The sequence below is a fragment of the Mirounga angustirostris genome, unplaced genomic scaffold, assembly GCF_029215605.1.
Source record: "Mirounga angustirostris isolate CCGP_5_RB_7025 unplaced genomic scaffold, mMirAng1.0.hap1 SCAF_16, whole genome shotgun sequence".
NCBI lineage: Eukaryota > Metazoa > Chordata > Mammalia > Carnivora > Phocidae > Mirounga > Mirounga angustirostris.
The window spans coordinates 36,675,960-36,820,138 of record NW_026991724.1 but is presented as its reverse complement, the minus strand read 5'-3'; positions in this window follow the sequence as shown (position 1 = coordinate 36,820,138).

Below are 144,179 nucleotides of genomic sequence, written 5' to 3'. Positions count from 1 at the left end.
AACAAAACTCCTGAGAGCAAACCCTAGCAGATTACTTAGCCCTACCCGGCAAGGGCAGGGCAATTCTGCCTCCAGCAAAGACATTTGGGAACCATAGCAACAGGCCCCTCCCCTAGAAGATCAGCAAGAACAGCCAGCCAAGACCAAGTTTGCCAATCATTAAGAATGGCAGAACTACAGCGCTAGAGGAATACTGCACATAGAATTCATGGCTTTTTTCCCATGATTCTTTAGCCTTTCAGAGTTAATATTTTTTAACTATCTTTTTTTTAATTTTTCTTTTTCCCTTTTTCAACCAACATCTTAACAATTGCTTTTAAAAAATCATCTTTTATTTTTCATTTTTAGAACCATATTCTATCCCTTCATAGTAGTTACCCTTATTTTTGGTATATATATATAAGTTGTTCTCTCTTTAAAATTTTGAGATACAGTTGCTTCTAAAGGATCAAAATATACCCTAAATCTCTAGTGTATGGCTTTGTTCTAGTCTCCTACCTGATCACATTCTTTCCTTATTTTTTTTAAATCCTCTTATTTCTTTTTTCAACCAACTTCTTATCAATTCCTTTTATAAAATCTTTTATACTTTTCATCTTTACAGTCATATTCCATCCCTTCATTGTATTAATCCTTATTTTTGTATATATATAAGCTTTTCTTTCTTTAAAATTTTGGGAGGCACTTTCTTCTAACAGACCAAAATATGCCCAAAATCTACTGTGTGGCACTGATCTATGCACCAGACTGATCATATTTGATCATATTCTGTTTTTGTTTTGTTTTGTTTTGTTTTTGTTTTTTTTATCTTTTTCTGTTTTTTTTTCTTCTTCTTTTTTCTTTCTTTCCCTTTCTTTCCCCCTGGTTCAGGTCTTTCTGATTTGTTTAGTGTATATTTTCTGGGGACATTGTTACCCTGTTAGCATTTTGTTCTCTCATTCATCTATTCTCCTCTAGACAAAATGACAAGATGGAAAAAATCACCTCAAAAAAAAGAACAAGAGACAGGACCAACTGCCAAGGACCTAATCAATACGGACATTAGTAAGATGTCAGAACTAGAGTTCAGAATGATGATCTTAAACATACTAGCTGGGCTTGAAAAAAGCCTGACAGTTATTAGAGAAATTCTTTCTGAAGAAATAAAAGAGCTAAAATCTAACCAAGTCGAAATCAAAAAGGCTATTAATGAGATGCAATAAAAAATAGAGGTTCTAACTGCTAGGATGAATGAGGCAGAAGAGAGAATTCGTGATATAGAAGACCAAATGATGGAAAATAAAGAAGCTGAGAAAAAGAGAGAGAAAAAACTATTGGATCACGAGGGCAGAATTTGAGAGATAAGGGATACCATAAGATGAAACAACATTAGAATAATTGGGATCCCAGAAGAAGAAGAAGGAGACTGAGGGGCAGAAGGTATACTGGAGCAAATTATAGCAGAGAACTTCCCTAATTTGGGGAAGGAAACAGGTATCAAAATCCACGAGGCACAGAGAACCCCTCTCAAGGTCAATAAAAATAGGTCAACACCCCGACATCTAATAGGAAAACTTACAAGTCTCAGAGACAAAGAGAAAATCGTGAAAGCAGCTCAGGACAAGCGATATGTAACCTACAATGGTAGAAACATTAGACTTATCCACAGAGACCTGGCAGGCCAAAAAGGACTGGCATGATATATGCAGAGCACTAAGCAAGAAAAATATGCAGCCAAGAATACTATATCCAGCTAGGCTGTCATTGAAAATTGAAGGAGAGATAAAAAGTTTCCAGGACAAACAAAAACTAAAGGACTTTGCAAACACAAAACCAGCCCTACAAGAAATCTTGAAAGGGTCCTCTAAGCAAAGAAAGAGCCTAAAAGCAACATAGACCAGAAAGGATCACAGACAATATACAGTAACAGTCACCTTCCAGGCAATACAATGGCACTAAATTCCTATCTTTCAATAGTTACCCTGAATGTAAATGGGCTAAATGCTCCAATCAAAAGACACAGGCTATCAGATTGGATAAAAAACCAAGACCCATCCATATGCTGCCTGCAAGAGACTCATTTCAGAACCAAAGACACTCCCAGATTGAAAGTGAGGGTGTGGAAAACCATTTACCATGCTAATGGACACCAAAAGAAAGCTGAGGTGGCAATCCTTATATCAGACAAATTAGATTTTAAACCAAAGACTGTAATAAGAGATGAGGAAGGATGCTATATCCTACTTAAAGGGTCTCTCCAACAAGATGATCTAACAGTTGTAAATATCCATGCCCCTAACAGGGGAGCAGCCAATTATATAAGCCAATTCATAAGAAAAGCAAAGAAACACATCAACAACAATACAATAATAGTGGGGGACTTTAAGACCCCCCTCGCCCAAATGGACAGATCATCTAAGCAAAAGATCAACAAGAAATAAAGACTTTAAGGGACACATGGACCAAATGGACTTCACAGTGATATTCACAACATTCCATCCCAAAGCAATAGAATACACATTCTTCTCTAGTGCCCATGGAACACTCTCCAGAATAGATCACATCCTAGGTCACAAATCAGGTCTCAACCGGTACCAAAAGATTGGGATCATTCCTTGCATATTTTTGGATCACAATGCTTTGAAACTAGAACTCAGTCACAAAAGGAAAGTCGGACAGAACTCAACTACATGGAGACTAAAGAGCATCCTACTGAAGAATGAATGGGTCAACCAGGAAATTAAAGAATTAAAATAATTTATGGAAACCAATGAAAATGAAAACACAACTGTTCAAAATCTTTGGGAGGCAGCAAAGGCAGTCCTAAGAGGAAAGTATATAGCAATACAAGCCTTTCTCAAGAAACAAGAAAGGTCTCAAACACACAACCTAACTCTACACCTAAAGGAGCTGGAGAAAGAACAGCAAATGAAGCCTAAACCCAGCAGGAGAAGAGAAATCATAAAGATCAGAGCAGAAATCAATGAAATAGAAACCAAAAGAACAGTAGAACAGATCAACGAAACTAGGAGCTGGTTCTTTGAAGGAATTAACAAGATTGATAAACCCTTGGCCAGACTTATCAAAAAGAAAAGAGAAATGACCCAAATCAACAAAATCATGAATGAAAGAGGAGAGATCAGAACCAACACCAAAGAAATACAAACAATTATAAGAACATATTAGGAGCAACTCTATGCCAGCAAATTCGATAACCTGGAAGAAATGGATGCATTTCTAGAGATGTATCAACCACCAAAACTGAACCAGGAAGAAAGAGAAAACCTGAACAGACCTATAACCACTAAGGAAATTGAAGCAGTCATCAAAAATCTCCCAAAAAACAAAAGCCCAGGGCCAGATGGCTTCCCAGGGGAATTCTACCAAACATTTCAAGAAGAATTAATACCTATTCTTCAGAAACTCTTCCAAAAAATAGAAATGGAAGGAAAACTTCCAAACTCCTTTTATGAGACCAGCATTCCCTTGATCCCCAATCCAGACAAAGACCCCATCTAAAAGAATTACAGACCAATATCCTTGATGAACATGGATGCAAAAATTCTCACCAACATAATAGCCAATAGGATCCAACAGTACATTAAAAGGATTATTTACCACGACCAAATGGGATTTATCAGGGAGGGTATGTGCTATGGTGAGCACTGTGAATTGTGTAAAACTGTTGAATCACAGATCTGTACCTCTGAAACAAATAATACAACATATGTTTTTTTAAAAAAAGAAGAAGATAGCAGAAGGGGAAGAATGAAGTGGGGGAAATCGGAGGGGGAGACGAACCATGAGAGATGATGGACTCTGAAAAACAAACTGAGGGTTCTAAAGGGGAGGCGTGTGGGAGGATCGGTTAGCCTGGTGATGGGTATTAAAAAGCGCACATTCTGCATGGAGCACTGGGTGTTATACGCAAACAATGAATCATGGAACACTACATCAAAAAATAATGATGTAATGTATGGTGATTAACATAATAAAAAAGACTGGAAAAAAAAGAAAAAAGCATGTTTATATGCAAGTGTTGGGGTGTTGTGGTTCATGTGAGAACATTTTGGAGGTCAAGATGTGTTTCTCTGAACCTGGATCATCTATGTATACCAGGTACATTCTTCCGTGGACAACAGGTTCTTAGACAGACAATGGTCATGCTAAGATTAGAAATTGACAGCCCGGGGGGGCGGAGCAAGATGGCGGAGAAGTAGGAGACCTGGATTTTTGTCTCCTCTCAGGAATTCAGCTGGATAGGGATCAAACCAATCTGAACACCTACAAACTCAACAGGAGATCGAAGAAAAGAAGAGCAACAACTCTCTCATCAGAAAAGCGACCACTTTCTGGAAGGTAGGACGTGCGGAGAAGTGAATCCGAGGCGATATTCGGAAGGATAGACGGTGGGGAAGGGGCCTCCGTCGGCTGCTTCTGGCAAGTGATAGAACCACGAAGCACAAAATCGGAACTTCTAAAGTCTGCTCCGCTGAGGGACGTCACTGGTGGCTAAGCGGGGGGTGGAACCCTCGTGGGACAGTGTGGTCTCCGGACCCTCGGGGTCACAGAAAGACCGGGGGTGCCTGACTGTGGGAGAGCTCCCAGGTATTGGAGCAGGGAAGCCGGCTGCAGAGGTGGAGCCCAGACGCAGGCTCTCAGCTCGGGGTTGCCATAAACCGTGATCCGCGGAATAGTCGGGCCCCTGCTCCTCCAGCAGGGACCCAACAAGCGGCAGATCCGGGGAGACTCACCTTCTTCCCCCGGGAGGAGCCGCGTGGGAGTGCACCGCAGGGATCTGCTGGGTTTGGAGACTCCACCCGGGGTCGGGTGCCAGAGATAAAAACGCGTGGTCACAGGCCAGGCGAGCACGGAGTGCGGCCGAAGACCGGGGACACAGGAGTGACTGACGGCTTTTCTCTGGGGGCGCACTGAGGAGCGGGGCCCCGAGTTCTTGGCTCCTCCAGGGCGGAGATTGGGAGGCCACCATTTTCACTCTCCGCCTCCAAAGCTGTACGGAAAGCTCGCAGGGAACAAAAGCCCCGGAGAGCAAACCAGAGCAGATTACTTAGCCGGGAGGGGGCAAGGGCGGGGCTTTTGGAAACCACGGCAACAGGCCCCTCCCCAGAAGATCAGCGAGAACAGCCAGCCAAGACCAAGTTTACCGATCAATGAGAACGGCAGAACTCCAGCGCTAGGGGACTACTGCACATAGAATTCACGGCTTTTTTACCATGATTCTTTAGTCATTTAAAGTTAATTTTTTTTAACTGTCTTTTTGTCTTTTTATTTCTTTTTGAATTTTTCTTTTTCCCTTTTTCAACCAACATCTTATTAATCCCTTTTTGAAAAAAAAAAAACATTTTTATTTTTCATTTTTAGAGTCATATTCTATCCCTTCATAGTAGTTACCCATATTTTTGGCTTATATATATAAGTTGTTCTCTCTTTAAAATTTTGAGATAGTTTCTTCTAACAGATTAAAATATACCCTAAATCTCTAGTATATGGTGTTTTCTATTCCCCTGCCTGATCACATCCTCTCCCTTTTTTTTTCTTTTTCTTTTTTCTTTTTTTAAATCCTCTTCTTTCTTTTTTCAAACAACTTCTTATCAAGTCCTTTTATAAAATTTTTTATAATTTCCATTTTTACAGTCATATTCCATCCCTTCATCATATCAACCCTTATTTTTGTACATATATAAGCTTTTCTTTTTTTAAAATTTTGGGAGGCACTTTCTTCTAAAAGACCAAAATATACCCCAAATCTAGTGTGTGGCACTGATCTATATACCAGCCTGATCACATTTGATCACATTCTGGTTTTTTTGTTGTTGTTGTTGTTGTTTTGTTTTGTTTGTTTTTGTTTTTATCTTTATCTTTTTCTTTTTTTTCTTTTTCTTTTTTCTCTCTTTCCCTTTCTTATCCCACTGCTTCAGGTCTTTTCTGATTTGTTTAGAGTATATTTTCTGGGGACGTGGTTACTCTGCTAGCATTTTGTTCTCTCATTAATCTATTCTCCTCTGCACAAAATGACAAGATGCAAAAAATCACCTCAACAAAAAGAACAAGAGGTAGTACCGACTGCCAGGGACCTACTCAATACGGACATTAGTACGATGTCAGATCTAGAGTTCAGAATCATCACTTTAAAGATACTAGCTGGGCTTGAAAAAAATATGGAAGTTATTAGAGAAACCCTTTCTGGAGAAGTAAAAGAGCTAAAATCCAACCAAGTAGAAATCAAAAAGGCTATTAATGAGGTGCAATCAAAAATGGGGGCACTAAGTGCTAGAATAAATGAGGCAGAAGAGAGAATCAGTAATATAGAAGATGAAATGATGGAAAATAAAGAAGCTGAGAAAAAGAGAGAAACAACTACTGGATCACGAGGGCAGAATTCGAGAGATAAGCGATACGATAAGATGAAACCACATTAGAATAATTGGGATCCCAGAAGAAGAAGAAAGAGAGAGAGGGGCAGAAGGTATAATGGAGCAAATTAGAGCAGAGAACTTCCCTAATTTGGGGAAGGAAACAGGCATCAAAATCCAGGAAGCACAGAGAACCCCTCTCAAAATCAATAAAAATAGGTCAACACCCCGACATCTATTAGTAAAACTTACGAGTCTCATAGACAAAGAGAAAATCCTGAAAGCAGCTCGGGAGAAGAGATATGTAACCTACAAGGGTAGAAACATGAGATTGGCAACAGACCTATCCACAGAGACCTGGCAGGCCAGAAAGGACTGGCTTGATATATTCAGAGCACTAAATGAGAAAAATATGGAGCCAAGAATACTCTATCCACCTAGGCTGTCATTGAAAATTGAAGGAGAGATAAAAAGCTTCCAGGACAAACGAAAACTAAAGGAATTTGCAAACACAAAACCAGCCCTACAGGAAATCTTGAAAGGGGTCCTCTAAGCAAAGAGAGAGCCTAAAAGCAACATAGACCAGAAAGGAACACAGACAATATACGGTAACAGTCACCTTACAGGCAATACAATGGCACTAAATTCCTATCTTTTAGTAGTTACCCTGAATGTAAATGGGCTAAATGCCCCAATCAAAAGACACAGGCTAACAGACTAGATTAAAAAACAAGACCCATCGATATGCTGTCTGCAAGAGACTCATTTTAGACCCAAAGACACCCCCAGATTGAAAGTTAGGGCACGGAAAACCATTTACCATGCTAATGGACACCAAAAGAAAGCTGAGGTGGCAATCCTTATATCAGACAAATTAGATTTTAAACCAAAGACTGTAATAAGAGATGAGGAAGGATACTATACCATACTTAAAGGATCCATCCAACAAGAAGATCTAACAATTGTAAATATCTATGCCCCTAACATGGGAGCAGCCAATTATATAAGGCAATTAATAACAAAAGCAAAGAAACACATCGACAACAATACAATAATAGTGGGGGACTTTAACATCCCCCTCACTGAAATGGAAAGATCGTCTAAGCAAAAGATCAACAAGGAAATAAAGACTTTAAATGACACACTGGCCCAAATGGACTTCACAGACATATTCAGAACATTCCATCCCAAAGCAACGGAATACACATTCTTCTCTAGTGCCCATGGAACATTCTCCAGAATAGATCACATCCTAGGTCATAAATCAGGTCTCAACCGGTACCAAAAGATTGGGATCATTCCCTGCCTATTTTCAGACCACAATGCTTTGAAACTAGAACTCAATCACAAGAGGAAAGTCGGAAAGAACTCAAATACATGGAGGCTAAAGAGCATCCTACTGAAGAATGAATGGGCCAACCAGGAAATTAAAGAAGAATTAAAAAAAATACACGGAAACCAATGAAAATGAAAACACAACTGTTCAAAATCTTTGGGATGCAGCCAAGGCAGTCCTAAGAGGAAAGTATATAGCAATACAAGCCTTTCTCAGGAAACAAGAAAGGTCTCAAGTACACAACCTAACTCTACACCTAAAGGAGCTGGAGAAAGAACAGCAAATAAAGCCTAAACCCAGCAGGAGAAGAGAAATCATAAAGATCAGAGCAGAAATCAATGAAATAGAAACTAAGAGAACAGTAGAACAGATGAATGAAACTAGGAGCTGGTTCTTTGAAAGAATTAACAAGATTGATAAACCCCTGGCCAGACTTATCAAAAAAGAGAAGAGAAATGACCCAAATCAACAAAATTATGAATTAAAGAGGAGAGATCACAACTAACACCAAAGAAATACAAACAATTATAAGAACATATTATGAGCAACTCTATGCCAGCAAATTAGATAACCTGGAAGATATGGATGCATTCCTAGAGATGTATCAACTACCAAAACTGAACCAGGATGAAATAGAAAACCTGAACAGACCTATAACCACTAAGGAAATTGAAGCAGTCATCAAAAATCTCCCAAAAAACAAAAGCCCAGGGCCAGATGGCTTCCCAGGGGAATTCTACCAAACATTTCAAGAAGAATTAATACCTATTCTTCTGAAACTGTTCCAAAAAATAGAAACGGAAGAAAAACTTCCAAACTCATTTTATGAGGCCAGCATTCCCTTGATCCCCAAACCAGACAAAGACCCCATCAAAAAGGAGAATTACAGACCAATATCCCTGATGAACATGGATGCAAAAATTCTCACCAAAATACTAGCCAATAGGATCCAACAGTACATTAAAAGAATTATTCACCATGACCAAGTGGGATTTATCCCTTGGCTGCAAGGTTGGTTCAACATCCACAAATCAATCAATATGATACAATACATTAACAAAAGAAAGAACAAGAATCATATGATCCTCTCAATGGATGCAGAAAAAGCTTTGACAAAGTACAGCATCCTTTCTTGATCACAACTCTTCAGAGTATAGGCATAGAGGGTACATACCTCAATATCATAAAAGCCATCTATGAAAAACCTACAGCGAATATTATTCTCAATGGCGAAAAACTGAGAGCTTTCCCCCTAAGGTCAGGAACACGGCAGGGATGTCCACTATCACCACTGCTATTCAATATAGTATTGGAAGTCCTAGCCACAGCAATCAGACAACAAAAAGAAATCAAAGGCATACAAATTGGCAAAGAAGAAGTCAAACTCTCACTGTTTGCAGATGATATGATACTTTATGTGGAAAACCCAAAAAACTCCACCCCAAAACTGCTAGAACTCATACAGGAATTCAGTAAAGTGGCAGGATAGAAAATCAATGCACAGAAATCAGTGGCATTCCTATACACCAACAACAATACAGAAGAAAGAGAAATTAAGGAGTCGATCCCATTTACAATTGCACCCAAAACCATAAGGTACATAGGAATAAATATAACCAAAGAGGCAAAGGATCTGTACTCAGAAAACTATAAAATACTCATGAAAGAAATTGAGGAAGACACAAAGAAATGGAAAAACGTTCCATGCTCATGGATTGGAAGAACAAATATTGTGAAGATGTCAATGCTACCTAGAGCAATCTACACATTCAATGCAATCCCGATCAAAATACCATCCACTTTTTTCAAAGAAATGGAACAAAGAATCCTAAAATTTGTATGGAACCAGAAAAGACCCCGAATAGCCAAAGGAATGTTGAAAAAGAGAAGCAAAGCTGGCGGCATCACAATTCCGGACTTCAAGGTCTATTACAAAGCTGTCATCATCAACACAGCATGGTACTGGCACAAAAACAGACACATAGATCAATGGAACAGAATAGAGAGCCCAGAAATGGACCCTCAACTCTATGGTCAACTCATCTTCGACAAAGCAGGAAAAATGTCCAATGGAACAAAGACACTCTCTTCAACAAATGGTGTTGGGAAAATTGGATAGCCACATGCAGAAGAATGAAACTGGATCATTTCCTTATACCACACACAAAAATAGAATCCAAATGGTTGAAAGACCTCAATGTGAGACAGGAGTCCATCAAAATCCTAAAGGAGAACACAGGGAGCAACCTCTTTGATCTCAGCCGAAGCAACCTCTTCCTAGAAACATTGCCAAAGGCAAGGGAAGCAAGGGCAAAAATGAACTATTGGGACTTCATCAAGATAAAAAGCTTTTGCAAAGCAAAGGAAACAGTCAACAAAACCAAAAGACAACTGACAGAATGGGAGAAGATATTTGCAAATGACATATCAGATAAAGGGCTAGTATCCAAAATCTATAAAGAACTCATCAAACTCAACACCCAAAGAACAAAGAATCCAATCAAGAAATGGGCAGAAGACATGAACAGACATTTTTCCAAAGAAGATATCCAAATGGCCAACAGACACATGAAAAAGTGCTCAATATCGCTCAGCACCAGGGAAATCCAAATCAAAACCTCAATGAGATACCACCTCACTCCAGTCAGAATGGCTAAAATTAATAAGTCAGGAAACGACAGATGTTGGCGGGGATGTGGAGAAAGGGGACCCTCCTACACTGTTGGTGGGAATGCAAGCTGGTGCAGCCATTCTGGAAAACTGTATGGAGATTCCTCAAAAAGTTGAAAATAGAGCTACCATATGATCCAGCAATTGCACTACTGGGTATTTACCCCAAAGATACAAAATTAGGGATCCGAAGGGGTACGTGCACCCCGATGTTTATAGCAGCAATGTCCACAATAGCCAAACTGTGGAAAGAGCCAAGATGTCCATCGACAGATGAATGAATAAAGAAGATGTGGTATATATACACAATGGAAAATTATGCAGCCATCAAAAGGAATGAAATATTGCCATTTGCAACGACGTGGATGGAACTGGAGGGTATTATGTTGAGTGAAATAAGTCAAACAGAGAAAGACATGTATCATATGATCTCACTGTTATGATGAATTCTTAATCGCAGGAAACAAACTGAGTGTTGTTGGAGTGGGGGGTGGGGTGGGAGGGATGGGGTGACTGGGTGATAGACACTGGGGAGGGTATGTGCTCTGGTAAGCGCTGTGAATTGTGCAAGACTGTTGAATCTCAGATCTGTACCTCTGAAACAAATAATGCAATATATGTAAGAAAAAAAAAGAAGAAGAAGAAGGTAGCGGGAGGGGAAGAATTAAGCGGGGGAGATTGGAGGGGTAGACGAACCATGAGAGATGATGGACTCTGAAAAACAAACTGAGGGTTCTAGAGGGGAGGGGGGTGGGAGGATGGGTTAGCCTGGTGGTGGGTATTGAGGAAGGCACATTCTGCATGGAGCACTGGGTGTTATGCACAAACAATGAATCATGGAACACTTCATCTAAAACTAATGATGTAATGTATGGGGATTAACATAAGAATAAATAAATAAAAAAAACAAAAAAGAAATTGACAGCCCTATTTCACATAAAGGGAACAAAATCTGTGGCACCTTTGTCTTCAACATGCTTTAGGTTGCAAGCATAAATAGGTATAATATTAGTTTCTGGGTGACTGGACCATACCAACGGAAAAATGTCAATGAGAGAGCACTTGAAACACATCCTGGGTTCAGGATACATAATGACCACTCTTAGACCCATTGTCATCTCATCCTTATGACCTGTTAGAATTCCTACTTTGCAAACAACAGTGTGTCACTAATTTGTGCAAAAAGGAATTTATGGGAGGTATGATGGAAGTTGAAAACTAGGTTTGGGAATAGCAGGACGGGGGTAGTTAGAGATGCCCAAAAAGGTGAATACTGTAGTCTGTGCCATGTGGCTAGCAACATCTGATCCACTGCTGCCACTGCAATGGGCAACTTGAGTCATTCTGGATTCTAAACATTCCAAATCCTAAAAGGAGCCATCTGATTAGGTGGGCTTGGAGTACATACCCATCCTCTAGTTGTGCCTTTTCACTCTACTGGGAGATGAGATCCTGGGTTTACTGCCTCATGGAGACTGTCTGAAGTAGTAGGTAGCCAAAGGAAATTGGGATGCTTTATTTTTTTAGGTTTTTTAAATTTAAATTCAGTTTAATTAACATACAGTGTATTATTAGTTTCAGAGGTAGAATCTAGTGATTCATTACTTGCATGTAATATCCAGTGCTCATTGCATCAAGTGCCCTCCTTAATGTCCATCACCCAGTTACTCCATCCCCCCACCCACTTCCCCTCCAGCAACCCTCAGTTTGTTCCCTATAGTTAAGAGTTTCTTATGGCTTATCTCCCTCTCTGTTTTCATCTTATTTTATTTTTCCTTCCCTTCCCATATGTTCATCTGTTTTGTTTCTTAAATTCCACATGAGTGAAATCATCTGGTGTTTGTCTTTCTCTGACTGACTTATTTCACTTAGCATAATACCCTCTAGTTCCATCCACAATGTTGCAAAAGATTCCATTCTTCTTGATGGCTGAATAATATTCCATTGTATACATATACCACATCTCCTTTATCCATTTCTCCACTGATGGATATCTGGGCTCTATCCATAGTTTGGCTATTGTGAACATTGCTGCTATAAACATCAGGGTGCATCTGCCCTTTTGAATCACTATGATTCTATCCTTTGGATAAATACCTAGTAGTGCAGTAGGGTAGCTCTATTTTCAACTTTTTGAGAAACCTCCATATTGTTTTCCAGAATGGCTGCACCAGTTTGCATTCCCACCAAATGTGTAAAAGGATTCCCCTTTCTCTGCATCTTCACCAACATCTTGTTTCCTGAGTTGTTAATTGTAGCCATTCTGACTGTTATGAAGTGGTATCTCATTGTGGTTTTGGTTTGTAGGAAATTAGGATGCTCTTAAGAGGGGAAATGGACCCTGGGGGGGGGGCAAAAAAATGACAAAGGACCAGCATGCTTAGTTAGGGACAGAATTCTGGGCCTCAGAGGTCTTGGCACTGAGTGGGAACCATGCTATAATTTATTACTGAAATTCAGCCAGGTCTCGACTTAGCCTAACCATTCCTGTGTTATACAAATACACTAGCCACAAGCCACATATAACTATTGAAATGTAAATTAATTAAAAGTGAATGAAATTAAACATTTAGTTTCCTGTTTGCATTATAACACTTCTCAATGCTCTAGAGCCACATATGGTTAGTGGCTACCAAATTGGTCAGGACAGGTATAGAACATTTCTGTAATTTCAGAATGTGCCAATAGACTGCATTAGAAGTTTGACAGGTCACCCAGGCCTTTCTCTGTATCTTCATTTTATATGACATTAACTCCAAGGCCATTTATTCTCTGTTCAGTTGTACAAAGAGGTTGGGCATAGGGTGTGAAAAAGGAGAAATGACTGGTGACATATTTTGCCTTTCTTTTGTTTTTGGTAGTGGGTGATGTAACAACATGAATAAATGTAGAAGTCACAATATAATATATACTGTGATTACAATTATATTAAGACAGATTAGCTTATGAACAGGGAACAAAGCAGAACACACACACAAAGGAAAGAATGGATTTGTTGGGTTGGTGGGACTATGGAGGTTTTCTTTTCATTTGATTTTCATTATTACTATTAAAATGATTGGGTCTTACATAAATTTGCTTAAAGAAGAATTGATTATTTTGTCATAAATGAGGTATTGATGAACATTTATGGATGACAATAATCCATAATCACACTTTTTGTAGAGTCATAGTTTAAAAGATTTCCATGAGCTCTTTTGCCACTCAAACACTCTTGCATAATTCAAGGCAGGGAATAGACTTGAATCCTTAGGCCTGTTCCGGAACTAAGAATACATTTCAAAAAAAAAAAAATCAATTTGAATGCAACTGTGGTTCAGGTGTTTAAGTAGCCTGCCCTCTAAAGTCACACAACTAATGCAGACTAAGGCTGGAATGAGAACCCAGGTTTCTGGCTTCTCATTCAGTACTGAACCCTAATATCCTCTTATTCACTACTGGCAGAATTCCTGCATGGTTAGGTTCTCTTTGCCCCCATCCTAAAAGCTTTGGGATGCCAAATATCACACTATGGATCTAGGAGAGGGTCAGAGCAGTCTTAAGTACAGCAACAACAGGTCAGAGACCAGGTGCTTGGTTTGGGAGGTAGAGGCCCTCAGGGTGGCAGTCAGGGTGTGCTGGGCAGAGCTTTTTTTGACCTCAGCCTGTTAAGTGGGCCTGATAACCCTTGCTCTAAACTCTTACAAGGTGGTTGTTGGAAAGTTAAAAATAGATAATGGTATGAGAGCCCTTTATCAAAGCTGAAACTACAGGTATAAACATAAGGCATTATTGTTACAAGGGGCACTGGGTGGGCTGTGTGTGCCCTAAATGTATTTCCCATTCCTGGAAATATAATGCAAAATACTATTCTGGGGATGGTGGCTGAGAAAGGACATTGTGTAGACAATATCTCCATTTACTGATTTGTTCAACATGTATCTGGCAACGTTGGCCCATGTCTTGAGTGTATGTTTCTAGGAGGCAGGGGCTTTGCTGCCTCCAGGGCTGCACATAGGAATGTGCCTGGACATGTGTATACACCCAGTAGGCTCACATTATTGGGCTAGGGCACTGGACAAAATCCTAAAAGGAATTCATTTAAAGTGGGACCAACATTAAATGCAACCAAAATATTTGATTGAAACTTTATCTTATGAAATAAAAATTGAAAGCAAATTTATCTTATATTTATACAATCTTTGCTTTAGTTATAATCCTGCACAAAAGAATAAATCAGTTTTTCTGTAAATCTAGCTAACTAATCAACTAACTACAGCAAACATCCTAAGAAGATCAAATTCTGCCAAAAAGTTTGAAGAGTTTTCAATTTTCCTGAGAGGTTCTGAAGACATCTTTCTCTTCTGAAACTTTTATCTAGTCAAATCATCACTTTGTGGTCTTTTCTTCTGCATTATCTGCTCTAATTCTGCCTTACCCTCATTTGTCAATGATTTAAGTGGGATTCAAGGCAGTCTCCCTTGTCACTTTCATTGACTTTGTAAATCTTGCTGAAGATGCAGGATTTCCCGATTTCATTTGGGAATTGATTTGCATTGTATTTGCATCATATTGGCAGGCACCTGTCACATCTGATTATCTGGGAGCTTCTGAAAGAAGTCCCTAGCTGATGTGACTGGTCTGGGGTGTGAGCTTCTAAGTGGGTCAAGAGGTTCTTGTCAGGGGCGCCTGGGTGGCTCAGTTGGTTAAGCGACTGCCTTCGGCTCAGGTCATGATCCTGGAGTCCCGGGATTGAGTCCCGCATCGGGCTCCCTGCTCGGCGGGGAGTCTGCTTCTCTCTCTGACCCTCCTCCCTCTCATGCTCTCTGTCTCTCATTCTCTCTCTCAAATAAATAAATAAAATCTTTTAAAAAAAAAAAAAGAGGTTCTTGTCAGACCAGTTTTAAAATTGGTCAGGTTATTAAAGAATTGATCGTTTGATTCCATTTGGAATCTTGTAACTACATAGACTCAGACAACAAACACTCAGGAGCATATGCTTTTACACTCTCTCAGGGTTGCACCAGATGGGGAGGATGGTGCCAGGCATGTCATCAAGAGTGATATTAGGATCAACACACTTCTGAGTGCTAATTAAAATAATCTACTTTCTCCTGTGACCTTGGGCAAACTTCTTCCTCTCTGGCTTTATGTGTAATACACTCTGATTTCAGTACTTCTCTAACATTCCACCACTCCACCATCTCTGTATAAACACTGGTTCTCAGCTCTCCAGCCTCCTCCCTGTGGTCTGCCAGCTCTGGCCCAGGCCACAGCACCACCACAGTGGACATGACTCATGAGATTGTGATACTTGATGCAGCAGAGGACATGGTAGAAAATATGGGAAGCTGTGGGATGAGCATCCTGGATGTTTGCTTCAGCAAAGCACCAAGGGGATCTTCATACATATTTTGTCTGGTGTAGTCTGAATGGATTACAATAAATTCAAAAAAAACTAGATCAAGAGGGTCAAAAGGATTCTACTGAGTAGACACTGGACTTTTTTTTTATTGTGGTAAAAAATTCATAACATAAAATTTATCATTTTAATTATTTTTCCACTTTTAAGTGTACAGATCTGTGGCATTAAGTATACTCAGATTATTGTGTAACCATCACCACCACCCATCTCTAGAACTTTCTCATCACCCCAAAGTGAAACTCTGTACCCTTTAAACAGCAAGTCCTCATTTCCCCTCCTCCAGCTCCTGGTAACAACTATTCTACTTTCTGTCTCTATGAATTTGACTACTCTACTTACCTTATATAGGTAAAATCATACAGTATCTGTGCTTTAGTGTAACAGTATTTCATTTAGCATAATGTCTTCAAAGGTCACCTATGTTGTGATATATGTCAAAATTTCATTCCTTTTTAAGGCTGAATAATATTCCATTATATGTATATATCACATTTTGCTTGTCCATTCATCCAATGGACATTTGGTTTATTTCTATATTTTGGCTATTGTGAATAATGCTGCTATGAACATGGGTGTGCAAATATGTGCTTGAGTCTCTGCTTTCAATTCTTTTGAGTTGAGCTTGGTTTTGTCAAGCTTAAATCCTAAAACATGTCTGCTTTCTTTCATTTGAAAATAAAGTTAAAAAATTGGGTGTGGTGTGATATTAATCTGCTTATTTACAAAAATCTTCTTTAGAGTTATAGCTCATGAAAGAAAAGGTTTGAGAGTTCATGTGAACTGCATCCATATGTCTTGTGGTAGAAGTAAATTTAGAAGTATTCTCCAAAAGGAAGGAGAACTAGAGCTTTCAGGAGACAGTTTTCAGAGGAGCTTTCTAGTATAAGCATTACCCAACGAGGGCCTGAACAGGTGAGGTAGTGAGTAAACTGTCACAACTTGCATGGGGTGGGAGGGATCTCCAAGGTGCTCCCATAACTAGATGTCTCCAGACATTATTCTCACCCTTCTCCCCCTTCCTCTCTCCTTTTTCTGAAATACTTCCTACTCATAATTGTTCATTTTGTACTTGATTTCATATTCTGCTGTGTAGTGCCCTAAATTACTTAATGTGTGTGAATCTTTGACTTCCAATGTTTGGCAAGACTTACATGCATACTTTTCTTCAAACTTTGTGAGCCCAGGCAATTTATTGAAACGTCATATTGGTGAGAAATTGGAAATGTTATCTGATATATACATATGTCATATGTATGTGAGAGAGAGAGATATATTCTAACCTAATACTCTCTGAATGGAATAGGAATAGTCCTGTTTCCTTTCTTTTTTCTTCCAGGTACTTCTGGTCCTTTACCATCTTCTATTCTTCCTTCTTCATGGAATAAGAACAGGTAATTATTCACCTGTGATATCAGGGAATCATTATTAGTCCAAGAAGCTGCTCTCTAATCCTCAGGGAGTGCTTGTGTTAGGGGAGATTGTGCATATAAAGCTCTCTAAATGATGTGGCTAGAACTCCCCCATGTACCCTGTTAGCAAGAAGAGGGCTTGTTTTTGGAGAGCTGCCAGTGAAGCATTTCAAAGGTAATTGGCAAATGATGTCTTAGAGACAATGCAAAAAATTCATTGAATTTTCCTAGCCTGCGATTGGAAGTGGTCCCCTCTCTGCAAGGCAACCCAATGGCTTATAATAATCACCTATGGAAAATTGTATTTTCAAGCCCCAATTAATTTCCTACCCACTGGAGATTATGAAAGGACTGTCAGCCAGGAAATAAAAATAGCTTAGTGAAGTGTCCTTTTTTTTCCTTTGCAACAGAAAAATCATGTTGCTTCTTTTGCTGTTTTCAAAACATAACAAAGCCCTGGATTTGGCCCCAGGATTATGGGCAGGACTGGAGCAATAGCGGTAATAATAAGGAAGGAGTGGGCTGCTCATTTATACATTTGATCTACTGACTGATCTGGAGCATAATTAAAAGGCTCCCTTCAGGTTGTCTGTTGGAGCATTGCTGAGGCAGGAGATGGATGGCTATGGTTAGTGGCTGCCAAAATGCTGATCTGCTTCAGGGCCAAGTCTGAGGGGTGGGCTTCTACTAAAGACAGGTGTTGGTCTCTGGTCTCCATTCTCTGACTTTTCTCATGAATTTTACTCTGGTCTCTCTACATGCAGAGTCCTTGAGACCCCCTCATATTCTCTGTCTTTAGTTTGAGCTCCCTCACAGGCAGACCCTGAGAAAATGGTTTGGGAGCAGGCAGTTTACAAGGAAGTACAATGAGGGAATGAGAGAGTGAGACAAGCAAGAAAAGAAAAACAAAAAGGTGTATTATGCTCTGGTTATCATTGTGGGCAATTGGGGCTCATCCCACTGGGAACTCTAATGACTTTTTAGAATATACCTAAGAATTGTTTCCCAAAGGTCTGAGGAAGCCAGAGTATTTATTTATCATTTCCCATTGATTAATTCTCTGGTACTTCTGGATTTCCTTGGGTCAGGCCAGCACACAGTTCAGTGGCCAAAGAACATTCTTAGGCAGAGACTCAGGGAGCCACCAGCATGAATTGGAACTGTCTGTAAACATTCTCCTGGACCTATTGAGAGGATACAAGTGTGGCACCAACAGGGTTTATTATGGCTCTTTCTCTGGCTTCTCATCTTCCAATTATCCCATCAACACAGGCCTGAACAGAACTCTTTGGTCCCTTCCTACTGTTGTTGTACTCCTCTCACGGGGACATTTCATTCACTTGTGTAGCTTTTACAGTTGCTCATCTGTAAAATGGGATGATGACAGCTTCCTGTAGGAGACACATCTTGACTTGTCTATCTAGCTCTTTATCTTTTCTGGGAACTACCCCATCTTCACTCCATATTCTGGGAAATGTTTCTTTATCATTCTTCCAACCACATGATTTCTCTGTATTTCCCTGCCCCCTAGCTATAGGTGATTGGTTTAGAGATGGACACCACAAGCTGGGCCAATTGAATCATTCCCCTGAGAATTCATACTTGGGACCAAGAAAGAGTGCTGACACATACCAAGTTTGGGAGTTGGTGGTGGTCATATTCTGTTAGATGAACTAGGCCCACAGTGAGCTGCTCTACTGCTGTGAAGCACAGTGAAGCTGACCTTTAGAGAGGAGGACAGACAAGAGGTGGGAGAACAGTCCTGAGAGAGTTCAAGTGTGGTTCTAGTTCTTTCCAGAGGTTATGCAGTTTCCTTGCCCATGATTTCTACAAGGTAGCTCTCTTTCCTCATCAATATTCTACTTTACGCTAACTTTAGTGAATGGGAGGAACAGAGGTCTAACTTGAAATAAATGTGCTCTATGTTTATGGAGCCCTTATAATAACCCTATGAGATGGAAGTGTTTAACACAATGCTTGGTATACAGCCAGTCCTCAACAAATGGCTGCTATTCTTATTTTTAATAATGACTCCTGCATCTCCAGTCCTACATGACCTCATCCTTGATTTTTGGTAGTTTCCTGATGAATGTCTCCAATACCTCAAACTCAATACAACTGCATTTCTCATCTAAGATACCACACTCATTTTGTATAAATGATCACCACATACCCAGCATTCAGTTCAGAAGCCTGAGAATGTCCTGTACTCTTTCTTATGCCTCACAGCCAATCAAATAACATATTTGGTGAATTGCTTCCATAGATATTTCTCAAGTCCATTCATTTCTTTCCACTCACATTACTACCACTCTGGTCCCTCCCTTATCATTTCTCATCTGAATTACAGCAACCATGTCTAATAAATCTCCCAACCACCAATTTTTCCCCTTTTAATCTGGTATTTTTTTAGGCTTTCTGTTGAGGCAGTGGAATTCTTTGCTCACATCAAATCTTACATGAATCTCCAATTATAAAGTACACAAAATTGAAGCTACCCTGGTTAAAAAGAGGACAGTGGAGGATACTTGAGCCTTTTCTGCCTACCTGTCCCCCACAACCTGGCCCTTGTCCATCCCAGAAGACATGGGCAAAGAGATGAAGGAGGAGGAACATTCAGTCCCAAAGACACCAAGGAGAAGAGCATTCCAGAGAGAAGTAACACCCAGTACACAGACCCTAAGGAGCTGGAGAGGTTTGAGAAGTAGCTGGGAGGCCAGTGCTGATGGAGCAGACTGAGAAGAGGGGAGTGTTGTGGGACAGAAGTCAGGAAGGGACATGGCCTGATCATGCAGGACCTTCTTAGACATTGGGAGACCATTGGCTTTTACTCTGAGTGAGATGGGAGCCATTGAAGGTTTCTGAGCACAGTTGTTACCTGATTGGACTTGTATCTTAAAAAGGATCAGTTGGACAGAATAAACAAACAAACAAACAAAAAGCAGAAACAGACCCATAAATACAGACAACAATCTTCTGGTTGCCGGGGGAGGGGGTGGGAGGATGGGTGAAGAGGAGTGGGAGACACAGGCTTCCAGTTACAGAATAAATAAGTCATGGGAATAAAAAGCACAGCATAAGAAATATTGTCAATGGTATTGTAATAATGTATGGGGACAGATGGTAAGTACACTTGTGGTGAGCATAGCATAACATATAATTTGTTGAGTCACTATGTTGTACACCTAAAACTAATGTAACATTGTGTGTGAACTGTACTTCAATTAAGAAAATGGGGAAGAAAATGAAAGGATCACTTGGGTCACTATGTGGAGAATAGACTGTAGGGAGGTGAGGATGGAGTAGAGAGATTTGTGAGGAGGCTTTTGCAATAATTTAGGCAAGAGATGACCAGCATAGTGGCAGGGGAGGTGGGGGTCTGGATTCCATGTGTATTTTGGAAGTGGAACCAAGAGTATTTGCTAAGGGATTACACGTGAGTGTAGAGGAAAGAAAGGTGTTAATTAAGATGGCACTTTTATTTATTTATTTTTTGCCTAAATACCTAGAAGGATAAATTCTCTTTAATGTGGATGGAGAAGGCTGCTGGTAGAATGAGCATTAGAGGCCACAATATTGACTTTATCACAGGAGAATTTTACATAATACTTTATTGACATTGTCTCGGACTTCTTTTGCATAAAATTTGATACCAAATTATCTGGTCTCAAAAATCAGATCTATTAAGGAAATATTATTCACTTTTCACAAAAGTTTAGACTAGAGATTGATTTAAATAGTGAAACGTAAACTCTCATAGCCTATCTAAAATGTGAACCAATTTAACATAAATTTTTAGAAACACATTTATTATTTAAAGTTCAGCCAAAGAAAGTAAAGATGAGGCCGAGCAGCATTTGGTGAGAGCTGTAGCACTCACTGCTTCAGTACACATTGACCTCGGTAGGGAGTCTCAGGATGTCCTTCTATTCTAGAATGTTCTGCTCTTATACTCAATAGAGTGATGAGCACACACCACAGGTAATTTCCATGCAGCAGAGAAGAACCTTCTCAGGGACTTAGGTAGAGAGGGCTCACCTGGCTATGGTGGGCAGAATAGGACATTGTATACTCTGTAGATGTTGAATCTACAAATATTCATATTTTTAAACAACTGTAGAATAGTTGTATTGCATTTATAGTATCACACAGACAATGTCTAACACATAAGCATAGCAGGTGACCCATACATGAGAATGAATAAATGAGTGAATATTGCTCTAAAAGGCACATGCAGAGAGGATTGTGATAGCCCACATTGATTTTATCTGCTTTCCACAGTCAGCCACTGCCTTAAGGTGTTTTTAGATAGGACTACTGGCCACAATATTTCATTTTCCCTGGTCAACTGGTAAAATTATGTATCCTTCTCTATTCATCTCCTCAAATGTACCTACTAGGAATGCTTTCAGCATTAAGTTACAGAAAAACCTAACTACAGCAACTTAATTTGGAGGTGAACAGCCTGGGGATTGTATAATAAGAATTCAGGCTCTTCAGCTCTGTTCTGCCATTCTTAGGTTGGATTTCATCCTTAAGCTTATCACCTCACTTTTTCAAGATAACAGATACACTTCCAGAAATTGCATGCTTATTCCAAGCAGGAGGAAGGGAGAAAAGACAAAAGAGAAACAATAACCATATCCATTTCCTTTTATTAGAAAAAAATTTTTTCCCAGAAATCCTGAAGCAGACTTCCTTTTAGGTCTCATTAGCCATAACTGTGTTATAAGACTGGCTTTGACACAAAGGAGTCTGGCCAGAAGATTATTTTTAGCAGATCTTGTTGCTGCTCCAACAAAACCAGGGTTCTGTTAAAATGAGGGAAATAGATATCAGGTAGGCAACTAATAGATTTGTTATACCAAATAAACTTTAAAATCTGTGGTCACTGGGTCTATGTTTTCTACTTTGGTCTTTATTGAGGACCCGCAAGTACCACAGAAGAGAACTAAACACTTATTGGCTGGGTGGATTCCAGTGACAGCAAACCAGGGAGTCTGTCCAAGGCTACAAATCCAGAGAAGTTTGTCCTTTTGATCTCTGGTACTTTCACTAACAACCAGACCTTAACCTTGAGATGAAACCACTGTGCTTCTGCCAAAGAGTGTGCATGGCTCGTTAAGGGCTCCCTTTAGCTGCCAAGACTCGTCATCAAACTATCCTTGATAAATTTTAATTTTAGTTAAAGTAATTGCCCTAATATGAATCAGACTGACAGCCAGCTTTCAGAACAGTCTCTAATAGTCCATAATATCCATGCTACCCAGTGGATTCAAGATGACATCGCCAAAGATAATTATTAGAGGATGTAGGAGCTAATACTGAGGGCTAATTAAAGGTCTTGTTTCATGTATATTTCCTGCTTAAAGGAAGGAGATAGGGAGCTCTTGAGAGAAGTAATAGGCTACTGGGAAAGGTAACTTCCCTTAGCAATTTAGAATGACGTGAAGATTTTAACTTCAGCAAGTTTCTACTCAGCACAGGGATAAGCCCCATGAAGAAGAGAGGTATAAATATCCAAACAACTTGGGAGAGACTTACAGATTAATTAAAGGGAAAGGCTAACATGAGAAGTAGTGTATCATATAATTAAAAACATAGGTGTGAAGTAGGATGGACCTGGATTCAGATTCCAGCCCTGACACTAGTTTTGACACCTTAGGCAATTTACTTATCCCCTTGTAGTTGTTTTTCTAATCTGCAAATTAATCTGTTCTGGGAGGCAATAGTGGTATCTTCACAGAATTGAAGCAAGAGTTAACATGAGATAACAAATGTAAAGCACATAGTCCAGAGCTTGGCAAGTATAACTGAACCTATTAAAAAGATGGTTGTTTGGCAGAACATGTTGGCAGGTGGGTCAGGGTTCAGATTGCTAGGGTTGCCCACACATTCTCACCTCCCTACCTCTGGTTTCCACTGCATGCATTGAATTTTAGTGAAGATAAAGAATTTTATGTCCTAGAAAGCTCAGGGAAATGTTTATTCACTTATCTTTTCAATAAGAACTTATTGAGTTGCTGTATATGTATATATGTATGTGTGACTATGCATACACATGTGCATTACACACACACACAGGGTTGACCAGTGTCATACCTGTGTGTGGGCTCTGTGGATCCCAGTGGAGGAGGCCTGTGTGTGCATCAGTAGGTAAAACACAAAGTAGAGGCTGTTGGCCACTGCACAAGAGGGATAAGGAAGCACAACGAGAGCACAAGGGGAGAGTCTGAAATGGTTTTGTGGGCAAGAGGCAATTGAACTGATTCTTGAAGAGCTCCATTGGCACAAGTGGAGATCTGAGACATCAACTATTCCAGTTAGAGGAGACAACAGAACATGCAGGGTAATTTCAAGGGACCAAAATAATTCATTTTGACTGCAGCCTCACTGGTCAGAAGAGAGAGCATCAGGGGCCATGGTGAACATGGCAGGCTGTGAGATTCACTTATAAAAGGCCTCCAATCCCATCCTTGGAGGGGCAGGAAAAGGAGGGGATCTGCAGGCAGATATATAGAGTGATAGGTGACACATTTTGGGGAGTTACACCCTGCAGGGATCCTGGACTTTACAAAAACAGAGGCTCCATGAAGAAGCATGTTAATTTACCTTTGGAAAGAGCTTGGGCAAAAGCCTCTCTCTGCCCTTGGAAGCAGTGGTTGTTATGTGGCCTGGCACATGGGACTAGTGGTGTTTCTACTCTTTCAAAGAGCAAAGTTTTTTTTGTTTTTGTTTTGTTTTTTGAATTTTTTATTGTTACGTTAATCACCATACATTACATCATTAGTTTTTGATGTAGTGTTCCATGATTCATTGTTTGTGCATAACACCTAGTGCTCCATGCAGAACGTGCCCTCTTTAATACCCATCACCAGGCTAACCCATCCTCCCACACCCCTCCCCTCTAGAACCCTCAGTTTGTTTTTCGGAGTCCATCATCTCTCATGGATCGTCTCCCCCTCCGATTTCCCCCCCTTCATTCTTCCTCTCCTGCTATCTTCTTCTTTTTTTTTTCTTAACATATATTGCATTATTTGTTTCAGAGGTATAGATCCGTGATTTAACAGTCTTGCACATTCACAGCGCTCACCATAGCACATACCCTCCTCAAAGAGCAAAGCTTATGCTTCTATTGTTGTTGTTCTTTTCCCTCAGTCATCTCCTAATTACCTCTGCATGTTGTGAAAATATCATTGGGTGGGAATGGGAGGGTTCAGAAGTTCCATCAAATGTCAGAATCTGCCCACCTTGTCTTCTACTTCCTGACTACCTGATTCCCATTTTATGAGGTGCAGCAGGCACAGACAGTAGGTGAAAATATGCAAGGAGTTTGAAACAGATTTGCTGCTCTCTAAGTAGTCAATAAATCATATACCTGTCTCCTCCTCTCTACCAAGAAGATTTCCTTTCAAATGAAGTGCATGACCAGTGTCCAAAAGGGAGCCTCTCAACACAGAACAACTTAATGGAAGATGGTGGCTAATCGATCAGCCAAGGACTGTCACCCCTAGAAGCCCTGTGTCAGAATCACCCACCTACCCATTCAGAGCAATAACAGCTGCCCCATTAGCATTCCTCTCCCTTCATCTCCTTCACTTGGACCAAAGCTGGCATCATAAGGCGAGTTATGAACCAATGATTTGGTTCATGAATTTTTTATTTCCTCCTTGCGCTTAGTTTGGAACTGTCAGGTACTCCTCCCCTTACTCCAGGGCTCCATTTTTCTGTGACAGCTCTCCCAGACTAAGACTTGGAGCCTCTGGAGGTGGAGAGCCCACCTTGAGAAATGGGATTGTCCCTGACTGCCCTGCAGTTGACTGGTGACAAGAGAGAGAGCCTCTTGGCACAATTCAAGGGAGGGTTGGAGGTCAGGGAGGGATGGGGGAACTCAGAAGTGGTGCCATGACCCTCTTTGTGGAAGCTACCCAGTTCTGGGTGCACATCCTCACAAATGACCACAGATGGTCTCTTTCATGGAGCATGCCCAGAGAGTCCCCTGGTGATAATTAGCTTCCTGCCATAGCTGCTAAAGCCCATTTACCCACTATTAGTGAGGAACTTCTCTGTTTCAATTACCTCTTCCCAGCACCAATAAAGTGTGTATTGGCAGCTCTGAGCTCAGGCACACACTCTCTTTCATGGAGTAGCTCCAATTTCCATCCACAGTGATTTTATTATGGCAAAATATTTTACTTCTGATCAACCTCAAGCAGTTTTTAAGTCTCTTTGTAATCTGGGGAAGTCTGTGAATGGGCGAGTAGGCCATTTTGGGCAACAAATACAATCTTGGGTGGTGACTTGACCTAAAGTTCTTTAAAGCCCCTGTTCCAAGATTTAAATTCCTTCTCACTCAGTCCTTCCTATCAGCTGAAATTTAACTGTTCGTTTGTTGACAAAATAGCCCCTTGGGTCTTAACATCATAGTGCAGCCTTCCAACTGACTGAGAGTTTTCTCTGGAGGCCAGAGTTTACTCTTCTTGCACTTTGGAAGGACAAGTGAGCAAGATAATGCCCTCCAGGAACAGGTGACAATGAAGTCTGGCTTAAGGAGGTGTAGAAATGCCCCAGTCCCTTTTTCCTTCCAGTAGATAACTCTAATGTGGGTGTTCTACACTGGTTCTTGGAGTTCCCCAGAAAGGTCAAGCTCTAGTTGCCTGTGTGGTAATTAGCTCACTAACTCACCTTTTATTGGTTACTTCCTGCTCTATCTTACTTTTCTACTCTCTTCCCTATGTTTCCTGGGATTTCCTTCTGAATAAATTTCTTACTCTTGAATCATTGTCTCAGCATTTGTTTCTGGAAGAACCAGAGAGAAAAATGTCATCAAGAGGAATGGAATATCTAGTCTGGGTCTTACTACAGTAAGAAAGCACAGGATTGGGGATGAAAATTCTAAATTCTAGGGTAATGCTTTACACGAGACATATAACAGGACTTGATAGAAAATAATTCAAATGTTGACCTTAAGGTTTAGCAAATTATATATAAAGTCTTCCTAAGACCCATTATGAAATTATATTAAGACATGGGGAGATCTTTGGCCTGACAGTGCCTAACTATTTGACTCTAGTCACTGTGCTGAAAGGGATGCATAATCCTTGCAATTCTTCTGGTCTCAACATTAAAATAATGGGGCAGACAGATCATAATGGAAAGTCATACGTCTTGACAGCCCAAACAGATTGGATGATGATAATCAATTGTGGTTTTTCTTTTTGTTTTTGTTTTGATGTAGTGTTCCATGATTCATTGTTTGCGTATAACACCCAGTGCTCCATTCAATATGTGCCCTCCTTAATACCCATCACCTGGCTAACACATCCTCCCACCCACTCCCTCCCCTGTAAAACCCTCAGTTTGTTTCTGAGAGTCCATAATCTCTCATGGTTCGTCTCCCCCTCCAATTTCCCTCCTTCATTTTTCTCTTCCTACTATCTTTTTTTTTATAAACATATAATGTATTATTTGTTTCAGATATACAGGTCTGTGATTCATCAGTCTTACACAATTCACAGAACTCAACATAACACACACCTTCCTCAGTGTCATTAACGCAGCCACCCCATCACTCCCACCCCCCACCACTCCAGCAGCCTTCATTTTGTTTCCTGAGATTAAGAATTCCTCATATCAGTGAGATCATATGATACTTGTCTTTCTCTGATTGACTTATGTCGCTTGGCATAACACATTCCAGTTCTATCCACGTCATTGCAAATGGCAAGATTTCATGTTTTTTGATGGCTGCTTATTATTCCATTGTATATATACACCACATCTTCTTTATCCATTCATCTGTCGATGGACATCTTGGCTCTTTCCACAGTTTGGCTATTGTGGACATTGCTGCTATAAATATTGGGGTGCACGTACACCTTAGGATCCCTATATTTGTATCTTTGGGGTAAATACTCAGTAGTGCAATTGCTGGGTCATAGGGTAGCTCTATTTGCAACTTTGAGGAACCTCCCTACTGCTTTCCAGAGTGACTGCACCTGCTTGCCTTCCCACCAACAGTGTAGGAGGGTTCCCCTTTCTCCACATCCCCGCCAACATCTGTTGTTTCCTGTCTTGTTAATTTTAGCCATTCTGACTGGTTTGAGGTGATATCTCATTGAGGTTTTGATTTGAATTTCCCTGATGCCGAGCAATGCTGTACACTTTTTCATCTGTCTGTTGGCCATTTGGATGTCTTCTTTGGAAAAATGTCTGTTCATGTCTTCTGCCCATTTCTTGGTTGGATTATTTGATCTTTGGGTGTTGAGTTTGACAAGTTCTTTATAGATTTTGGATACTAGCCCTTTATCTGATATATCATTTGCAAATATCTTCTCCCATTCTGTTGATTGTCTTTTGGTTTTGCTAACTGTTTCCTTTGCTTTGCAAAAGCTTTTTATCTTGATGAAGTCCCAATAGTTCATTTTTGCCCTTTCTTCCCTTGCCTTTGGCGATGTTTCTAGGAAGAAGTTGCTGAAGCTGTCATCAAAGAGGCTGCTGCCTGTGTTCTCCTCCGGATTTTGAGGGATTCCTGCCTCACATTTAGGTCTTTCATCCATTTTGAGTCTATTTTTGTGTGTGGTATAAGATATGGTCCAGTTTCATTCTTCTGCATGTGGCTGTCCAATTCTCCCAACATCATTTGTTGAAGAGACTCTCCTTTTTCCATGGAATATTCCTTCCTGCTTTGTCAAAGATTAGTTGACTATAAAGTTGAGTCCATTTCTGGGCTCTCTATTCTTTTGTTGTTGTTGTTGTTCCTTTGATTTAATTATTTTTTATTATTATTATGTTAAAACCATACACTACATCATTAGTTTTTGATGTAGTGTTCCATGATTCATTGTTTGCTTATAACACACAGTGCTCCATGCAGTACATGCCCTCTTTAATACCCATCACCAGACTAACCCATCCCCCCACTACCCTCCTCTCTAGAACCCTCAGTTTGTTTTTTCGGAGTCCATTGTCTCTCATGGTTCGTCTCCCCCTCCAATTTCCCCCCTTTCATTCTTCCCCTCCTGCTATCTCCTTCTTCTTTTTTATATTATGTTAAGTTAGTCACCATACAATACATCATCAGTTTTTGATGTAGTGATCCATGATCCATTGTTTTCATATAACACCCAGTGCTCCATGCAGTACGTGCCCTCCTTAATACCCATCACCGGGCTAACCAATACCCCCTCCCCCTCCCCTCTAAAACCCTGTTTGTGTCTCAGGTCCATAGTCTCTCATGCTTCATCTCTCCCTTCAATTCTCCCCACCCATAATTCCCTTCCTTCTCCTAATGTCCTTCATGTTATTCCTTATGTTCCACAAATAAGTGAAACCATATGATAATTGACTTTCTCTGCTTGACTTATTTCATTTAGCATAATCACCTCCACTCCCACCCATGTTGATGTGAAATTTGGGTATTCATCTTTTCTGATGGCTGAGTAATATTCCATTGTATATATGGACCACATCTTCTTTATCCATTCATCTGTTGAAGGGCATTTCGGCTCTTTCCACATTTTGGCTATTGCAGACATTGCTGCTATGAACATTGGGGTGCATATGGCCCTTCTTTTCACTACATCTGTGTCTTTGGGGTAAATACCCAAGAGGGCAATTGCTGGGTCCTAGGGTAGCTCTATTTTTAAATTTTTGAGGAACCTCCACACTGCTTTCCAAAGTGGCTGTACCAACTTGCATTCCCACCAAGAGTGTAAGAGGGTTCCCCTTTCTCCACAACCTCTCCAACATTTGTTGTTTCTCTCCCTGTACTTTTTGCCATAATAACTGGTGTAACGTGGTATCTCAGTGTGGTTTTGATTTGGATTTCCCTGATGGCTAATGATGATGAACATTTTCTCATGTGTCTGTTAGCCATTTGTATGTCTTCTTCAGAGAAGTGTCTGTTCATCTCTTCGGCCCACATTGGACTTGATTATTTGAATTTGGGTGTTGAGTTTGAGAAGTTCTTTATAGATCTTGGATACCAGCCCTTTATCTGTAGTGTCATTTGCAAATATCTTCTCCCATTCTGTGGGTTGCCTCTTTGTTTTGTTGACTGTTTCCTTGGCTGTGCAGAAGCTTTTTATCTTGATGAAGTCCCAAAAGTTCATTTTTGCTTTTGTTTCACTAGCTTTTGGAGATGTATCTTGAAAGAAGTTGCTGTGGCCAATGACAAAGAGGTTACTGCCTATGTTCTCCTCTAGGAGTTTGATAGATTCCTGTCTCACATTGAGGTCTTTCATCCATTTTCAGTTTATCTTTGTGAATGGTGTTAGAGAATGGTTGAGTTTCATTGTTCTGCATATGGCTGTCCAGGTTTCCCAGCACCATTTATTGAAGGGACTGTCTTTTTTCCATTGCATGTTTTTTCCTGCTTTGTCAAAGATTATTTGACCATAGAGTTGAGAGTCCATATCTGGGTTCTCTATTCTGTTCCATTAGTCTGTATGTCTGTTTTGTGCTGTCTTGGTGATCACAGCTTTGTAATATAGCTTGAAATTGGGCAACGTGATGCCCCCAGCTTTGTTTTTCTTTTTCAACATTTCCTTGGCGATTCGGGGTCTTTTCTGATTCCATACAAATTTTAGGATTGTTTGTTCCAGCACTTTGAAAACTGTCATTGGAATTTTGATTGGGATGGCATTGAAGGTATAGATTGCTCTGGGTAGCATAGACATTTTAACAATGTTTATTCTTCCGATCCATGAGCATGAAATATTTTTCCATCTTTTTGTGTCTTCTTCAATTTCTTTCATGAGTGTTTTGTAGTTCCTAGAATATAGATCCTTTACCTCCTTGGTTAGGTTTATTCCGAGGTGTCTTATGGTTTTTGGTGCTATTGTAAATGGAATCGTTTCTCTAATTTCTCTTTCTACAGTTGCGTTGTTAGTGTATAAGAAAGCAACTGATTTCTGTGCATTGATTTTGTATCCTGACACATTACTGAATTGCTGGATGAGTTCTAGTAATTTGGGGGTGGAGTCTTTTGGGTTTTCCACATAAAGTATCATGTCGTCTGCGAAAAGAGAGAGTTTGACTTCTTCTTTGCCAATTTGAATACGTTTTATTTCTTTTTGTTTTCTGATTGCTGTTGCTAGGACTTCTAGTACTATGTTGAACAACAGTGGTGAGAGTGGGCATCCTTGACGTGTTCCTGATCTTAAGGGAAAGGCTCTCAGCTTTTCCCCATTGAGGATCATATTCACTGTGGATTTTTCATAGATGGATTTTATGAGCTTGAGGAATGTTCCCTCTATCCCTATACTCTGGAGAGTTTTAATCAGGACAGGATGCTGTATTTTGTCAAATGCTTTTTCTGCATCAATTGAGAGGACCATATGGTTCTTCTCCCTCCTCTTATTAATGTGTTCTATCACATTGATTGATTTGCGAATGTTGAACCACCCTTGCATCCCGGGGATAAATCCCACTTGGTCGTGGTGGATGATCCTTTTAATGTATTATTGGATCCTATTAGCTAGGATTTTGTTGAGGATTTTGGAATCCATATTCATCAGGGATATCAGTCTGAAATTCTCCTTTTTGAAGGGGGTCTTTGCCTGGTTTGGGGATTAAGGTCATGCTGGCCTCATAGAATGAGTTTGGAAGTTTTCCTTCTGTTCCTATTTTTTGAAACAGCTTCAGTAGAATAGGTATTATTTCTTCTTTGAATGTTTGGTAGAATTCCCCAGGGAATCCATCAGGCCCTGGACTCTTGCTTTTTGGGAGGTTTTTGATCACTGCTTCAATCTCGTTACTGGTTATTGGCCTATTCATGTTGTCAATTTCTTCCTATTTCAGTCTTGGCAGCTTATAGGTTTCCAGGAAGGCCTCCATTTCATCCAGATAGCTAAGTTTATTGGCATATAGTTGTTGATAATCATTTCTAATAATTGTTTCTATTTCCTTGGTGTTGGTTGTGATCTCTCCCCTTTCATTCATAATTTTATTAATTTGGGTCCTTTCTCTTTTCTTTTGGATAAGTCTGGCCAGTGGTTTATCAATCTTATTAATTCCTTCAAAGAACCAACTTCTAGTTTCATTGATCTGATCTACTGTGTTTCTGGTTTCTAATTCATTGATTTCTGCTCTAATTTTAATTATTTCTCTTCTAATGTGTGGCTTAGGCATCGTTTGTTGCTTTTTCTCTAGTTCTTTAAGGTGTAGAGTTAGTTGGTGAATTCGGGATTTTTCCATTTTTTTGAGTGAGGCTTGGATGGCTATGTATTTCCCCCTTAGGACCGCCTTTTAAGTATCCCATAGGTTTTGGATCGATGTGTTTTCATTCTCATTGATTTCCATGAATTGTTTAAGTTCTTTGATTTCTTGGTTGACCCAAACATTCTTGAGTAGAGTGGTCTTTACCTTCCAAGGGTTTGATATTCTGCCAAGTAGTTTCTTGTGATTGAGTTCCAGTTTTAGAGCATTGTGGTCTGAGAATATGCAGGGAATAATCTCAATCTTTTGGTATTGGCTGAGACCTGATTTGTGACCCAGTATATGGTCTATTCTGGAGAAAGTTCCATGTGCGCTCGAGAAGAATGAGTATTCTGTTGTTTTAGGGTGGAATGTTCTGTAAATATCTATGAGGTCCATCTGGTCCAATGTATCATTCAAAGCTCTTGTTCCCTTGTTGATTTTCTGCTTAGATGATCTGTCCATTGATGAGAGTGGAGTATTGAGGTCTCCTACAATTAACGTATTGTTATCAAAATGACTCTTTATTTTGGTTAACAGTTGGTTTATGTAGATGGCTGCTCCCATGTTGGGGGCATAGATATTTACAATTGTTAGATCGTCTTGTTGGATAGACCCTTTAAGAATGATATAGTGTCCTCCTGTGTCTCTTATTACAGACTTTAGTTTAAAATCTAATTTGTCTGATATAAGAATTGCTACCCCAGCTTTCTTTTGAGGTCCGATGGCATGGAAGATAGATCTGCATCCCTTCACTTTCAGTCTGGATGTATCTTCAGGTTCAAAATGAGTCTCTTGTAGACAGCATATGGATGGGTCCTGTCTTTTTATCCTATCTGCAACGCTGTGCCGTTTTATGGGGGCATTTAGGCCATTCACATTGAGAGGGATTATTGAAAGATATGAATTAATTGTCATCATGTTGCCTGTGAAGACGTTCTTTTTATAGATTGTCCCTGTAAATTTCTGTTGTAGATCACTCTTGGGGTCTTTCTCCTTTTATAGAACCCCCCTTAATATTTCTTGCAGGGCCGGCTTAGTGGTCACATATTCTTTCAACTTCTGCCGGTCTTGGAAGCTCTGCATCTCTCCATCCATTCTAAATGAAAGCCTTGCCGGATAAAGTATTCTTGGCTGCACGTTCTTCTCATTTAGTACCCTGAATATGTCTTGCCAGGCCTTTCTGGCTTGCCAGGTCTCTGTGGATAGGTCTGACGTTATTCTGATGTTGCTCCCTCTGTACGTAAGGAATTTCTTCCCCCTAATTGCCCTTAAGATGGTTTCCTTGGTTCTAAGATTTGCAAGTTTTACTACTACATGCCGGGCTGTTGGCCTGTTTTCCTTGATCTTAGGAGGGGTCCTCTCTGCCTCTAGGACTCGAATGTTTGTTTCATTCCCCAGATTAGGGAAGTTCTCAGCTATGATATGCCCAAATACATCTTCTAGTCCTCTGTCTCCACTTCCTCTGAGATTCCAATGATTCTGACATTGGAACGCTTCAAGGTCTCACTTAGTTCTCTGATTCTATTTTCATGGATTCTGAGTTGTTTTTCCCTGGCCTCCTCTTTTCCCTTTTTATGTATTATATTGTCTTCCAGGTCGCTTATTCTCTCTTCTGTCTCAGTTACCTTAGCTGTTAGATTATCTAGATTGGATTGGATCTCACTGATAGCATTTTTAAGTTCTGCCAATTCAGCTTTCATTTCTGCCCTTAGAGACTCTATGTTGCCATTAATTGATTTCTCCATTCTAGCCATTGTCTTCACAATGTCTGCTAGCCTGAATTCCATCTCTGACATCTTGGTTATATCTGCATCCATTTGTAAATCTGCAGCATGAGTCATAATGTCTGAGTCTTTTCTGTTTTGGGGGCTCCTCCTCCTAGTCATTCTGTTGATGGGTGTTTGAGGGACTGTATAGAGTCCAAATTATTGACCATAACCCAAGCAAGATGCACCTTTTTACTTGGGAACCTAGGGTTGCTGGCCTCTTGTTTTCCCAGCCTGTCGTCTGCAGGAGTGGCCTGCCACGCTGTTACTCAGGCAACCCTGTTTGGGCGGAGTTGCCCTGCGCCCCTGTGGTGGGGGATGGGCTCAGCGGGAATCAGTCTTTGGGGCTTTTGTTCTCTGGCGCCTTTCCCTGGCCACTTTCCGTGTCTCTTCTGCGAGTCAGAGCAGAAGAGACCGTTTCCAACCCTCTGTCTTGGAGCAGAAAGACCGCAGGCTGTTCTTCAGTGAGCTCTCCAGGCCACAATATCTCTGATTCTGTCCATGCTGCTATAAACTGCAGTGGCCTAGGCTGTGTGCCCATCCACAGCACTCCCAGTCCTGCTTCCAGGTTGGGGCATGTCTCTGCCCTTTGTGCTTCTAAAACCGCCAGCCACTCCCAGTTCGCGTGAACGCAACTCCGCCACTCGGTGTTTCCACCCCGGGGGTTGCAGTTCACCGGCGCGACCCCGGTGCACCGGGTTTCTGACTCGGAGGCTGCAGTTTGCGTGCGCACGACTGTCGCTCTGGGTTTCTGTCTGGGGGGCTGCGGTTCGCGTGCGTGCGACCCTGCCAGGCTGGTTTTCCACCCCAGGGGCTGCCCTAAACTCCTTTCCCGACGCTACCAGTCTGCGAGTCTGTGCCTGGTCTGCAGCGCGCGAGGCTGTCACTCACCGGCGGTGTAGGATCCCCACATCCAGGCACCCTCCTGCTGCTGTTTATCCTCCGATATCTGCCCGCAGGATCATGGCTCTCCGCTTTGTATCTCAAAACCAACTGCCTGGGATATTCTGTTTGTAGAGATCCAGATCTTCTTACATCTCAGGCTGGTTTCATGGGTGCTCAGAGTGGTCTGGTAGATTTCCAGCTTAATTCAGGGGACCAGTTGAAATAGTGTCCCCTACTCCTCCGCCTATCTTCTTTTTTTTTTTTTTAACACATAATGTACTATTTGTTTCGGAGGTACAAGTCTGTGATTCAACAGTCTTAGACAATTCACAGTGCTCACCATACTACATACCCTCCCCGATGTTTATCACCCAGCCACCCCATCCCTCCCACCACACACTTCTCCAGCAACCCTCAGTTTGTTTCCTGAGATTAAGAATTCCTCCTATCAGTGAGGTCATATGATACATATCTTTCTTTGATTGATTTATTTCGCTCAGCATAATACCCTCCAGTTCCATCCACATCTTTGAAATGGCAAGATTACATTCCTTTTCACAGCTGCATAATATTCCATTGTATAAATACATATATCCCACATCTTCTTTATCCATTCATCTATCGATTGACATCTTGGCTCTTTCCACAGTTTGGCTATTGTGGACGTTGCTGCTATAAACATCGAGGTGCACATACCCCTTTGGATCCCTACATTTGTATCTTTGGGGTAAATACCCAGTAGTGCAATTGCTGGGTTGTAGGGTAGCTCTATTTTCAACTTTTGGAGGAACCTCCATGTTGTTTATCAGAGTGGCTGCAAAAGCTTGCATTCCTACCAACAGTGTACGAGGATTCCCCTTTCTCCACATCCCCGCCTCTGTTTGAGAAACATCTGTAGTTTCCTGACTTGTTAATTTCAGCCATTCTGACTGGTGTGAGGTGATATCTCATTGAGGTTTTGATTTGGATTTCCCTGATGCTGAGCGATATTGAGCACTTTTTCATGTGTCTGTTGGCCATTTGGATGTCTTCTTTGGAAAAATGGCTCTTCATGTCTTCAGCCTCTTTCTTGATTGGATCATTTGATCTTTGGGTGTTGAGTTTGATAACTTCTTTATAGATTTTGATACTAGCTCTTTATCTCATATGTCATTTTCAAATATCTTCTCCCATTCTGTCGGTTGTCTTTTGGTTTTGTTGACTATTTCTTTTGCTGTGCAAAAGGTTTTTATCTTTTCTTTTTAAATATTTTATTTATTTATTCATGAGAGTCAGAGAGAGAGAGAGAGAGAGAGGCAGAGGCAGAGGGAGAAGCAGACTCTGCGCATAGCAGGGAGCCCAACGTGGGACTCGATCCCAGGACCCTAGGATCATGACCTGAGCCGAAGGCAGACGCTCAACCATCTGAGCCACCCAAATGACCTAAAAGCTTTTTACCTTGAAGAATCCCAAGAGTTGATTTTTGCCCATGCTTCACTTGCCTTTGGTGATGTTTCTAGGAAGAAGTTGCTGGGGCTGAGGTCGAAGAGGTTGCTGCCTGTGTTGTCCTTCAGAATTTTGATGGACTCCTGTCTCACATTTAGTGCTTTCAACCATTTGGAGTCTATTTTTGTGTGTGGTGTAAGGAAATGGTCCAGTTTCATTCTTCTGCATGTGGCTGTCCAATTTTCCCAGCACCATTTGTTGAAGAGACTGTCTTTGTTCCATTGGACATTCTTTCCGGCTTTGTCGAAGATGAGTTGACCATAGAGTTGAGGGTCCATTTCTGGGCTCTCTATTCTGTTCCATTGATCTATATATCTGCTTTGTACCAGTACCATACTGTCGTGATGATGACAGCTCTGTAATAGAGCTGGAAGTCTGGAATTGTGATGCCGCCAGCCTTGCTTTTCTTTTTCAACATTCCTCTGGCTATGCGGGATCTTTTCTGGCTCCATACAAATTTTAGGATTTTTTGTTCCATTTCTTTGAAGAAAGTGGATGGTATTTTGATGGGGATTGCATTGAATGTGTAGATTGCTCTAGGTAGCATTGACATCTTCACAATATTTGTTCTCCCAATCCATGAGCATGGAACGTTTTTTCATTTCTTTGTGTCTTCCTCAATTTCTTTCATGAGTATTTTATAGTTTTCTGAGTACAGATCCTTTGTCTCTTTGGTTAGATTTATTCCTAGGTATCTTATGGTTTTGGGTGCAATTGTAAATGGGATCGACTCCTTAATTTCTCTTTCTTCTGTCTTTCTTTCTTCTGTTGTTAGTGTATAGGAATGCCACTGACTTCTGTGCATTGATTTTCTATCCTGCCACTTTACTGAATTCCTGTCTGAGTTCTAGCAGTTTTGGGGTGGAGTCTTTGGGGTTTTCCACAGAAAGTATCATATCATCTGCAAAGAGTGAGAGTTTGACTTTTTCTCTGCCTATTCGGATGCCTTTTGTTTCTTTTTGTGGTCTGATTGCTGTGGCTACGACTTCTAATACTATGTTGAATAGCAGTGGATATCCCTGCCGTATTCCTGAACTGAGGGGGAAAGCTCTCAGTATTTCCCCATGAGAATGATATTCGCTGTAGGCTTTTCATAGATGGCTTTTATGATATTGAGGTATGTACCCTCTATGCCTATACTCTGAAGAGTTTTGATCAAGAAAGGATGCTGTACTTTGTCAAATGCTTTTTCTGCATCTATTGAGAGGATCATAGGGTTCTTGTTCTTTCTTTTATTAATATATTGTATCACTTTGATTGATTTGAGGATGTTGAAACAACCTTACAGCCCAGGGATAAATCCCACTTGGTCATGGTGAATAATCCTTTTAATGTACTGTTGGATCCTATTGGCTAGTATTTGGTGAGAATTTTTGCATCCATGTTCACCAAGAATATTGGTCTGTAATTCTCCTTTTTGATGGGGTCTTTGTCTGGTTTGGGGATCAAGGGAATGGTAGCCTCATAAAATGAGTTTGGAAGTTTTCCTCCCATTTGTTTTTTTTTTTTTGGAACAGTTTCAGAAGAATACGTATTAATTCTTCTTGAAATGTTTAGTAGAATTCCCCTGGGAAGCCATCTGGCCCTGGGCTTTTGTTTGTTGGGAGATTTTTGATGACTGCTTCAATTTCCTTAGAGGTTATAGGTCTGTTCAGCTTTTCTATTTCTTCCTGGTTCAGTTTTGGTAGTTGATACATCTCCAGGAATGCATCCATTTCTTCCAGATTATCAAATTTGCTGGCATAGAGTTGTTCATATATTCTTATAATTGTTTGTATTTCTTTGGTGTTGGTTGTGATCTCTCCTCTTTCTTTCATGATTTTGTTGATTTGGGTGATTTCTCTTTTCTTTTTGATAAGTCTGGCCAGGGGTTTATCAATCTTGTTAATTCTTTCAAAGAACCAGTTCCTAGTTTCATTCATCTGTTCTACTGTTCTTTTAGTTTCTATTTCATTGATTTCTGCTCTGATCTTTATTATTTCTCTTCTCGTGCTGGGTTTAGGCTTTATTTGCTGTTCTTTCTCCAGCTCCTTTAGGTGGAGGGTTAGGTTGTGTACTTGAGACCTTTCTTGCTTCTTGAGAAAGGCTTGTATTGCTATATACTTTCCTCTTAGGACTGCCTTGGCTGCATCCCAAAGATTTTGAATAGTTGTGTTTTCATTTTCATTGGTTTCTATGAATTTTTAAAAAATCTTCTTTAATTTCCTGGTTGACCCATTCATTCTTTAGTAGGATGCTCTTTAGCCTCCATGTATTTGAGTTCTTACCGACTTTCCTCTTGTGATTGAGTTCTAGTTTCAAAGCACTGTGGTCTGAAAATATGCAAGGAATGATCCCAATCATTTGGTACTGGTTGAGACCTGATTTATGACCTAGGATGTGATCTATTCTAGAGAATGTTCCATGGGCACTAGAGAAGAATGTGTATTCTGTTGCTTTGGGATGGAATGTTCTGAATATCACTGTGAAGTCCATTTGGTCCAGTGTGTCATTTAAAGTCTTTATTTCCTTGTTGATCTTTTGCTTAGATGATCTGTCCTTTTCAGTGAGGGGGGTATTAAAGTCCCCCACTATTATTGTATTGTTGTCAATGTGTTTCTTTGCTTTTGTTATTAATTGCCTTATATAATTGGCTGCTCCCAAATAGTGGCATAGATATTTGTAATTGTTAGATCTTCTTGTTGGATAAACCCTTTAAGTAAGATATAGTGTCCTTCCTCATCTCTTATTATAGTCTTTGGTTTAAAATCTAATTTGTCTGATATAAGGATTGCAACCCCAGCTTTCTTTTGGTGTCCATTAGCATGGTAAATGATTTTCTACTCCCTCACTTTCAATCTGGACGTGTCTTTGGGGCTAAAATCAGTCTCTTGCAGACAACATATCGATGGGTCTTGTTTTTTTTTTTTAATCCAATCTGATAGCCTGTGTCCTTTGATTGGGGCATTTAGCCCATTTACATTCAGGGTAACTACTGAAAGATAGGAATGTAGTGCCATTGTAAATCCTGTAAGGTGACTGTCACTGTATATTTTCTCTATTCTTTCTGGTCTATGTTACTTTTATGCTCTCTCTTTGCTTAAAGGACCCCTTTCAGTATTTTTTATAGGGCTGGTTTCGTGTTTGCAAATTCCTTTAGTTTTTGTTTGTCCTGGAAGCTTTTTATCTCTCCTTCTATTTTCAATGACAGCCTAGCTGGATAGAGTATTCTTGGCTGCATATTTTTCTCCTTTAGTGCTCTGAATATATCCTGCCAGTCCTTTTTGGCCTGCCAGGTCTCTGTGGATAGGTCTGTTGCCAGTCTAATGTTTTTACCATTGTAGATTACATATCTCTTCTCCCTAGCTGCTTTCAGGATTTTTTCTTTGTCTCTGAGACTCATAACTTTTACTATTAGATGTCGGGGTCGTGACTATTTTTTTGATTTTGAGGGGGATTCTCTGTGTCTCCTGGATTTGGATGCCTGTTTCCTTCCCCAAATTAAGGAAGTTCTCTGCTTTAATTTGCTCCATTATACCTTCTGCCCCTCTCTCTCTTTCTTCTTCTTCTGAGATCCCAATTATTCTACTATTGTTTCGTCATATGGTATTACTTATCTCTCAAATTCTGCCCTCATGATCCAGTAGTTGTTTCTCTCTCTTTTTCTCAGCTTCTTTATTCTCCATTATTTACTCTTCTATATTATTAATTCTCTCTTCTGCCTCATTTATCATAGCAGTTAGATCCTTCATTTTTTATTGCACCTCATTAATAGTCCTTTTGATTTTGACTTGGTTAGATTTTAGTTCTTTTATTTCTCCAGAAAGTGATCCTCTAGTATCTTCCATGCTCTTTTCAAGCCCAGGTAGTATCTCTATAATCGTCATCCTGAACTCTATTTCCGACATCTTACCTAATGTCCATATTGATTAGGTCCCTGGCAGTCAGTACTCCCTCTTGTTCTGTTTTTTTGAGGTGAGTTTTTCCATCTTTTCAGCTTGTCCAGAGGAGAATAGATGAATGAGAGAGCAAAATGCTAACAGGGTAACAACAATCCCAGAAAAATATTCACTAAACAAATCAGAAGAGACCTTCCAGAAAGTTGTCGCTTTTCTTTTTTTTTTTTAAAGATTTTATTTATTTATTTGACAGAGAGAGACACAGCGAGAGAGGGAACACAAGCAGGAGAGCGGGAGAGGGAGAAGCAGGCTTCCCGCTCAGCAGGGAGCCCGATGCGGGGCTCGATCCCAGGACCCTGGGATCATGACCTGAGCCGAAGGCAGACGCCCAATGACTGAGCCACCCAGGCACCCCCGCTTTTCTGTTCAGAGTGTTGCTACTCTTCTTTTCTTTGATCTCCTGTTCCATTTGTAGGTGTTCAGAATGGTTTGATACCTATCTAGCTGAATTCCTGGGACCAGACAAAATTTTGGTCTCCTACTCCTCTGTTATCTTGCTCCTACTGCCACTTTGTTTAAGTTTTTATTTAAATTCCAGTTAGTTAACATATAGTATAATATTAGTTTCAGGTATATAATTTAGTGATTCAACAGTTACATACAACAAGCAGTGCTCATCGCAATAAGTGTGCTCCTTAAGCCCCATCACCCACTTCCCCTCCTGTAACCATCAGTTTGTTCTCTATAGTTAAGAGTCTCTTTCTTAAGATAGCAGGAAGGGGAAAATGAAGGGGGGGTAAGAATCAGACGGGGAGTTGAACATGAGAGACTATGGACTCTGAGAACCAAACTGAGGATTCTAGAGGGGAGGGGTTGGGGGGGTGGGTTAGCCTGGTGATGGGTATTAAAGAGGGCACGTACTGAATGGAGCACTGGGTGTTATATGCAAACAATGAATCATGGAACACTACATCAAATCTAATGATGTAATGTATGGTGATTACATAACATAATAAAAAAATAAAAATAAAAAGTCTCTTTGTTTACTTCTCTCTCTCCTTTGTTTCCCTGTGATCACTTGTTTTGTTTCTTAAATTCCACATATGAGTGAAATCATGTGGTATTTGTCTTTCTCTGACTGACTTATTTTATTTAGCATAATACTCTCTAGCTCCATCTACCTCATTGCAATAGATAGATAGATAGATAGATAGATAGATAGATAGATAGATGATAGATATAGATAGATATATAGACTGATATATATGTTCCCATTCTCCTTTACCCATTCATCAGTCGATACACACTGGGGCTGTTTCCCTAATTTGGCTATTGTAGATAAATGCTACTGTAAACATTGGGGTGCATTTATCACTTTGAATTAGTATTTTTGTATTCTTTAGATAAATACCTAGTAGTGCAATTGCTGGATCCTAGCTAGGGTAGTTCTTTTTTTTACTTTTTGAGGAACATCTATACTGTTTTTCCAGAGTGGGTGCACCAATTTGTAATCCCACCAACAGTGCAGGAGGGTTCACCTTTCTCTACATCCTCACCAACATCACAGCTGACTTTCTTAACACACAGAAACAGACCCAGAGAGGCAGACAAAATGAGGAAGCAGAGAAATATATCCCAAATGAAAGAATAGGTCAAGGCCATAGCCAGAGATCTAAGCAAAACTGATATAAGTAACATGCCTGATAGAGAATTTAAAGCAATGATCAAAAAGATACTCACTGGACGTGAGGAAAGAGGGGAAGACATGACTGAGACCCTTAACACAGAAATAAAGGATAATATAACAGAGGTAAAGGCACAATAAATGAAATGAGAACATACTTGATGCAATGAACAACAGGATGGAAGAAGCAGAGGAATGAATTAGTGGTCTTGAAGACAGTAATGGAAAGTAATTAGACTGAACAAAAGATAGAGAAAAGAAGTATGCAAAATGAGAAAAGACCTAGGGGACTCAGTGATTCCACCAAATGTAATAACATTCATACTATAGGAGTCCAAGAAGAAGAGAGAGAAAGGGGGATAGAAAATTTATTTGAAGCAATAATAGCTGAAAACTCCCCTAATCTGGAGAAGGAAACAGATATCCAGATGCAAGAGGCACAGAGAACACTCAACAGAATCAATAAAAGCAGACTGACACCAACACATATTGTCTTTAAATTTGCAAAATATGGTGATAAAGAAAAAAATTTTAAAGCAACAAGACAAAAGAAGTTATTAACTTATAAGGGAAAATCCATAAGACTAGCAGAAGATTTTTCAATGGAAACTTGGCAAGTCAGAAGAGACAAACATGATATATTCAATGTGTTGAATGGATAAAATCTGCAGCCAATAATACTCTATCCAGAAAGGGTATCATTCAGAATAGGAGAGATAAAGAGTTTCCCAGACAAAAAAAAAAAAACTAAAGGAGTTCATGACTAGCTGGTTTAAGCTCTGCAAAACATATTAAAAGGGACACTTTGAATGAAAAGTGAGACCAAAATTGACAGTGTAGAAGTAGGAAGCACAAAGGCAGTAAAAAATGAATTTTTCTGTAAGAAAAAAAAAGTCAATGAACTCACAAAAAATATATATGAAATATAATAACATATACCTAAAATGTGGGGAGGAAAGGAGAAAAAAGGGGCTCAAACTTAAATGACCATCAACTTAATATAGACTGCTATATGCAGAAGAGGGTATATACAAACCTAATGGTAACTATATATCAAAACCACTAATAAATATGCAAAGAATAAAGAAAAATAAATCAAAATATACCACTAAAGAAAATCAGCAAAACATGAAAGAGAGGACAGGAAAAGGCCAGAGAAATTCTTCAGAAACAACCACAAAACAACTAATAAAATGGCATTAAATATATATCTATTAATAATTATTTGAATGTAAATGGACTAAATGCTCCAATCAAAAGATATAGGATTAGAGGCACCTGGGTGGCTCAGTCATTAAGTGTCTGCCTTCAGCTCAGGTCATGATCTCAGGGTCCTGGGATCGAGCCCTGCATTGGGCTCCCTGCTCCGTGGGAAGCCTGCTTCTCCCTCTCCCACTCCCCCTGCTTGTGTTTCTTCTCTTGCTGTCTCTCTCCCTGTCAAATAAATAAATAAAAATCTTTAAAAAAAAAAAGATATAGGGTTACAGAATGGATAGAAAAATAAGACCATCCATATACTGCCTATAAGAGACCCATTTTAGATCTAAAGACACCTGTAGATTAAAAGTGAGAGGATGGAGAAACATCATGCAAATGGATGTCAAAAGAAAGCCAGAGTAGCAATACTTATATCAGACAAAATCGACTTTAAAACAAAGACTTTTGGGGGGTGCCTGGGTAGCCCAGTTGGTTAAGCGTCTGTCTCTTAATTTCAACTCAGGTCATGATCTCAGGGTTGTGAGATCAAGAAGCCCTACATCAGGCTGGGCATGGAGCCTGCTTAAGATTCTCTCTCTCAGGGTGCCTGGGTGGCTCAGTCAATTAAGTGTCCGGCTTCAGCTCAGGTCATGATCTCAGGATTCTGGGATTGAGCCCCACATCAGGCTCCCTGCTCAGCAGGGAGTCTGCTTCTCCCACTCCCTTCTTCCCCTGCTCATGTTCATGCTCTCTGTCTCTCTCTCTAAGTAAATAAATAAAATCTTAAAAATTCTCTCTCTCAGGGGCAGAAGGTACAATGGAGCAAATTATAGCAGAGAACTTCCCTAATTTGGGGAAGGAAACAGGCATCAAAATCCAGGAAGCACAGAGAACCGCCTCAAAATCAATAAAAATAGGACAACACCCAGACATCTAATTGTAAAACTTACGAGTCTCATAGACAAAGAGAAAATCCTGAGAGCAGCTCGGGAGAAGAGATATGTAACCTACAACAGTAGAAACATTAGATTGGCAACAGACCTATCCACAGAGACCTGGCAGGCCAGAAAGGACTGGCAGGATATATTCAGAGCACTAAATGAGAAAAATATGCAGCCAAGAATACTCTATCCAGCTAGGCTGTCATTGAAAATTGAAGGAGAGATAAAAAGCTTCCAGGACAAAAAAAACTAAAGGAATTTGCAAACATGAAACCAGCCCTACAAGAAATCTTGAAAGGGGTCCTCTAAGCAAAGAGAGACCCTAAAAACAACATAGACCAGAAAGGAACACAGACAATATACGGTAACAGTCACCTTACAGGCAATACAATGGCACTAAGTTTCTAACTTTCAATAGTTACCCTGAATGTAAATGGGCTAAATGCCCCAATCAAAAGACACAGCCTATCAGACTGGATTAAAAAACAAGACCCATCGATATGCTGCCTGCAAGAGACTCATTTTACACCCAAAGACACCCCCAGATTGAAAGTGAGGGGGTGGAAAACCATTTACCATGCTAATGGACACCAAAAGAAAGCTGGGGTGGCAATCCTTATATCAGACAAATTAGATTTTAAACCAAAGACTGTAATAAGAGATGAGGAAGGACACTATATCCTACTTAAAGGGTCTATCCAACAAGAAGATCTAACAATTGTAAATATCTATGCCCCTAAATTGGGAGCAGCCAATTATATAAGGCAATTCATAACAAAAGCAAAGAAACACATTGACAACAATACAATAATAGTGGGGGACTTTAACACCCCCCTCACTGAAATGGACAGATCGTCTAAGCAAAAGATCAACAAGGAAATAAAGTCTTAAATGACACACTGGACCAAATGGACTTCACAGTGATATTCAGAACATTCCATCCCAAAGCAATGGAATACACATTCTTCTCTAGTGCCCATGGAACATTCTCCAGAATAGATCACATCCTAGGTCATAAATCAGGTCTCAACCAGTACCAAAAGATTGGGATCATTCCCTGCCTATTTTCAGACCACAATGCTTTGAAACTAGAACTCAATCACAAGAGGAAAGTCAGAAAGAACTCAAATACATGGAAGCTAAAGAGCATCCTACTGAAGAATGAATGGGTCAACCAGGAAATTAAAGAATTAAAAAAATACATGGAAACCAATGAAAATGAAAACACAACTGTTCAAAATCTTTGGGATGCAGCCAAGGCAGTCCTAAGAGGAAAGTATAGAGCAATACAAGCCTTTCTCAAGAAACAAGAAAGGTCTCAAGTACACAACCTAACCCTCCACCTAAAGGAGCTGGAGAAAGAACAGCAAATAAAGCCTAAACCCAGCACGAGAAGAGAAATAATAAAGATCAGAGCAGAGATCAATGAAATAGAAACTAAAAGAACAGTAGAACAGATGAGTGAAACTAGGAGCTGGTTCTTTGAAAGAATTAACAAGATTGATAAACCCCTGGCCAGACTTATCAAAAAGAGAAGAGAAAGGACCCAAATCAACAAAATCATGAATGAAAGAGGAGAGATCAGAACCAACACCAAAGAAATGCAAACAATTATAAGAACATATTATGAGCAACTCTATGCCAGCAAATTCGATAACCTGGAAGAAATGGAGGCATTCCTAGAGATGTATCAACTACCAAAACTGAACCAGGAAGAAATAGAAAAGCTGAGCAGACCTATAACCTCTAAGGAAATTGAAGCAGTCATCAAAAATCTCCCAAAAAACAAAAGCCCAGGGCCAGATGGCTTCCCAGGGGAATTCTACCAAACATTTCAAAAAGACTTAATACCTATTCTTCTGAAACAGTTCCAAAAAATAGAAATGGAAGGAAAACTTCCAAACTCATTTTATGAGGCCAGCATTACCTTGATCCCAAAACCAGACAAAGACCCCATCAAAAAGGAGAATTACAGACCAATATCCCTGATGAACATGGATGCAAAAATTCTCACCAAAATATTACCCAGTAGGATCCAACAGTACATTAAAAGGATTATTCACCACGACCAAGTGGGATTTATCCCTGGGCTACAAGGTTGGTTCAACATCCCCAAATCAATCAACGTGATACAATACATTAACAAAGAAAGAACAAGAATCATATGATCCTCTCAATAGATGCAGAAAAAGCATTTGACAAAGTACAGCATCCTTTCTTGATCAAAACTCGTCAGAGTATAGGCATAGAGGGTACATACCTCAATATCATAAAAGCCATCTATGAAAAGCCTACAGCGAATATCATTCTCAATGGGGAAAAACTGAGAGCTTTCCCCCTAAGGTCAGGAATGCGGCAGGGATGTCCACTATCACCACTGCTATTCAACATAGTATTGGAAGTCCTAGCCACAGCAATCAGACAACAAAGGAAATAAAAGGCATCCAAATAGGCAAAGAAGAAGTCAAACTCTCCCTCTTTGCAGATGATATGATACTTTATGTGGAAAACCCCAAGGACTCCACCCCAAAACTGCTAGAACTCAGACAGGAATTCAGTAAAGTGGCAGGATAGAAAATCAATGCACAGAAGTCAGTGCCATTCCTATACACCAACAACAAGACAGAAGAAAGAGAAATTAAGGAGTCGATCCCATTTACAATTGCACCCAAAACCATAAGGTACTTAGGAATAAATATAACCAAAGAGGCAAAGGATCTGTACTCAGAAAACTATAAAATACTCATGAAAGAAATTGAGGAAGGCACAAAGAAATGGAAAAACGTTCCATGCTCATGGATTGGAAGAACAAATATTGTGAAGATGTCAATGCTACCTAGAGCAATCTACACATTCAATGCAATCCCCATCAAAATACCATCCACTTTCTTCAAAGAAATGGAACAAAAATCCTAAAATTTGTATGGAACCAGAAAAGACCCCGCATAGCCAGAGGAATGTTGAAAAAGAAAAGCAAAGCTGGCGGCATCACAATTCTGGACTTCCAGCTCTATTACAAAGCTGTCATCATCAAGACCTTATGGTATTGGCACAAAAACAGACACATAGATCAATGGAACAGAATAGAGAGCCCAGAAATGGACCCTCAACTCTATGGTCAACTAATCTTCAACAAAGCAGGAAGGAATGTCCAATGGAAAAAAGACAGTCTCTTCAACAAATGGTGTTGGGAAAATTGGATAGCCACAAGCAGAAGAATGAAACTGGACCATTTCCTTACACCACACACAAAAATAGAATTCAAATGGTTGAAAGACCTCAATGTGAGACAGGAGTCCATCAAAATTCTGAAGGACAACACAGGCAGCAACCTCTTTGACCTCAGCCGAAGCAACTTCTTCCTAGAAACATCGCCAAAGGCAAGGGAAGCAAGGGCAAAAATGAACTATTGGGACTTCATCAATTTAAAAAGCTTTTGCAAAGCAAAGGAAACAGTCAACAAAACCAAAAGACAACCGACAGAATGGGAGAAGATATTTGCAAATGACATATCAGATAAAGGGCTAGTATCCAAAATCTATAAAGAACTCATCAAACTCAACACCCAAAGAAAAAAGAATCCAATCCAGAAATGGGCAGAAGACATGAACAGACATTTTTCCAAACCAGACATCCAAATGGCCAATAGACACATGACGAAGTGCTCAATATCACTCGGCATCAGGGAAATCCAAATCAAAACCTCAATGAGATACCACCTCACACCGGTCAGAATGGGTAAAATTAACAAGTCAGGAAATGGCAGATGTTGGCGGGGATGCGGAGAAAGGGGAACCCTCCTACACTGTTGGTGGGAATGCAAGCTGGTGCAGCCACTCTGGAAAACAGTATGGAGATTCCTCAAAAAGTTGAAAATAGAGCTACCATATGATCCAGCAATTGCACTACTGGGTATTTACCCCAAAGATACAAAAGTAGGGATCTGAAAGGGTACGTGCTCCCCGATGTTTATAGCAGCAATGTCCATAATAGCCAAAGTGTGGAAAGAGCCAAGATGTTCATGGACAGATGAATGGCTAAAGAAGAGGTGGTATATATATACAATGGAATATTATGCAGCCATCAAAAGGAATGAGATCTTGCCATTTGCAACGATGTGGATGGATCTGGAGGGTATTATGTTGAGCGAAATAAGTCAAAAAGAGAAAGACATGTATCATATGACCTCACTGATAGGAGGAATTCTTAATCACAGGAAACAAACTGAGGGTTGGTGGAGTGGGGGTGGGGTGGGAGGGATGGGCTGACTGGGTGATAGACACTGGGGAGGGTATGTGCTCTGGTAAGTGCTGTGAATTGTGCAAGACTGTTGAAAATCAGATCTGTACCTCTGAAACAAATAATGCAATATATGTTAAGAAAAAAAAAGAAGAAGAAGAAGGTAGCAGGAGGGGAAGAATGAAGCAGGGGAAATCGGAGGGGTAGACGAACCATGAGAGACGATGGACTCTGAAAAACAAACTGAGGGTTCTAGGGGCGAGGGGGTTGGGAGGATGGGTTAGCCTGGTGATGGGTATTGAGGAGGGCACATTCTGCATGGAGCACTGGGTGTTATGCACAAACAATGAATCATGGAACACTACATCTAAAACTAATGATGTAATGTATGGGGATTAACATAAGAATAAAAAAAAATTCTCTCTCTCTGCCCTTCCCCCAACTAAAAAAAAAAAAGATTGTAAAAAGAGACAAAGAAGGATATTATATAATAATAAAAGGGACAATCCAAAGAGAAGATACAACAATTATAAATATTTATATACCCAACATAGAAGCACCCAAATACATTAAACAGTTAATAGCAAACATAAAGCAACTAATCAATAATAATACAACAATAGTAGGGGACTTTAACACCCCACTTATACCAATGGACAGATCATTTAAACAACAAATCAACAAGGAAACAATGGCTTTGAATGACATACTGGAACAGATTAATTTAACAGTATATTCAGAATATTCCATCATAAAACAGCAGAATACAAATTATTTTCAAGTGCACACAGAGCATTCTCCAGAATAGATCACATATTAGCTCACAAAGCAAACCTCAAGAAATTCAAGAAGATCGAAATCATATAATGCATATTTTCTGACCACAACACTATGAAACTAGAAGTCAACCACAAGAAAAAGTCTGGAAAGACCACAAATACATGAAGGTTAAATAACATGCTAATAAACAATAAGTGAGTCAACCAGGAAATAAAAGAAAAATATTCAATTTTCAATATTTTGTTCAGCCTTTTTAGTACATGGGAACAAAAGAAAATGAAAACACAACAGTCCAAAACGTCTGGGATACAGCAAAACCAGTCATCAGAGGGAAGTATATAACAACACAGGCCTACCTCAAGAAGCAAGAAAAAGCTCAAATGACCTAAACTTACACCCAAAGGAGCTAGAAAAAGAAAAATAAATGAAGCCTAAAGCCAGAAGAAGGAAGGAAATAATAGAGATTAGAGCAGAAATAAAGGATTTAGAAATTGAAAAAACAATAGAAACAATCAATGAAACCAGGAGCTGGTTCTTTGAAAAAATCAATAAAATGGATAAATCTCTAGCCAGACTTATCAAAGAGAAAAGAGAAAAGACTCAAGTAAATAAAATCACAAATGAAAGAAGAGAAATAACAATCAACATCACAAAAATACAAACAATCCTAAAAGAATATTATGAAAAACATATGCCAACAAATTGGACAACCCAGAATTAGATAAATTCCAAGAAACATATAAACTACCAAAACTGAAAAGGAAGAAATAGAAAACTTGAACAGACTGATAACTAGCAAAGAAATTGAGTTAGTAGTCAAAAAACTTGCAACAAACAAAACTCAAGGGGCAGATCGCTTCACGGGCAATTTCTACCAAATATTTAATGAAGAGTTAATACCTATTCTTCTCAAACCATTCCAAAAAATAGAAAAGGAAGGAAATTTTCAAAATTCATTCCATGAGGCAAGAATTCCCCTACTGCCAAATCCAGATAAAGACACCACTATATTTTTTAAATTTTATTTTATTTTATTACGTTATGTTATTCACCATACATCATTAGTTTTTGATGTAGTGTTCCATGATTCATTGTTTGCATATAACACCCAGTGCTCCATTCAGTATGTGCCCTCTTTAATACCCATCACCAGGCTAACCCATCCCCCCACACCCTCCCCTCTAAAACCCTCAGTTTGTTTCTCAGAGTCCATAGTCTCTCATGGTTCATCTCCCCCTTCCATTTCCCCCCCTTCATTTTTCCCTTCCTTCTCCTAATGTCCTCATGCTATTCCTTATGTTCCACAAATAAGTGAAACCATATGATAATTGTCATTCTCTGCTTGACTTATTTCACTTAGCATAATCTCCTCCAGCCCCATCCATGTTGATGTAAAAGTTGGGTATTCTATAAAAGAGAACTACAGGCCGTTATCTCTGATGAACAGAGATGCAAAAATTCTCAATAAAGCACTAGCAAACTGAAATCAACACTCATTAAAAAAAATCATTTACCATGATCAAGTGGGATTTATTCCTGGGTGCAAGTGTGGTTCAGTATTCATAAATCAAGCAATGTGATATATCACATTAATAATAGAAAGGATAGGAATCATATGATCATTTCAATAGACACAGAAAAAACATTTGACAAATACAATATCCATTCATGATAAAAACCTCAACAAAATAGGTTTAGAGGAAACACACCTTGACAGCATAAAGGTCATATACAAAACAACAACAACAACAAACACAGTTAACATCATCTTTGATGGGGAAAAACAGAGTTTTCGCCCTAAAATCAGGAACAAGACAAGGATGTCCATTCTCACCACTTTTATACAACATAGTACTGGAAGTCCTAGTCACAGCAATCAGACAACAAAAAGAAATAAAAGGAATCCAAATCAATAAAAGGAAGTCAAATTTACACTATTTGCAGGTAATATGATAATATATATATAAAACCTGAAAGACTCCACCAAAAACCTGTTAGAACTGATAAATAAATTCAGTAAAGTCACAAGATACAAAATCAATGTACAAAAATCTGTTGCATATCTATACACCAATAATGAAGCAGCAGAAAGAGAAGTTAAGAAAATCCCATTTAAATTGCACCCAAAATAATAAGATATCTAGGCATAAACCTAACCAAAGAGGTGAAAGATCTGTACTCTGAAAACTAAAACACTGATAAAAGAAGTTTCAGACATTTGTGCAAGACTGTTGAATCACAGATCTGTACCTCTGAAACAAATAATGCAATATATGTTAAGAAAAAAAAAAAGAAGAAGATAGCAGAAGGGGAAGAATGAACAGGGGTGGGGGAATCTGAGGGGGAGATGAACCATGAGAGATGATGGACTCTGAAAAACAAACTGAGGGTTCTAGAGGGGAGGGGGGTGGGAGGATGAGTTAGCCTGGTGATGGGTATTAAAGAGGGCACGTTCTGCATGGAGCACTGGGTGTTATGCACAAACAATGAATCATCATGGAACACTACATCAAAAACTAATGATGTAATGTATGGTGATTAACATAACAATAAAAATTTTTAAAAATTAAAAAAAAGAAATTTCAGACAACATAAAGAAATGGAAAGACATTCCATCCTTATGGATTAGAAGAACAAATATTGTTAAAATGTCTATACTACCCAAAGTAATCTATACATTTAATGCAATTCCTATCAAAATACGTGCAGCATTTTTCACAGAGCTAGAAGAAACAATCTTATAATGTGTATGGAACCGCAAAAGACTCCAAATGGCCAAAGCAATCTTGAAAAAGAAAAGCAAAGCTGGAGGCATCACAATTTGGGACTCAAAGTTATATTTCAAAGCTCTAGTAATCAAAACAGTATCATGCTGGCACAAAAATATAGACCTAGATCAATAGGACAGAAGAGAAAATAAACCTCCAATTATATGGTCAGTTAATCTTTGACAAAGCAGGAAGGAATAGCCAATAGAAAAAAAGATGATCTCCTCAACAAATAGTTTTGGGAAAACTGGACAGCAACATGCAAAAGAATGAAACTTTACCACTCTCTTACACCATATATATAAATAAATTCAAAATGGATGAAAGACCTAAATGTGAGACTTGAAACCATAAAACCCTAGAAGAGAACACAGGCAGTACCTTCTTTTTTTTAGAGATTTTATTTATTTATTTGAGAGAGAGAGAGAGAGCGCTCTCAAGCAAGAGAGTACAAGCAAGGGGATGGCAGAGGGAGAAGCAGGCTCCCAACTGAGCAGGAAGCCCAACTCGGGGCTTGATCCCAGGACCCTGAGATCACGATCTGAGCCAAAGGCAGATGCTTAACGAACTGAGCTACCCAAGTACCCTGGCAGTAAATTCTTTCACATCAGTCACAGCAACTTCTTTCAAGGTATCTCCTGAGGCAAGGGAAACAAAAGCAAAAATATTGGGACTACATCAAAATAAAAAGCTTCTTCACAGCAAAGGAAACAATCAACGAAACTAAAACGCAATCTATGGAATGGGAGAAGATATTTGCAAATGACATATCCGATAAAGGACTAGTATCTAAAATATATAAAGAACTTATGAAACTCAACCCCCAAAAAACAAATAATCCAATTAAAAAATGGACAGAAGACATGAACAGACATTTCTCCAAAGAAGATATCCAAGTGGCTAACAGACACATGAAAATATGCCATCATCACTCATCATCGGGGAAATGCAAATCACAACTACAATGAGGTACCACTTCACACCTATCAGAATGGCTAAAATCAACAACACAAGAAACAACAGGTGTTGGTGAGAATGTGGAGAAAGGGTAACTCTCTTGCACTGTTGGTGGGAAGGCAAACTGGTGCAGCCACTCTGGAAAACAGTATGGAGGATCCTCAAAAAATTAAAAATAGAACTACCTTACAATCCAGCCATTGCACTACTGACTATTTACCCAAAGAATACAAGAAGACTAATTCAAAGGGATACATGCACCCCTATGTTTATAGCAACATTATTTACGATAGCCAAATTATAGAAGCAGCCCAAGTGTCCATCAGTTGATAAATGGATAAAGAAGATGTGGTGTGTATATTACAATGAAATACTATTCAGCCATGAAAAAGAAAGAAATCTTGCCATTTGCAACAAGGATGGAGCTAGAGAGTATAATGCTAAGTGAAACAAGTCAGTCAGAGAAAGACAAATATCCTATGATTTCACTCATGTGGAATTTAAGAAATACAACAAACAAGCAAAGGGAAAAATTAAAAGAGAGACAAATCATGAAAGAGATTCTTAATTAATTATAGAGAACAAACAGATGGTTATCAGAGGGTTTAGGGGATGTGTTAAATAGGTGATGGCGATTAAGGCTACATTTGTCATGATGAGCACAGGGTGATGTATGGAACTGTTGAATCACTATAGTATACACCTGAAACCAATATTACACTGTATGTTACCTAACTGGAATTAAAATTAAAAATTAAAAAATGGGAATAGGGAAAATGTTTGCTTTATATTCCTTGTTGTTATTCTAATATTGTTTTTGAAAAAACACTTTTTAAAAAATGGCCTGAAGTTAGAGAAAAGAAGAAAAAATAACCACAAAAACAAGCTGTTTGTTCCCTGTCCCTGAGACCCAGCCCCTGGCACATGGTAGGTGCCCTCAGAAATGCAGGCTGATTGCCCAGTACAGTATCACACTCAGAGGGCCAGAAAGGCTCAGAAATTTCACCTGTTCAAAGACTTCTCTTAGAGTCTGGTAAGAGAGTTGTAGAAACTGCAACAAAGAATCAGAAAGGACAGGGAGTTGGGAAAATGGCAAATATTTTTTCCATGCTCTCAAATACCTGAAAGTCCACCGAAATGGATCACTCTCTCTATTTCATCATGAAAACAGCAGTGCACTAGCCCAAGAGACATGTGGCAGCTCACTATGTGTTTTGAGTGGCCTTTCTGGGAGTGGGCAGCCGCCTTCTGGAACACAAACATCAGCTCCATTGCCCTAGGTCAGCATTGTTGAGACTTGGGGGACAAACTCCATTAACTCTCCTGACTGTATTGCCAAACAGAGCTTCTGGTCAACCTCCTTTAAGTCCCCAGCAAGCTCATTGCCTCAGTGGCCTCTTAAGACAGCACTGCTTCTTCCAGCAACTTTCCCATTTGTAAATGGTCTTTAGAATCATCTGGAGGAAAGTGCTTTATTAGGCATGCACACAGCAAAAATATCTGAGACTTAGTCTAAAACTCGTTTAGAATACATATTTGAGAATATGTTTATTCTTTGAGAATAGGTATTACATAAGCATCTACTAAGTGCCAGGCACTTTTATAGACACATAGGATTCAGTTGTGAACAAGAAACTCCATGAAGCAGTGGCTTTGTGTAACTGATTTTGAGATCAATGCAGAGATTGTGCCAATAGACAGAGTTGAGGAAATAAATGGAGGTGGGCAATTTTACTCACCCTTTCTCCTTCCAGCTGCAGAGAAAGGAGAGGCTGGACAAAATTGTGAGGACAGCATGATTTTGCTCAGGTCCCCTGACTACTTGAGCCGCTTTCCTAAAGAACCTAAAACCTCTTTCTGCATTTGAGGACATTACATCCTCTATCCTTGTTCCACTGTAACCTGCATCAGCCCAGGCTATGGCAGCACCAACTCTAGATAAAACAGCTGCCAAGAGTTCCCCACTTGGGTTTCTGAGAACAGCTCAGAAGAGCAGAGGTGAGATTCTGCAGGGCCTCGTGGGTTTCCAGGCCAGTCATCTGTCCCCCCACCACATCCACAGCCCTCCAGGGCTAAGCAAAAATCCATGTTTCATTAACACAAAGATTATTCATAGCTCCCTAATACATTCTGTAAGCCAAGAGGGCCTCAGATTTAATCATGGAAAATGTGAGGACAGAGCCCATGACTACAGCCAGGCCAGTCTTGGGCAAGCAGGTCATGGAGAGATATTTAAGTTTCTTGGTGCCAGCCAAGGTTTCTTCCATCTGAACCATGATGACTGAAATTCTCAATTTGCATTTCCTTTCTGTCTGGTATCTCTAAGCCTTCCCTACTGAAGTACAGGTTTCAGCAGAGGGGCTGCAAAATGGAAACATTATGAGCATAATCTTACAACCTGGAAACAAAGGAAAGAGGTTCAGTAGGGGAGCCCAAGACCTGGGTTCCATTCTTGGCTCTCTCAGCAGCAGACTGTGTGACATGGTGCTCTTTGGACCTTCATTTCCTCATCCATAGTAAAGTAAGGGGTAGCCATAAAGGTCTGCAAAACTAAATGTCCTGAGGACCAGGCAAGTAATGTAATGGCAAAGCTGACCTTCATAGCTGGCTAAATGGAGTTTATGACCACCCCTAAATTCTGAATTTACACCTGATTTCTACTTTCAGTTTGCACTGTCAAAGACAGCATTTCTGCAGATGAAATTCAGCTGGCAACCATCATTTATAATTCCTGGACTAGGAATTTCTTCTTCTTCTTCTTCTTTTTAAAAGATTTTAAAGATTTTAAAAGATTTTATTTATTTATTTGACAGAGAGAGACAGAGCAAGAGAGGGAACACAAGCAGGGGGAGTGGGAGAGGAAGAAGCATACCTCCCATGGAGCAGAGAGCCCAATGTGGGGCTCAATCCCTGGACCCTGGGATCATGACCTGAGCCGAAAGCAGTTGCTTAACAACTGAGGCACCCAGGTGCCCCCCATGTGTTTCTTCTGAGATCAGCCTGACCCTTTCCATAAGTTCATCCATTACCAAGAGAGAAGAGTCTGTGTTTGGTCTGGGGTGGATTAGTCAGGCAAGAGGACTGAAGAAGACATTAAGGGCTCTCCAGTCATCTTGTGAGGGCTCCTGCAGAGACAGAAATGGGGGTCAACTCTCCCCATAACCTTCCACCATGGATTACTAAGTGGAATCACCCTTGACTATCAGGAAGGCCTGCTGAAGCACACATGTACACACACACACACACACGCACACACGCACACACACACAGGCACCATCCAGGAAGAAAGATAAGAGGGAGGGGAATTTCTTGGTTACCTCATGGATCAGCTGGAGACACTATGAAACAGAAAAGAAGGGTCTGTGCCCTATAATATAAGGAAGGCTCTCAGCTTCCTAGAAGAAAGACAATATGTTGAGGAGCTACAGAGGGGAAACTAATCAATAAAAGTATTGCAAAAGTGTAGAATACAGAGACCTCACAGTGTATCACAGAAGACCTTGGAACTTTTCAGGGCTTTGGCCTGAGTTTGATGGACCAGCTGGTCCAGTCACTGGCCTCTTCATTCTCTCTTCTTAAGTTTAACTGAGCAAAGACCAGAAGTCTGCTTACTCCTTTACATATTTTCCTCATTCCTGTGCTCTCAAGCCAGGGGTGATCATCACCTCTGGGGCCAGCCCCACAGGTACACCAAACCTGTGACTCAAACCTCAGGCAGGCCTGCTGCTTTTCATACAGATGATGTCACCTCACCTCCACTCAAATAGCATGATGTGGGAAACAAAGGCAAAAGAAAAATTAAATTTCCTTACTACCTATAGCCCACTGACAAGTCCTTGAAACAGGCAGAGTGATATTCCTCTAGAAACTCAGCTGCCTCGATGTTAATACTTTGTTAAGGGCAAAAGGCAATCCTAGCCCACCCCCAAGATCCTGAGTTTACTTGAAAATATAAATATTCCTGGGGCACCTGGGTGGCTCAGTTGTTAAGTATCTGCCTTCAGCTCAGGTCATGATCCCAGGGTCCTGGGATCGAGGCCCACATCAGGCTCCCTGCTCAGAGGGAAGCCTGCTTCTCCCTCTCCCACTCCCCTTGCTTGTGTTCCTGCTCTTGCTATCTCTCTCTCTGTCAAATAAATAAAATCTTTAAAAAATAAATAAATAAAATATAAAAATTCCTTTGGAAACTTCCTTTATCTCTCCCCCCCCAACATACATGTTGGCAATCACCCCCCAAGCATATGACCCACCAATATACATCTGAAAGGTCTCATGACCAAGGTTTTATTAGACAGTAATAAATGACCTTTTCCCAACAACTCAAGATCCTAGAAACCTTACTTCCAGAATTCCTTAGAGACTTATGCTATCCATAACCTCCTTCCAACTTGAAAGTATATAATGGGTCACTCCTCATGACCCCAGTGCATTTCTTTCTGCCCATGGGTCCTGTCCCCATGCTTTAGTAAAACCACCTTTTTGCACCAAAGATGTCTCAATAATTCTTTCTTGGCTGTTGAACCCTAACATTTTCCTATATCATACAGAGCACAAGGTTCCTGGACTAATCCAAAGGAAAACAAGCTGGAGGTGGTAGAATGGGTAGGATGGTAGAAGCTGCATCCTTGGTTCATGTGGGCTCAGTCTCTCAGGGCAAAGAGGAGCCTGTCATATCCCTCAAGGCATATTTGCTTTCCTCCTGGAGAAAAAAATTTCCTAGCAGTTGCTGCCTCTCCACCACACTCCACACATGCAGTTCAGAAGGGCTCTACCCCATGTTCCAAAGAGGAGTCTGACCTTCGGCATACTGAATCCCCCATAGCCCTTGGGACTGGCTTGGGGAAAAGCACATGACCTGACAATCCAGTCAGTGAACCCAAGGTATTGTGCAGTAAGAATCAGGGGCAAGAGATGTTCTTCCTTCTTTCTTCTGAAGCTAAGAGCAAAATGGTGGTGCTAAGACTAGAATCTATGTCTTCTAGCTGCCAAGAATCCCTCCACCTCACTCTGGGAAACTGGTGACTGACTGGAATTCCAAAACTTAACATCCTGAAGACAAAGACCAAGTCTGGCTGGCCCAGATTTTTGACTGACTTTGGTAAATTATCTCTCAGTCTTTCAGATCTGGAGAGGGGAATAGGAATGATGAGAGTAATAGTCATGCACACCACACACACACATACATATACATGCAACACACATGTATGTACATATATACACACATATGTATACTTACACACATTCATACATATATACATGCACATATACAGATACACACATCACGCACACATATACATGCACATGTATACACATACATACACACACACACATACCATGGCTCCAATACTGGGAAACTAAAATTTCATATTTTACTTACAAATACAAGCTTTCTCAAAAAAAGAGAAAGAAACAAATACTTTATCACTAAGAATTTAAAGTAACACACTGCAGCTTCTAGCGTCAGAAGGAACCATTAATCTGGTAGGCAAAGACAGGAAATGAAATGTAAAAGAATGGATTAACAGCACTTTTAAATTAGACAGTTGACTTCCTGAAAGGAAAGGGGGAATTTGAAATCTGAGATGGCCTTGGCATAAAGGAGCAGGAAAGCGGGGTGTTTTGTTTTGTTGTTTTTTTTTAAATCTCAGGTGATCTCCTTTTAGTTGTTTGTGCTGTGGCTGTTGCCACCTCCCCCCTTTGTGTGGGCTCTCACAGTGCTTCTTGGGGGAACAGTTAGGCGGGGCAGACATGGTGTGCTGCCACTGAGACACAGGATCTCAATCCTTCACTGTTCCCTAACACTTAATTTTCTTTCATGTGCAGAGGCTAGGGAAGTTGAGGTTCTGCTGTTGGTGACTGAGCATGGCAACAGAGCAGAGAGAAAGAAGTGGGAAAGAGGGACCAAGGAGGACTTCACTGCTCCAAAATATGTTTGTGAATTTATCTGAAAACATGGATCCTGGACAAATAATGTGATAATTAGTGAGATGATTACTGCCATGGGTTGAATTGCACCCCCCTCCCCAAAAAAAGGTATGTTGAAGTCTTAACTCCTAGTTCCTCAGAATGCCACCTTATTTGGAAATAAGGCCATTGCAGGTGGAATTAGTTAGGATGAGGTCATGCTGGAATATGGTGGGCTCCCAGATCAATGTGATTGGTCCTTGTAAGAAGACAACCATGTGAAGTCACAGGCACAGGGAGAGCACCATATGATGATGGAGGCAGGGATCAGTTATGCAGCTGTGAACCAAGGAACACAAAGATTGCAGCCAAGCACTAGAAGCTAGGAAGTGGGGAGGAAGGATTTCCCTGCAGATTTCAGAGGGAGTATGGCCCTGCTAACACTTTATTTCAGACTATCCCCTACAGACTCTGAGACAATAAATTTCTGACATTTGAACCCTGCCAGTTTGTGGTACTTTGTTACGAAGCCCTAGCAAACTATGACAGTAGGTTTTTTTCACCTGCGACCAACTCTGAAGTCCACCTCCAGGGCCCTGCTCCACCCTGACACACCACCCACCATCACCCCAGAATGATGGGCCACAAGGGAAGTGTGCAATGATACATGTGAGTGAGGTAAAGTCAAGCTGTCCCTCTCACCTCCCATAAAGAAGCCTCTCAGGGAGGACACTGTAGTGAGCCTGGCAACAAGCTCACCTCCACTCTAGCTAGATGGTCCTTGCAGCAGGCAAGGAGCTCAAAACTGATCATGCCTGCTGTTGTCAAAAGAGCCAGAGCACTCTTTTTTTTTTTAACTTATTTATTTATTCCAGAAAGAGAAAGCAGGCAGGGGGAGGAGCAGAGGGAGAGGGAGAATCTCAAGGAGACCCCCTGCTGAATGGGTGGCCCGACATGGGGCTCGATCTCACAGCCCTGACATCATGACCTGAGCTGAAATCAAGAGTCCAATGCTTAACTGACTGAGCCACACAGGTGCTCCGAGGCACAGCAGTCTTTTTTTATTTTTTTTTTTAAAGAGCACTCTTAGGGACGCCTGGGTGGCTCAGTCGTTAAGCGTCTGCCTTCGGCTCAGGTCATGATCTCAGGGTCCTGGGATCGAGTCCCACATCGGGCTCCTTGCTCAGTGAGGAGCCTGTTTCTCCCTCTCCCTCTGCTTCTCCCTCTCCCTCTGCTACTCCCCCTGCTTGTGCTCTCTCTCTCTCTGACAAATAAATATAATAAATAAATAAATAAATAAAAAAGAGCACTCTTAAAGGCTAGCAGAGCCTAGAGGGGACAGGAAATAAAGCTGCATTTGGCTTTGAACTAGAATTGGACACCCCAGTGCCAGAGGGCCCCTCACCATGTGCTTAATTTGCTAATGAACTGATTGAGGAGACTACCTAAACACCAAAAGGATTGGCAGTCCTGGGTGGCAAAGCCTCAGCTGGACATTCCTGAAGTGGATGTGAAGGGAAGACTGGACAAGAAATCCTTAAGGGCCCATCCTTCTGAGATTCCCCAATTCTCCTACCAATTTGCACTGAAATACTGGATCCTCTGAGGTGAAGGCAATTTTAAATTATATTCCCAAGGCCCTGGGAGGTCAGAAGTCAATTCCGTGTGGCTTATCACTCCATCACTTGTTGTTACCATCTGTCTCACAGTCCAGGCTGCTCCAGAGGTAACCTGGAAGTAGAAGCCAAGGTTCCTGGACCAGTTTATAAATTCACAGTCAGAGAACAAACACAAACTCTGACACTCATGCTCTCCACCAATGTGGACATGCATCCATAGGCTCACACTTAGACACATTCACAAAACACCACATTTATACACGTGTTGCTACTCACACTCTCCAACATACAGAGTCACATACCTTCAAACTGACACACACAGGCACAATCATACATAACCAGCACAAATTCACAGAGAAGCATGTACTCACACAGAGACACTCACACATGCACACATGCATAATTTCATTTTCCAAGACACAGAGATACACATCCTCTCTCTCTCCCTCACTCTAACACACACAAGCACAACCCACACACACACCACAGTACTCAGTAAATCAACAAAGGCCTTTATAACAGATCCAGGAAGCTTTTCTCAGTCAGGATCTTCAAACAAAACCAATTAGGGCTACAAATAAATGGTTACAAATAAATCTGTTTAGTGTAGAGTTTTACTTGGTGTTGATTTTTTGAGAGCAGGGAAAATATAGTTTGATGTGGGAAACAAAGGCAGAAAAAAAAATTATTAAATTTCCTTACTACCTACAGCCCATTGACAGCCCGTGTACTAACCTACAGCCCATTACTACCACTCAGCCCTCAGCAGAGTGACATTCCTCTAGGGACTCAATTGCCTCAATATTAATACTTTGCTAAGGGCAAAAGACAATCCTACCCCGACAACCCTCCACCTTCCAGTATCCTCTAAGTCTACTTTAATATATAAAAATTCCTTTAGAAATTTCCTCTATCTCTAAACCTCCCAAGATATGTGTTGACAATCACCCCCCAAGCATATGGCCCACTGATACATATCTGAAGGGTCCCATGACTAAGATTTTATTAGACAGTACTAAATGACCTTTTCCCAACAATAGCTAGCCTCCTCAAGGTCCTGGAAAACTTGCTTCCAAAATTCTTAGAAACTTAAGCTATCCCTAACCCCCTCCCAGCTTGAAAGTATACAATGGGCCACTCCTCATGACCCTGGAGCACTTCTTTCTGCCCTGTCCCAGTGCTTTAGTAAAACAACCTTTTTGCACCAAAGATGTCTCAAGAATTCTTTCTTGGTCATCAGCTTCAAACCCTAATGTTCTTTCCTACATCATAGTTCATTCTCCTCAGGTGATCACCCTCTGGAAAATCCTCTAGGCCATGCCCTCCTCCTTAGTGCCCGACAGGAATCTGCCTTCCATCCTCCTAATCTTGTGGCACTTCATGTCTGTATCGCTCAGGAGAAACTAAAAAACTGGGAGCACAAATCCAGGCCTTAATCAAAATAAATGCCAAAGACAGACAAAGAGGGAGGTAGGACCAAGATAGGGAATAAACTAGGGATAAAAAACTGGTCAGAAAGCAGACACAGGACCTGAGGAAGGGAGGACAAGGCACCCAGAAGATAACAATGAGACGGGGACAGGAAGCATGGAAGAGCCATAACACAGTCACCCACAGACGGGAAACAGGCCCATACACACACCTCCCAGGCCACACAACAAGTGCGAAATACAAAGAAACAGAGGCCTTAGAGAGATGGTCTCCACGGAAGCTGGAGACAAAGGAAAAGAGAAAGAGCTGCCCTTCCTCCACCTGATATTGTTTTCTTGAGGTCATACTGCCCTCTTGTGATTTTCAATAAAGTCCCTAAAATGTGCGACCTTTTCAGAGCCAGAGGCATTAATCACAGAGAACTTTTACCCTGAGATACAGATGAAAACTACCAATGACTTTTTTCTTTAATAAAAGCATGTTTAAAGGAACTAAAACACGTGACAGTATAAAAACATGCATGGAAGAATGAGGTGAGGAACACTGGGATGGGCCCTTGGTAGAATCAATATTTTATTTCTTGGAGGGAGGAGAGGAAAGAGAACAGAAATCAAATACTAACATCTGTGAAATCAGTATGCTGGGTACACAGGAATCTCTTATATTTATATTTATTTTTATTCTATATATATCTGCAATCTGTTATAATTAAAAAGAAATTTAAAGAGAAAAATTACAATGTCAAAGGGTCAGGCGAACTCTGTGGCTAATCCTACTACAAAGAAAAAAAGTACTTTGAAAAATGAGTAGCCCATAATATTTCACCCCTTCAGTGATAGACTGTGTTTTTCCCAATCCTTTATCTTTCCCATATCCAAGGAATATGATGACCTTGCCGTTCTTTCCACTAGAAGCAAAGTGTGCTTCCTTTCCCTTTGACTTTGAGCTTGGCCATTGATTTTTCAGTGGGATATTAGCAAATGTGACAAAAGCTGGGACTTGAAATGTGTTTCATGTTTGGGCTTGTGCTCTTATGTTTCTGCTATCACGATGAGAACATTCTCCAGCTACCTCACTGGTTCAAGGAAGATGAGTGACCCATAGAACATGCCTGGAATTGATCAGCCAATTCCTAGTGAACCTGAAGAGAAGTGAATATAAATGATTGTTATTTAAAGTCACTGAGTTTGTGGTGGTGGTCTCACAGCATTATTGTGGCAATAGCTAACTGGTATATCTTCCTTTCTTCCTTCCATATTATCACCACCTGTTCCATCCCAGTCTGCTTGACTTATGCCTCTCATTCTCACATCCAGCAAATCTGCTAAGTTGATCTTAATGACCAAACCCCATCATGACACTTTCCTACTCAAAATTCTTTAGAAAGCCCCTAGGGCTTCACATGGCCTGGATCCAACCAATCAATCCAACTGTCAATGATCTCTTGCAAACATGCCACTCCAAACGTTGTCCTTTCTGTGGAGCAAACATGACACTCACATTCCTATGTCACACTTTTGCTCATATCAGAACCCCTGCTGAAATGCCCTCTCCATTCTAGACATCCTCCAAGACACTACTCAAGTGCCACCCCTCCTTAGAAAGCTTCCATCTAAAGTGTCTAGCTCTTATTTTTCCTCACCCAGAACAATTTTTTTCTCCTTCTTGTTCAGCACCTTATTTTCCTGGGGACCCATCTCTCCAGCCTCCATCCTTGCAGTCTGGGTGGGACTCGTCCACCTTCTCAGCTCCCAGGCTATGACCACAGCTTGGCCAATCTAGGAGGGAATTCTACCTCCCTGGCCAGTCATTGGTTGAATTATGGGCAAATGACTGGATCAGAGCCAGTGTGAGCCTGAGACTTCCGCTGGAACAGTTGGAAAAGAAGAAGCCTTCTTTTGTCTGGAAAATATAGTCTGGCCTTGTTCGCTGCCCCATGGGGAAGTTTGCTTGAGAATGAAGCCAAAACAGGAAAGCAGAGCCAAGATGGGAAAAGGCAGATTGTTAATGACATCTTGATACCCCTGCCTGAAGCAGATGCTTTCTCTGGACTTTCCAGTTTATGAAGCAATGACTACCCTTTCATCACTGATCTCTGTATCTTACAGCTAGCACAGACCTGACACACCCTGACAAGGATGTACACATCTCTCCACCCTCTAAACTCTCAGCCTTGAACACCTGAGGATCAAAATTACTAAGAGTCTGGACAGTCTGGTAATCAAAATTACGAAGAGCCTGGACAGTCTGGAAAGGAAAATTGCTTCAGAGAGAACTGTTAAAACCATCTCCCAAGAATTGTATATATTGTTTCCTCCACCAGGGAGCTACAGAGAGTCTGTCTCCTTGTTTTATCTCTTTGTACCATTCCCATGTCACCAGTGCCTAGCAGAGAGTCTCACACAGAACATATGCTTAAAAAATGATTTGCTTTCATCCATTTTGAGTTTATCTCTGTGTATGGTGTTAGAGAATGGTCGAGTTTCATTCTTCTATATATAGCTGTTCAATTTTCCCAGCATCATTTATTGAACAGATGAAAGACTTCAACGTGAGACAGGAATCCATCAAACTCCTAGAGGAGAACATAGGCGGTAACATCTTTGACATCGGCCACAACAACTTCTTTCAAGACACGTCCCCAAAGGCAAGGGAAACAAAAGCAAAAATGAACTTTTGGGACTTCATTAAGATAAAAAATCTTCTGCACAGCAAAGGAAAGAGTCAACAAAACAAAGAGGCAACCCACAGAATGGGAGAAGATATTTGCAGATGACACAACAGACAAAGGGCTGATATCTAAGATCTATAAAGAACTTCTCAAACTCAACACCCAAAAACCAAATAATCAAGTCAAAAAATAGGCAGAAGACATGAACAGACACTTTTCAAAAGAACACATACAAATGGCTAACAGACACATGAAAAAATGTTCATCATCATTAGCCATCAGGGAAATCCAAATCAAAACCACACTGAGATACCACCTTACACCAGTTAGAATGGCAAAAATTGACAAGGCAAGAAACAACAAATGTTGGAGAGGTTGTGAAGAAAGAGGAACCCTCTTACACTGTTGGTGCGAAGGCAAGTTGGTACAGCCACTTTGGAAAACAGTGTGGAGGTTCCTAAAAAAGTTAAATATAGAGCTACCCTTTGACCCAACAATTGCACTACATGGTATTTACCCCAAAGACACAGATGTAGTGAAAAGAAGGGCCATATGCACCCCAGTGTTCATAGCAGCAATGTCCTCAAGAGCCAAACTGTGGAAAGAACTGAGATGCCCTTCAACAGACAAATGGATAAAGAAAATATGGTCCATATATACAATGGACTATTACTCAGCCATCAGAAAGGATGAATACCCAACTTTTACATCAACATGGATGGGACTGAGGAGATTATGCTAAGTGAAATAAGTCAAGCAGAGAACGTCAATTATCATATGGTTTCACTTATTTGTGGAACGTAAGGAATAGCATGGAGGACATTAAAAGAAGGAAGGGAGAGTGGGCTTTCAGCTGGGGGTTGCCATAAACCTTGATCCACTGATCAGTTGGGCCACTGATCTTGCAGCAGGGACTCAACAAGGGGCAGATCAAGGGAGATTCCCCTTCCTCCCCCAGGAAGAGCGGCACGGGAGCTCATAGCAGGACTCTGCTGGGTTTGGAGACTCCACACGGGGTCATGAGCCAGAGATAGAAGCGCTCAGTCACAGGCCAGGTGAGCACAGAGTGCAACCGGAGACCAGGGAGACAAGAATGATTGACTGTTTTCTCTGGGGGCTCACTGAGGAGTGGGGCCCTGAGTTCTTGGCTCCTCTGGGGTAGAGATTGGGAGGCCACCATTTTCACTCTCATCCTCCAAAGCTGTACAGAAAGCTTGCAGGGAACAAAAGCTCCCAAGAGCAAAACCGAGCAGATTACTTAGCCCAGCCCCCAACAAGGGCGGGGAAATTCCGAGTCTGGCAAAGACATCTGAGAACCACTGCGACAGGCCCCTCCCCCAGAAGATCAGCAAGAACAGCCAGCCAAGACCAAGTTTACTGATCAATGAGAACAGCAGAACTCCATCACTAGGGGAATACTGCACATAGAATTCATGGGTTTTTCCCCATGATTCTTTAGTCTTTCAAAGTTAATTTTTTTTAACTTTCCTTTTCTTTTTTTCTTTATTTTTCTTTTTCCCTTTATCAACCAACACCTTATCAATCCCTTTTTTAAAAAATCTTTTTTATTTTTCATTTTTAGAGCCATATTCTATCCCTTCATAGTAGTTAACCTTATTTTTGGGATATATATATCCCAATATATATATATTGAGAACAATATATATATATTGTTCTCTCTTTAAAATTTTGGGATACACTCTCTTCTAACAGACCAAAATATACCTTAAATCTCTAGTGTAAGGCTTTGTTCTAGTCTCCTCCTTAATCACATTCTCTATTTTTTTTAAATCCTCTTCTTTCTTTTTTCAACCATCTTCTTATCTTATCAATTCCTTTTATAAAATCTTTTATAATTTTTATCTTTACAGTCATATTCCATCCCTTCATTATATTAACCCTTAATTTTGTACATATATAAGTTTTTCTTTCTTTAAAATTTTGGGAGACACTTTCTTCTAACAGACCAAAATACGTCCAAAATCTACTGTGTGGCACTGATCTATGCACCAGCCTGATCATATTTGATCATATTCTGTTTTTTGTTTGTTTGTTTCTGTGTTTGTTCGTTTTTATCTTTTTCTTTTTCTTTCTTTTTTTTTTCTTTCCCTTACTTTTCCCCCGGTTTCAGGTCTCTCCTGATTTGTTAAGTGTATATTTTCTAGGGATATTGTTACCCTGTTAGCATTTTGTTCTCTCATTCATCTATTCTCCCCTGGACAAAATGACAAGATGGAAAAAAACACCACAAAAAAAAAAAGAACAAGAGGCAGTCCCAACTGCCAGGGACCTAATCAATACGGACATTAGTAAGATGTCAGAACTAGAGTTCAGAATGACGATCTTAAAGATACTAGCTGGGCTTGATAAAAGCATGGAAGTTATTAGAGAAACCCTTTGTAGAGAAATAAAAGACCTAAAATCAAACCAAGTCAAAATCAAAAAGGCTATTAATGAGATGCAATCAAAATGGATGCTCTAACTGTTAGGATAAATGAGGCAGAAGAGAGAATCAGTGATATAGAAGACCAAATGACGGAAAATCAAGTAGCTGAGAAAAAGAGAGAGAAACAACTACTAGATCATGAGGGCAGAATTCGAGAAACAAGCGATACCATAAGATGAAACAATATTAGAATAATTGGGATCCCAGAAGAAGAAGAAAGAGAGAGAAGGGCAGAAGGTATATTGGAGCAAATTATAGTAGAGAACTTCCATAATTTGGGGAAGGAAACAGGCATCAAAATCCAGGAAGCACAGAGAACCATCCTCAAAATCAATAAAAATAGGTCAACACCCCAACATCTAAGAGTAAAACTTACAAGTCTCAGACACAAAGAGAAAATCCTGAAAGCAGCTAGGGGGAAGAGATCTGTAAACTACAATGGTAGAAACATTAGATTGGCAACAGACCTATCCACAGAGACCTGGCAGGCCAAAAAGGACTGGCATGATATATTCACAGCACTAAATGAGAAAATTATACAGCCAAGAATACTATATCCAGCTAGGCTGTCATTGAAAATTGAAGGAGAGATAAAAAGCTTCCAGGACAAACAAAAACTAAAGGACTTTGCAAACACGAAACCAGCCCTCCAAGAAATCTTGAAAGGGGTCCTCTAAGCAAAGATAGAGCCTAAAAGTAACACAGACCAGAAAGAAACACGGACAGTATACAGTAACAGTCACCTTACAGGCAATACAATGGCACTAAATTCCTATCATTCAATAGTTATCCTGAATGTAAATGGGCAAAATGCCCCAATCAAAAGACACAGGCTATCAGATTGGATAAAAAAACAAGACCCCTTGATATGCTGTCCACAAGAGACTCATTTTAGACCCAAAGGCACCCCAGATTGAAAGTGAGGGGAAGGGAAATCATTTACCATGCTAATGGATGCAAAAAGAAAGCTGGGGTGGCAATCCTTATATCAGACAAATTAGATTTTAAACCAAAGACCAAAATAAGAGATGAGGAAGGACACTATATCCTACTTAAAGGGTCTATCCAACAAGAAGATCTAACAATTGTAAATATCTATGCCCCTAACATGGGAGCAGCCAATTATATAAGGCAATTCATAACAAAAGGAAAGAAACACATCGACAACAATACAATAATAGTGGGGGACTTTAACATCCCCCTCACTGAAATGGACAGACCGTCTAAGCAAAAGATCAACAAGGAAATAAAGACTTTAAGTGACACACTGGACCAAATGGACTTCACAGTGATATTCAGAACATTCCATCCCAAAGCAACAGAATACACATTCTTCTCTAGTGCCCATGGAACATTCTCCAGAATAGATCACATCCTGGGTCATAAATCAGGTCTCAACCAGTACCAAAAGATTGGGATCATTCCCTGCCTATTTTCAGACCACAATGCTTTGAAACTAGAACTCAATCACAAGAGGAAAGTCAGAAAGAACTCAAATACATGGAGGCTAAAGAGCATCCTACTGAAGAATGAATGGGTCAACCAGGAAATTAAAGAATTAAAAAAATTCATGGAAAGGAATGAAAATGAAAACACAACTATTCAAAATCTTTGGGATGCAGCAAAGGCAGTCCTAAGAGGAAAGTATATAGCAATACAAGCCTTTCTCAAGAAACAAGAAAGGTCTCAAGTACACAACCTAACCCTCCACCTAAAGGAGCTGGAGAAAGAACAGCAAATAAAGCCTAAACCCAGCAGGAGAAGAGAAATTATAAAGATCGGAGAAGAAATCAATGAAATAGAAACCAAAAGAACAGTGGAACAGATCAACGAAACTAGAAGCTGATTCTTTGAAAGAATTAAGAAGATTGATAAACCCCTGTCCAGGCTTATCAAAAAGAAAAGAGGAATGACCCAAATAAATAAAATCATGAATGAAAGAGGAGAGATCAGAACCAACACCAAAGAAATACAAACAATTATAGAACATATTATGAGAAACTGTATGCCAGCAAATTAGATAATCTGGGAGAAATGGTTGCATTCCTAGAGATGTTTATAGTACCAAAACTGAACCAGGAAGAAATAAAAAACATGAACAGACCTATAACCACTAAGGAAATTGAAGCAGTAACCAAAAATCTCCCAAAAAACAAAAGCCCAGGGCCAGATGGCTTTCCAGGGGAATTCTACCAAACATTTCAAGAAGAATTAATACCTATTCTTCTGAAACTGTTCCAAAAAATAGAAACGGAAGGAAAACTTCCAAACTCATTTTATGAGGCCATCTTTACCTTGATCCCCAAACCAAAGACCCTATCAAAAGGAGAATTACACACCAATATCCCTGATGAAGATGGATGCAAAAATTCTCACCAAAATACTAACCAATAAGATAGAACAGTACATTAAAAGGATTATTCACCACGACCAAGTGGGATTTATCCCTGGGCTACAAGGTTGGTTCAACATCCACAAATCAATCAACGTGATACAATACATTAATAAAAGAAAGAACAAGAACCATATGATCCTCTCAATAGATGCAGAAAAAGCATTTGACAAAGTACAGCATCCTTACTGGATCAAAACTCTTCAGAGTATAGGGACAGAGGGCACATACCTCAGTATCATAAAAGCCATCTATGAAAAACCCACAGCAAATATCATTCCCAATGGGGAAAAACTGACAGCTTTCCCCCTAAGGTCAGGAACATGGCAGGGATGTCCACTATCGCCACTGCTATTCAACATAGTATTAGAAGTCCTAGCCACAGCAATCAGACAACAAAAAGAAATCAAAGGCATCCGAATTGACAAAGAAGAAGTCAAACTCTCACTCTTTGTAGATGATACGATACTTCCTGTGGAAAACCCAAAAGACTCCACCCCAAAACTGCTAGAACTCATACAGGAATTCAGTCAAGTGGCAGGATATAAAATCAATGCACAGAAATCAGTGGCATTCCTATACACCAACAAGACAGAAGAAAGAGACATTAAGAAGTCGATCCCATTTACAATCGCACCCAAAACCATAAGGTACTTAGGAATAAATCAAACCAAAGTGGCAAAGGATCTGTACTCAGAAAACTATAAAATACTCATGAAAGAAATTGAGGAAGACACAAAGAAATGGAAAGACGTTCCATGCTCATGGATTGGAAGAACAAATATTGTGAAGAGGTCAATGCTACCTAGAGCAATCTACACATTCAATGCAATCCCCATCAAAATACCACCCACTGTTTTCAAAGAAATGGAACAAATAATCCTAAAATTTGTATGGAACCAGAAAAGACCCCGCATAGCCAGAGGAATGTTGAAAAACAAAAGCAAAGCTGGTGGCCTCACAATTCCGGACTTCCAGCTCAATTACAAAGCTGTCATCATCAATACAAAATAGTACTGGCACAAAAACAGACACATAGATCAATGGAACAGGAGAGAAAGCCCAGAAATGGACCCTCAACTCTATGGTCAACTAATCTTTGACAAAGCAGGAAAGAATGTCCAATGGAAAAAAGACAGTCTCTTCAACAAATGGTGTTGGGAAAATTGGACAGCCACATGCAGAAGAATGAAACTGGGCCATTTCCTTACACCACACACAAAAATAGACTCAAAATGGTTGAAAGACCTCAGTGTGAGACTGGAGTCTATCAAAATCCTAAAGGACAACACAGGCAGCAAACTCTTCTACCTCAGATGCAGCAACTTCTTCCTAGAAACATCGCCAAAGGCAAGGGAAGCAAGGGCAAAAATGAACTATTAGGACTTCATCAACTTAAAAAGCTTTTGTACAGCAAAAGAAACAGTCAACTAAACCAAAAGACAGCCGACAGAATGGGAGAAGATATTTGCAAATGACATATCAGATAAAGGGCTAGTATCCAAAATCTATAAAGACCTTATCAAACTCAGCACCCAAATGATCCAATCAAGTAATGGGCTGAAGACATGAACAGACATTTTTCCAAAGAAGACAACCAAATGGCCAACAGACACATGACAAAGTGCACAGCATCGCTCGGCATCAGGGAAATCCAAATCAAAACCTCAATGAGATATCACCTCACACCAGTCAGAATGGCTAAAATTAACAAGTCAGGAAACAACAGATGTTGGCGGGGATGCGGAGAAAGGGGAACCCTCCTACACTGTTGGTGGGAATGCAAGCTGGTGCAGCCACTCTGGAAAACAGTATGGAGGTTCCCCAAAAAGTTGAAAATAGAGCTACCCTATGATCCAGCAATTGCACTACTGGGTATTTACCCCAAAGACACAAATGTAGCAATCCAAAGGGGTATGTGCACCCCGATGTTTATAGAAGCAATGTCCACAATAGCCAAACTGTGGAAAGAGCCAAGATGTCCATCAACAGATGAAAGGATAAAAAAGAGGTGGTATATATATACAATGGAATATTATGCAGCCATCAAAAGGAATGAGATCTTGCCATTTGCAATGACGTGGATGGAACTGGAGGGTATTATGCTGAGTGAAATAAGTCAATCAGAGAAAGACATGTATCATATGATCTCACTGATATGAGGAATTCTTAATCGCAGGAAACAAACTGAGTGTTGTTGGAGTGGGGGGTGGGATGGGAGGGATGGGGTGACTGGGTGATAGACACTGGGGAGGATATGTGCTCTGGTAAGTGCTGTGAATTGTGCAAGACTGTTGAATCTCAGATCTGTACCTCTGAAACAAATAATGCAATATATGTTAAGAAAAAAAAAAAAAGAAGAAGAAGAAGGTAGCGGGAGGGGAAGAATGAAGCGGGGGAAATCGGAGGGGTAGACGAACCATGAGAGACGATGGACTCTGAAAAACAAACAGGGTTCTAGAGGGGAGGGGGGTGGGAGGATGGGTATTGAGGAGGGCACATTCTGCATGGAGCACTGGGTGTTATGCACAATGTATGGGGATTAACATAAGAATAAAAAAATAAATTAAAAAGCTAATGATGTAATGTATGGTGATTAACATAACATAATAAAACAAAATAAAATAAATGCAAAGGACAAAAAAAGAATGTTCTTAAAAACAAGAAAGAGGGAGAAAAACAAAAGAGAGAGGGGAATACAGAGAATCGACAGAAATTAAAAAAAAAAACGAGTTGATAGTAAATAGTCCTTGAATAATTCAAATTTCCAAATAAATCCTATATTACTGATATTGTGTCTGAAAAATACTTTTTAAATTAAAAAAAAGGGCCCTTGGGCGCCTGGGTGGCTCAGTTGGTTAAGCGACTGCCTTCAGCTCAGGTCATGATCCTGGAGTCCCGGGATCGAGTCCTGCATTGGGCTCCCTGCTCAGCAGGGAGTCTGCTTCTCCCTCTGACCTTCCTCCTTCTCATGCTCTCTGTCTCTCATTCTCTCTCTCTCAAATAAATAAATAAAATCTTAAAAAATAAATAAATAAATAATAAAATAAAATAAAAAAGGGCCCTTGACCATGTCTTTCCACCATAAGTTTAGCCACAGTGCAAGATATATTTAAGAGATAGGCAGTCATGGGAAGAATTGGAGTTCTCTCAATTTTGCAACAGGAACGTTGAATAGAATTGGAAGTCATCTATCTTGTTTTTCCTTATTTCCAACACTTTTATTCAACACAAACAAAAGCAATTTATTTTAAAATCATTTGATTTTTCTTTCCAAAATTACTAGGTCTCCCTGATGAGAAAGAGACCCAGCCCTAGAGATTCCTGCTCCCAAGGCCCCTACTAGTTCAAATATCTTATCTACAGGACTGAGGGTGAGGCCAGCTAAGTCATTTGACAGAAAACAAAACCCCACAGAGTTCTGAATGGAAATAAACAGTGCACCTGTGGGAATATTAACTGGGAAGATATGATGAATCCACCAGGGATGGAGTGGTTTGGGCACAGGTGGTAGGGACAAGGAGGTGGTGGGGACAAAGGCTTGTCCTTTGAGAGCTGCCTGGTCTGAGTCTCGGCTTCCTCACAAAGTGAGGGGAACAGATTATACTTCCAGGGACCATTCTCATTTACAACCACATTTTATACAAAAAACAATCTAAAATGGTTAACTAACCACAGCCACTTAGACTCAAAGGAATAGTGGATAATGGCTAAAGAAGACAAATGTGATGAAGTTATACTGTGACACAAGTAAAATTTATTTCTCTTGACTCTTTCTGCTGTGTTCTTTCTGCTACATGGATGGCTACCTTAGCAAAAAATATAAGTCACTGGATGATGGGGGCAGCTGTCCTCGGTATCAGTCTCCTGGAGCTGGGTCCCTAGATCTGCCCCTTCCTCCTGGCCTTTGGACACTGTTACAGGTCCTGGAAGGTTTCTAGGCATCCTGTATATACAGGCTATGCCCCATATTTAACGATTTTTGTTCTGCATACGGTGCTAACTTTGTCAAGATGCCCTAAATGTCTACAGTCACTTTCCTTTTTTCAATAAATTATAAAGAGTCATCAGCGAGAGCTATTTTTCAAATTTAACTAGGCATCCTGTATTTTTATTTTCTAAGACTGGCAGTTATTGCATGCTAGGCGCTGTGTCATCTCATTTAATCTGCACAACAACCCCATGAGAGAATTGCACCTATTCTCACCTATTCTCATTTTACCAAGAGAAAACTGGGCATAGAGTCAAGAATTTGCCCAAGACCATGCAACACAGTGTACTGAGGTCAAGTTTCACAACTATGCAGCCCTAACCAGGAGGTCACACTGGGTGGGTATTTAAGCCAGGGGCAACGAATAAATGTGTGATAATTTTAAAACTAGATAAGAAGCAAGAACCATGTCTCTTGGCTTGGATTTAAATCCCTCTGCAGGCCTGAAGCATCTGGAGCAGCTCTTAGGGTATGGATGAGGATGAGCTGGCTAAGCAATGTAGTGGGAATGGGGGTCAGATGTGAAGCTTGCTGGAGACAGGGAGTAGGGGCAGAAAAAGGGGTAAGAAGGGTAAAAACAACAGATCTTAGAGCCATAGATGTCCACTGGGAGCAAGAGAGAAAAAAAAAAAACCCTGGCAGGACTGACTTCACTAGGCACAGCAACATAATGCCTAGGGCCCATGGGACTTGCTGAGGGCTACAAGAATATTTTTTTAAATATTTTAAAAATATTTCTTTTAAAATCAGAAGGAAGAAAAGAATGTAATAACAATGAATATACAGTAATGAATGTAGCCTGGATTACATTCATCTTTATCTGAACTCAGTTGTAAAGTATAATTCATAATATTTTTTATGGAGAGGCCCCATGAAAATGAAAGTGCCCTAGGCCCTCAGAAGTCATAATGTGGCCCTGCCCTGGGGTGGGGAGTATGCATAAGCTCTCACACACAGCTGGTGCTTGGGGTAAACTGCTTCACCTGGTGTCTGGAGGGTTGGGTAATCGCTGATCTTCTGTACTCAGTAAGAAAAATTCTAGTGCTAGAGTGTGCTTCCCCAGTGCTCTCAGTTCTGCACTAAGTTCCTCTGCAAGCAGAAAGCAGCTGAGAGTCAAACCAGGCTTTTCAAGATCACCCTTCATGGTGTGCTGCTGCAATGGGAAGTGGTCAAAGCTGGAGGAAGGAGGGGACAGGTGGGGGGACAGGAGGAGGAAGAAGAGGAAGGGAGCCAATGCACATGCAGAGGAGCAAAGGTTGTGCTGGGGTGCAGGAATTCTGCATATTGGATGCCTTATCCCAGTCAGCAGGGACACGTTGAGCTGTAACAACCTAGCTTTGCCATGGTCCCCACCTCTTCCCCAAACACCATGGTTACTAACAGGCTGGAGTGAAAGGAAAGCCAGCTCAGGAAGAAGAAATACACACAGAGACACAAACATATATATACACACAACATACACATCCATACATAGACACACATATACATACCCACACACACACAGGCACACCCATTTATACACCACTGCACACATACCTATACCCACATACTGATACATGAACACATGCACACATAAATACTCACAGAGGAAAAAATTGAAAATAATTATATATAGAAATAGGTGACAACTTAAAAGTCTTCCACTGGGGAATGGCTAATTTTTATAAAAGTCTTTAGATTAAAGGCTAATTAATAATGGAATGTCAGAACACAGAGGTATCATAGAGCTCATCTAGTCTGGCTCCGTCATTTTACAGACAAGTAAATGAGACTGGGAAAAGAGAAAGGACTAGTCCAAAGTCATCCATTGTCAGTGGAACATACAGTCTTTAATGGTGAAACTGCCAACACTGGTCATCAGATAGGAGAGGTTTTCTCAAAGACAATGAATACCACTTACAGTAAAGAGCCTGCCCAAGATCACTCAAAACATGTGAGGATCCCTCCCTGAGCCCCTCACAGACCCCAGTTCACTGTTGCTTATAAAGTATCTACCCAATATACAAGGGAAGAATCTTCCCAAGAATGCAAGGGAAGAATCTTCCCAAGAATGCAAGGGAACATCAAAAAGGAGACAAGTAGGTCTCACCCAAAGCTCTGAATAAAAGATTAGTAATTCTATTTCAACATCATAGACTGCTGGAGGGGAGGCAATTTCAGCATTCAGAAAAGACTTGCATGACATGCCTAGTGATCTCCCTATCTGCTTACTAGTGGGTAGACAGGAGTCCCTCTTCCTGAAATAATTTGAGGGACATCAAGAGGGTAGCCTGGATTACATTCATCTTTTTCTGAAGGCAATCATAAAGATTAATTCATAATATATTTTTTCTCTTTTTTATTGTTATGTTAATCCCCATACCTTACATCATTAGTTTTAGATGTAGTGTTCCATGATTCATTGTTTGTGCATAACATCCAGTGCTCCATGCAGAACGTGCCCTCCTCAATACCCATCACCAGGTTAACCCATCCTCCCACCCCCCTCCCCTCTAGAACCTTCAGTTTGTTTTTCAGAGTCCATTGTCTCTCATGGTTCATCTACCCCTCCGATTTCCCCCCCTTCATTCTTCCCCTCCTGCTATCTTTTTTTTTTTCTTAACATATATTGTATTATTTGTTTCAGAGGTACAGATCTGAAATTCAACAGTCTTGCACAATTCACAGAGCTTACCAGAGCACATACCCTCCCCAGTGCCTATCACCCAGTCACCCCATCCCTCCCACCCCACCCCCACTCCAGCAACCCTCAGTTTGTTTCCTGAGATTAAGAATTCCTCATATCAGTGAGGTCATATGATACATATCTTTCTCTCACCATAATACCCTCCAGTTCCAACCACGTCGTTGCAAATGGCAAGATCTCATTCCTTTTGATGGCTGCATAATATTCCATTGTATATATATACCACCTCTTCTTTAGCCATTCATCTGTCCATGGACATCTTGGCTCTTTCCACAGTTTGGCTATTGTGGACATTGCTGCTATAAACATCGGGGTGCACGTACCCTTTAGGATCCCTACATTTGTATCTTTGGGGTAAATACCCAGGAGTGCAATTGCTGGATTGTAGGGTAGCTCTATTTTCAACTTTTTGAGGAACCTCCATACTGTTTTCCAGAGTGGCTGCATCCGCTTGCATTCCCGCCAACAGTGTAGGAGGGTTCCCCTTTCTCCGCATCCCCGCCAACACCTGTCATTTCCTGACTTGTTAATTTTAGTCATTCTGACTGGTGTGAGGGGGTATCTCATTGAGGTTTTGATTGGATTTCCCTGATACCGAGCGATATTGAGCTCTTTTTCATGTGTCTGTTGGCCATGTGGATGTCTTCTTTGGAAAAATGTCTGTTCATGTCTTCTGCCCATTTCTGGATTGGATTCTTTGTTCTTTGGGTGTTGAGTTTGATGAGTTCTTTATAGATTTTGGATACTAGCCCTTTATGTGATATGTCATTTGCAAATGTCTTCTGCCATTCTGTCGGGTGTCTTTTGGTTTTGTTGACTGTTTCTTTTGCTGTGCAAAAGCTTTTTATCTTGATGAAGTCCCAATAGTTCATTTTTGCCCTTGCTTCTCTTGCCTTTGGCGATGTTTCAAGGAAGAATTTGCTGTGGCTGAGGTCAAAGAGGTTGCTGCCTGTGTTCTCCTTTAGGATTTTGGTGGACTCCTGTCTCACATTGAGGTCTTTGAACCATTTAGAGTCTATTTTTGTGTGTGGTGTAAGGAAATGGTCCAGTTTCATTCTTCTGCATGTGGCTATCCAATTTTCCCAGCACCATTTGTTGAAGAGACTGTCTTTTTTCCATTGAACATTCTTTCCGGCTTTGTCGAAGATTAGTTGACCATGGAGTTGAGGGTCCATTTCTGGGCTTTCTCTCCTGTTCCATTGATCTATGTGTCTGTTTTTGTGCCAGTACCATACTGTCTTGATGATGACAGCTTTGTAATTGAGCTAGAAGTCCGGAATTGTGAGGCCACCAGCTTTGCTTTTCTTTTTCAACATTCCTCTGGCTATTCGGGGTCTTTTCTGGTTCCATACAAATTTTAGGATTATTTGTTCCATTTCTTTGAAAAAAGTAGATGGTATTTTGATGGGGATTGCATTGAATGTGTAGATTGCTCTAAGTAGCATTGACATCGCACAATATTTGTTCTTCCAATCCATGAGCATGGAACGTTTTTCCATTTCTGTGTGTCTTCCTCAATTTCTTTCATGAGTACTTTATAATTTTCTGAGTATAGATCCTTTGCCTCTTTGGTTAGATTTATGCCTAGGTATCTTATGGTTTTGGATGCAACTGTAAATGGGATTGACTCCTTTTTCTCTTTCTTCTTTTTTTTTTTTTTAATTTTTTTATTCTTATGTTAATCCCCTTACATTACAACATTAGTTTTAGATGAAGTGTTCCATGATTCATTGTTTGTGCACAACACCCAGTGCTCCATGCAGAATGTGCCCTCCTAAATACCCACCACTAGGCTAACCCATCCTCCCACCCCCCTCCCCTCTAGAACCCTGTTTGTTTTTCAGAGTCCATCGTCTCTCATGGTTCGTCTACCCCTCCGATTTCCCCCGCTTCATTCTTCCCCTCCCGCTACCTTCTTCTTCTTCTTCTTCTTCTTTTTTTTTTTCCTTAACATATATTGCATTATTTGTTTCAGAGGTACAGATCTGAGATTCAACAGTCTTGCACAATTCACAACGCTTACCAGAGCACATACACTCCCCAGTGTCTATCACCCAGTCCCCCCATCCCTCCCACCCCACTCCCCACTCCAACAACACTCAGTTTGTTTCCTGAGATTAAGAATTCCTCATATCAGTGAGATCATATGATACATGTCTTTCTCTGTTTGACTTATTTCACTCAACATAATACCCTCCAGTTCCATCCACGTCGTTGCAAATGGCAAGATCTCATTCCTTTTGATGGCTGCATAATATTCCATTGTATATATATACCACCTCTTCTTTATCCATTCATCTGTTGATGGACATCTTGGCTCTTTCCACAGTTTGGCTATTGTGGACATTGCTTCTATAAACATCGGGGTGCACATACCCCTTCGGATCCCTACTTTTGAATCTTTGGGGTAAATACCCAGTAGTGCAATTGCTGGATCATATGGTAGCTCTATTTTCAACTTTTTGAGGAACCTCCATACAGTTTTCCAGAGTGGCTACACCAGTTTGCATTCCCATCAACAGTGTAGGAGGGTACCCCTTTCTCCGCATCCCCGCCAACATCTGTTGTTTCCTGACTTGTTAATTTTAGCCATTCTGACTGGTGTGAGGTGATATCTCATTGAGGTTTTGATTTGGATTTCCCTGAAGCCGAGCGATATTGAGCACTTTTTCATGTGTCTGTTGGCCATTTGGATGTCTTCTTTGGAAAAATGTCTGTTCATGTCTTCTGCCCATTTCTGGATTGGATTCTTTGTTCTTTGGGTGTTGAGTTTGATGAGTTCTTTATAGATTTTGGATACTAGCCCTTTATCTGATATGTCATTTGCAAATATCTTCTCCCATTCTGTCGGTTGTCTTTTGGTTTTGTTGACTGTTTCCTTTGCTTTGTAAAAGCTTTTTATCTTGATGAAGTCCCAATAGTTCATTTTTGCCCTTGCTTCCCTTGCCTTTGGGGATGTTTCTAGGAAGAAGTTGCTTCGGCTGAGGTCAAAGAGATTGTTGCCTGTGTTCTCCTTTAGGATTTTGATGGACTCCTGTCTCACATTGAGGTCTTTCAACCATTTGGAGTCTATTTTTGTGTGTGGTGTAAGGAAGTGGTCCAGTTTCATTCTTCTGCATGTGTCTATCCAATTTTCCCAACACCATTTGTTGAAGAGACTTTCTTTGTTCCATTGGACATTCTTTCCTGCTTTGTCGAAGATGAGTTGACCATAGAGTTGAGGGTCCATTTCTGGGCTCTCTATTCTGTTCCATTGATCTATGTGTCTGTTTTTGTGCCAGTACCATGCTGTTTTGATGATGACAGCTTTGTAATAGAGCTGGAAGTCCGGAATTGTGATGCCACCGGCTTTGCTTTTCTTTTTCAATATTCCTCTGGCTATGCGGGGTCTTTTCTGGTTCCATACAAATTTTAGGATTATTTGTTCCATTTCTTTGAAAAAAGTGGATGGTATTTTGATGGGGATTGCATTGAATGTGTAGATTGCTCTAGGTAGCATTGACATCTTCACAATATTTGTTCTTCCAATCCATGAGCATGGAACGTTTTTCCATTTCTGTGTGTCTTCCTCAATTTCTTTCATGAGTATTTTATAGTTTTCTGAGTACAGATCCTTTGTCTCTTTGGTTAGATTTATTCCTAGGTATCTTATGGTTTTGGGTGCAATTGTAAATGGGATCGACTCCTTAATTTCTCTTTCTTCTGTCTTGTTGTTGGTGTATAGGAATGCCACTGACTTCTGTGCATTGATTTTATATCCTGCCACTTGACTGAATTCCTGTATGAGTTCTAGCAGTTTTGGGGTGGAGTCTTTGGGGTTTTCCACATAAAGTATCATATCATCTGGAAAGAGTGAGAGTTTGACTTCTTCTTTGCCAATTTGGATGCCTTTGATTTCTTTTTGTTGTCTGATTGCTGTGGCTAGGACTTCCAATACTATGTTGAATAGCAGTGGTGATAGTGGACATCCCTGCGGCGTTCCTGACCTTAGGGGGAAAGCTCTCAGTTTTTCCCCATTGAGAATAATATTTGCTGTAGGTTTTTCATAGATGCCTTTTATGATATTGAGGTATGTACCCTCTATCCCTATACTCTGAAGAGTTTTGATCAAGAAATGATGCTGTACTTTGTCAAAAGCTTTTTCTGCATCTATTGAGAGGATCATATGATTCTTGTTCTTTCCTTTGTTAATGTACTGTATCACATTGATTGATTTGAGGATGTTGAACCAACCTTGCAGCCCAGGGATAAATCCCACTTGGTCGTGGTGAGTAATCCTTTTAATGTACTGTTGGATCCTATTGGCTAGTATTTTGGTGAGAATTTTTGCATCCATGTTCATCAGGGATATTGGTCTGTAATTCTCCTTTTTGATGGGGTCTTTGTCTGGTTTGGGGATCAAGGTAATGCTGGCCTCATAAAATGAGTTTGGAAGTTTTCCTTCCGTTTCTATTTTTTGGAACAGTTTCAGAAGAATAGGTATTAATTCTTCTTGAAATGTTTGGTAGAATTCCCCTGGGAAGCCCTCTGGCCCTGGGCTTTTATTTTTGGGGAGATTTTTGATGACTGCTTCAATTTCCTTAGTGCTTATAGGTCTGTTCAGGTTTTCTATTTCTTCCTGGTTCAGTTTTGGTAGTTGATACATCTCTAGGAATGCATTCATCTCTTCCAGGTTATCTAATTTGCTGGCATAGAGTTGCTCATAATATGTTCTTATAATTGTTTGTATTTCTTTGGTGTTGGTTGTGATCTCTCCTCTTTCATTCATGATTTTGTTGATTTGGGTCATTTCTCTTCTCTTTTTGATAAGTCTGGCCAGGGGTTTATCAATCTTGTTAATTCTTTCAAAGAACCAGCTCCTAGTTTCATTGATCTGTTCTACTGTTCTTTTAGTTTCTATTTCATTGATTTCTGCTCTGATCTTTACTATTTCTCTTCTCCTGCTTGGTTTAGGCTTTATTTGCTGTTCTTTCTCCAGCTCCTTTAGGTGTAGGGTTAGGTTGTGTACTTGAGACCTTTCTTGTTTCTTGAGAAAGGCTTCTATTGCTATATACTTTCCTCTTAGGACTGCCTTTGCTGCATCCCAAAGATTTTGAACAGTTGTGTTTTCATTGTCATTGGTTTCCAGGTATTTTTTTAATTCTTCTTTAATTTCCTGGTTGACCCGTTCATTCTTCAGTAGGATGCTCTTTAGCCTCCATGTATTTGAGTTCTTTCCGACTTTCCTCTTGGGATTGAGTTTTAGTTTCAAAGCATTGTGGTCTGAAAATAGGCAGGGAATGATCCCAATCTTTTGGTACCGGTTGAGACCTGATTTATGAACTAGGATGTGATCTATTCTGGAGAATGTTCCATGGGCACTAGAGAAGAATGTGTATTCCATTGCTTTGGGGTGGAATGTTCTGAATATGTCTGTGAAGTCCATTTGGTCCAGTGTGTCATTTAAAGTCTTTATTTCCTTGTTGATCTTTTGCTTAGATGATCTGTCCATTTCAGTGAGGGGGATGTTAAAGTCCCCCACTATTATTGTATTGTTGTTGATGTGTTTCTTTGCTTTTGTTATTAATTGCCTTATATAATTGGCTGCTCCCATGTTAGGGGCATAGATATTTACAATTGTTAGATCTTCTTGTTGGATAGATCCTTTAAGTATGATATAGTGTCCTTCCTCATCTCTTATTACAGTCTTTGGTTTAAAATCTAATTTGTCTGATATAAGGATTGCCACCCCAGCTTTCTTTTGGTGTCCATTAGCATGGTAAATGGTTTTCCACCCCCTCACTTTCAATCTGGGGGTGTCTTTGGGTCTAAAATGAGTCTCTTGAAGACAGCATATCGATGGATCTTGTTTTTTAATCCAGTCTGTTAGCCTGTGTCTTTTGATTGGGGCATTTAGCCCATTTACATTCAAGGTAACTATTGAAAGATAGGAATTTAGTGCCATTGTATTGCCTGTAAGGTGACTGTTACCCTATATTGTCTGTGTTCCTTTCTGGTCTATGTTGCTTTTAGGGTCTCTCTTTGCTTAGAGGACCCCTTTCAAGATTTCCTGTAGGGCTGGTTTTGTGTTTGCAAATTCCTTTAGTTTTTGTTTGTCCTGGAAGCTTTTTATCTCTCCTTCAATTTTCAATGACAGCCTAGCTGGATAGAGTATTCTTGGCTGCATATTTTTCTCATTTAGTGCTCCGAATATATCCTGCCAGTCCTTTCTGGCCTGCCAGGTCTCTGTGGATAGGTCTGTTGCCAATCTAATGTTTCTAGCCTTGTAGGTTACATATCTCTTCTCCCGAGCTGCTTTCAGGATTTTCTCTTTGTCTATGAGACTCATAAGTTTTACTATTAGATGTCGGGGAGTTGACCTATTTTTATTGATTTTGAGAGGGGTTCTCTGCGCTTCCTGGATTTTCATGCCTGTTTCCTTCCCCAAATTAGGGAAGTTCTCTGCTATAATTTGCTCCATTATACCTTCTGCCCCTCTCTCTCTTTCTTCTTCTTCTGGAATCCCAATTATTCTAATGTTGTTTCATCTTATGGTATCGCTTATCTCTCGAATTCTGCCCTCATGATCCAGTAGTTGTTTATCTCTCTTTTTCTCCGCTTCTTTATTTTCCAGCATTTCATCTTCTATATTACTGATTCTCTTTTTTGCCTCATTTATTCTAGCAGTTAGCGCCCCCATTTTTGATTGCACCTCATTAATAGCCTTTTTGATTTCTACTTGGTTGGATTTTAGCTCTTTTACTTCTCCAGAAAGAGTTTCTCTAATAACTTCCATATTTTTTTCAAGCCCAGCTAGTATCTTTAAAGTGATGATTCTGAACTCTAGATCTGACATCGTACTAATATCCGTATTGAGTAGGTCTCTGGCAGTCGGTACTGCCTCTTGTTCTTTTTGTTGAGGTGATTTTTTCCGTCTCGTCATTTTGTGCAGAGGAGAATAGATTAATGAGAGAACAAAATGCTAGCAGAGTAACCACGTCCCCAGAAAATATACTCTAAACAAATCAGAAAAGACCTGAAGCAGTGGGATAAGAAGGGGAAAGAGAGAAAAAAGAAAAAGATAAAGATAAAAACAAAAACAAACAAAACAAAACAACAACAACAAGAGAAAAACCAGAATGTGATCAAATATGATCTATATGGTATATAGATCAGTGCCACACATTAGATTTGGGGTGTGTTTTGGTCTTTTAGAAGAAAGTGTCTCCCAAAATTTTAAAGAAAGAAAAACTTATATATGTACAAAAATAAGGGTTGATATGATGAAGGGATGGAAAATGACTGTAAAAATGGAAATTATAAAAAATTTTATAAAAGGAATTGATAAGAAGTTGTTTGAAAAAAGAAAGAGGATTTAAAAAAAGAAAAAAGAAAAAGAAAAAAAAAGGGAGAGGATGTGATCAGGCAGGGGAATAGAGAACACCATATACTAGAGATTTAGGGTATATTTTAATCTGTTAGAAGAAACTATCTCAAAATTTTAAAGAGAGAACAACCTATATATATTAGCCAAAAATACGGGTAACCTCTATGAAGGGATGGAATATGACTCTAAAAATGAAAAATAAAAATGTTTTTTTTAAGAAAAAGGGATTGATAAGATGTTGTTTGAAAAAGGGAAAAAGAAAAATTCAAAAAGAAATAAAAAGACAAAAAGACAGTTAAAAAAAAAAATTAACTTTAAAAGACTAAGGAATCATGGTAAAAAAGCCGTGAATTCTATGTGCAGTAGTCCCTTAGCGCTGGAGTTCTGCTGTTCTCATTGATCGGTAAACTTGGTCTTGGCTGGCTGTTCTCGCTGATCTTCTGGGGAGGGGCCTGTTGCCGTGGTTTCCAAATGTCTCTGCCGGAGGCGGAATAGCCCCGCCCTTGCCCCCTCCCGGCTAAGTAATCTGCTCGGGTTTGCTCTCCGGGGCTTTTGTTCCCTGCGAGCTTTCCGTACAGCTTTGGAGGCGGAGAGTGAGAATGGCGGCCTCCCAATCTCCGCCCCGGAGGAGCCGAGAACTCGGGGCCCCGCTCCTCAGTGAGCCCCCAGAGAAAAGCCGTCAGTCACTCCCGTCTCCCCGGTCTGCAGCTGCACTCCGTGCTCAACCGGCCTGTGACCGCGCGTTTCTATCTCTGGCACCCGACCCGGTCTGGAGTCTCCAAACCCAGCAGATCCCTGCGGTGCACTCCCGCGCGGCTCCTCCTGGGGAAGGAAGGTGAGTCTCCCCGGATCTGCCGCTTGTTGGGTCCCTGCTGGAGGAGCAGGGGCCCGACTGTGCCGCGGATCACGCTTTATGGCCACCCCGAGCTGAGAGCCCGCGCCTGGGCTCCGCCTCTGCAGCCGGCTTCCCTGCTCCGTTACCTGGGAGCTCTGCCACACTCAGGCACCCCCGGTCTTTCTGTGACCCCAAGGGTCCTGAGACCACACTGTCCCGGAGGGTTCCACCCCCCGCTTAGCCACCAGAGTGACGTCCCTCGGCGGAGCAGACTTTTAAAAGTTCCGACTTTGTGCTCCGCGGCTCTATGACTTGCCAGAAGCGGCCGACGGAGGCCCCTCCCCCGCCATCTATCCCCCCGAATATCGCCTCGGATTCACTTCTCCACACGTCCTACCTTCCAGAACGTGGTCGCTTTTCTGATGAGAGAGTTGTTGCTATTCCTTTCTTCGATCTCCTGTTGAGTTTGTAGGTGTTCAGAATGGCTTGATCCCTATCCAGCTGAATTCCTGAGAGGAGACGAAATCCAGGTCTCCTACTCCTCCGCCATCTTGCTCCGCCCCTCTTTCTTCTGTCTTGTTGGTGTATAAGAATGCCACTGATTTCTGTGCATTGATTTTATATCCTGCCACTTGACTGAATTCCTGTATGAGTTCTAGCAGTTTTGGGGTGGAGTCTTGGGGTTTTCCACATAAAGTATCATATCACCTGCAAAGAGTGAGAGTTTGACTTCTTCTTTGCCAATTTGGATGCCTTTTATTTCTTTTTGTTGTCTGATGGCTGTGGCTATGACTTCTAATACTATGTTGAATAGCAGTGGTGATAGTGGACATCCCTGCCGCGTTCCTGACCTTAGGGGGGAAGCTCTCAGTTTTCCCCCATTGAGAATGATATTTGCTGTAGGTTTTTCATAGATGGCTGTTATGATATTGAGGTATGTTCCCCCTATCCATATACTCTGAAGAGTTTTGATCAAGAAAGGATGCTGTACTTTGTCAAATGCTTTTTCTGCATCTATTGAGAGGATCATATGATTCTTGTTCTTTCTTTTGTTAATGTATTGTATCACATTGATTGATTTGCGGATGTTGAACCAACCTTGCAGCCCAGGGATAAATCCCACTTGGTCGTGGTGAGTAATCCTTTTAATGTACTGTTGGATCCTATTGGCTAGTATTTTGGTGAGAATTTTTGCATCCATGTTCATCAGGGATATTGGTCTGTAGTTCTCCTTTTGATGGGGTCTTTGTCTGGTTTTGGGATCAAGGTAATGCTGACCTCACAAAACGAGTTTGGAAGTTTTCCTTCCGTTTCTATTTTTTGGAACAGTTTCAGAAGAATAGGTATTCATTCCTCTTGAAATGTTTGGTAGAATTCCCCTGGGAAGCCATCTGGCCCTGGGCTTTTGTTTTTTTGGGAGATTTTTGATGACTGCTTCAATTTCCTTAGTCATTATAGGTCTGTTCAGGTTTTCTCTTTCTTCCTGGTTCAGTTTTGGTAGGTGATACATCTCTAGGAATACATCCAGTTTTTCCGGGTTATCTAATTTGCTGGCATAGAGTTGCTCATAATATGTTCTTATAATTGTTTGTATTTCTTTGGTGATGGTTCTGATCTCCCCTGTTTCATTCATGGTTTTGTTGATTTGGGTCATTTCTCTTTTCTTTTTGATAAGTCTGGCCAGGGGTTTATCAATCTTGTTAATTCTTTCAAAGAACCAGCTCCTAGTTTCGTTGATCTGTTCTACTGTTCTTTTAGTTTCTATTTCATTGATTTCTGCTCTGATCTTTATTATTTCTCTTCTCCTGCTTGGTTTAGGCTTTATTTGCTGTTCTTTCTCCAGCTCCTTTAGGTGGAGGGTTAGGTTGTGTACTTGAGACCTTTCTTGTTTCTTGAGAAAGGCTTGTATTGCTATATACTTTCCTCTTAGGACTGCCTTGGCTGCATCCCAAAGATTTTGAATAGTTGTGTTTTCATTTTCATTGGTTTCCATGATTTTTTTAAATTCTTCTTTAATTTCCTGGTTGACCCATTCATTCTTCAGTAGGTTGCTCTTTAGCCTCCATGTATTTGAGTTCTTTCTGACTTTCCTCTTGTGATTGAGTTCTAGTTTCAAAGCATTGTGGTCTGAAAATAGGCAGGGAATGATCCCAATCTTTTGGTACTGGTTGAGACCTGATTTATGACCTAGGATGTGATCTATTCTGGAGAATGTTCCATGGGCACTAGAGAAGAATGTGTATTCTGTTGCTTTGGGATGGAATGTTCTGAATAGGTCTGTGAAGTCCATTTGGTCCAGTGTATCATTTAAAGTCTTTATTTCCTTGTTGATCTTTTGCTTAGACGATCTGTGCATTTCAGTGAGGGGGGTGTTAAAGTCCCCCACTATTATTGTATTGTTGTCGATGTGTTTCTTTGCTTTTGTTATTAATTACCTTATATAATTGGCTGCTCCCATGTTAGGGGCATAGATATTTACAATTTTAAATTCACTTGCCAGAAGCGGCCGATGGAGGCCCCTCCCCCGCCGTCTATCCTCCCGAATATCGCCTCGGATTCACTTCTCTGCACGTCCTACCTTCCAGAAAGTGGTTGCTTTTCTGTTCAGAGAGTTGTTGCTCTTCTTTTCTTCGATCTCTTGTTGAGTTCGTAGGTGTTCAGAATGGTTTGATCCCTATCCAGCTGAATTCCTGAGAGGAGACGAAATCCAGGTCTCCTACTCCTCTGCCATCTTGCTCCGCCCCCCATAATATTTTTTATGTTCCCCAAGAGTACCTTGCCTCAACTATCAGAGTTACTCAGGATTCCTTTCCTTCCTGGAAACTACCCTTTCCAGAGATCCTCCTTTAAACTGTAAACCTCTAAGGAGAACCCCCTGCAGTGCTGGGCATTGCCTTTCAGAGGGAGTAGAGATACACACAGGGGACTAAGGTGGGAAAGGGGCCTAACCCCCAACCCTGCCATCTTAGGAATGATTGAAGAAGTTGGGCATGCTTACCCTGTGAAGGAGGTGCCTCACAATGAACAGAATCTAAAGCAACATTTCTTCATAAAGACAACAACAAAAAGATCCCCTTGGCCAGGGTGGTGGGGGGTGGGGGTGGCGGGTTTCTCACCCTGAGAAGAACTCCCAATCTAAAGGAACAACTTCTGATTAATGGATCAGACTTCTTTTGGCAGTTATTAAGAGGCACCCATTTCAGTTCAGAGTAAGTGAGAATTTGTTATCAGCTGATGGATAGAATGGACCAGAGGAGAAACATACTGAATCGACCTACATTCTGGAATTAAAATATGAAATTACTCATTAGAATGTTGGTGAAGATTTCATTGGGGGTGATGTGGGCTCGGGAATGGTCCATGTGTAGATACTAGAAATTGAAATGTTCCAAGTTTCCAAGAATGTTTGGAAACTCATTCATGGTGAATATCCTCACTGAGGTGAGGTGTGCAGAGGAGGCATCTGCAGGAATTCTACATTCTTGCCATCTCAAGAACATAGCTAAAGTTCAACCAAGGGGAGCAAAGGATCAATAACCAAGTATAACTGGCCACTCCCCTGATTCCTCCATGGTAATGTTAATGACATGATAATGAAGTCAGCTGTAATACTGGCAGAGTCCTAAGAACCCCAATCTCAAACAGGGATTTGTGTCGGGTCAGGAGATCAGAGAGAACAAAGACTAAGATCACCTGGGAAGGATTTGGGAGTGAGAGGGATACAGGAGTCCCTTTGCAAATGTCTGTGAATCCACATCTCCTCATCTGTCTCCACTGAAGATGGAATCCACGTAGGGCAATTGACAACATCAAGTTCTGTGCAGAATAGAAGTTAAGCTGTGGCTAGATAATCATTTGGTGAACATGTTGACCAGAGAAATAACAATTATAACACAATCCTTGAGCACTTATTATGCAGCAAGCAGTATTCTAAACATCAACCTATGAGGTGAAAACTGTCATGATTCTATCCTACAGATGAGGTTGTCCTAGGGCTCCCAGCAAGTAAGCAGTGGAGTCAAGTAAGCAAACCCAGGAGTCTGACCCAGAGCCTGGACCCCTCTCCACTCTACCATTTAATTGAGCGCTCATGTGAGACCTGCATGGTGCTCAATATTTTATAGGGCTAAGCATCTTGACAGTTTTGTCTGAGCCAGAGTTGAGACTGATAGGCCAGGAAGAATAGACAGGCCCTTTGGGATCCTGCTGTGAGCTCTGGGCTGAGCAACCAACAACCTTCCCAGGATGCTCCCAGGCATATTCCCCAATTCACTAGGACCAATTTAGGTCACTAAGGGGTGACCTAAAACAAGTCATGACTGGCTTTCATAAGTATGCAGATGTAACTGGCAGACTAGGGCAGGCCAGTTTCAGGGTAGACAGTGGAGCCCTTCAGGGAAGAAGGTAGCTATCCATATGGCAGAGCAGAGCAATGGGGCTGGTAAAGGTAAAGGCTACATCAGGCCATTCTCTAACTCCATCCTCATTGATGTGGTTTTGGAATATAGGTGAGATTTGGTGGGGTGAGGTCCAGAGCCCACGACCAGGAAAGAATTCTTGAGTCATCTTTGGTGCAAAATGGTTTTATTAAAGCATAGGGATGGGACCCATGGGCAGAAAGAGCACTGCATGGGGGTTGTGAGAGCAGGCTGATTACATACTTGGGAGTTGGGGGAGGTAAGGAAAAGGGAGGTTTTCAAAAGGATTTTCATATGTTAAAGAAGACTCCCAGGATACCAGAGGCCTTGCCATTTTCAAGTTCATGTTGTTTTTCCCTCTAGCAAGGCATTAACATTAAGATAGTTGGGAGCTTCCCAGAAGAATGTCACGCATATCCCACCCTGGAGTGGGGGGAGGGGGATTTGCAAGGTGTCAGCTTGTACTTTGTCCTCAGCTTCCCTTCTGTTCCCTCATCATCATTGCCTGCCCCAGATGCTTCAGAATGGACAGGGCCATTGTACAAAGATCAGTCAGTCTCTAGGTGTCCACAGCAGAGCTAAGGGGACAGTCTCCCAAAGGGAAAGACAGGAGAATCAAGAAAGCTGAAGGAGGCCATCAGAAGAGTAGGTAGTAGCCTGTGGGTAGGTATCAGAATGGCTTTGGAGAAGATGGCAGTCACCAGACAGGCACCCACTCTAGGCACCAGAGTCATGAGGACAAAGTGAGGCTGTGAGAAGGGACTTTAGACAGTCATGATTAAATGTGAGAACACTGCCCCCTTCAAGGATTTCTGTTGGACATTGCTGGGGAAAGGGCTTGGGCTGCCAGCTGGTTAGGAAAGGTGTGGCTGAGAGCCAGGCTCTTGTAGTAAATTGTTTACATTTGCATTCATCGTCAGTGAGACCACCAGTTACACTTCCTTGGGCTCCTTTAAGTTTCCCAAATCCTGTAAACAGGTACAATTTATAATCTCAAATTACAAATGAGGAAACTGAGCACACAAAGAGTAAGTAAATGTCTCAAATCCCATAGCTACTAAATAGGAGGACCAGGAACCAAACTGAACACCAGCTGGTCTCACTGTAAACATCATGTTCTTCCTGAGAAGTTGACCTAGATGACCTCTCAGGGACCTTCCACCCTGAGTACATATCCTAGAAAGTCATTAACACTATAGTATGATGATAACAATAACAATAATAGAAAATACTTACATGATCTTCACAACAGCATATGAAATGCTGTTACTAATACTCCTGTTTTAGAGATGAAAAGGAGTACAGTAAACATTATTAATATTCACTAATATCCAACCTTCCTCTACTTCTTGGTCCCGGAAGAACTGCAATTCCCTTTAATTTAGTCACCGTCACATGGCTGATTGTAGCAGAAGGGATTTCTGTCACATCCAGGCCAAAGCATTTAACCACAGGTTTTTTTGTCTGCCAGACCCACTTTCTCTTCCCTGCTAAACTCTGGCAAAGCCTGGAGCCTTGTGCAGAGATGTCAGTAGTTTCTGTCAATCTGGATCCCTGATTGATGAATTTATGGAGCAGTCCCACACCCCTACCCCAGTCCTACACTGGGTTTGCAGCAGGCTTAAAAAAATAAACCTTTGTGGTTTTAAATGCAGATTTGGGCTTATTCATTATCTAATCTGTCCTTGAGTGATACACTGAGATCCCTAAGGTTAAGCAACTTGCTTAAACCCACCCAGCTATTAAAAAGGGGTGGAGCTGGTGAATCTCAGATCTGTACCTCTGAAACAAATAATGCAATATACGTTAAGAAAGAAGAAGAAGAAGAAGAAGAAGAAGAAGAAGAAGAAGAAGAAGAAGAAGAAGAAGAAGAAGAAGAAGAAGAAGAAGAAGAAGGAGAAGAAGAAGAAGAAGAAGAAGGAGAAGAAGAAGGAGGAGGAGGAGGAGGTAGCGGGAGGGGAAGAATGAAGCAGGGGAAATCGGAGGGGTAGACGAACCATGAGAGACGATGGACTCTGAAAAACAAACTGAGGGTTCTAGAGGGGAGGGGGGTGGGAGGATGGGTTAGCCTGGTGGTGGGTATTGAGGAGGGCACATTCTGCATGGAGCACTGGGTGTTATGCACAAACAATGAATCATGGAACACTTCATCTAAAACTAATGATGTTGTATGGGGATTAACATAAGAATAAAAAAAAATGAGGACAAAATACCCTAAAAAAAAAAAAGAGGTGGAGCTGGGATTTGAATTCTCAGAATAAAGTTTCATTGGGTTCGTGCCTCCTGATTCAGCAATGTGAAAAGGGCAGCAAATGTGAAAGCAAAGGGAAAGAATTCCCAAGGGAGAGGATCAGGTGAGTACAGGAGCTCCAGACCATGGGGATTGATAGTGAGAAACAAGGTGGTATGGGCTGTGCACGAGAGACAGGGTTGACTGCATTGGCTGTCAGCTGCCCAGGCTAGTTCAGTAGGAAAGTGATGCAAACACAGCTCCGCTAGAATATGAGTCAGGTAGGAGTGACCTTTAACTGTACAGCGAGAACCACTTGCCAAAGCTGGAGCACCAACTCCCAGACATCTCTGCTACAGCATGGCCTGACAATGAGCCTGGAACAAGCTGTCCTTCCAAGACAGGACACACATGGCCACTTCCAAAGACAATTCATACCACAGGGTTTGCTTGGAGGGCTAGGCAGAGACTAGAGACAAAGGAAAGTGGCTTTTCTCAAGAGACTAAGATGGTGAACATCTTACTGCCTGCCGCCCTTTGTCCTCTTTAGCCACATGCTTTCTAAAGGCACTGGCTCTCCACCCACACTGAAGGCTAGAGCTGGGCAGTTGGGCATAGGTAGGCTTTGGAAGGATAGAAGGGAAATGGCAAGGTGCATATCAGAAGTAGAGAAGCTGCACATTGGGCTCCTCATTTTTATATGGAGCCCCCTCTGGCACATCCTTCTAGTGGGAGAACATGAGTCCTGACATCATTGTCCACGTACTCATCAACACCATGTCATGTCTGTAACACCTTTGCCATTTACAAACCTGTCTGAAGCATTTTCTTGTTGACATCTCCCAGTAACTCAGTGACATCGGCCAGCTGGCCAATGGCCTCTCCCCATGTTATAGATGAGGAAGCAAACTCAGATGCAGGGCTGGCCCACAGCCAGTTAATAACAACCACAGCCACATCCAGTATTTAGCTCCAGTGCTCTGACTCCACCCCCCACCCCTCAGGCCAGCAGTCACCATTTGCTTGACCCTCAGAAGCACCTGGGCAGAGGGAACATGCAAAGAAACTCTTAGCCTGGGCTTAGACCAGTAACAAATGCCCCTGGCTCCTGTCATTCTTATATCCAAGACAATCAAGTCTTTTATTCCTGAGTCAGAGATGAGGTTTAGAGCTCAAAATCCTGTGGGGATGGGAACAGGGGGACTTCAAGGTCAGCCCATGGGGAGGCAAGATCACCAGGTCCCTCCACACTGACTTGGAGCACAGCACCTTGCTGCAATCCCCATGTCTCCTCTGCAGGTCTGCTGCCGGGGGCTCAAGTGTCATTGAGTCTTCCTGATGGAGGTAAAAAAATGCGAAGGAGAATTGGCAGGAAGTTTCTGCAAACACACAAATGGCCAGCCTGAGGGCCTCTGTGAACAAAGCCTGAGGCAGAAAATAATCCCATTCTGAGATCCTTAACAAGGCACAATCAGGCCCTTCATAGAGCTTGTGTAAAAACAGGAAGGTGGCAGATGCCCAACCTCCTCACACCCAGCTGCTCCCCATCATTGCTGCCTCAGTGAGTCCTTTGTCATGCTTTCCACAGCCAGCTAAGAGTTTTCAAAAGATACCTCTGGGGCCTGGAATGAGTAGCTGATTTGTAAACACAGGAGCAGGTGGACACAGGTAGCACCCATAATTAAGGTAAGCTGAGGCAAAGGGCCCTTCTGAGCAAGAAAGTGCTTCCAAACATTGCCTGTCCCCTCTGTTCTCAAGTCCTGTCACCTCCAAAGCAACGTCCTGGATTTTCCAGCCAAAGGGAGCCCCTCCTGAGTTTTCCTCTTGGAAGTGCTTATTTTCTGGCCAAGATGTTTGGCATGCTGGATGCTCCTTTTCTTTCATGCTTGGCTTTATGTGATCATGGTTATTCCTTGTTTCACATAGTGGTGGGGTTAGCAACTACAGCCTGGGTACCTAGCATGCACAAAATACCCAATAAATTGAAATAAATACTATTTGGTAAATTGACCCAGTGGATTATATGCCATGCCAACCTGTTTTCTCAAATTCCATTTTCTAAATTACTGCACTCCTTAAGGCACAGCCACATGTGACTAGAAAGCAAAATTCCAAACTGATTAACTCCCTCCAATTGGGGTCATCAGTGACAGAGCTTACCTAGCTATGTGCAAACCTAGGCCAGCTTTAGCCTTCACTTTCTCACAGATATATGTTCTCCCTCACTTTTCTTGGAAAAACATCACCCATCTTGGTCTATATTTTGTTTTTCTGCTTTTTACAGAGATATATACCAGAAATCTTTTCTTTTGTCCTCTAATACTACCATAAAAACAAACAAAATTACACTAGATAATAACAAATGACACTTGAAATTCAGTTTCAGTACTCAAGGGGCAAAAGGAAGTGGTGGTGAGTGTGTTGGTATCCGGGAATAAAGGCCCAGTGATGTCAAACCATCAAACATTTTCAGAAGCTAGAAATCTAGATTTTTATATGAAATTTCCCTATCTTCAAATATTAAACCATAATTATCTCAAAAAAAAAAAAAAGCCCAGCATGTAAGCTGTGTCCATTCAAACAAAACCCCATCTGAACACCAGATCTGACCACCTATAAATGCCAGTATGCAGCTGCTTCATCAAATCAGTGGGCCCTCCTGCACCATCCACTAGCCTCTGCAATGGGGACTATTTGTATAAAAAGTCCTAGCTTGGCCCCTTGGTGCCAACTCTGACATTAAAGGGTGAAGGATTGCATCCAACAGCACTGAGTTTCCAGCTACAAACACCAACACTTTGTCAAAATCTGCTTGGTACTTCTCCATCCCTCCATCAGTCTCCCTAATGACAAAAATAATTAACACATTCATATAAAAGCACAGAACGAAAGAGAGCTTTAATTTATCCATCTATTTCAGGGTCATCCCTGTTATCAATATATGACAAGTTAATGGATCTTAATTAAAAAAGCAGCAGTAAAGCAATTTAGGAAACTGAGGGATTATTATGAGTCCTAGCTGTGACAGCGTGTTTTGTGCACCATGGAAGATAACAGATTTGCTTTCCATGGTATCTCAGAACCGTCATCCTGAAAATACCTTCTCTTGGTGGTAGAAGGACTTGTTCTTGTCTTTGTAAAAAGTGTAAAAAGTGCTTGGATTTTGTATCTGCTCCCTGAAGGGCAACAACAATGCACTATGGGAATTAGGCAAGGGATGAGAACTAAGCAGGGCAAAAGGGTATTAGCAGGGCTGATTATGGGCTAAGAGTCATGACCCTGGAAGCACTAATTAGCCAAAGGTCAAGACAAAACTGTACGTCAGAGCCATTCTCCACCTATCTCTCTCTGCCCTCCCCCAAACCCAAAACGCAGCTTCTAAGCACTGTGGATTCTATTTCAGAAATATTTCTCAAATCCAGATCCTCTTTGTCTTTACTTTCTGGCACTCAACATTTCTTCCCTAAAATGGTGCAAAAGCCACCTTGTAACTAGTCTCCCTGCTTCATCTTGTTCATTTAGACTAGGTCCCTCCTTCCTAAAACACCTTCCAACTTCCAAAGCAGAAATTAACCATTGGTCCATCCAACAAACATGTTTATTTTGGCTCACTGAGTATTTATCACAATGCTGAATTCATTTTATGCATAATTAAGAGGTTTTACATTAACATATGGATTTCTTGAAAGAATGGGCTCATATTCCCAGGTGGCAACACTGAGATGGAGTTACTCCATTTGGCAGCATGAATGACTCACCAGGTGGTCACAGTCCCCACCACTCCCTATTACCACCCTGCCTGGGCCTATTGGCATTGGAGTTTGCAAGCCATGGCAAATAGGAGGCCTGAGGTTGGAAAAACAGAAGATGGGAATCCAGGACATGGAAATGTTCTAACAAAATGTTCAGATGTTTGTTGCTAGGAGGGAAAATAATCTTGGGACATGAGTGTTCAGTGCTCAGCAGTGAGCACAGGTGAGTGGTGTATCCAGAGAGAAGGGCAAAGGTCATGAGAAAAGAACACAGGGACACAGACTTCATTGCTTTGCATTTTGTCACAAGATAAGAAATCGAGCCTTCCTACAGAAGAAAGAAGCACAGCAAGTCCCTCAGAACTAGGATATCTTTAAACTTGACCTAAATGGCATCAGCTCAGGGTGGCCCCTTGGAAATCCATGAAAGCCAGAAAAGAGGGACAAGGAGGAAGACAGCATCTTTCACTTTTCCTACTGTGCTTTGAGTATTGCAATGTCTGCACATGAAGTCCTTTGAAATGTCTGAATCAGAGAGTGAATTCACAAACCAAGCTTCTCCCGTGTTGTTAAATACTTTTAGCCTCTTATTTTGAGATTCAGGGACATGGTTAACATAAATTTTTGGCCCAGGAGCTGTTTGGTCCCCAGCCAGTGGGAAACCACAGTGCGATCTCCCAGGCCTGATACTAACAACCCCATGGCTCCTTGAAGCTGGCCTCCGAAACACATATTCAGTCTCCCTGCCAGGAGCCTTTGTGCTGCCCTTCTCCCCTCCTCTGCCTTGCCTGGCCCCCAGCTGTCTGCCCAGGGGCCTGTGGCCCATTTCACCTCTGTATAGCTCTTTTTGGCTCCATGTAAAACAGAAGGAGAATAAAACTGGGGCCCAAATTAAACAGAGCTATGCAGGATAGTAGCCAATAAGTGCCCTGAGCTCCTTGAGGTGTTTCTCACCTTCATTTGCCTCTTAGGACTCAGGTTTGCCAAGGCTCAGAAGCAAGAGCCTGGGAGTTATTATTACTCAGAACAGATGTGAACCTGGCCTACTTCTGAGTGAGAAAAAGCCCTTTACCAAAAAAAAAAAAAAGCCCTTTACACATGATTTCCTGAGGTCAGCCCAGCCCCCAAATCCCACCACCCTCCTAGAATCCCTCAGCTAGCTGGCAAAATAGAGAGCAAGTGGAAATAGAGATGTGCCTGGAATCAAAAATCATTTTGCACAATAGCTAGACACATCTTGGGTGGAAATCACTACTATAAAAAATGTGTCCTTTCTCTAGCCTTAATCTTGGCACATCCATGGCCACAGCATTGTCTGTCTAAATTCAGATTCTGTTCAACTTTAGATCAATAGTTTTCTGTACTCAAATACTTTGTACTTATGAGACATGGTCTGTGGAAGTGGTTTAAACCTGTCTTTTAACATCAACAATAACCATCTTCTACGTTTTCCTTTCCATTCACTAATTTGATATCTTCACTAAAAGAAATGCCAATAATTCGAGGGTTTGCAGAGTAAAGTGCGGTGAGCTCCTCCAGATAGCAAGGAAGTGAGGTGTCACTGTTATTATTCTGAGCCGATAGGAAACACACTCATGTACCGGAGGCCTGGAATCAGTCACTGCCTGCCCAAAGCACAGATAGAGCAGGTGTTGGTTATAATTGCTTCTAGACTTCCTGCCATGGTCAGTTGAAAGTCAAACCCATAAATGCTGCCTGACTACAATAAAACTGGAGTACACAGACATTTTTGCATCACTGCCTGGTGAAAATATACTGGCTGGGGTGGGCTGAAATGGATGCAGATGCATAAGGAGCAGACGCTGCTGGAATAGCAATGAACAAACTGTCAGTCTTTGCTGCCATTTCTTATCTTCCTTTTTTTTTTCTTCCAGGAGCAAAACAGATGACAGCTCTGTAAGGAAAAGGATTTGTCCATTTCCAGAAACAGTTTTTCCTTTGATCCTTCTGAGAACAAGTTGGTAGAAGCCATTTTTTTTAAACCTGGGTCTTCACTACGGGTATTTCCTGGGCTTCTACATGGCAGCCCCATGCTTTCAAGTCCCCTTTGGCATCGAGACATGAATCCATATGATACAGTCACCCCTCTGTTCCCAAAGAGGGATTTGGGAGCTTAAGGAAACTAAATATTAGGAATTAAAGTAAGTAAACTCATAGAAGTTCTCTTTCTTTTCTAGGAACCCAGGATGTAGCTCAAACAAGCTCAATCATTACAGATCCTAACAAAGTCCCAAGGAGACAATGATGCAGAATGACTGCCTAACTGCAACCATCGTCTGATGCTGGGTAGAATAACAATAACAACAATAATAACGATAATAGATAATATTTACTGGTTGCTGACAATGTGCCAGGCACAGTTCTAAGCTCTTTGTAAGTAACAATTCATGTATACCTTCAATAACCCTATGGTGAACTTTCTTAGCCTCATTTTACAGATGATAAATCTATGGCACAGAAAGATAAAGTAACTAGCCAAGGTCACATAGCAGGAAAGTGGAAAGGCAGGGATTTGAGTACCGTCAACCTGGCTGCCAAGCTGGTCAAGATGCTGCACTGCCTACAGCCTCTAGGCAGGACACAAAGGGTGAAGAAGATCAGGTATAAAATAGCAGGGAGTTGTAGGAACTGGGGTAAACTAGCATGGGCATGCTCTGACTTAAATGAAGAAGTTTCCACTCAGATCCAGAGTGGAATACAGTTTTTTTCAAGACACACTGGAAATCCATATGTTATGTGAAACTCCAAACCAAGCCAAGCTCAAGTGGGGCTACTCTGTGAGCCACCATTTTATCAACATCACCAGTGGTCAAAAGTCTGGTTCCAGGGCATTTTCTAGAAGGCCTCCTCTGACTCCCCACTTCCCTGGATACATCCAAGACAACAATCACAGGGAAATCCCAAGCACTGATGTGGTCCTGAGGAGTATCCTTACATAGCTTTATGCCTGTCACCCAGTGTCTGGCATACAGTAGATGTTTTAGACAATGAAAGAAAAAGAGAAAAATAAGCTCAGTGCCATTAGTGCCATAGCTTAAGGAAACTTCATATTAGGAATTAAAGGAAGTAAATAAATAGAACCACGGCTATGGCAATAACAGCCATGGTCTCAGAGTCTGGGGATGTGGGCCTCTCAATCCTGACACAAATTTGGGTGTGACCTTAAGCACACCTTCAAGGTCCTTCCCCATCCAAGCCCATGTGGGCTTGTGCGACCCAGAGCAGATGCATTTAGATGCACATGATGAAAGGATGATTATCTTTCCAAAGAACTCACCATAGATTCCCTTGAGTTACATAGTGAATTTGCCATGTAAGCCCCAAGTATTTGCAGCCCATCAGCATTAATCATGTTAGCGAGGAGAGTGAACCCATACCCACTCCTGAAGAGTTGCTGTGGCAGAAAGGGCTGTGCTGAGGGAAGGAGGCAAGTTCAAGAGGCCAGAAATGCTGAGTGGAACAGAGAGTTCAGCCACAATGGCACTTCTTTCTGAGACAACCACTATGAGATTTTACTTCAAGTTCAATATGTTTTAAGCAAATGCCAAGGGAGGACTCCACCAACCTGGTCCAGAATGGCCTCCCTTCTCTAGATGCCCATGGCACCTGGGATCCACAGCACATAGCTCAGAACTCTCTTGTCTTCAGCTGGATCCTGTGTACCAAGCATTTGCCTAGACAGTGGCCACAACAAATAAGTGTGGGTGAACAAGAGAGAGTAGAGGAGTCGTCCCTCTGCTCAGGTCCCCCTTTTACCCTGAGGTCAGGCTCCCTGAAAATAAGCTATAACAAGGACTTTGTTATGTGCCAGGAGAAACTGGAAGGGAATAGGGGAAGGACAGAGTGGAGAGAAACCAAGAAAAGCACGATTTCAGGATAAATAACACTCTCCACCTGATCCTGCAGCACAACCCTGGTGTGTGACTTACATCTTGGAGTTTATTCTGACTTGAATTAAAGCACCTGCAGTTTCATACCCCAGCACAAGTCACATTGCTATAGGCCAGGTTGGAGGGATATGAATTCCCAGGAACATCACTTCCAACACTCTGTACCTGTCAGCAAAGCCCAAACATAGGTAACTGAAGAGAGATATGGGTGTGGCCCTCAGATGTGGAAGAACACAGATGCTGAGGAGTAGTCAAAGGCAGCAGAAGGGCACCGGGAAGAGCACCCATGCGCTGTAGGACCACATTCACAGTCCCTGCCAACCGTACTAGATACTCCAAGAAGGCAGAAACCAGGTCTTTTATTTTGTGACTCCACAGGTGCTAACAGAACTGAAAATAGAGAGGCTCTTTGTTGTAATTTTTTAATTAACCCTTATGTAGCACTTACTTTATGCCAGGCATTGTTCTAAGCATTTTACAAACATTAATTTACTTAACTTCTCAATGCTTCAATTTCTTCATAAGTAAAATCAAGCTAATAATAGTGACTTTTATAGGCTTGGTGGGAAGCTAAATAGCGCACCTAAGGTTACAGAACTAATCTGTCAGAATTTGAACCCAGGCAATTTGGCTCCTGAATCCACACCCTTAAATGTGCCACCATTAAAATGAGTTAGGGTTTATAGAACCATACAGATCCAGGTTTGAGTCCCAGTTTACATCAATAAAACTACATGTCATCTCTCTGCCTTTGCTTTCCTATCTTTAAAATGGAGATTTAAAAAGTAACAACAACTAATACCCACATCTATATAAGACATGCACAGCAGCTGCCAAGGACATAATAGATATTTGATAAATGTCAGCTATCCTTATAAAAATGCTCAGTAAAATTGACTGCATGGTAATCCTTGATAGTGCAGATTGTCCCCATAACTCTCAGTGGCAGATGTGTAGAAAAATAAAAATCAGGATCACCCAGTGCATTATTATGGCATTATCTAGGCCAGAGATTACTCCCCAGGGGGCATTTGGCAATGTCTGGAAACACTTTTGGTCATCACTGTTGGGGGAGAGGTGTTACTGGCCTCCAGTGGATAGAGGGCAGATGTTGCTGAACATCCTACAGTGCATAGGATGGCACCTCAACAAAGAACCATCCTGCTGGAAGTGTCCATAGTTCAAACCCTAACCTTTGTAGATGGAGAAACTAAGGCACATAACAGTAAGTGATTCACTGTGGTTGCACAGTACATTTGCACATCCAGCACTGTGTGCAGAAGTCTCTTGATGTCCACAGAATTGGACAGCAATGCCTGCTTGGAGGACTCATAAGTTTGTGTGAGAATCACGTAAGGCCCAAAGGTAAAAGCCCTTTCCTAAATGTAGCATGCCACACAAAGGTGAGAGTTTATTATCCATGCTCTTTTAAAATATGTAAATAGATCTTGTATTAGGTCGGTTAATTTTCCAGCAACTGTATCTGAGGCTTCAGGCAGTGGCACCTTTGTCCAACCTGAAAAAAGTCTCCCCCACGGTATGAGCAGCATTAGAAAACTCCAGGCCTGGTTTATCTATCACTCAGTTAATCCCTGCATGATTAATAAAGTGGCTGACTATGTTTCCCTCCCAGCTGACAGATGCTAGGCTATAAATTCATCCACATCACATCCATTATGCCTGTGGAGTAATAGGGGTTAGCACACAGGAACAGGCATGCCTGGCTCACTCCCACCACCATACAACAAACAAGATTCCCCAGTCTGATTTTCATCACTTCCTGCCATTCCAAGGGCACGTGGCATTATACTGCACTTTACCTCAAGTTTCTGCAAATTGCCATCTAACATATTTCAATACAGCATGGGATTTCAGGTCTGGAGAAACACCTCTGCTCACAGGTGCAGGTCCAGGCAGAGCTCCCACCAAGACAATCAACCCACACCCCTCACACCATAAAAAGGACTAGAAACAAGATTTGAGAAGCTTCTTGGCAAGGGTAGATCTCATCTTTGCTGCCTCCCCAGAGTGACAAGGCAGTGCAGCTGACAAGGAGGAAGTCCCATTCCTGTTCCCCAGTCTCTACTCTGGCACTGGCCAGAGACCTTTTTCCCCCTTGTAATTACTGACATGCCTGCGGTTCCACCATCCACCCCAACCACGCATCTAAATACGAGGGGAATAACCACATCTTATTTGCTGTTCCCCTCCCTCCAGCCCAGGAGCTACTACTGAACAGATAATCAATCACCACTCGTTATACTTGCAGCAGGCTTCAGACCTACTGGGAAAAAAAAAAAAAAACAGATGCCTCCACTGCCCCTGCCAGGTTCTGTGAAGCACCCTTTTGTGTATACGTGCCTGTGTGCACATATATTCACACACACACATACACACAACACACATATAGGAGGCTTCTGCACATTTTTTGCCTTCATGATTGCAGTTAGAGTGGGGAGGAATAATGAAAGATGAATGGGAGTGAGGGCCTTTTATTCCCTCATTTTCCCATAACAACCAACCATAAACCATTCTATACTCTTTTTTCCTTTCTTTCCAAAATAATAATAATGATAAAAGCAGCTGTCAGTGCTTCCATGTTCAAGGCTCAGTTCTAAGTACATTATAAAGACGATGTCTAAATGACATCTCTCTGAGGAAGGCTTTCTTATTGGCCCGATTTTACAGGTCAGAGAATGGAGATGCAAAGAGGTTAAGTAATATGGCCAAGATCACACAGTAAATGGGGGAGGCTAGATTTGAACTCAGGTCATTCAGACTCCAGGGTTCATACTCTTCATCATCACACTTTGATTACTGAATCGTTACAAGTTTGGTTAGTAGCAACAGGGCAGGAAAATTTTAAAGTGTGTAACTTATAGTTTTAGCATTGGTTTACTTCTAAAAGAAATCATTTGGTTCTAGGAAGCTCTATATCTATATTAATGATAGCAATAAATTAAATTATGAGCTAAGCCTGGCATAAAATTTTTAAATAATTTATTAAATCTAAGCATTAATTTTTCTCATATTTACTAATGGCTAAATTCAGACTCCCTTAGAAGCCTCTCAGTTGGAAGGAAGGTTGACAAGAACACATAGTTACAGGGGCGCCTGGGTGGCTCAGTTGGTTAAGCGACTGCCTTCGGCTCAGGTCATGATCCTGGAGTCCCGGGATCGAGTCCCGCATCGGGCTCCCTCCTCAGCAGGGAGTCTGCTTCTCCCTCTGACCCTCCCCCCTCTCATGCTCTCTCTCTCATTCTCTCTCTCAAAAACAAAACAAAACAAAACAAAAAAACACATAGTTACATAAGACCTGAACCAAACCCAATGAATTCAAAGAGAAGGCAGATATATTATCTTCTGTTCTCTAGGGGTGAAGTCAACCAGCTTCTCTGTTCCTCACTGCAGAGGGTATTGAACAAAATTGTTTACACATGAAAAAAAAAAAACAGTTGATTCTGGGAAAGAACTTGGTGGAAAGGGCCTTTGGTTGGAACATCTGCATATATAGCCCCTCTAAGATGGGAGGTCATCCAAGTGCCCTGGAACCTCATCATGGGTCTCTAGCCTCTGAAACTGATAGTTTTGTGAGCAGTGGTAGGGGAGGCAATTACCAAGAGACAAGGACCTTTTGGTGCAAATCCACTTATGTCCCCTAAAGGGTGGTCTCCAGTGCCAAAGGCAATCCACACCATGGGCTGCAGAATGCCCCTCAGCAAAATGAACAGACTACCTAGTCAAGGCAGGTGGGAACATGAAGGTCTGCCATGAAGAGAAACACAAGGTAGGCTGGTTCTCCTTGAATTAGCCATCTAGACTCTCCACAGAAATATTTTGCCTGGGTGTGCAGGTTTGGTGATCCTTCAGTAAAAGCAATTCTTTCTTTACAAGAAAACTACCAAACACTGTGCAAAGAGGACTTTGGGCTCCACTAGCTCCTCTCAACAATGCTGCAATATTGTCAGTTCAGAATAGCCCAGGTTATCCTGTAGTAACAGATTAACCCTGAAATCTCTGTGGCTTAAAAATCTAAAAGTTGATTCCTTGGTAATGCAAATTATGATAACAACCAGACAGTCCTGCAGGAGAGCTATCCTGCATGCGCTAACTCAACAATCCAGGTTCCATCACATTTGGGGCACCACTGTCTCAAAAGTTGGCTTCTAAGTCACCACAGCAGGAAAATAGAGAACTCCAGTGTATAGATCAGTTCTTACTTAAATGCTTTGGTATTTCTGCTTATAGCCCATTGGTCAGAGCTAATCCACCCCACACACATATCAATTGTACGGAGGCTGGAAAAGGTAGCACATAAGAAATATCTTCACCATCTGTGGTCTATACCAAAGATTCCTTCCAAAAACTTATGTTCAGAAACTCGTGCTGATTTTTGGAAAAATTTAGAAGATACTTAATTTGGTATGTTATATGTTAATGAAACTATACTTCTCTTAATTACATTATGTCATTTTCTATAATCTTGTTACTCCAGCACCAAATTTAAGGTAAGAAATATATTTAAGCTCCATAACCATAAGCAATAAGATCATCAAAACTCTTTGGGCACTATTACTTAAAAAAAGGGAAAAAATATCTGTCCAATTATTTTCAGCAGGGAAAATTTGCCAGCGCTTATAGCCTAGCATTTAATTGCTTTTTTTTTTTTTTTTGCATTGGTGAATCATTTTGAGCTTATGATAATTTCAAAATAAATATTTTTCAAAGCCTCGGGGCATTCATTGTATAATGATCAGCTGAAAGATTTCTTGGTAATAGGATTCTCAAAAGAATAAAAGGTGTCCACAGCATCAGTTATTTCTACATTAAAAAGATGAAATTGCTCATTAAGTGGTACAAGTCAATTTCTTTCATCAGCCTAACTGCCCATTTTAGCAAAGATTCAATCTCTGAATTAAGCAAATGACTATACATTTCAAAGTCAATAACTATATTTCCTTTAACATGAACATCTTACACATCTATAAAACACTGTCAGCCCCTTTGCTATGCCTTTTCCTAGCAGACTGAAGACAGGGTTTTATTATTGCTGTGCAGTTTCTGTTTTTGTTTTCTTCAAGCAATATATTTCTGTGTTTTAGCTAAGGTCCTGCTGATTATGACATGCACATTTTTAAAAGAGCCAGATATTTTTGAAAGTATGGTGAGACTGAATGGTTCATTTAACAATAAAATACAAAATGCTCATATTTCTCTTTGCATATTTGTAATTTCCCTAAGGAGATTTGTTTCTTACTGTAGTAAAATCAAGTCCAATGTAATGAACAATGTTAGGTCTATGAGGGTTGGTGGCCAATCTGAGGATAGAAGAGCCCAAGGACTTTCCTATTTCTTTTTTCCAACCAAATTCTTGGAGCTAGAGGCTGGAGAGAAGGAGTAGAGTTGAGAGAGTGGGGAGGGTGTAGAAAGAGGTGACCTTACAGATCATTTCAAATTCTATAATGAATGCAAAAAGTAATCAGAATGAGATATTTGGAGATTCAATTCTTTAGAGAGAGATTCAAATTCATTTGTCCCTTACAGAGCCAAAGAAAAAAGTCATTATTAATTTAGGCAATTAGAGAACTTTGAAAGCAATATCCAGTACATTAAAAAAAAAAAAAACTATTCCAAGAGTGTAGCCCACAGCCCAGGAAAACTTAATTTTTATAGCATTTAGAATGAAGAAAGGTCATTTCTTAGATGTTCTCAACAAAAGACTGTAATTTTAAACTGGTAATTTTAATGAGAAGTGGAATTTTCATAAAAAGGGAGTAAACGCTTGAGTGAGTTTGAAATGAAATTAGAGGTGCATGTTCTGCCCATCACGGCATTTCCAAATGAATTGGTGAATCCAATATTGCTTCTTACTCTGCCACACTCCCACTGGAAAATTCCAAAGCCTCAGTGCCTACATCTGCTTCTTCTGCTTTCTCAACATTAAACAAAATATTTTACCTCTTCCTTACATGGGAGGCCTTGGCTGCCTGGGATGTGTGATCCATGGGCCATTTCTCTTCTGTGACTGATAAACAGACAGAGCATCACATGGGGACCCTTCCCAGAATCAGGGCAGAGACAGGGCGGCCAACTGAGGAGGGATCCTCATGGAGCTGGCCCAGAGTGTGGAGTCATGGGGGACTTTTGATGAATCTTGCCTCTTCTGCAGTCCATGTGGACAGCTTCAGGAAGTCACATGAGGAGTTTTGGACCACCTGTACCATAATGTCCAGAGGGTGGTTCTCAGTCTTATCTAAATATTGGAATCACCAGAGAGCTTTTAAAAAGGTGTCTGTGTCCCATCTCCTTCAAGTCTGATTTCACTGGCCTTTGTTGCATCTTGAGTGTTTAGATTTTTTTAAGCTCCCTAGATGATTCCCCTGTTTGGCCAGGGCTGAGAACGATGGTGTCACTTTCTGAGAAGGAATATCAGCAGAAAGCTACAGGAAAGGCCCTTGAGAGGAGCCTGGTGAGTAAGGGGTGAAGTAGCACAAGGGGAGCCTAGAGGATGGGCAGGAGGCCTTTGAACTGTGTTAGGATAAACACTAAATCCTTAAGAACCATGGGAAGCCAAGGAAAGGTGTAGCACAGAGCAATGTGGCCAGCTCTTTGCTGCCATATTTCTGGTGCTAAAATAAAAGTTTATTGAACACCTGCATTCAGGTGGGAACAACAGAAACTAAGACTTCTCAGAGGAGGGAAAGATGGCAGAGGAGTAGGGGACCCTATTTCAACTGGTCCCCGGAATTGAGCTGGATATCTACCAGACCACTCTGAGCACCCACGAAACCAGCCTGAGATGTAAGAAGATCTGGATCTCTACAAACAGAATATCGCAGGCAGCTGGTTTTGAGGTATGAAGCAGAGAGCCATGATCCTGCGGGCAGATATTGGAGGATAAATGGCAGCGGGAGGGTGCCTGGCTGTGGGGATCCTGCACCGCCGGTGAGTGACGGCCTCGCACACTGTGGATGGGTACAGACTCGCAGACCGGTAGCGTCGGGAAAGAACTTTAGGGCAGTCCCCGGGGTGAAGGACCAGACTGGTGGGGTCGCGGGCACGTGAACTGCACCCGCCCCGGACAGAAAGCAGAGCGACGGTCGCGCACATGCGAACTGCAGCCTCCGAGACGGAAACCTGGTGCGCCATGTCCCGCCGGTGAAATGCAACCCCCCGGGGCAGAAACCCCAGGCGGAGGAGTCGCGCCTGCAGGAACTGGGAGCGGCTGGCAGTTTTAGAAGCACAAAGGGCAGAGACGTGCCCCGAACTGGAGGCAGGACTGGGGGTGTTGTGGAGGGGCACACAACCCAGGACGCTGCAGTTTATAGCAGCACAGACAGAAACGGAGACAGTGTGGCCTGGAGAGCTCACTGAAGAACAGCCTGCGGTCTCCCTGCTCCAAAGCAGAGGGATGGAAACGGTCTCTTCTGCTCTGACTCATGGAAGAGATGCGGAAAGCTGCCAGGGAAAGGCGCCAGAGAACAAAGGCCCCAAAGACTGATTCCCACTGAGCCCATCCCCCACCACAGGGGTGAAGGGCAACTCCGCCCAAACAGGGTTGCCTGAGTAACAGCGTGGCAGGCCCCTCCCCCAGAAGACAGGCTGGGGAAAAAAAAGGCCAGCAACCCTAAGGTCCCAAGAAAACAGGTACATCTTGCATGGGTTCTGGTCAATAATTTGGACACTATACATTCCCTCAAACACCCATCAACAGAATGACTAGGAGGAGGAGCCCCCAAAACAGAAAAGACTCAGAGATTATGACTTATGCTGCAGATTTACAAATGGATGCAGATATAACCAAGATGTCAGAGATGGAATTCAGGCTAGCAATTGTGAAGACAATGGCTAGAATGGAGAAATCAATTAATGGCAACATAGAGTCTCTAAGGGCAGAAATAAAAGGTGAATTGGCAGAACTTAAAAATGCTATCAATGAGATCCAATCCAATCTAGATAATCTAACAGCTAGGGTAACTGAGACAGAAGAGACAATAAGCGATCTGGAAGACAATATAATAGATAAAAAGGGAAAAGAGGAGGCCAGGGAAAAACAACTCAGAATCCATGAAAATAGAATGAGAGAAATAAGTGACACCATGAAGCGTTCCAATGTCAGAATAATTGGAATCCCAGAGGGAGTGGAGAGAGAGAGAGGGCTAGAAGATGTATTTGAGCAAATCGTAGCTGAGAACTTCCCTAATCTGGGGAATGAAACAAACATTCGAGTCCTAGAGGCAGAGAGGACCCCTCCTAAGATCAAGGAAAACAGGCCAACAGCCCGGCATGTAATAGTAAAACTCACAAATCTTAGAACCAAGGAAACCATCTTAAGGGCAGTTAGGGGGAAGAGAGTCCTTACGTACAGAGGGAGCAACATCAGAATAACGTCAGACCTATCCACAGAGACCTGGCAAGCCAGAAAGGCCTGGCAAGACATATTCAGGGTACTAAATGAGAAGAACATGCAGCCAAGAATACTTTATCCAGCAAGGCTTTCATTTAGAATGGATGGAGAGATGCAGAGCTTCCAAGACCGGCAGAAGTTGAAAGAATATGTGACCACTAAGCCGGCCCTGCAAGAAATATTAAGGGGGGTTCTATAAAAGGAGAAAGATCCCAAGAGTGATCTACAACAGAAATTTACAGGGACAATCTATAAAAACAACATCTTCACATGCAACATGATGACAATTAATTCATGTCTTTCAATAATCACTCTCAACGTGAATGGCCTAAACACTCCCATAAAACGGCACAGGGTTGCAGATTGGATAAAAAGACAGGACCCATCCATATGCTGTCTACAAGAGACTCATTTTGAACCTGAAGATATATCCAGACTGAAAGTGAAGGGATGGAGATCTATCTTCCATGCCAGCAGACCTCAAAAGAAAGCTGGGGTAGCAATTCTTATATCAGACAAATTAGATTTTAAACTAAAGTCTGTAATAAGAGACACAGGAGGACACTATATCATTCTTAAAGGGTCTATCCAACAAGAAGATCTAACAATTGTAAATATCTATGCCCCCAACATGGGAGCAGCTATCTACATAAGCCAACTGTTAACCAAAATAAAGAGTCATATTGATAACAATACGTTAATTGTAGGAGACCTGAATACTCCACTCTCAGCAATGGACAGATCATCTAAGCAGAAAACCAACAAGGAAACAAGAGCTTTGAATGATACATTGGACCAGATGGACCTCATAGATACTTACAGAACATTCCACCCTAAAACAACAGAATACTCATTCTTCTCGAGCGCACATGAAACTTTCTCCAGAATAGACCATATACTGGGTCACAAATCAGGTCTCAACCGATACCAAAAGATTGAGATTATTCCCTGCATATTCTCAGACCACAATGCTCTAAAACTGGAACTCAATCACAAGAAAATATTTGGCAGAAATTCAAACACTTGGAAGCTAAAGACCACTCTGCTCAAGAATGTTTGGGTCAACCAAGAAATCAAAGAAGAACTTAAACAATTCATGGAAATCAATGAGAACGAAAACATATTGGTCCAAAACCTATGGGATACTTAAAAGGCGGTCCTAAGGGGGAAATACATAGCCATCCAAGCCTCACTCAAAAAAAAATAGAAAAATCCTGAATTCACCAACTAACTCTACACCTTAAAAACTAGAGAAAAAGCAACAAACGAGGCATAAGCCACGCATTAGAAGAGAAATAATTAAAATTAGAGCAGAAATCAATGAATTAGAAACCAGAAACACAGTAGATCAGATCAATGAAACTAGAAGTTCCTTCTTTGAAAGAATTAATAAGATTGATAAACCACAGGCCAGACTTATCCAAAAGAAGAAAGGACCCAAATTAATAAAATTATAAATGAAAGGGGAGAGATCAGGACCAACACCAAGGAAATAGAAACAATTATTAGAAATTATTATCAGGGGGCGGAGCAAGATGGCGGAGGAGTAGGAGACCTGGATTTCGTCTCCTCTCAGGAATTCAGCTGGATAGGGATCAAACCATTCTGAACACCTACAAACTCAACAGGAGATCGAAGAAAAGAAGAGCAACAACTCTCTCAACAGAAAAGTAACCACTTTCTGGAAGGTAGGACGTGCGGAGAAGTGAATCCGAGGTGATATTCGGGAAGATAGACGGCGGGGAAGGGGCCTCCGTCAGCCGCTTCTGGCAAGTGATAGAGCCGCAGAGCACAAAATCGGAACTTTTAAAAGTCTGCTCCGCTGAGGGACGTCACTCTGGTGGCTAAGCGGGGGGTGGAACCCTCCGGGACAGTGTGGTCTCAGGACCCTCGGGGTCACAGAAAGACCGGGGGTGCCTGAGTGTGGCAGAGCTCCCAGGTAACGGAACAGGGAAGCCGGCTGCAGAGGCGGAGCCCGGGCGCGGGCTCTCAGCTCGGGGTTGCCATAAACCGTGATCCGCGGCACAGTCGGGCCCCTGCTCCTCCAGCAGGGAGCCAACAAGCGGCAGATCCGGGGAGACTCACCTTCCTCCCCCGGGAGGAGCCACGCGGGAGTGCACTACAGGGATCTGCTGGGTTTGGAGACTCCACCTGGGGTCAGGTACCAAAGATAGAAACTCGCAGTCACAGGCCGGGTGAACACGGAATGCGGCCGGAGACTGGGGAGACGGGAGTGACTGACGGCTTTTCTCTGGGGCGCACTGTGGAGTGGGCCCGAGTTCTCGGCTCCTCCAGGGCGGAGATTGGGAGCCCGCCATTTTCACTCTCCGCCTCCAAAGCTGTACGGAAAGCTCGCAGGGAACAAAAGCCCCGGAGAGCAAACCCGAGCAGGTTACTTAGCTGGGAGGGGGCAAGGGCGGGGCAATTCTGCCTCAGGCAAAGACATTTGGAAACCATAGCAACAGGCCCCTCCCCCAGAAGATCAGCAAGAACAGCCAGCCAAGACCAAGTTTACCGATCAATGAGAATGGCAGAACTCCAGCGCTAGGGGAATACTGAACATAGAATTCATGGCTTTTTTACCATGATTCTTTAGTAGTTCAAAGTTAACTTTTTTTTTTTAACTGTCTTCTTTTCGTTTTTTAATTTTTCTTTTTCCCTTTTCAACCAACATCTTATCAATCCCTTTTTTAAAAAACATTTTTATTTTCCATTTTAAGAGTCATATTCTAACCCTTCATAGTAGTTACCCGTATTTTTCGCATATATATATAAGTTGTTCTCTCTTTAAAATTTTGAGATAGTTTCTTCTAACACATCAAAATATACCCTAAATCTCTAGTGTATGTTTTTTTTCTACTCCCTTGCCTGATCACATTCTCTCCATTTTTTTCTTTTTTCTTTTTTTAAATCCTCTTCTTTCTTTTTTCAAACAACTTCTTATCAATTCCTTTTATAAAATTTTTTATAATTATCATCTTTACAGTCATATTCCATCCCTTCATCATATCAACCCTTATTTTTGTACATATATGTTTTTCTTTCTTTAAAATTATGGGAGGCAGTTTCTTCTAACAGACCAAAATATACCCAAAATCTAGTGTGTAGCACTGATCTATATACCAGCCTGATCATATTTTATCACATTCTGGTTTTTTGTTGTTGTTGTTGTTTTGTTTTGTATGTTTTCGTTTGTATTTATCTTTATCTTTTTCTTTTTCTTTTCTTTTCTTTTTCTCTTTTCTCTCTTTCCGTTTCTTTTCCCACTGCTTCAGGTCTTTTCTGATTTCTTTAGAGTATATTTTCTGGGGACGTTGTTACTCTGCTAGCATTTTGTTCTCTCATTAATCTATTCTCCTCTGCACAAAATGAAAAGATGGAAAAAATCACCTCAACAAAAAGAACAAGAGGTAGTACTGACTGCCAGGGACCTACTCAATACAGACATTAGTATGATGTCAGATCTAGAGTTCAGAATCATCACTTTAAAGATACTACCTGGGCTTGAAAAAAATATGGAAGTTATTAGAGAAACCCTTTCTGGAGAAGTAAAAGAACTAAAATCGAGCCAAGTAGAAATCAAAAAGGCTATAAATGAGGTGCAATAAAAAATGGGGGCACTAACTGCTAGGATAAATGAGGCAGAAGAGAGAATCAGTAATATAGAAGACAAAATGATGGAAAATAAAGAAGCTGAGAAAAAGAGAGAAAAACAACTGCTGGATCATCTCACTGATATGAGGAATTCTTAATTGCAGGAAACAAACAGAGGGTTGCTGGAGTGGGGGGTGGGGTGGGAGGGATGGGGTGACTGGGTGACAGACACTGGGGAGGCTATGTGCTCTGGTAAGCGCTGTGAATTGTGCAAGACTGTTGAATCTCAGATCTGTACCTCTGAAACAAATAATGCAATATATGTTAAGAAAAAAAAAAGAAGAAGAAGGTAGCGGGAGGGGAAGAATGAAGTGGGGGAAATCGGAGGGGTAGATGAACCATGAGAGACGATGGACTCTAAAAAACAAGCTGAGGGTTCTAGAGGGGAGGGGGGTGGGAGGATGGGTTAGCCTGGTGGTGGGTATTGAGGACGGCACATTCTGCATGGAGCACTGGGTGTTATGCACAAACAATGAATCATGGAACACTTCATCTAAATCTAATGATGTAATGTATGGGGATTAACATAAGAATAAAAAATTAAAAAAAAACAACTACTGGATCACGAGGGCAGAATTCGAGAGATAAGCGATACCATAAGACGAAACAACATTAGAATAATTGGGATCCCAGAAGAAGAAGAAAGAGAGAGAGGGGCAGAAGGTATAATGGAGCAAATTAGAGCAGAGAAATTCCCTAATTTGGGGAAGGAAACAGGCAAGAAAATCCAGGAAGCACAGAGAACCCCTGTCAAAATCAATAAAAATAGGTCAACACCCCGACATCTAATAGTAAAACTTACGAGTCTCAGAGACAAAGAGAAAATCCTGAGAGCAGCTCAGGAGAAGAGATATGTAACCTACAATGGTAGAAACATTAGATTGGCAACAGACCTATCCACAGAGACCTGGCAGGCCAGAAATGACTGCCAGGATATATTCAGAGCACTAAACAAGAAAAATATGGAGCCAAGAATACTATACTCAGCTAGGCTGTCATTGAAAATTGAAAGAGAGATAAAAAGCTTCCAGGACAAACAAAAACTAAAGGACTTTACAAACACAAAACCAGCCCTACAAGAAATCTTGAAAGGGGTCCTCTAAGCAAAAAGAGAGCCTAAAAGCAACATAGACCAGAAAGGAACACAGACAATATACGGTAACAGTCACCTTACAGACAATACAATGGCACTAAATTCCTATCTTTCAATAGTTACCCTGAATGTAAATGGGCTAAATGCCCCAATCAAAGGACACAGGCTATCAGACTGGATTAAAAAACAAGACCCATCAATATGCTGTCTGCAAGAGACTCATTTTAGACCCAAAGATACCCCCAGATTGAAAGTGAGGGGTTGGAAAACCATTTACCATGCTAATAGACACCAAAAGAAAGCTGGGGTGGCAATCCTTATATCAGACAAATTAGATTTTGAACCAAAGACTGCAATAAGAGATGAGGAAGGACATTATATCCAACTTAAAGGGTCTATCCAACAAGAAGATCTAACAATTGTAAATATCTATGCCCCTAACATGGGAGCAGCCAATTATATAAGGCAATTAATAACAAAAGCAAAGAAACACATCGACAACAATACAATAATAGTGGGAGACTTTAACACCCCCCTTACTGAAATGGACAGATCATCTAAGCAAAAGATCAACAAGGAAATAAAGACTTTAAATGACACACTGGACCAAATGGACTTCACAGTGATATTCAGAACATTCCATCCCAAAGCAACGGAATACACATTCTTCTCCACTGCCCATGGAACATTCTCCAGAATAGATCACATCCTAGGTCATAAATCAGGTCTCAACTGGTACCAAAAAATTGGGATCATTCCCTGCCTATTTTCAGACCACAGTGCTTTGAAACTAGAACTCAATCACAACAGGAAAGTCAGAAAGAACTCAAATACATGGAGGCTAAAGAGCATCCTACTGAAGAATGAATGGGTCAACCAGGAAATTAAAGAAGAATTTAAAAAATACATGGAAACCAATGAAAATGAAAACACAACTTTTCAAAATCTTTGGGATGCAGCAAAGGCAGTCCTAAGAGGAAAGTACATAGCAATAGAAGCCTTTCTCAAGAAACAAGAAAGGTCTCAAGTACACAACCTAACCCTCCACCTAAACGAGCTGGAGAAAGAACAGCAAATAAAGACTAAACCCAGCAGGAGAAGAGAAATAATAAAGATCAGAGCAGAAATCAATGAAATAGAAACTAAAAGAACAGTAGAACAGATCAACGAAACTAGGAGCTGGTTCTTTGAAAGAATTAACAAGATTGATAAACCCCTGGCCAGACTTATCAAAAAGAAAAGAGAAATGACCCAAATCTACAAAATCATGAATGAAAGAGGAGAGATCACAACCAACACCAAAGAAATACAAACAATTATAAGAACATATTATGAGCAACTCTATGCCAGCAAATTCGATAACCTGGAAGAAATGGATGCATTCCTAGAGATGTATCACCTACCAAAACTGAACCAGGAAGAAAGAGAAAACCTGAACAGACCTATAATGACTAAGGAAATTGAAGCAGTCATCAAAAATCTCCAAAAAAACGGGCGCCTGGGTGGCTCAGTTGGTTGAATGACTGCCTTCGGCTCAGGTCATGATCCTGGAGTCACAGGATCGAGTCCCGCATCGGGCTCCCTGCTCGGCGGGGAGTCTGCTTCTCCCTCTGACCCTCCCCCCTCTCATGCTCTCTCTCTCTCAAATAAATAAATAAAATCTTAAAAAAAAAAAATCTCCCAAAAAACAAAAGCCCACGGCCAGATGGCTTCCCAGGGGAATTCTACCAAACATTTCAAGAAGAATGAATACCTATTCTTCTGAAACTGTTCCAAAAAATAGAAATGGAAGGAAAACTTACAAACTCATTTTATGAAGCCAGCATTCCCTTGATCCCCAAACCAGACAAAGACCCCATCAAAAAGGAGAATTACAGACCAATATCCCTGATGAACATGGATGCAAAAATTGTCACCAAAATACTGGCTAATAGGATACAACAGTACAATAAAAGGATTATTCACCACGACCACGTGGGATTTATCCCTGGGCTGCAAGGTTGGTACAACATCCGCAAATCAATCAATGTGATACAATACATTAACAAAAGAAAGAACAAGAATCATATGATCCTCTCAATAGATGCAGAAAAAGCTTTTGACAAAGTACAGCATCCTTTCTTGATCAAAACTCTTCAGAGTATAGGCATAGAGGGTACATACCTCAATATCATAAAAGCCATCTATGAAAAACCTGCAGTGAATATCATTCTCAATGGGGAAATACTGAGAGCTTTCCCCCTAAGGTCAGGAACGCGGCAGGGATGCCCACTATCACCACTGCTATTCAACATAGTATTAGAAGTCATAGCCACAGCCATCAGACAACAAAAAGAAATCAAAGGCATCCAAATCGACAAAGAAGAAGTCAAACTCTCACTCTTTGCAGACGATATGATACTTTATGTGGAAAACCCTAAAGACTCCACCCCAAAACTGCTAGAACTCATACAGGAATTCAGTAAAGTGGCAGGATATAAAATCAATGCACAGAAGTCAGTGGCATTCCTATACACCAACAACAAGACAGAAGAAAGAGAAAGTAAGGAGTCGATCCCATTTACAATTGCACCCAAAACCATAAGATACCTAGGCATAAATCTAACCAAAGAGGCAAAGGATCTGTACTCAGAAAACTATAAAATACTCATGAAAGAAATTGAGGAAGACACAAAGAAATGGAAAAACGTTCCATGCTCATGGATTGGAAGAACAAATATTGTGAAGATGTCAATGCTACCTAGAGCAATCTACACATTCAATGCAATCCCCATCAAAATACCATCCATTTTTTTCAAAGAAATGGAACAAATAATCCTAAAATTTGTATAGAACCAGAAAAGACCCCGCATAGCCAGAGGAATGTTGAAAAAGAAAAGCAAAGCTGGCGGCGTCACAATTCTGGACTTTCAGCTCTATTACAAAGCTGTCATCATCAAGACAGCATGGTACTGGCACAATAACAGACACATAGATCAATGGAACAGAGTAGAGAGCCCAGAAATGGACCCTCAACTCTATGGTCAACTCATCTTTGACAAAGCAGGAAAGAATGTCCAATGGAAAAAAGACAGTCTCTTCAACAAATGTTGTTGGGAAAATTGGACAGCCACATGCAGAAGAATGAAACTGGACCATTTCCTTACACCACACACAAAAATAGACTCCAAATGGTTGAAAGACCTCAATGTGAGACAGGAGTCCATCAAAATCCTAAAGGAGAACACAGGCAGCAACCTCTTTGACCTCAGCCGAAGCAATTTCTTCCTAGAAACATCGCCAAAGGCAAGGGAAGCAAGGGCAAAAATGAACTATTGGGACTTCATCAAGATAAAACCTTTTGCAAAGCAAAGGAAACAGTCAACAAAACCAAAAGACAACCGACAGAATGGGAGAAGATATTTGCAAATGACATATCAGATAAAGGGCTAGTATCCAAAATCTATAAAGAACTCATCAAACTCAACACCCAAAGAACAAAGAATCCAATCCAGAAATGGGCAGAAGACATGAACAGACATTTTTCCAAAGCAGACATCCAAATGGCCAACAGACACATGAATAAGTGGTCAATATCGCTCGGCATCAGGGAAATCCAAATCAAAACCTCAATGAGATACCCCCTCACATCAGTCAGAATGGCTAAAATTAACAAGTCAGGAAACGACAGATGTTGGCGGGGATGCGGAGAAAGGGGAACCCTCCTACACTGTTGGTGGGAATGCAAGCTGGTGCAGCCACTCTGGAAAACAGTATGGAGGTTCCTCAAAAAGTTGAAAATAGAGCTACCCTACGATCCAGCATTTGCACTACTGGGTATTTACCCCAAAGATACAAATGTAGCAATCTGAAGGGGTACGTGCACCCCAATGTTTATAGCAGCAATGTCCACAATAGCCAAACTGTGGAAAGAGCCAAGATGTCCATGGACAGATCAATGGCTAAAGAAGATGTGGTATATATATATACAATGGAATATTATGCAGCCATCAAAAGGAATGAGATCTTGCTATTTGCAACGACGTGGATGGAACTGGAGGGTATTATGTTGAGCGAAATAAGTCAAACAGAGAAAGACATGTATCATATGACCTCACTGATATGAGGAATTCTTAATCTCAGGGAACAAACTGAGGATTGCTGGAGTGGGGGGTGGAGTGGGAGGGATGGGGTGACTGGGTGATAGACACTGGGGAGGCTATGTGCTCTGGTAAGCGCCGTGAATCGTGCAAGACTGTTGAATCTCAGGTCTGTACCTCTGAAACAAATAATGTAATATATGATTAGAAAAAAAAAAAGAGGAAGAAGAAGGTAGCGGGAGGGGAAGAATGAAGTGGGGGAAATCGGAGGCGTAGACGAACCATGAGAGACGATGGACTCTGAAAAACAAACTGAGGGTTCTAGAGGGGAGGGGGTGGGAGGATGGGTTAGCCTGGGTGGGTATTGAGGAGGGCACATTCTGCATGGAGCACTGGGTGTTATGCACAAACAATGAATCATGGAACACTACATCTAAAACTAATGATGTAATGTATGGGGATTAACATAAGAATAAAAAAAAGAAATTATTATCAACAACTATATGCCTATAAGCTGAGCAATCTGGATGAAATGGAGGCCTTCCTCGAAACTATAAGCTGCCAAGACTGAAACAGGAAGAAATTGACAACCTGAATAGGCCAATAACCACTAACGAGATTGAAGCAGTGATCAAAAACCTCCCAAAAACAAGAGTCCAGGGTCTGATGGATTCCCTGGGGAATTTTACCAAACATTCAAAGAAGAAATAATACCTATTCTACTGAAGCTGTTTCAAAAAATAGAAACAGAAGGAAAACTTCCAAACTCATTCTATGAGGCCAGCATGACCTTAATCCCCAAACCAGGCAAAGACCCCATCAAAAAGGAGAATTTCAGACCGATATCCCTGATGAATATGGATTCCAAAATCCTCAACAAAATCCTAGTTAATAGGATCCAACAATACATTAAAAGGATCATCCACCATGACCAACTGGGATTTATCCCTGGAATGCAAGGGTGGTTCAACATTCGCAAATCAATCAATGTGATAGAACATGTTAATAAGAGGAGGGAGAAGAACCATATGGTCCTCTCAATTGATGCAGAAAAAGCATTTGACAAAATACAGCATTCTGTCCTGATTAAAACTCTCCAGAGTATAGGGATAGAGGGAATATTTCTCAAGCTTATAAAATCCATCTATGAAAAACCCACAGTGAATATCATCCTCAATGGGGAAAAGCTGAGAGTCTTTCCCTTAAGATCAGGAACACGTCAAGGGTGCCCACTCTCGCCACTTTTGTTCAACATAGTACTAGAAGTCCTAGCAACAGCAATCAGAAAACAAAAAGAAATAAAACGTATTCAAATTGGCAAAGAAGAAGTCAAACTCTCTCTTTTCACAGACGACATGATACTTTATGTGGAAAACCCAAAAGACTCCACCCCCAAATTACTAGAACTCATCCAGCAATTCAGTAATGTGGCAGGATACAAAATCAATGCACAGAAATCAGTTGCTTTCTTATACACTAACAACGCAACTGTAGAAAGAGAAATTAGAGAAACGATTCCATTTACAATAGCACCAAAAAGCATAAGATACCTCGGAATAAACCTAACCAAAGAGGTAAAGGATCTATACTCTAGGAACTACAAAACACTCATGAAAGAAATTGAAGAAGACACAAAAAGATGGAAAAATATTCCATGCTCATGGATCGGAAGAAAAATGTCTATGCTACCCAGAGCAATCTATACCTTCAATGCCATCCCGATCAAAATTCCAATGACATTTTTCAAAGTGCTGGAACAAACAATCCTAAAATTTGTATGGAATCAGAAAAGACCCTGAATCGCCAAGGAGATGTTGAAAAAGAGAAACAAAGTGGGGGCAACATGTTGCCCGATTTCAAGCTATACTACAAAGCAGTGATCACCAAGACAGCATGGTACTAGCACAAAAACAGACATACAGACCAATGGAACAGAATAGAGAACCCAGATATGGACCCTCAACTCTATGGTCAAATAATCTTTGACAAAGCAGGAAAAAACATGCAATGGAAAAAAGACAGTCTCTTCAATAAATGGTGCTGGGAAAATTGGACAGCCACATGCAGAAGAATGAAACTTGACCATTCACTAACACCATTCACAAAGATAAACTCAAAGTGGATGAAAGACCTCAATGTGAGACAGGAATCCATCAAAATACTAGGGGAGAACATAGGCAGTAACCTCTTTGACATTGGCCACAGCAACTTCTTTCAAGATATATCTCCAAAAGCTAGTGAAACAAAAGCAAAAATGAACTTTTGGGACTTCATCAAGATAAAAAGCTTCTGCACAGCCAAGGAAACAGTCAACAAAATAAAGAGGCAACCCACAGAATGGGAGAAGATATTTGCAAATGACACTACAGATAAAGGGCTGGTATCCAAAATTTATAAAGAACTTCTCAAACTCAACACCCAAAAAACAAATAATCAAGTCAAAAAGTGGGCCGAAGAGATGAACAGACACTTCTCTGAAGAAGACATACAAATGGCTAAGAGACACATGAAAAAATGTTCATCATCATTAGCCATCAGGGAAATCCAAATCAAAACCACACTGAGATACCACCTTACACCAGTTAGAATGGCAAAAATGGACAGGGAAAGAAACAACAAATGTTGGAGAGGTTGTGAAGAAAGGGGAACCCTCTTACACTGTTGGTGGGAATGCAAGTTGGTACAGACACTTTGGAAAACAGTGTGGAGGTTCCTCAAAAATTTAAAAATAGAGCTACCATATGACCCAGCAATTGCACTCCTGGGTATTTACCCCAAGACACAGATATTGTGAAAAGAATGGCCATATGCACCCCAATGTTCACAGCAGCAATGTCCACAATAGCCAAACTGTGGAAAGAGCCAAGATGCCCTTTAACAGATGAATGGATAAAGAAGATGTGGTCCATATATACAATGGAATATTACTCAGCCATCAGAAAAGATGAATAGCCAATTTTTACATCAACATGGATGGGACTGGAGGAGATTATGCTAAGTGAAATAAGTCAAGCAGAGAAAGTCCATTATCATATGGTTTCACTTATTTGTGGAACATAAGGAATAACATAGAGGACATTAGGAGAAGGAAGGGAAAAATGGGCGGTGGGAATTGGAGGGAGAGATGAACCATGAGAGACTATGGACCTGAGACACAAACAGGGTTTTAGAGGGGAGGGGGGAGGGGGGATTGGTTAGCCCGGTGATGGGTATTAAGGAGGGCACGTACTGCATGGAGCACTGGGTGTTATACGAAAACAATGGATCGTGGAACACTACATCAAAAACTAATGATGTATTGTATGGTGACTAACATAACATAATAAAATTAAAAACTACAAATAAATAAATAAATTAATTAATTAATTAATTAAAAATAAAAGAAATGAAAATTAAAACATGTTCATGACCTCTAAAAGTATCATGGGTCCTGGACACTAAGTCTAATGGATTAAGTCAGGTTTGCACAGAGCCCTCTGCTTATACCCTGCTACCTCACATTCATTGACTTGATTGTAAAGATAAAATAATAATGGGCTTAGAGTTGTTATTTAATACCCATTCTTTGTAAATACATCAGGGCGCTGTAAGTATAACTGGTTTTGTCCAGACTATTGACATGATAAGCAATGTCTAACACTCTATTTACTGCTATGGAAGTGTGAATTCATCCAAGCTTTCTGAGGTGCAATTTGACTCAATAAATCAAAACCCTAAAAAAAAAAAAAAAGAAAAAAAAAGAAACTAAGACTTCCCTGGCCAAACTTAACACGTCTCCCTTCAGGTAACAGAGGGGCCAGATGTCATTCATCTCTATTTGGGCAATAGGCTTTTGCTTTCATTCATAGCCTACTACTACAACCCTGCCTCATTCCCCTCAGTGTCCTCCTTCCCTACCCTAATAAATCATTCTAGAGCGCTATGCTTCACTTAAAAATAAACAAACACCTTCTGTCTCCATTCTGGCACAGTTTCAGCTTATTTAGCATTATAACATATGTCATCTGTTTCCTAAACAATCTAACATGGTCATGGCATGATGGGATTGGTAATTTGGGCAAATGAGAAACAGCCTGCCATCAGGACAACCATAATGACATTTGATTTGCTGTCAGTAGATACTACTGTGTGTTCTTTCTCTTCTTGTTCCTGGAAAATAAACACAGAAAAAAACTGTAAGATTTCCAGCCACAAGCCCTTCTAAAATGTCAGAATGATTGAAACACTACTAACCTTTAAACACCCTATTCATTTGGCAAATACCAAGTAGATGTTAACCATGTGAGAGGCATGTTGCGTCTAGTCGGAAGATGTAGAAATGGACCCTGCCAGCAAGGGGCTTCCAGCCTCATGTGAGAGACTAGATTATGAAGCATGGAAAATTAGATAACAGCTCCAGGAGAAACAAGAAGGAAACTCACAAGGCAAGATGTGTCTGAGCACCACTTCATCCATCCACCCATGAAAAAAAGCTTTGCCAGCATTAACTGCAAGAAGTCACTGTTGCAATGAATGGATAAAGAAGATGAGGTATCTATATATACAATGGAATATTATGCAGCCATCAAAAGGAGTGAGATCTTGCCATTTGCAACGACGTGGATGGAACTAGAGGGTATTATGCTGATGAAATAAGTCAATCAGAGAAAGATATGTATCATATGACCTCACTGATATGAGGAATTCTTAATCTCAGGAAATAAACTGAGGGTTGCTGGAATTGGGGGGGTGGGAGGGATGGGGTGGCTGGGTGATAGACATTGGGGAGGGTATGTGTTATGGTGAGCTCTGTGAATTGTGCAAGACTGTTGAATCACAGATCTGTGCCTCTGAAACAAATAATGCAATATATGTTAAGAAAAAAAAAGAAGAAGATAGAAGGAGGGGAAGAATGAAAGGGGGGAAATCGGAGGGGGAGACGAACCATGAGAGACAATGGACTCTGAAAAACAAACTGAGGGTTTTAGAGGGAAGGGGGTGGGGGGATGGGTTAGCCTGGTGATGAGTATTAAAGAGGGCACATTCTGCATGGAGCACTGGGTGTTATGCACAAACAATGAATCATGGAACACTACATCAAAAACTAATGATGTAATGTATGGTGATTAACATAACAATAAAAAACTTTAAAAACTAATGATGTAATGTATGTGATTAACATAACAATAAAAATTTAAAATTAAAAAAAGAAGTCACTGTTGCTATCAATCAACAATTCCTGTTTCATCCTGTACAGACCAAGGAGTTTCACAAAGAGCTTTCTGAGTCCTTAGGTCACTTCATTACGGAATAACATTCTCTTTGGTTGAAAGAGAGACATTAAAGGGACTCCTGCTTTTTGTACAACTTGCTGTCCAAGAATGACACCTGTTTTTTCTAAGAAGGGCTCAGCTAAAGCCTTTCAGGTAACAACACAACACTGCATGGCCACTTTGTGGACCACAGAATCCAGAAATATTCAGAATCCCAACACCACCTGGAGTTTAAGACCTGTTTCCTCCACTTACTCATTTGTTCACTGGGCCAGTCCTTCAACAAATATTTACTCAGCCATTACTTCCCACCAAAGCAGAATAAGAGCAACACATTGGACCAGAATTTGAGTTTAAGAACTGTCAATCTAATTGAAGAGGTTTGTAAAAGGAATATGGGAGTACAAGAGGTGCTGAAAGGAACCTAAGTGATGCTTTATAGAGATGAGAGATGGAACTCTGAAGCTAGATACAATTTTGTCTTTTCTAGAGAGCCCCTGAGACAGCCTGCCCCCTGACCCAAGGTTACATCTGCACACCTTCCCTGAAGTAAGCAAGCAAAGTTACCCTACTTTGGGTCCCATGCTTGATTCTGGCCCCACCATGGGAGGATCCAGCCTTGGTCTTGACCCTGAATCTGAAAATCACTAGCGGAGAATCCAAGGATAGCAGACCACTCAGCCTGCTTGTTCTGCCTAATACTTCTTCCCAGCTCTAGGTCCACTCATTCATTCTTTCATTCATTCCCATGAACACTATTCAGTACAGTGCCTCCAATTCCTTTATGGGCCTGAAGTTCCCTTTTTTATTTTTTAAGATTTTATTTATTTATTTGACAGAGAGAGACACAGCCAGAGAGGGAACACAAGAAGGGGCGAGTGGGAGAGGGAGAAGCAGGCTTTCCGCTGAGCAGGGAGCCCAATGTGGGGCTCCATCCCAGAACCTTGGGATCATGACCTGAGCCAAAGGCAGATGCTTAATGACTGAGCCACCCAGGCGCCCCAGGCCTGAAGTTCCCTTAATGCTCACTGCACGCCTACTGACTTTTCCACTGTCTCAGGAAGAAAAATGGGCATCAAGATTCTCATTGTTACTTTTTGTCCTCGAGTAAGTCCCATATTCTCAGAAAGATAAATTTCATATTACTATCAGAAATGGAATAGGTAACACTTACAAAATTCTAATGAGAAGTCTGTTCTAAAATAGTGCCAGCTTTCTGCCCCATGTTTTCCTAACGAATAGAGAGGGAAGAGACCTAGGTAGATACCAGCAGTCCAGGCTGATCTGAGGGGGAGAGGTAGTCTGAAGTGAAAAATAAAAACTCACTCTTTACTCCTCACTCTTCTCCTTCCTTTCTTAATGTTTAGTCTCCATAAGGAGCAGTAAGAGGCTTAGAAGAATAAAACCAGAACAATGAATGTGGACCACAAAGAGACAGTCTTTAGCCCCAAAACTGGGAAGAGTTAATAATATAAGGCCATGATCTCCTTGTCCCTAGAGGCATGCAGGCAGATAATAGACAATAAACGGGTGATAAAAATATAGGAGGAATTTATGAAAGAGAAGGACTTTAAGGGAGAGAAGAAAAATAATATTGCCAAGGTATAGCCATTATGTTTCAGGCACTCTTCTTGGCCTTTACACAATGTCCCATGACAATGCTGAGGAAGATATTACTACCTGCATTTTGCCTATGAAGGAATTATAGCTCAGAGACATTGAATAACATAGCCAAAGCAGCACACTGGTAAGTGGCATGACTCCAAAGCCTATTCTCTTTCCATCACAACATGTTGCCTCCTTAGAGGGTCAGAACGGTGGGCTAGATTCGTTTGTTCAGTCAACAGATATTTATTGAGTGCCAACCTATTGTGCTGGTGCTGGAGATACAAGGATGAATAACAACCTGAATCAGTGTGTGGGATTCCAAGATTCTATAAGAGCTCCCACTGCCTATCCAACTAACTGCATGGATAGCAGACCACGGGCCAACATTCCCCGTCCTGCTCCTGCCTTCCTCCCTAGCCTGCTGCCTCCCTAGGTTGCCTCCATCAGCACAGGGTCACCCAAAGGGCAAGCCCTGGCTTTCCTCTCTGATTCACCTCTCCCAGAGCAGTATTTCCCAGAGTGCAACCCTTGGAACAGTAGAGCCATGGTATGCTCTTTGGATTCAGAGGGTTCTCTGGTCCCAGGCATTTGGGACATTCATCACTGGAGGGTTACAGTAAATGAAGAATACAGTAGCAGAGTCTGCTAATGCTGGAGGGGCATCACCAACAGGTCTTGAGAGGGCTTTGCTGTTCTGTTTAGGACAAGGGCTTTGAAACTTACAGTGGCCCACAGTAAGAAATACATTTTACATTGCAACTCTATACAAGTACCATACACACACACACACCTGAAGCCGAAGTTTAATAAAACAATACTTACTGTCACTATGTAGGATACACCCTGTTTCTAGTCTATTTTCTTTTAATGCCGGGGTTATGGCCCTCTAAACCAATCTAGAGAACAAGAAGCCACTCAAGCTGATTGCTGGATAAACTAGCCCAACTCTGAACTCTGAATCAGAGGGTCAAGGAAGAGATCATGAAATTAGGAATCAAGAGGCTGAGGCTCCAATCCCGGCCTCACTGCTTTCTGGCTGTGTGACCCAGGCCAGTGACTTCTCCCCTGAGCTAATGTGAAGACCTAATTGTATCAGTCCTTGTGGATACAGACTAAAAATGTGGGAAATCAGAGGCCCTCAAATGAAGATCTCAAGGAGAATTTAACAAAGAGGTTGTTTGCAGGGACGTGTGCAGGGCCAAAGCAAGGGCAAGGAGAGGGAGTGTTCACTAAACCCCATGAGAGAGCCATATGAGGGTCCACCCACAGGACTCAATCACTGCCAATAGTGGCCAGGCTGGGAGGAAACCATGGCAATAAATTCCCCAATTCCTTCTCATTCTTCCCTCCAATCTCCTGCTGGTGCTTCCTATTGGCCAAAACCAACCAAAACCCAGAGGGCAGGAGAGCCCATTGATGAAATCCTTATAGGTCAGCTTCCTGGGACCCCAGCAGAGTGAAGAGCAAGAAGTGGATCAAGAGGGGAAAACAGAGATTATCCATCAGCCCCATTCACATCAAGATGGAGAGGAGCAATAATGGTTGACTGTACCACCCCTCCCAGTTGCCATATGCAATTCAAGGGTTGGGTGAAACTCTCACTACTTTAGCCCTTATGGTTTTCCTACCCATTTTCTGAGATGCTTAATTTTGTCTGCTTTTGCAGAGGAAGAGCCTCAGACTTAGCACTGTGAGATATGGGCATGGATCAGGATTCCCAGGTCTCAGGAAGCTCATAGAATCAGGTGAATAAAAAAGTCATGGCAAAAAGACTATTGCATAAAACATGAGGTGGAGGGTGCCAAAAGCAAGTGTTTGTTGAGTACCATGTGGGAAATGAGAAAGAAACAAAGCAGATCATGGCATCTGGGAAGTGGTCTGACATTCACAATTAGATCATGTTTTTCTCCTATTGGATATAAACAATCTCACAGAACACCAGCATCAGACAAGGTCACTCTGACATGATAAAATTAGACAAAAACAAGGTTACTGTATAATCCACATGACACCTGATATTCCCTTCTCTTGGCTAAGATGACTACTTCTTCACCAAGCAGAGCTTTGTCATACCTCTAGTCTGCCCTCCCCATTGACCGCAATTGTTAAGAAGCCTAATCATAAAATTGTTCCTACTTTCTGATAGCACCCAATCAGAACACCCACTTCCTTATATCTTCCCCCAAGTTGCCCAACCAAAGGCCAAACTTTAATATGGTTTTTCCTAATATGCTCTTATTGTGACACCCCACCATTCCCCATGGTGGGCATTCTCCCTCACTGAATCAAGTAAGAGACCCAATCTGTCACCTATGGGTGTGTTCCTGGTGGCCTTTGACTAGAGGACATTGCCACTAAGGAGAAGAAATGGATTCTTTAGCAAAGATCCAGGGCAGGCTCATGGAGGGCTTGGGTCTAGGGCTGGGCAGAGGTGATAGCCTTCCACTTCTGGGCAGTGGAAAATCCAAGCAAAGCCACAGAGGTGAAGGTCCTGGGCCTGTTTCTACACAGGAAGAAGAGGCTTGGCCAGAGCACCTTAAAGAAGAGGATGAGGATCTTGGAAAGTCAGACTATACACCCATATGAGAGATGACAAAAATTGCACTTTGAAAAAATCCATCCAATAGGTCTGTCCAGGAAGAACTGAGAGGAGAGAAACACTGGAGACAGAAAACCCAGTGAGGACTCTGGAGACAGGAGTGAGCTGGAGGGCTCAGGGCCCACTCTGTGTCCAGTGGAGAACTTGTAGGACCCTCTCCCTCATTCTCTGCAAACTCAACATGTTACTTTGCAGCAAAATTCCTTCCTGAGCAGCTCCAAGTCTTAGATTTGTTTGCTGGCCCCAAAATGGGAGTGGAAAATCTCCTTTCCCTTGGCCAAAAAGCACTTAAAGGAAAACATTTAAAAGCAGATGAGATTGCTACTTTAAGAAACATTATACACAGATGTCTGAGGATGAAATTAATACAGAGTTTGTGGATTAAATTCTCCTTCAGTCATACAAGATGTGCTTTTAATTAATGGAAGATATTTTGGTGGAATGCACTTGATTTCATAAGGGGAAAATATTTGGGGTGGGGGTATTTGTTCAAATTCACTTTCTCAGTGCTTCCTCCAGAGGACCTTGAATATGAGGGAAAAACCAAATGCAAGCTAAGTGTGAGTGATAACCGATTTCTGGTTCATAATGTTATTTAACAATATCTAGTTCATTTGCCGTTTGGGAGAAAAAATTTTAATTCCAATAGGTACCTAATCAGCCCTCAGCAGGCACTCTGAATACCCTAATTAGCACCTATGAAAAGTGGCTCAAACTTGAACTACAAAAAGCTAAATAATAATTTGGGAATTTTTCATTCTCCAAAGTAAAGCCCTTCCCTATCCCAAGTTGGCAAGGATGCCTGCTGGATTTCATGAATGTTGCATACCACATGTAATTATGTTACATAATCACAACTCACCCAAACCCCACACCCAATGATAAATAGGCTGTGGCAAGCTCTGTTTTACATCTTCATGTGGAATTATTCAGCAACTAGACTTTATTACACTTCTGTTTGGGCCCATAAACATACATATTTATCAAAACTCTTTGTAATTCTGACACCATATACTTTAAGACACTATCCTATTGTAGGTAATCAGAACTTCATGAATATTAGATTTCTGCCTTAATTTCACTGGCGTGGCTTTTTTCTCTGCAAGGAAAGGTCAGGACTCAATCATGTGAATGCTGCTTGAGAGAAGCAGGACAAACTCATGCCCTAGCCAAGAAAACATCATGATGGAGGTAAGGACTTGACCTTCATACCCACTTCTCTCCTTTGCTCTCTTCCTGCCACCACTCCCACCCATCCTCTTTGTCCCATTGTCTAGAGTTAGCTAAATGGCTCACTCACTGGATACTAGCAAAGAATTGTCCAAGGCACAACTACTTGCGAATCAAAAGAACTCAAATCCACTATGAGCAAGTTGCCTGGAGGGGGTTGAGTCCTGCCCTGAGATCCTCAGAGTGAAGACAGATCTTACTGCTCCAGTAGACTTAGCCTCCTCATATCACAGTCCAGCCCCAGCTCCTCAAGACACCAAGCCCCCCAGGAAGTGGCTCTGATGGTGAGACAGCCCAAGGGTGGTTTCTACAACAATGGACAGAACACTCAAAACTCTTCCCCCCAATCAGCCACTTTCAAACCTGAAAGAGGGAGAAAGAATATAAAAAAAGAAGGATGTCAAGTGAATTAAACAGCTAAAGCCTGGGAAGCAGTGTCTTGGCAAGGTTTGGGGCCAGGCTGGGCCCAGACATATCTGTGAGGCCTCATCCTACCCCCAACACTCCAACCTTCTATCCAGCCAGTTTGCCTTTAATTCATTCAGCTATCATTAAATGAGCACCTACCACGTGCTACACATGGGACTAAGCACTGAAGGTACAAAGACAAATTAGACAGCATCCCAACCTTTCATTCATTCACTCATTCTTTCATCCATTCTACAATAGTTTACTGGTCTCATTCTAAGTACCAGAAACTGCTAGCTCTGGTTTTATAGCAAAGAGCAAAGTAGACATGGTCACTATCCCCATGGAGTTTAGAGCCTTATGGGTAGGTATGCATTTATTCACATGTCTATTTGTTTGATGATCAATTGTAAATTGTGATAAATATCACAAAAGCAAGGGACTAAGTTCTGTAGAAAGAAAACCAGGAAAGATCACATCTAGCCTGGGACATCAGGGAAATTTGCTTTGAGTAAGTGAGAGATATGAGGAGCATGGTAGCAAGTGAAGGCTGAAAGGACATCTAGGCAGCAGAGACAACAGGTGTGAAGACCCTGACTTAGGAAGAATTTGATGCATTCAAAGAGGCATTGCCAAAAAGTCAGGGTGCTGGGGAAGGGTGAGCAAGGGAGAGAGTAGCCAGAGATCGGGTAGGCAGGCAGGAAGGCCCAACCACAGAGCTTAACTTGGGGAACAAAGATCCTCCCAAGGAGCCCGTGGGTAGATTCCAGTGAGTTTGTGAACACAGATGAAAAAATTACTCTTTTGTATTCATTAACCTCTAACTGAAATTTAGCATTTCCTTAAAAGTAGTCCCTGTGACTTTGTCATCAATATACACCAGAGATGTTTCTATATCACATCATAGTTGTTATAGATATCAAACTATATCAAAAATATCATTTATACTTATCACTACTTTGAAATTATGATACGTATCAGAATCACTGCTATATCCTGTTCTGTAATGTATTACTAGAGAAACATATTTGTTCTTACATTTTATTATGTTGATAATCACATCTCAAAATAATTGATTTTCTTTGTAAATCAGTGTATGTTACTTCATGCATTTAAAAATATCATTCAGGGGCATCTGGCTGGCACGGTTGGTAAAGTGTCTGACTCTTGGTCTCAGCTCAGGTCATGATCTCATGGTTGTGAAATCAAGCCCCATGTCAGACTCCACACTCAGCACAGAGTCTGCTTAAGATTCTCTCTCCCTCCCACCCCCCACACACTCTCTCTGTCTAAAATAAATAAAACTTTTTAAATTTTTTTAAAAGTTAAAAAATAGATCATTCAGAGAAGTGGTCCATTGGTTTTGCTCAAAGGGGTCTGTGGCACAAAAAAGTTTAGGACCCCTAGTCTAGCTAAACCTCCCTCAATCTGTTTGCAATCCAGAGGGGAAGGCAGTTTGGGACCAGAATGAGAGGAATTATGAAAGAGGTAATCTCAGGAACTCTGGGAAAAAAGAAGAGGCAACTCTGCGAGGGCCATCAGTCACATCCATCAGGGTGGCCAGAGGCAGTCTTCTAGAGCTGACCCCACCCTTGCAAACAGCCAAAGGCAGGCCCAGTGGAGAGAAGGCCACCAGGCCAAACCCTGTCACAACTGCTGCAATGTGGGCAGCTTCCTTCCAGGAAGGACAAGGGCAACCATCTTCCTCCTGCCTCTCACTGTATCCCGTCATCAGAGACCAGCAGGTAGGGCAGAATCCAAACAAATGGAAGACAGCTCTCCCTCCCTGTCATTCATTTATATTCTCCTTCTTTCTATTGTTCATTTATCACTCTCTTTCTCTCTCTCCCTCTCTCTTCCCACTGTCTCCCCCTTTGGTTTCTTCTCTGCCTCCCCTTTTGTCTCTCTCTCTTCTGCCCTCCATCTTCTTTCCATCTCAGTTCATTCCAGCATTATGGCTCTGCATTTATTCTATCACCTTTTACTTCAAACCTATCCCAGAGTCCCAGAATGTTAGGAACTAGATGAGAGCACGCAAAGTTGCTTAAATAAGCCATCTCTCTGCCCTCTTTTAAAGTGGGAAAACATAGGCTCAGACAGTGGAGAAGTCATGCCAAGGGTCTCAAGATGCACCAAGCACATCCCTGTTGCCAGCCCTGTGCTTCATCCTCACTGCCCACAAGGGGCTGTTAGGTAGCAGAAACCGATGGCCCCAGACACAAAGTTTGAAGGGCCTCTCCCATGCTTCCTACTAGCAGCCCTACCTTTGGCAGTGTCCTCAGGAAGAGTTGAGCACCCTCTTCCTCATTCAGACTTCCTGCCTTACCCACAGAGGAGCTGTTTCTCAAGCAGAAAAGCAGCTAAGTGGATCCAAAAGCAGTTGACCTCCCAAAGGATGTGATACATTCTTTCCCCAAACAATGAAAATGAGCATTTGTCTCTGTTCCACTTACCTCTAGCACCAGCCCCAGGAAATGGAACCTCAACGTCATAGGAATGATGGAACAGGAATAATGAATCCCAAAGCCAGCCTGCTGTGTAGACTTCCAGAGACTTCCCAGCCCCTCTTTTTCCAGAAAAGACAGTGACTGGGGGTGGGAGTTGGGGGATGAGGTGACACCAACCCCTGTCGAGTCTGATGGGGATGGGGAAAGCCAAGGCAGTGGGGTAACTTTCCAGGATAAAGCTAATGTCTCCCCAGCCCCCTCCTCCCTCTCCCTCCAGTGTCCAGCAATCCTTTAGAGCTCTCTGAAACTGCCTAAACCTGTTCTAGCCTCTCCTCTCAACCCTGGGAGAAGCAAGGGAGGAGGCAGTGCTTCAGGAAGCTGCTGTACTGTGAGAGGTAGGCATCCTGGGTTGGGACGGGCAAATTCCTCAGGTATCGGTTTTCTCATCTGAAGAAATGGGCATAAACATACCAATAGTCTCATCCATTTGTTTATTGGATATTCTGACAAAATGTTTAATCAAAAGCCTAAATACAGGTTAGGAAGTGATGGTAGGATGAGGATAACAAGCACAGTGACCAATAGTCTCATCTGTTTGTTTATTGGATATTCTGACAAAATGTTTAACCAAAAGCCTAAATACAGGTTAGGAAGTGATGGTAGGATGAGGATAACAAGCACAGTGACGATGATGGCTTCTTACACTCCCCACTTCTTAGAAGAATGTGCCATGAGGAAGAGCCCTCATTTTGCTGAGCATAGTGATGAGTGGGTGTGTCAGTTTACCATGGCTACCATTACATAGCACCACAGACTGAGTAGCTTAAAGAACAGAAATTTGTTCTCTTGCAGTTCTGGATACTAGAAGTCTAAGATGAAGGTATTGGTAGAGTTGGTTTTTTCTGGGACCTCTCTTCTTGGCTTGCAGGTGGCCACCTTCTCCCTCTATCTTCACATGGTCTTCCCTCTGTGCGTGTCTATGTCCTACTCTCTTCTTCTTATAAAGACACCAGTCATGTTGGATTAGGGCCCATCCATATGACCTCATTTTACCTAATTAACTCTCCAAAGGCTCTATCTATCTCCAAATACAATCACATTCTCAGGTACTACAGTTAGGACTTCAACATGTGACTTTTGGAAGGGACACGATTCAGCCTGTAATAGTGGGGATTTAAGGGGTAAAAGCTGATGGGGATAGAGTAATGATCCCAAGTTCAAATGAAGCCAGAAAGATAGAAAAAATGAGTAGAGCAGGCAGGATGGGGAATGTGCTCTCTCCAGAACTCATCCCCATTTAGAAGAGACAGTTACCCTCAGCCTTGGCAGACTATCATAGAAGAATCACACCTAATATAGCCAGTTTTCTGATTTTTTAAAAGAGAAACCAGAAGTCTGTTTTCTCATGTGGAATCTCCTAACTTTTAAATATTGGCAATGAATTCAAAAAAATGTTTCAACCGTGTGCAAAGTATATGTTTACACCTGAGGGCCGGATCTGATACAGGTGCCATCCTGCTGTGCAACTGTCTGAGATGGCAAGAAGGCTCTGCATTGGCCCAGTGGTCAGCACTCAGGGCTCAGACACACAGACACAGCCCCTTCTTGGGAAAGGGTCACCCAGGTTCAGACATGTTTTTTTTTTTTAAGCTGATTGTTAATGAGCTGGAAAGGAAAGGAATAAAAACCATTATGATCACTCAAGAAAGCATTTCTAATTCATGGATCATTTACTATTGATTATTGAGACAAACGCTATTGTGCATGCCCTATGGCTGGTTTTAAAACCTCTATATCTTTGGAGTTTTTAATTTATGTGGAAGCACTATAATAAGCAGCACATGACAATTACTTCCTTCAGTACTCCCCATAATCAAGATAAATTATCTTGCTATTGATGTAAATGGGATATGAAAATCTATAGAGTTCTCTTGAGGAGTATAAACTCCACATTATGCTCACCACATTTGAATTTTGCAGCAAAATCATTTTGGGGTCAATCAAAAATACATTCCCCCAAACTTTTATTGCCATCCATCCTGAGTCACCTCCACAAATAATTAGCAAACAATACCAATGAGGAACTATTTAGCTCAGTTTTGGGCTACGTTGCTATTATTTACACTTTTTTGAGCACTTTATACTCTCAGACCTATATCTTACTATAAATGTATTTACATATTATACATATTTATTTACAATTCCTTTTCCCCATTGCCAAACAACCTCTTATGAAAATTCAAAGACAATTAATCATATATGAGTTTTTTTAATGAAAACAATAAACTCAATTTGCATTATTTCTTTCTCTTGTTTCTCCCTCCTTTTTTCCATCAAGAGCTTGTCTTCTGAGCCAGTTTTTCTCTAGCTAGTTTCTCTTCTGCCAGAAGAGGTGCTGCCCTGAGCACTTTCATGCCATGGTTTCTGTTATTCTGCCCCCAAAGCCCCATGCTTTCTTCAGTCATTAGGGATCACACAGCCTTCCTTCCTAGAAATCCCCTCCAGTGCAGAACACTTCTGGCAATCTTGGAGTTCTTTTACTTATCTAATCTCTCTGATTTTGCTATTTAATTTGTTGTCCTTTTATTCAGCATCTTCATTATAAAAGCTCCTTCTTTGCAGCAAGACAAGCATTAAGTCCTCTCTCTGCCATACCTTTTCAAGTCATTTCTTCCAGCCTCAATTTCCTGTCTCACCTGCTTAAATGACAGAGAGGGAGAGACAGAGGAGAGAGGGAAGGAGGGAGGAGAAGCAGCAGCCTCATATACACCAATATAGTCAGAGTGGTTATCACAGGATAGAAGGAGTATGGGGGAGTCACTTTAGTGACGTCTTTGTTTTTCAGGATTTTACAAGTTGCTTAAGATGAGCATATACACTTTATTCTAGTTTCCTGGGAAAGCAGAGCCTGTGGCAAAGCTTACATGCTAAAGTTTTATTGGAGGTGCCTTCCCAGAGAAGCAAGAATGAGGACAACAGAGCAAGGCAGGGAAAAGGAAAAACAGTTACCAGGTGTTGAAATTTCAAGCTGTCACAGCTCCACAACAAAACACAACTGACTGCTCAGTCACTTAGGTCCTCTTCAGAGAGACCACATGGAGCTGCATCTCAGTACAGCCAGCCAGGGGGAAGAGAGGCACCTCACTACCTGCCGAATTTCTCTGCCTCTACTGGCTAAAGTCAAGTCAACTCAGACTTCCACAGGTCATGCTACCCAGTTCCTCCTGCAGCCATTGGAAAAGCCAAGGCCTCCGCAGACCTGGTCCAGCCAGTGCACACGTGCTGTCCTTTCTTCTGTTACCTGGTGCCATGCATGCGGACTCTTGGTCTGCAGAGCTGTGGCAGCAGCAGAAGCAGCAACTGAGGCATCATGACACACAACAGCCTGAACTATTGTTTAGGGCTGCTTTCACTGGGAAGCAAGACAAATGGTCAGGGCCTAGTGATCGAATTTTCTTGTATCTAAGAAAATAACAAGAAAAATTTCTTTTAAAATATTGAATTAAATTTAAATCCTTTTAGCCTTTGCTTGCTCGAGTCTCCTTCCAACATCTTCACATCCTAGATCCAAACTGGTCATAGTACTTTAAAACAGAAGTCATAAACTGCAAAGCCCACAGAGGCCAGGCTAGTAACATGAACAAGAAAGCCCAGTGGAGGCTGTGAAAAGTGCTCGGGCTGTGGCAAGCAGAAAGGACATACCCAGAAGTCTTAAGTTCTCCACTCTAGCCAAAGGTCATCACACCTGCTGATTTAAAAAAAAAAAATTAAGTTGGAAATCAGGATTTCTCTGCAAATCTCCTCATTTTTCATTGTTAACAACAAATGTACTTTTTTTTTCCAAATTCTTTGAGCTAAACAAAACATGTCAGCTGGCCACAGACATCACCTAGTCATCTACCAGCTTATGACATCTGATCTTAAAGACTGTGTCAAACATAGAAAAAACTTCATTTTCCCAATCTTTTCATTGTCTCATGATGATAATGGCTTACACTATTGAGCATATTCCATGTACAAGATACTGTTAGGCATTGTATGTGGTCTTCCTCATTTAATTCACAGAGTTCAGGAAGGCCCTGGGATGTGGAAGACCAGATGCAGATGGACCATGCTATTCACTTTGGAGAGTCTCCTGGACACACCTCAGCCTTTCTGCTCCAATTTTCCTGGGGCTCTACTGAAAATAAGAGTGTCTGGTGAGGGGTGCCTGGGTGGCTCAGTTGATTAAGCATCTGCCTTTGGCTCAGGTCATGATCCCAGGGTCCTGGGATCGAGCCCCGCATTGGGCTCCCTGCTCATCAGAGAGCCTGCTTCTCCCTCTCCCTCTGCCTGCTGCTCTCCCTGCTTGTGCTCTCTCTCTCTCTCACTATCTCTCTCTCTCTAATAAATAAATAAAATCTTTTTAAAAAAATAAAAAAATAGGATGAGATTCGTGCAGGCAGCATATCAATGGGTCTTGTTTTTTTATCCAATCTGATAGCCTCTGTCTTTTGATTGGGGCATTTAGCCCATTTACATTCAGGGTAACTATTGAAAGATAGGAATTTAGTGCCATTGTATTGACTGGAAGCTGACTGTTTCTGTATATTGTCTGTGTTCCTTTCTGGTCTATGTTGCTTTTAAGCTCTCTCTTTGCTTAGAGGACCCCTTTCAAGATTTCCTGTAGGGCTGGTTTTGTGTTTGCAAAGTCCTTTAGTTTTTGTTTGTCCTGGAAGCTTTTTATCTCTCCTTCAATTTTCAATGACAGCCTAGCTGGATATAGGATTCTTGGCTGCCTATTTTTCTCATTTAGTGCTCTGAATATATCCTGCCAGTCCTTTCTGGCCTGCCAGGTCTCTGTGGATAGGTCTGTTGCCAATCTAATGTTTCTACCATTGTAGGGTACAGATCTCTTCTCCCGAGCTGCTTTCAGGATTTCTCTTTGTCTCTGAGACTCATAAGTTTTACTATTAGATATCAGGGTATTGACCTATTTTTATTGATTTTGACAGGGGTTCTCTGTGCTTCCTGGATTTTGATGCCTGTTTCCTTCCTCAAATTAGGGAAGTTCTCTGCTATAATTTGCTCCAATATACCTTCTGCCCCTCTCTCTCTTTCTTCTTCTGGGATCCCAATTATTTTAATGTTGTTTCATCTTATGGTATCACTTATCTCTCGAATTCTGCCATTGTGATCCAGTAGTTGTTTATCTCTCTTTTTCTCAGCTTCTTTATTTTCCATCATTTGGTCTTCTATATCACTGATTCTCTCTTCTGCCTCATTTATCCTAGCAGCTAGAGCATCCATTTTTGATTGCACCTCATTAATAGCCTTTTTGATTTCAACTTGGTTAGATTTTAGTTCTTTTATTTCTCCAGAAAGGGTTTCTCTAACTTCCATGCTTTATTCAAGCCCAGCTAGTATCTTTAAAGTGGTGATTCTGAATTCTAGATCCGACATTGTACTAATGTTCATATTGAGTAGGTCCCTGGCAGTCGGTACTGCCTCTTGTTCTTTTTTTGAGGTGATTTTTTCCATCTTGTCATTTTGTCCAGAGGAGAATAGATGAATGAGAGAACAAAATGCTAACAGGGTAACAGCATCCCCTGAAAATATACATTAAACAAATCAGAAAAGACCTAAAACTGGGGGAAAAGAAAGAGAAAGGGGAAAAAAAAGAAAAAGAAAAATATAAAAACAAATATGATCAAATATGATCAGGCTGGTGCATAGATCAGTGCCACACACTAAATTTTGGGTGTATTTTGGTCTGTTAGAAGAAAGTGCCTCCCAAAATTTTAAAGAAAGAAAAACTTATGTATGTACAAAAATAAGGGTTAATACAATGAAGGGATGGAATATGACTATAAAGATGATAATTATAAAAGATTTTATTAAAGGAATTGATAAGATAAGAAATTGGTTGAAAAAAGAAAGCAGAGGATTTAAAAAAAAAAGGGAGAGGTTGTGATCAGCAGGAGACTAGAACAAAGCCATACACTAGAGATTTAGGGTATATTAAAAGAATATTTGTTATGGTCTGTTAAAAGAAACTGTATCTCAAAATTTTAAAGTGAGAATAACTTATATATATATACCAAAAATGAGGGTAACTACTATGAAGGGATACAATATGACTCTAAAAATGAAAAATAAAAAAGATTTTATAAAAAAGGGATTGATAAGATGTTGGTTGAAAAAGGGAAATAGAAAAATTTAAAAAAAAAGAGTTAAAAAAATTAACTTTGAAAGACTACAGAATCATGGTAAAAAAAGCCATGAATTCTATGTGCAGTATTCCCCTAGCGCTGGAGTTCTGCCGTTCTCATTGATCGGTAAACCTTGTCTTGGCTGGCTGTTCTTGCTGATCATCTGGGGGAGGGTCCTGTTGCTGTGGTTCCCAAATGTCTTTGCTGGAGACGGAATTGCCCCGCCCTTGCCAGGTCGGGCTAAGTAATCTGCTCAGGTTTGCTCTCGGGAGCTTGTGCCTGCAAGCTTTCCATTCGGCTTTGGAGGACAAGAGTGAAAATGGCGGCCTCCCAATCTCCGCCCCGCTCCTCAGTGTGCCCCCGGAGAAAAGGAGTCAATCACTCCCGTCTCCCCAGTCTCTGGCCTCACTCTGTGCCCACGCAGCCAGTGATCTAGCATTTCTATCTCTGGCACTTGACCCCGTGTGGAGTCTCCAAACCCAGCACATCCCTGTGGTGCACTCTCGCACCGCTCCTCCTGGGGGAGGAAGGGGAGTCTCCCTGGATCTGCCACTTGTTGGGTCCCAGCTGGAGGAGCAGGGGCCCGACTGTGCTGCAGATCACAGTTTATGGCAACCCCGAGCTGAGAGCCCACTCCTCGTCTCTGTCTCTGCAGCCGGCTTCCCTGCTCTGATACCTGGGAGCTCTGCCACACTCAGGCACCCCCAGTCTTTCTGTGACCCCAAGGGTCCTGAGACCACACTGTCCCAGAGAGGGCTCCACCCCCTGCTTAGCCACTGGAGTGATGTCCCTCAGCAGAGCTGACTTATAAAAGTTCCAATTCTGTACTACACAGCTCTATCATTGTTAGAAGTGGCCGGCGGAGGCCCCCTCCCCCACCGTCTATCCTCCTGAATATCTCCTCGGATTCACTTCTCCACACATCCTACCTTCCAGAAAGTGGTCGCTTTACTGTTCAGAGAGTTGTTGCTATTCTTTTCTTCGATTTCCTGTTGAGTTCATAGGTGTTCAGAATGGTTTAATCCCTTTCCAGCTGAATTCCTGGGATTAGACGAAATCCAGGTCTCCTACTCCTCTGCCATCTTGTTCCTCCTCCTCTTATTTATTTGACACAGAGAGAGAGAACAAGCAGGGGAGTGGCAGGGAGAGGAAGAGACAGAAGCAGCCCCCCCACTGAGCAGGACTCTGGGATCATGACCTGAGCCAAAGGCAGATGCTTAACCAACTGAGCCACCCAGGCACCTGCAACTGATGAACTACTGAACACTACATCTGAAACTAATGATGTGCTGTATGTTGGCTAATTGAATTTAAATTAAAAAAATTTTTTTAATTAAAAAAATAGAAGATGGCTTGGTGAGGATGCTGAGATTTAAAATCCACTGCCCTGAACTTCCCACAAGATGACATTCAATGCCTTCCAAGGATATAGTGGAACCATCTGCTTAGACTTAGTCTAACAATTTGATGTGCATGCACAATGAAATAAAATCAAATCAACATCAGTAATCAAGGAGGCTAATAAGCAAATACATCAATCCTCTTTCCCAGGATTTTCTAATAAAGAAAAGGCTGAGAGCCAACAGACAGTGACACTAACAGAGCTACTACCAGAGCAAGGCAAGGGAGAGAGTTCCATAGCACATCTCAGGAGGCCATGGAGCATGTCACTGAACAGTGCCAGTGTGATCAACTCCTCTTGCCCCCAAATCACATTCTTTCCAATATGTTAGAGAGACTGAAACACAAATGTTTCTCCAAGACAGGAAGAATTGGAAATATGAAATACCCACGCCAAATGGGACTCCCACACTCTGCTTTCCTCAAAACCTACATTATATCCCTGTGTTCTTCACTTTCATCTTATAACATGGTGAGTGGGGGAAAATAGTATTTCAAACAAATCATTCAACCCAAGGAGCAATTTTTCAGCTCATGGAGTCCCTCTAAGGTTGAAACATGAACCTATATTCTGAATTGCTCTTTACACACTGATTAATTCAGGAGTAAAATGATCCAACATAATGCTACCAAACTTAGTGACCTAGGTTCTTTGTTATTCACCAAATAGCCACCAGATAGACTGATCAACTGCTGTATGTTTAGTAATGTACTGGGCACTGTGATTAACAACAACAACAAAAACAACAAAAGTGTTGGGCTTAGAATTTGTCTCTTAGGTACCTACTATCTATCTAGAGATAGGACCAACATACAAAAAGTAAATTAGAGGAATGAATTGTATTCCTATACATCCATTGGGCCTACTTCATGCTCCATGCTTAGGCATGTCTGGATCTGGAGATGCAAACAGTGTCGTCAAAACACAACTGTCCATAGAGAGAACCTTCCTAAGCATAAAGCTCTCACAGAAGGAAGCAGAGCCAAGGAACAGAAGGAGAAACAAAGAGAAACTGGGGCAAATCCTGGCTGGGATCTACTCTTCTGTAATATTATAATACTAAAGAAGAGAAAGAGCCCTCTCCCCCACATCTGTTTCAATCCCCCAAACAAATTCTGATCTGAGCATTCAGACTGACCAATCAGAGTGTCCAGCAGTCTGGCTGAGTGATTCCTGTGGGGCAGAAAGTGCAGGTGACCCAGAAAGATCAGATTACCGCTGTGTCTCCATTGCACAGCCCAAATGCACAAGAGGAATTTGATAAATATTTCATTCATTCATTTAACAAATGTCTGCTGACTCTGTGGCAGACATTATGACAAGTGTTTAAAATACTTCAGTGACCAAAACAGACAAGATTCTCTGCTGTCAAGAAGGAGCTTAAATCAAAATAAGTCAATCAGAAAAAGACATGTATCATATAATCTCACCGATATGAGGAATTCTTAATCTCAGGAAACAAACTGAAGGTTGTTGGAGTGGTGGGGGGTGGGAGGGATAGGGTAGCTGGGTGATGGACATTGGGGAGGGTATGTGCTATGGTGAGCACTGTGAATTGCGTAAGAATGATGAATCACAGACCTGTACCTCTGAAACAAATAATACATTATATGTTAAAAAAAAAAAAAAAGGAGGGAGGCGTAGCAAGATGGTGGAGGAGTAGGAGACCTGGATTTCGTCTCCTCTCAGGAATTCAGCTGGATAGGGATCAAACCATTCTGAACACCTAAAAACCCAACAGGAGATCGAAGAAAGGAATAGCAACAACTCTCTGAACAGAAAAGCGACCACTTTCTGGAAGGTAGGATGTGCGAAGTGAATCCGAGGCGATATTCGGGAGGATAGACGGCGGGGGAGGGGCCTCCGTCGACCGCTTCTGGCAAGTGATAGAACCACGGAGCACAAAATCGGAACTTTTAAAAGTCTGCTCCGCCGAGGGACGTCACTCTGGTGGCTAAGCGGGGGGTGGAACCCTCTGGGACAGTGCGGTCTCAGGACCCCCGGGGTCACAGAAAGACCGGGGCTGCCTGAGTATGGCAGAGCTGCCAGGTAACGGAGCAGGGAAGCCGGCTGCAGAGGCGGAGCCCAGGCGCAGGCTCTCAGCTCGGGGTTGCCATAAACTGTGATCTGCGGCACAGTCAGGCCCCTGCTCCTCCAGCAGGGGCCCAACAAGCAGCAGATCCGGGGAGACTCACCTTCCTCCCCCAGGAAGAGCCACGCGGGAGTGCACCGCAGGGATCTGCTGGGTTTGGAGACTCCACCCGGGGTCGGGTGCCAGAGATAGAAACGCACGGTCACAGGCCGGGAGAGCACGGAGTGTGGCCGGAGACCAGGGAGACGGGAGTGAATGACTGCTTTTCTCTGAGGGCTCATTGAGGAGCGGGGCCCCGAGTTCTCGGCTCCTCTGGGGCAGAGAATGGGAGGCTGCCATTTTCACTCTCCGCCTCCAAAGCTGTAAGGAAAGCTCGCAGGGAACAAAAGCCCTGGAGAGCAAACCCGAGCAGATTACTTAGCCGGGAGGGGGCAAGAGCGGGGCAATTCCGCCTCCGGCAGAGACATTTGGAAACCACGGCAACAGGTCCCTCCCGAGAAGATCAGCGAGAACAGCCAGCCAAGACCAAGTTTACTGATCAATGAAAACGGCAGAACTCCAGCGCTAGGGGAACACTGCACATAGAATTCATGGCTTCCTTACCATGATTCTTTAGTCCTTCAAAGTTAATTTTTTTTAACTGTCTTTTTTTCTTTTTTGTTCTTTTTGAATTTTTCTTTTTCCCTTTTTCAACCAACATCTTATCAATCGCTTTTTTAAAATAAAACATTTTTATTTTTCATTTTTACAGTCATATTCTATCCCTTCATAGTAGTTACCCGTATTTTTGGCTAATATATATAAGTTGTTCTCTCTTTAAAATTTGGAGATAGTTTCTTCTAACAGATTAAAATATACCCTAAATCTCTTGTATATGGTGTTTTCTATTCCCCTGCCAGATCACATCCTCTCCCTTTTTTTTTCTTTTTTCTTTTTTTAAATCCTCTTCTTTCTTTTTTCAAACAACTTCGTAACAATTCCTTTTATAAAATTTTTTATACTTTCCATCTTTACAGTCATATTCCATCCCTTCATCATATCAACCCTTATTTTTGTACATATATAAGTTTTTCTTTCTTTAAAATTTTGGGAGGCACTTTCTTCTAAAAGAACAAAATACACCCCAAATCTAGTGTGTGGCACTGATCTATATACCAGCCTGATCATATTTGATCACATTCTGGTTTTTTTTGTTGTTGTTGTTTTGTTTTGTTTGTTTTTGTTTTTATCTTTATCTTTTTCTTTTTCTTTTTTTTCTTTCTCATTTTTCTCTCTTTCCCTTTCTTTTCGCACCGCTTCAGGTCTTTTCTGATTTGTTTAGAGTATATTTTCTGGGGACGTTGTTACTCTGCTAGCATTTTGTTCTCTCATTGATCTATTCTCCTCTGCACAAAATGACAAGACGGAAAAAATCACCTCAACAAAAACAACAAGAGGTAGTACCAACTGCCAGGGACCTACTTAATACGGACATTAGTACAATGTCAGATCTAGAGTTCAGAATCATCACTTTAAAGATAATAGCTGGGCTTGAAAAAAGCATGGAAGTTATTAGAAAAACCCTTTCTGGAGAAGTAAAAGAACTAAAATCTTACCAAGTAGAAATCAAAAGGCTACTAATGAGGTGCAATCAAAAATGGGGGCAGTAACTGCTAGAATAAATGAGGCAGAAGAGAGAATCAGTAACATAGAAGATGAAATGATGGAAAATAAAGAAGCTGAGAAAAAGAGAGATAAACAACTACTGGATCATGAGGGCAGAATTCAAGAGATAAGCGATACCATAAGACGAAACCACATTAGAATAATTGGGATCCCAGAAGAAGAAGAAAGAGAGAGAGGGGCAGAAGGTATAATGGAGCAAATTATAGCAGAGAACTTCCCTAATTTGGGGAAGGAAGCAGGCAAGAAAATCGAGGAAGCACAGAGAACCCCTCTCAAAATCAATAAAAATAGGTCAACACCCCAACATCTAATAGTAAAACGTACGAGTCTCAGAGACAAAGAGAAAATCCTGAAAGCAGCTCGGGAGAAGAGATATGTAACCTACAAGGGTAGAAACATTACATTGGCAACAGACCTATCCACAGAGACCTAGCAGGCCAGAAAGGACTGGCAGGATATATTCAGAGCACTAAATGAGAAAAATATGCAGCCAAGAATACTATATCCAGCTAGGCTGTCATTGAAAATTGAAGGAGATATAAAAAGCTTCCAGGACAAATGAAAACTAAAGGAATTTGCAAACACAAAACCAGCCCTACAGGAAATCTTGAAAGGGGTTCTCTAAGCAAAGAGAGAGCCTAAAAGGAACATAGACCAGAAAGGAACACAGACAATATACGGTAACAGTCACCTTCCAGGCAATACAATGGCACTAAATTCCCATCTTTCAATAGTTACCCTGAATGTAAATGGGCTAAATGCCCCAATCAAAAGACACAGGCTATCAGATTGGATTAAAAAACAAGACCCATCAATATGCTGTCTGCAAGAGACTCATTTTAGAACCAAAGACACCCCCAGATTGAAAGTGAGGGGGTGGAAAACCATTTACCATGCTAATGGACACCAAAAGAAAGCTGGGGTGGCAATCCTTATATCAGACAAATTAGATTTTCAACCAAAGACTGTAATAAGAGATGAGGAAGGACATTATATCCTACTTAAAGGATCTATCCAACAAGACGATCTAACAATTGTAAATATCTATGCCCCTAACATGGGAGCAGCCAATTATATAAGGCAATTAATAACAAAAGCAAAGAAACACATCGACAACAATACAATAATAGTGGGGGACTTTAACACCCCCCTCACTGAAATGGACAGATCGTCTAAGCAAAAGATCAACAAGGAAATAAAGACTTTAAATGACACACTGGACCAAATGGACTTCACAGTGATATTCAGAACATTCCACCCCAAAGCAACGGAATACACATTCTTCTCTAGTGCCCATGGAACATTCTCCAGAATAGATCACATCCTAGGTCATAAATCAGGTCTCAACCGGTACCAAAAGATTGGGATCATTCCCTGCCTATTTTCAGACCACAATGCTTTGAAACTAGAACTCAATCACAAGAGGAAAGTTGGAAAGAACTCAAATACATGGAGGCTAAAAATGAATGGGTCAACCAGGAAATTAAAGAAGAATTAAAAAAATACATGGAAACCAATGAAAATGAAAACACAACTATTCAAAATCTTTGGGATGCAGCAAAGGCAGTCCTAACAGGAAAGTATATAGCAATAGAAGCCTTTCTCAAGAAACAAGAAAGGTCTCAAGTACACAACCTAACCCTACCTGGAGCTGGAGAAAGAACAGCAAATAAAGCCTAACCCAGCAGGAGAAGAGAAATCATAAAGATCAGAGCAGAAATCAATGAAATAGAAACTAAAAGAACAGTAGAACAGATGAATGAAACTAGGAGCTGGTTCTTTGAAAGAATTAACAAGATTGATAAACCCCTGGCCAGACTTATCAAAAAGAGAAGAGAAATGACCCAAATCAACAAAATCATGAATGAAAGAGGAGAGATCACAACCAACACCAAAGAAATACAAACAATTATAAGAACATATTATGAGCAACTCTATGCCAGCAAATTCGATAACCTGGAAGAAATGGAGGCATTCCTAGAGATGTATCAACTACCAAAACTGAACCAGGATGAAATAGAAAACCTGAACAGACCTATAACCACTAAGGAAATTGAAGCAGTCATCAAAAATCTCCCAAAAAACAAAAGCCCAGGGCCAGATGGCTTCCCAGGGGAATTCTACCAAACATTTCAAGAAGAATTAATACCTATTCTTCTGAAACTGTTCCCAAAAATAGAAATGGAAGGAAAACATCCAAACTCATTTTATGAAGCCAGCATTCCCTTGATCCCAAAACCAGACAAAGACCCCATCAAAAAGGAGAATTACAGACCAATATCCTTGATGAACATGGATGCAAAAATTCTCACTAAAATATTAGCCAATAGGATCCAACAGTACATTAAAAGGATTATTCACCATGAACAAGTGGGATTTATCCCTGGGCTGCAAGGCTGGTTCAACATCCACAAATCAATCAATGTGATACAATACATTAACAAAAGAAAGAACAAGAATCATATGATCCTCTCAATTGATGCAGAAAAAGCTTTTGACAAAGTACAACATCCTTTCTTGTTCAAAACTCTTCAGAGAATAGGGATCGAGGGTACATACCTCAATATCGTAAAAGCCATCTATGAAAAACCTACAGCGAATATCATTCTCAATGGGGAAAAACTGAGAGCTTTCCCCCTAAGGTCAGGAACGCGGCAGGGATGTCCACTCTCACCACTGCTATTCAACATAGTATTGGAAGTCCTAGCCACAGCAATCAGACAACAAAAAGAAATAAAAGGCATCCAAATTGTCAAAGAAGAAGTCAAACTCTCACTCTTTGCAGATGATACGATACTTTATGTGGAAAACCCAAAAGACTCCACCCCAAAACTGCTAGAACTCATACAGGAATTTAGTAAAGTGGCAGGATAGAAAATCAATGCACAGAAGTCAGTGACATTCCTATACACCAACAACAAGACAGAAGAATGAGAAATTAAGGAGTCAATCCCATTTACAATTGCACCCAAAACCATAAGATACCTAGGAATAAATCTAACCAAAGAGACAAAGGATCTTTACTCAGAAAACTATAATACTCATGAAAGAAATTGAGGAAGACACAAAGAAATGGAAAACCGTTCCATGCTCATAGATTGGAAGAACAAATATTGTGAAGATGTCAATGCTACCTAGAGCAATCTACACATTCAATGCAATCCCCATCAAAATACCATCCACTTTTTTCAAAGAAATGGAACAAATAATCCTAAAATTTGTATGGAACCAGAAAAGACCCCGCATAGCCAGAGGAATGTTGAAAAACAAAAGCAAAGCCGGCGGCATCACAATTCTGGACTTCCAGCTCTATTACAAAGCTGTCATCATCAAGACAGCATGGTACTGGCACAATAACAGACACATAGATCAATGGAACAGAGTAGAGAGCCCAGAAATGGACCCTCAACTCTATGGTCAACTCATCTTTGACAAAGCAGGAAAGAATGTCCAATGGAACAAAGTCTCTTCAACAAATGTTGTTGGGAAAATTGGACAGCCACATGCAGAAGAATGAAACTGGACCATTTCCTTACACCACACACAAAAATAGACTCCAAATGGTTGAAAGACCTCAATGTGAGACAGGAGTCCATCAAAATCCTAAAGGAGAACACAGGCAGCAACCTCTTTGACCTCAGCCGAAGCAACTTCTTCCTAGAAACATCGCCAAAGGCAAGGGAAGCAAGGGCAAAAATGAACTATTGGGACTTCATCAAGATAAAAAGCTTTTGCAAAGCAAAGGAAACAGTCAACAAAACCAAAAGACAACCGACAGAATGGGAGAAGATATTTGCAAATGACATATCAGATAAAGGGCTAGCATCCAAAATCTATAAAGAACTCCTCAAACTCAACACCCAAAGAACAAAGAATCCAATCAAGAAATGGGCTGAAGACATGAACAGACATTTTTCCAAAGAAGACATCCAAATGGCCAACAGACACATGACAAAGTGCTCAATATTGCTCGGCATCAGGGAAATCCAAATCAAAACCTCAGTGAGATACCACCTCACACCAGTCAGAATGGCTAAAATTAACAAGTCAGGAAACGACAGATGTTGGCGGGGATGTGGAGAAAGGGGACCCTCCTACACTGTTGGTGGGAATGCAAGCTGGTGCAGCCACTCTGGAAAACTGTATGGAGGTTCCTCAAAAAGTTGAAAATAGAGCTACCATATGATCCAGCAATTGCACTACTGGGTATTTACCCCAAAGATACAAAAGTAGGGATCCGAAGGGGTACGTGCACCCCAATGTTTATAGCAGCAATGTCCAATAGCCAAACTGTGGAAAGAGCCAAGATGTCCATGGACAGATGAATGGCTAAAGAAGATGTGGTATATATATATACAATGGAATATTATGCAGCCACCAAAAGGAATAAGATCTTGCCATTTGTAACGACATGGATGGAACTGGAGGGTATTATGTTGAGTGAAA